This window comes from Acomys minous, assembly GCF_964271855.1.
Source record: "Acomys minous genome assembly, chromosome: 8".
Classification (NCBI taxonomy): domain Eukaryota; kingdom Metazoa; phylum Chordata; class Mammalia; order Rodentia; family Muridae; genus Acomys; species Acomys minous.
The window spans coordinates 8,912,466-9,056,644 of NC_140489.1; the positions used below are offsets into that span (position 1 = coordinate 8,912,466).

Genomic DNA, 144,179 nt, shown 5'->3' on the forward strand with positions numbered 1-144,179 from the left:
CTAGGCACCGTCAAGCTAGAGGAGGCAGGCTCACGCATAGCAAAGGGCTGGGAAGAACCTCAAGGGACCGGCCTGAAAAGGCCAACGTGGGAAACGCAGCAAGTGAAGTCCCCGAAAGTAGTGCTGAGCTAAGGGAGAGACACGGTAGACGGAATATCTTGTGCAGTTCTACCCATCTGAGCAAACCGCAAGTCTTACACACACACACAGACACACACACACACACACACACACACACACACACACACACACACACACACACACTCTACAGGGTCAGAACAAAGCTAGTGAGTGTCATGAAAGTCCCTGAGGATCTCTCTTATTCAGGGTAAAATGGGAGGGAGGTAGAACATCAAAGTGCAGGTTTCATCTAAAGGTCAGAGTGATGCTCTGGCTGGAGTCCAGGAATGCCCCTGTCTGGAAGTGGGGTGGGGGTGTGGGGTGGGGGCAGGAAACGACTGCTGTTATAAAGAAAGAAAATCTCAGATGTTCCATTTTTACCAATGAAGACCAGGAGCCAAATGCTGAGGTGAAAACCTGGTAACTCAGAGAGGCAGAGAAAGTGCCCAGATGACCTTCCTAATCAGCTCACGTTCCAGAAAGAAAGGTCAAAAGCTGAAGAGCCTGCTGGCTCATCCAACAGCCCAGGAGGAAAAGCCAAAAAGAGCCCTTCTTCTCTATGCTATCTTTTAAAAAAAAATATTTTATTAATTTATTCATATTATATCTCAATTGTTATCCCATCCCTTGTATCTTCCCATTCCTCCCTCCCCCCCACTTTCCCCCTACCCCCCTCCGTGCTGTCTTAAATTACTTTTTTCTCAAAGCCCCTCTTTTCTACCTAATCTCTGTCAGCTGGTTTCTTGCTCTGCCTCTTGACCTAGGGTTAACTTTATTAAATCCTGTGTGCAGAAAACTCTTGGATTAAAGGTATGTGCTAGGGCTGAGCCACACCAAACAGGAAAGAGGGTTTTGTTTGTTTTTTGTTTTTCCAGACAGGGTTTCTCTGTGTAGCCTTGGCTATCTTGGACTCATTTTGTAGACCAGGCTGGCCTCGAACTCAGTGACCCGCCTGCCTCTGCTTCCCAAGTGTTGGTTAAAGGCATGCACCAGCATAAGAAATGGGTTTTTACAATTCACAATCAGATAAAATATTCTGCAACAGAAGACCATGAAAAGGGCTGTGGTATTTATAGAAAAAAGCAAGGCAAGGCGGATCTGGGGCATATAGCTTAAGTCAGGATTCAAGAGGGGCCATTTGTTTTTCTACATGACAAATGAATCATGTTGAAATATTCCTAACTGGGACTGAAGAGCTTTTTTTTTTTTTTTTTTTTTTTGAGACAGGTTTTCTCCGTGTAGTCCTGGCTGTTCTGGACTTAATTTGTAGACCAGGCTAGCCTTGAGCTCACAGAGATCTGCCTGCCTCTGCCTCTCAGAGTTCTGGGATTAAAGGTGTGCACCACCATACCTGGCAGGACCGGAGAGATGGCTCAGTGCTTAAAACCACTGGCTGATCTTACAGAGGCTCCGGGGTCAATTCCCAGCACCCACATGGCAGCTCACACTGTTTATAACTCTAGTACCACAGGCTCTGAAGGCCTCTTCTGGTGTGCACACAAAGTACCCATATACATAAAATAGATGAAAGGGTTCCTGATTATGGTTGGGGTGGACAAGGAGAGAAAAGAGTCAAGCTGGGGCTTGGCCAATGGTGAGTTTGGCCATGGCATCACAGCAGCAAGCAGACGCCTGGGGTGGCACTGGTGGCAGCAATGGAGGGACTGCAGGTGGCCGATGTCAGTTGCTTGAGTGCGTGATCTACAAGTGCTAACACCCTCACAGATGGTGAGCAGGGAGGGGTGGAAAGAGAAAAGCCTGCTCAGGGTGTACGCTGTGCTCCCTCTTGTAGGACAGGGAGAAAGGGCACACAGCCCAGGACCAGAGAATCAATTGAGATTCCTGCATGAGTTGGCTCTTGACACGCTAAGGAGGAAGTCGATGGAGTGCACAGCAGGTATGCCTTGACTGTAAGGGCAGAAATCTGAGCACTCGGAGCGGCTGTGACCTCATGAAGTGCTGGGCACCAGACACACATGAAGCATGGGGCAGTGCCAGTAGCCGTGGCCAGGCCCTGGTCCTTTCTGCTCTCACTCCAATACAAGCACAGGCTGTCTTGAAGACTTTACTCTTACTTTCAGGCAGTGCCTGAGCTCTGGAGAGTTCCCTGTGGCCTCACACCTCACTCAAGTCAGGGCTAGGAGCAAGCACCAATCCCACTCGAGGTAAGGAGCAAGCCAGAGGTAACCTTATAGGTGTCTGCATAGTACAGCGGCCTTTTATGTTTAGATGGGAGGAAGTGGGCCTAGCCCTGAAGTCTTCAGGTCTTTGACTTGGGGACAATAGCCTTCCTCCCTACTTGAAGCTTATAGACCCTCTAGATGTAAGTCTTCGAAAGGGCCGACCCCTTCTAGCTAGTCTTCTAAGTCAATAAAGACCAAGCTCAAATGGCCCCTTCTCTGCGGCAGATATACAGGGGTCTGTGAGAGGAGAATGGTCCTTAGCTAGGACCCCCTCCCCCCGCTGGCAGTCCCCAGCCCCTAGTCTCATCTTGCCTTGTTGTGTTTCCTTTTGGCTTATTCCCCCATCTCCTGGCAGGAAGCCCCAGGCTCTACTGTCTGCACTTGCTCCCTCAGTGCTCCCTGCTCTCTCCAGGCTGACACTGAATTCTCCCTAGGATGCTGTTCTTAGGTTCCCAGGACAAGCTCAGGAAGACCCTGCAACCACAGTGTGGTGCAGCCTCTCCTGCAGCCCTAGCTCTGTCTGAACCACAGTGTGGTGCAGCCTCTCCTGCAGCCCTGGCTCTGTCTGAACCACAGTGTGGTGCAGCCTCTCCTGCAGCCCTGGCTCTGAACCATGCACTCACTGCTATCCCTGGACCATAGGCTTTTCCTTTTCTGAGGCTGCTGGCCACAAAGAGAGATTCCATGCAAGTACTGGAAATTTTGTTTGAGGCAATGCTGGCTATGGACCTTAGATTCCAGTAGTAGTTACCTGCTACAGTGTAGCCCATGTGCTGTTACCCAAAGGCTCATTTGCCAAATAAAGGCTTAGGCCCCAGCGTGAACTGATGGGAAGTGGGGGGACCTCTGAAAGGTGGGGACTAGCAAGAGTCTTCAGGTCACTGGGGACCTGGGCTTCCCTGGGGATTATGGAAGTGCTGGCCTTTGCTCTTCCTGTTTGCTCTTTCTTGGCCATCTTGGCCCTGCCACACATTCTTTTCATCATGTGCTACCTCTATTCCCACTGGTGAAAATATGAGAGCCAACAGGCTACCATTGAGACACTGTCAAAAAATTTGAAGGCAACTGGTCATGGATGAAAACCTTCACAACCACAGGCCAATAAGCCTTCCTACATAATTTGATTTACCTTAGGCATTTGTTAATGCATAGAAAGCTCACCAGTACAGTATCTAGGCAAACCTTACAGTCTAGCTAGAAAGGGGAAGGCCACAGAGGCTGCCAATACTCACACTGCTTGGGTAGTGAGGTGAAAGCTGGATACCATTTGCTGGTCAGAGACAACAGCAAAGGCAGTGGTCTGCCTCTTCACTGCCATAGGGCAAGGACTACGGAGAGCCCAGCCTCTAGGGCCAGGCCAAAGCCTGGTCAAGATGACAACAGAGAAACTGCTAATGAGGAAGGCTTCCTCTTACCCAGTCTTTACACTTAAGACCTCAGCACTGCAGAACTGATGAAATACACACTGCAATTTGATGCCAGCTATAAGCTAATCAAACATTAAAAAAAAAAAAAAGATTATCAAACCATTCTGGTAGAGCTAAAAGCTAAGAGCAGTGGTCACCTCCAGCTGTTTGTCTTACCAGGTCTAACACTGGGCAATAACACAATCAGAAACCCAAACCCATTTCTTTATGAAGGTAGACATAGGGATGCAGAAAATTGCTTTGTTTCACATTTTATTACATCAATGGCTTGAAAATTTTTATTTAACTTCAGCAAATATTGGAAATAGAAAAATGAATTCTGCAGAATTTCACAAATAAATTTCCCAATCTCCACTAACAAATGTTATAATTCAATGAATGGCTAAGCAGTTATAATGCTATGAACATTCACCACAATGACTGTGCTGAACTAGAAAAACAAGCAGAGAGAGACATGGAAGTATTACTTACAACAGCATTATTACAACATATTTTCTTTAAAATTTTAACATGGATTTTATCACTTCAAAAGATATACAGCATTTCCGTTATATTTGCAAACTTAACCTTATACATCTTTTAAAATCTTGAAAAACTTTAAGCAATCTAAAAAGCACTTAGCAAAGTTTTAAGTCTACTTAATGGAATGCTATCCACTCCAATATAAATTTTCGTTTTAGAGAAGGTGACTGTAAACACTCATTATCTTACAACATGCATAGACTCTACCGACCTTCCTTCTGAATTGTAACGTTCCTGCAATTGTGCTTTACCACAGTGAGGAGAAGCTGCGCAGACCCAGGGAGCGGCGGGAGAGCACTGCACACGTCACTAGGCTCAGATGACCTAACTGCCTTTAGTCAATCTGAGGCAACTCTTACTTGATACTAAAAACTTGAATCCTGGGTCATGAGGTGTACAAACAGGACAGACAGGAGAGGAAGACAGCTCTGTTCTGTCTTTCCTATGCTTACATGAAAGCAGGGATCCAGTTAGTGTAATGCACTGTTTGGCTTATTTTTGGTGTGCAATTATACCAATAGTACATCTGATATTTAGAAAGATAAAAGCAGGGTATAGTTGAAATTTAAAGTGACAATGAACTCACTTAGAGTGGCATGTAGTACTGAGGAAACCATATAGACGGAGAACAACTGCTTACTTAGTCCACCACAGTCAGCCTTTTCGCCTTTTGTTTTTTGATTAAGGTTTGTGACCATCATCGGGTGGGTCTTACAAAAACAATCAGAAACCATCTTTAGGGAGCTGTCTTGACAAACATCTAAAGGGGCAGCAGGTGTGCTACACGGACCTCTGCTCCTGCTGACACTGCACCTGACTGTGACACTAAGCTGATCAGCACAACGGAGGCGTGGGGACCCCAGTTAAAGAGCTATATTACAGATTTGATCACTGCTGCTGACCAGTCAACACAATATTCAAGTAACAGGGTGTTTAAGTGGATAAGGGAAAAGAATTACCTAAACACTTTACATGTTTACATAAAATTAAATAAAACAAACTTTTAATGCATACGCAATACAGTTTATATCTTTAGGGATCTCTAAACTAAAAGTTAGACTATTATTTGTGACCATGATACTATATTTTGCACAATAACTTATATTTAGAAGATTTTCCCACAAAAATATATAATTATGACATTCACATTGATAATTTTTAAGAACGCAAAGCTTAAGTGACATTCCATCAGAAGCAGGCATCATGTCCCAAAACTAACCTGCTGGTGCACCTCATTTTTGACATGTTGAACAGTCACAGCTCAAGACCAGAGCCCTCAGCTTTGAAAGCTAAGTGAGTTCTTGGATTTACATCACTGTAGACTGTATCATGAAGACTATTCCACAGCAGCCAGGAAAAGACCACTTTCCCCCTTTGTCCAGTGAAAATGGCATGCCTCTTTCCCTTGGAGAAGAAGGCAAAACCAGCTACTCTGGTCACAATCATACCAACACCTGACTTTTCATGCCTGGAGGCCACTCAGGGCTTGGAACCAGGAAGGGACAGAACAGAATGAGCCTGGTGCCTGGCACAGCCACTCTGTTTGCCACACCTTCCAAGATGATCAGTAACTCTAACCACTGTGGAGAGGGAACAAGTCCTATAGAAAGGAGCCTGGGCACAAACACAGACATAAAGCCACTGGCAGAACGAGAAAGCCATTGCAGCAGCCACCCACACTGTCTCGGCTCACTGGAGGGAGGACATGCAGAAAGCTAGGTGAGCAGGGCCTTATCACATGCCTTAGTGTCCCCATGAGTCATACGCAAAGCACAGGCTGCCCCCGTCCCATGTTTCCTTCCCCTTTCAGCTACGCAGCAGGTTCATGATAAAAACACACACAACAGCTGGCTCGTTACTAGTGTTGCTCTGGCCCGTCCCTGGGTAGGGACTGTGGGCTGTGCCATGGCACTACTCCACAGCTCTTCTTAATCAGTGGGCACCTAATACGGGACAGGATGAAGAAAGTTCCTTTGTACTCGCCTTTGGAATGACTTTTCTCCAGACGTCTCAAAAACAATGTACACCCCACCCCCAATCTAGCTTTCTATAGCTGAACCTCTTTCTAAAGAGAAAATCAGCTAACTTTAAGAAGGGGAAGGGGGAAGGTGCTTAGGAGTCAAAACATCGAATTTTAATTGCATATTTTAAATTCTTAAGAACTCCGTTCATACCTTAAAGCATCTACTTTTTTCCTTTTTCTTTTTGGTATTGAAAGCAGAAAAAAAATCCAAATGATGCAAACAACAAAAGATATTTCCACATGGTTAGTGCAGTCTTAACTGGCCATGGATGCTAGAACGCAGTCTGACCATCTGCTCAAGGCCCTGCAGGCCCACAGTCTGGTAAGAGAGCAAAAGTGATTCTGCAAGTCTCAAAACATTTATTAGAAATCTTTGCTTGTTCCCAGTCCAAGCAAACGGCATTACATACCACTCTGTAGATTGTTTCTTTTCACCTTGATCTCACTAAGCAACACATCTATCACTCTTCTGTCCTATTTGCTGCTAAAAGACAGGGGATGGTGTTTGTGTGATCACACCAGTACACAAATGACACGAAAACCCACACGGAGTGATGTACAGTGGCCAGGCACACCCAGAGGATGAGGGCTAATGGCACACAGCATCCAGACAACCATGCCCAGCTTCCCTACTACCCTTTGCGAGCTGACCTGACATTTACAGTCTCTGCACTTGTCAAATCTGCAGGCGCTCTCCCCATCTGCCACACCTCAGTGATGTCATCTTTGGCAAGCAATAAACTTTAAATAAGACACTGGAACAGAAAAGGGATCGATAACATGGTTGCCAGAAGGAGAAGGCACCAATTCCAAATATACAAGCACCAGTACAGTGATATGAACCAAATCTCTCAGAGTTGGGTGATGATAGTGGTAGTTGGGGAATCAGGAAGAGATGGGGTGCACCCACATCCTGGGATTACAATGCTGAAGGTTGAAGGCAGAAAGCACTGAGGTCCACGTTCCCATTAAGCTACAATGTCTAAGGACAGTTGCTGCAAATGAGCATTTATGACTTGGAAGGAGAGAAAAGGGAAAGAGTTAGGGGCAGGAGAAAGGGGGGAGGAGCCACCTGACCTACAGGAGCTGTGTCAGGAAGCATGGCATGATGAAGGTTATGGTGTCCTCTGCCAAGGGACTGTGATTTCCAAAGAAGTACGGTGTTGCTTAGGTGGCTGCCCAAGAAAAGAAGGGGAGACGTTTTCTACAAGGCCTACGGGGCCTTCTGAGAATTACACTATGCACAAAGGGGAAACGGCAGGTCATGCAGGAACAGAGCCGGGCCTTTCAAGACTACCTGTTCTGAAGCTGTTGACTGGGAGAGCTGCCATTGTTGGGGCTCAGGGGCGCCAACTGGAGGGTAGGTCCCAGGCTCCAGAGAGGTGTGCAGGCTGTGGGTCCCTCAGCCCTCAGGCAGAATGAGATGCAACGGAGCTCTCTGGGAGTCGTGCCAACATGGAGGAACGAGCAAAGAATTAAGGCAGATGTAGCACAGGACCGGAAGTGTATGCCTTTTTTGGTAATAGCTGCTTGTCCACAGAGATGTGATGCAGATGGCTAGGTGATGTCTTGTAATACCTGATATCTGGGTGACACGTCGTCCATACCAAGTGTTCAAAGCTACCAGCAGTTTTCATGAGGCAGATGCGTATCTTACGTCGAGGACAGAAGCAGCCTGAAGAAGGGAACAAAAGGAGGAAAGGAGTGAGAGCAGCAAGCAGCACACACTGGCTCCAGTGCGCTCCCAGGGGGGGAGCGGGCACGCACTCACCAAGCCTACACCACAAATACCGCAGGACAAGCACTCCTGTTCCCAACGCAGGAAGTGCTGACTCATCATGGACCAGTTTTTTTTCTTTCTAAGCTTTGGCTTCACTATTTGCTGAAGGTGTAAGAATGATGCTTTCTCCCCAAAGTCAGATAAAATAGCTTAGGGGCATGTCATCACAGTACCTGGAAAGCAGGGCTGCTCAGATATGCCTGTAGTAGTAACTAAATGCACTGGCTGTGACATGGAGCTTCCTAACAAACAGCCAGTGGCTCCTGCTGGGACCCTGGAGGATGTGATAATCTTCCTTAAAGGGCGAAAGCAGTGTCCACTTGCCTCTTTTGCTCTTCAAAACTAACTATCCAAGAGACATAGTGTCTTACTACTGAGTGTGGTTCCCTCAGGTAGGTGAACTGGCACTGTAAAGATCCGCTAACTACACAGGCCTTCCTCTCTGGCAATCCCTCATCATTCTGATCTCAGGTGGAAATCTCTCTAACTGGCTGATCCATCATCCTCTGTAGTAGATCGCACACCTCCTGGGCTGCTCTGCCTTCTTTAAAATTGATAAGTCGGGGCTGGAATGATGGCTCAGAGGTTAAGAGCACTGCCTGCTCTTCCAAAGGTCCTGAGTTCAATTCCCAGCAACCACATCGTGGCTCACAACCATCTATGATGTGATCTGGTGTACATGCAGGCAAAACACTGTGTGTATCTGATAAATAAATAAATCTTAAAAAAACAAAACAAAAAAACAACTGACTAGTCAGGATTCAGGCTTTAGCTCAGTGGTAGAGTACTTGCGAATAAGTGCAAGGCCTTGGGTTCTGTCCTCAGCTCTAGGGAAAAACAAAACAAAAACAAAACAAAACTGACAAGCCTTTGTTTTAGTGGGATGTGTGAAAATGCCATGTGAGGAAGACATGCCGAGCTGCTAGACACAGGACAAGCAAGCTGGTGAAGTCAGCCAGACTTGCGTCCTGAGCACTGGCCAGACAACTGACCAGCACTCTAGCAGCAAGTCCGGCTTTTGGTGAACAGAAAGCATCACAAACCAATTTCCTTCAGCAAACTAACCTCAGAGCAGAAATAGCAGGGCTGCCAGAGAAGGCTGCTGATGTGACAAGCACAGCAGGGAGGCTGGCAAGAGAGCTCAGGCGTAATGGAGTCATGCCAGCAGCTCTGACGACCTGAGTTTGAGTCCCAAAGCTTACAGGTGGGAGGAGAGTGCAGTGGGAAGAAGGGAGAGAGTTGAAATGGTCCAAAGACTGAAAAGGACAGGTATGTAACACCCTCTGTTTTGTCCTGTTTTATTTTTAAAGAGAAGTTGAGTAAACAAACACAGGGAAGGTCCAACAGTGCAAAGACACTCTAACATGTCACTGGGGGGCACCGAGAGGCAGCAGGCACAAGATTGAAGCATAAAAAGAAAGGCTTCCAGGATGAATAACAAGGGAAAGTCAGCAGCACCCGTGAAGTTCAGTCAGGCAGGATTGAACCAGGGTGAGGAGGGCGAAGTAAAACTACCTGAAAGGAGCTGGGGCCCTCAGATCTCTCGTGCTGCCTCTCTCGACTCATGCTGTCTGTCAAGCCACAGTCCTACTGATCTTGTTTCCAAGAGCCTTGGGAACGGTGTGAAGAATGACGCGAGAGAAAGCTTTTATTCTTGCAAATGCTAAGTCCTTTTCTCCTTGCCTCTAACTGTTCAAAGTTCATGTGCTTCTAACGGGACAATCAACACTCACTGCTAAGGGTAAACATACACTCGTTTTGTGTAGCTGTTACACATCCCAGGGCTGCAGACCGGTTCTGCACCACAACAGCTTGAGAGTGCTGCTGGTCCTGGTGATGTGAGGGTTTTGTACACACCACCATACAGACCTTCTTGTGCAAAGTCCTCAAGAATCTAACTCTCAGAGTTGCTGTGCTGCAATGCTTTCCTTACACAGGGAAGCAGCTCAGGGCCCTGAAAAGAAGTGATCTCACTTTCCCTCAGGCCAGAGCCCAAAGCAAAGGTGAAGCAAACAACACAACCAATCAACTCCAAATCACCCAAGTAGTTTAAGAAAGACAGAGAAAGTGAATTTCAGAAAGGTAACTCAATCCTTAAGTTATCAGACCAGCGGACAAACCCAGACTTGTAATGACTGCCCAGCCTTAGCCTCGTGTGCCACTTCTGTAGGAGAGGGGCAGAATGTACCCAGAGCCCCTCTCCTGGGGTGGGGAGAAGCAGCCGGTAAGCGAGACTAATACAGCAAATGGAAGGGGACAGATGTGACTCTAGGGTGAGCCAGCTTCCTTCCTGACAGCACTGATGAAACAAGTGTCACCATCTCCAATGCCAGAAATCCCAGCAGCCACAGGACCTAGAACTGTCTTTACCAGCTTAAGCTAGCCATGCCTGGACAGCATCAAAAGCTAGAAGGAGGCTGCTGGGCATCCCTCTAAAGAGCTCCTAAACACATGCAGACTCACCCAGAAGGTCCTAACATCGAGACCTGCCTGGGTTGGACACTCCTTAGCAGCTCCTGATGGTTGTTACCACAAGTGCAGAAGAAAGCCAGGGGGAGTTATGTTGTCCATAGGCCCACAGTGACGTCACCCGAGGCAACACACACTGCTGTGCTTACAGGTGAATGGTGCTGAGTGGTGAGAACTGTAAGGTATTTCAGCAGCTGCAGAGCCCCGAGCACGGCCTGCAGGGAAGACTGCCCCTTCCAAATTTACCTCATCTTCTTCCTCAGGGATCTTGATGGAGCTTTCGGGGGACTTGACGGGTTTCTGGGTACTGGGCCCATTGGTCTCATCTTTACCATGTTCTGCTTCCCATTCTTGTAAAACTTCATCTATGTTGAAACGGCGCCGATAATTTACAAAAAAGTTTTTCACCTGCACAACTGACTTGTTCCCGATCACATCTGAGATTGCCTGAAAGTCTCGCCCGTATTTCCTGATGGCTAAGGACAGAAGATAATATTTTTAAAAAAATTAGTATAAGAGAAAAACATTTTAAAACTTTATATATATATATTTATTTATATTTTTATTTTACATATGTGAGAGTTTTTCTTATATGCTGTCTATACAGAATAAAGAGTCAAATCTCCTGGAACTGGAGTTACGTGTGGCTCCTGGGATTAATCCTGGGTCCTCTGGAAGAGCAGCAAGTGCTCTTACCATGTTTAAAAAGCACAATTCAGGTTGGGGAGGTGGCTGAGTGGGTAAAGCACTTGCTGATGACCTGAGTTCAATCCCTGGAACCCACCAAAGCCAGAACCAAACAACAAGAGCACAGCTGGTGCTGACCCCGCTACCCTAACAAAACACCACAGAGGCTGTGGCCGCAGACATGATCTCAGCATGCAACAGCCATGGGAAACATGACAGTCACCTTTACAGGCATCTTACAGACAGTGGCAGAGAAGTTTAGTAAAGTCCTGTCTGCTAGAAACCTTTCTTAGAGAATGTCTTTTTTGGGTTTTTGTTTTTGTTTTTTTTTTCTCAAGACAGGGTTTCTCTGTGTAGCGTTGGCTGTCCTAGACTCACTTGTAGACCTTCGTACAAGTTGCCGGTCAAGTGCCTATGGACATTCTACTGGGACTTTCAGCTTTGCTTTTTCAGAATCCTTAGTCTGAGGAACATTTCCTGTCTTAAGATGTTAGTGTTCATTTTGTCTTTTGAGATTTGTACTCATCCATTCACAGTGCAATAAGCAATTGTAAAATAATATACTCACACCCTTAGACAACTATGGCTTTCAGGATAATTAAAAAAAATGGGAAAGGCAGCCAGGCATGGTGGTGCACACCTTTAATATCAGCACTTGGGGGGGGGCGGGGGGAGCGGATCTCTGTGAGTTCCAGGCCAGCCTGGTCTACAAAGTGAGTTCAGGATAGCCAGGGCTACACAGAGAAACCGAGTCGGGGAGTGTGGGGGAAGAGGACAGGAAAGGGCTAGACAGGTCTATAATCCTAGCACTTGGGAATTTCAGGCAGAAGGATTTTGAGTTCAAGGCCAGCCTAAGCAACAGGCCAGACTGTCTTAGAAACTAAAAACATGGACTAAAGGGGTTTCACAGTGGTATAGCATCTTCAGTCCTCAGAGCGAAACGACAGCAGAGTGGAGCATGGCATCCCTTACATCTACCACAGTTCCCAAGTGCTGACTGAGGAGAGCTCCCTCATACCTTGTACGGCGAGAAGCTGCTCTTCCGTAGTCCAGCGTGCGTTGCATTTCTGAATAACCTAAGACATCCAAATGGATTGTTAACTTATTACATGCTTCTTACGGCAGCTTAACGAACTTTCTGTGTGTCAGGATTCTGAAATAAACTAGGTTCCTAAAATTAAGTCTATATTGTTCCAAAATAAGACGTATTGAAGATATGTACTCCACAGGTATCAAAATTTCAAGCACATAAAACCACCCCAACTCCGAGGTGAGCGCTCCCTACCTCCGGCAGTCGGTAAGGCTTTATCTGCCCCAACTCTGGGGTGAGCGCCCCCTACCTCCGGCAGTCGGTAAGGCTCTATTCCCCCCCAACTCTGGGGTGAGCGCCCCCTACCTCCAGCAGTCGGTAAGGCTCTATTCCCCCCAACTCTGGGGTGAGCGCCCCCTACCTCCAGCAGTCGGTAAGGCTCTATCCCCCCAACTCTGGGGTGAGCGCCCCCTACCTCCGGCAGTCGGTAAGGCTCTATCCCCCCCCAACTCTGGGGTGAGCGCCCCCTACCTCCGGCAGTCGGTAAGGCTCTATCCCCCCCCAACTCTGGGGTGAGCGCCCCCTACCTCCGGCAGTCGGTAAGGCTCTATTCCCCCCCCAACTCTGGGGTGAGCGCCCCCTACCTCCGGCAGTCGGTAAGGCTCTATTCCCCCCCAACTCTGGGGTGAGCGCCCCCTACCTCCGGCAGTCGGTAAGGCTCTATTCCCCCCCCAACTCTGGGGTGAGCGCCCCCTACCTCCGGCAGTCGGTAAGGCTCTATTCCCCCCCCCCAACTCTGGGGTGAGCGCTCCCTACCTCCAGCAGTCGGTAAGGCTCTATCCCCCCCCCAACTCTGGGGTGAGCGCCCCCTACCTCCGGCAGTCGGTAAGGCTCTATCCCACCGTCAAGTTTCTCCTTAAGAGCACTGTTCGTCTGCTTAATGTTCTGAATCTGAGAGGAAAAAAGGCTTTGTTTTAAAAATAAAAAGAGAATCAGGAAAGACATCTTTTTAACATTTTTGTTTTTTGTTTTTTTGAGATAGAGTTTCTGTGTGCAGCCTTGGCTGTCCTCAAACTCACGAGACCGGCCTGCCTCTGCCTCTCCATGTGCTGGGATTACAGGTGTGTGACACAGCACCTGGCTTAGAAAAGACATCTTTGATGGGGAAATGGAACCATGACAACAAAATTCCTCCAAGCCTAACCCCAACCAAGTGTGACATTTCTGTCTTCTCATGAATCATCTTTTCCTATATTTTGCTTGACTCAGCACATCTGGCTTTTCTATTCATGCCCAATCATGAGAAACAGTGACAGGAATTAAGCCACATTAATTCAATTTTCTCCATGGATACCCAAGTAAAACAGACAATAGGTATGCCCTTATCGTAGAACCCAAAGAAGAAGGCATTTTTCAAACAAGTTTTTGTTTTTAAAAAACCACAGAAGCAGTAAGAAAGTCAAGGAAAGAATGGGTGGACTATGATAAGGAAAACACCAGAGACAGTCAGGAGTGGCAGATATTCTCTAAAGGGAAAAAAAAGGTGTTTTGTTTTCCCAAACATATTTTACGTAGCCGTAGCTGTCCTGGAACGTGCTCTGTAGACCCACCTGCCTCTACCTCTCAAGTGCTGGGATGGAAGGTGTGCACCACCATTGCCTGGCTAATAAGAAATCTCATTAGCAAAGGAACACTAAGACTTTAGAGTAGGCAAGGCAAGGTGACACAGGCTCTGCTTTCCATCCAGATCCTTTCTTTCTCTCTTTCAAAAACCACTGTGCTATGAGTGTGATGCACGAGAGCATGTGTGCATGTGAGGCCAGCAGACAGCTCCGTGCAGTGCGCTAGGAGACTTCACACAGTCGGCCTTCACCTGAGCAGTCCGATAGCCCCTATCTAGCTTTTTTTTTAAAGATTTATTTATTTATTATTACGTATTTAGTGTTCTGCCTGCATGTACACCTGCATACCAGAAAAGGGCACCAGATCTCATTGCAGATGGCTGTGAGCCACCATGTGGTTGCTTGGAATTGAACTCAGGAGTTTTAGAAGAGCAGTCAGTGGTCTTAACCTCTGAGCCATCTCTCTAGCTCACCCCCAGCTCCCCAATCCAGCATCTTAAACAGTCTCTCCTCCTCCCCATCTATTTGCCCTGTTTTCTCAAAACAGGGTCTCAGTATGTAGTCTTGGCAGGCCTAGAAGTTGCTGTGTAGGCGAGGGGCCTCCAGAACGCTGGGAGTAAAGGCATAGGTGACAACTTCTGGCTCCTACATAATCTTTTACACTTCCAATTTGTCAAGTGCTTTATGGGTGGTGGGTTTTGTTTTTGTTTTTGAGATAAGTTCTCACAATGTAGCCCAGGCTGGTCCTGTCTCAGACTCACAAGCTTGGGACTAAGGGTTAGAGTTGGAGGACAGCCTGGGATAGAAAGTCTTCAGAAGACGCAGCAGAGATGGGTGAAGAGGTGGAGTCCTAGATTTAGAATCAGAATAAACAGATTAGTGGTCAACATTTTGTCAATTGGAAAGGAAATTGAGTAAGAATTAGGATATGGTTTTGTGTGGCATTTAAAGAAAATCAAGCAACAGTGTCCATGTGTCTGGCCTGGTGCCCATATTGGGCCCTCCAGGTCGAGGCACCATTAGTTCTTTGCTTCACCTTGTTCACAGGGACTCCTCTCTCCTTTGAGAACACTTATTTTGCACTCAGAGAAGACTCCTGCCGTAGGCCAATCCACTGAAGAAGAGGACACTTCCACTCCAGCCCTCACTGTCTTCAAAGCTGAAAGCCAGAGGGGGCCAGCAAGCACGGGGGAGGCGGGGGGGGGGGGGGGGGGAAGCTTCATGTAGAAGGCCTTTGTTTTCCTGCTCACAGGGATAGACAGGATGACTCTGCACCCATCTTTTCTTACAGCCCTGAATATAGCTTTGAAGATTACAAGATGGCTTCTGCAGCTTTCAACAGGAGGCAACAACAAAAAGCTGAGACTCTCAGAGTAGAGAGACCAAACACACTGGACCCTGAGTGTGCCTGAACAGCACTTACAGCAGCAGCTACTGACAGCCCGACAGTGGGACTTCTTCAACTGGTTAATCATGCTTTTTGTTAATTTGAGGTGAGTGTTTCCTTGATATATACCAGCAAACTTAGGATTCCCAAAGTTACCATCCCTCTGGCTAGCTGTCTCTTCACTACCATGTTAGGCTCTAAGCCCTTCTCTTCAAAATTGCCAACCTGAGTAATTACTTCAAATTAAAACACTCCTGCCCTTGACTGTGCCTCAGAAAACCAAACTGTTTGTTCTGTCCACAATTAGGAGCAGAGGAGCCTCTTCTTCCCTCAGCACTGCACCCTCACTCACAGCGCTGTCCACAAGCAGCACCGACAATGCCCTGGCACAGCCACCCTCAGATCTACTAGGAGCAGACCACAAGGATTAGCTTCCTCATTTGAAAGAGGTCCATGGGCCAATTAAGTGATTCCCCTAAGGTCAGCGCAGAGCTCTGCTGGCAGCAGGCTATGGCGCTGTCCTCTGCCTCTGGGAGGATGCTTGCCTGCCCACCCCTATGCTGCCTCCTTGAACCAAAGTAAAGGCAGAGCTATGGATTCACCCTTTAGGAGACTACCGGAAGGTCTGACCACCTTTGACAGTTGTTTTCCCATCACTCAGTCTTAACTAATCAAGAAGTAGAAGAAGGGGAGAGAGGAAGAGAAGGGAAGAGGAAGAGGAACACTTAATGAAAGGCCCCTTCTAGATTCAAAAAATAATATCCATTAACTGGATATATGACCAGTGGTGTGTATGAGGTCTCAGGTACAACTGTTATCCCTGACTCATGCCCTGACAAAAAAACCCCTCTGTTATAAGAGCACCCCAAAATGTACCAGACATCCTAGAATAATCCTAATGATGGATGTATAAGCCTTACACATCAAAAGTAACACAAGACAAATAATGAATGCTCTGCATGGGTGTGGGGGCACACTATCTTCACTCATCAGAAAACACAGGAAAGATAGTAATTTCAAAGTTGGTGGGTGGCACATGCAAGCTGATCTCTGAATTTGAGGCCAGACTAATCTACAGATTGAGTTCCAGGACACACACGGAACACAGAGAAACTGTCTTTAAAAAAAAAAAAAATCACCAAAACAAAAAAGATGTTATTTTGATAGCTGTAACAAAATCTCAAAATTCCAGAACTTTTTTTTTTCTGGAAACTGAGAAAGTGATACAAATTCTTAAGTAAATACAAAGGGCCAAGGATAATGAGGCCTAGGAAGCCTCACTGCTACACACACAGTGTGTAAAGCACATGGCATCAGAGCACTGTGCATTGGTGAAGGACAGACAACAGAACAGAGGACACAAAATCAGACCTGTGCCTGTTTAAACAGAAGTCTCAATGCACTGCAGGAAACAAACAACAGCCTATTCAGTGAAAAGTAGCTGGTGAAATAGATGCCCATACTCAAACATCTGCGTGTAACACCACACCGAGAACACTTCTAAGTAGACTGACGATCAAAATACAAAGGCTGAAACAATGATGCTAAGATGACATTCAACACAGACTCATCACCTGGGAAAGGGTCTTGTAAACAGATTTTATGTGTGCAGGTGTTTTGCCTGCATGTATGTCTGTGTACCACATGCATGCCTGGTGCCTGTGTACGTCAGGACTCCCAGGACTTGGACTTACAGGTGGTTGTTAGCTACCATATGGGTATTAGGAATCAAACCCAGGTCCTCTGCAAAGGAAGGCTACTTTTAATTGCTGAGCTATCTCTCCAGTCCCTGGAAGGTTCTTACCGGCACTGAAAACCAACCATCCCAGCACTCAGGGAGTCAGAAGCAGGCAGATCTCTGTGAGTTTGAGACCAGCCGGGTTTACAAAGTGAGTCCAGGACAGCCAAGGCTACACAGAGAAACCCTGTCCTGAAAAAGAAAACAACAAAACCCACAACCCTACCAACCTGAGAGGAAAGACCAAGGCACTGTACTACTTTAATCAATTCCAGAAAAGTACTGTTAAGGGAGCAGGGGAACATGAGCAGTAAATCATCTATGAGATGGACAGAAAACAATTTAGAACTGGAAAAAAAGAATATTCCCTAAGGAAATAGAGGTAGATGCAGGAGCACTGAGTTTGAGGCCAGCCTAAGCTATGAACACTAATAAATACATACACACCAAAAACAAAACAACAACAAAACAAACAACAAACAAACCCAAAACCCCAAATAAAACAACACACACACACACACACACACACACACACACACACACACACACACACACACACACACACAGAGTCCAGCAGAAAATCTGGGTGTTGTTATAAAGCAATATCCCAATTGCTTGATTTACCAATAAAGATTTAGGAGCCAGATGCTGGGGTCAAGACTTGCCAGCTCAGAGGCAGAGAAAGCACCCAGTTGACCTTCCTACTCAGCACATGTCATGAAGGAAAAAAAGCCAAAACCCAAAAAGTTTGCTAGCTCAGCTGACAGCTCAGGAGGAAAATGCCAAAAGCTAAAAGCCAAAAGCCAAAAAGCTTAATACTCTTCTTAAATACTCTCTCTCAAAGCCCCTCTTTTCTACTTAATCCTTGTCAGCTGGTTTTTTGTTCTGCCTCTTGATGTAGGGTTAACTTTATTAAATCCTGTGTACAGAAAGCTCTTGGATTAAAGGTGTGTGCTAGGGCTGAACCATACCACACAAGAAACAGGTTTAACAGTTCTCAATCTTGAGGTTCACAATGGGATCAAGTATCTTGCAATACCAAGGACAAAAACTGGGCAGACATGCTACAGAAAATGGACAGCCAAGGGTAACCAAAGTCAACAAAGCCTTAAGGGACTTTATCACAATGCACTGGAGAAAGGCCACAATCAGTTTAAAGACAAGGGTTGACAATAATGTAGAACCATTATCAAGAGACAACTGTGTCACCCTGATAAGATTCAGCAATGCCTGGGGATATTTCTGTTATCACAACTAGGAGGGAGAAGGTGATCCACAGTGAATAGAGGCCAGGGAGGGTGCACCAGCCCAAAGTGTACTGTGCATTGGAAAAGCTGGTATGGTACAACCAAAATACATATCAACGGACAAGACCACTCTGGAAAACGCTCAGCATAATGACCTGTTGGTTCTACTCTTAGGGATCCAAAGAGATGTGCTCTACAGAGGTGCATGCATAATGAACCAGATTCCTAACTTTCATGGTAATAGTTTGAGTAATGGTCCCAAATATCTGCCATAGTATAATATATTATTAGTAAGTTATTTATAAAACAATAAGAACAGATCAAAAGTAACAGTTTTATCCAACACCAGCACATCTCATATAAAATTAACATAAAAATAAACATTATCACATGGTAATATAAAATAAGGTACACTGAGCCAGGTGGGGGTGACGCATGCCTGTATCCCCAGAACTTAGGCAGAGGCAGGCAGATCTCTGTGAGTATGAGGCCAGCTTGATCCAGCACAGCCAGGGCTACACAAAGAAACCTTGTCTTTTTTTTTTTTTTTTTTTTTTTTTTGGTTTTTTCGAGACAGGGTTTCTTTGTGTAGTCTTGGCTGTCCTAGACTCGCTTTGTAGTCCAGGCTGGCCTCAAACTCACAGCGATCCGCCTATCTCTGCCTCCCGAGTGCTGGGATTAAAGGCGTGCGCCACCACGCCCGGCTCTTTTTTTTTTTTTAATATTTTCATTTAATTATAATTTATGTGTGTTGGTGTGAGGGTGTTAGATCTTGGAGTTACAGACAGTTGTGAGCTGCCATGTGGGTGCTAGGAATTGAACCTGGGTCCTTTACAAAGAGCAGGCAGTGCTCTTAACCACTGAGCCATCTTTCCAGCCCCAAGAAACCTTAAGAAACAAAAACAAAGAGGGGAGGGACAATACTCAAGATCTTTTACTCAGTTCCTTAGAAATGAAAGGCTGTTGGGAGCAGGAAAGAGGCTGTATGAGACTAGCAATCAGAGTTCAATCCCTAGACTCCATGAAAAGGTAGAAACAAAAAATAAACCCCACAATGCTGTCTACCAAGCTCCACACATCATAGCATATTCACCACCCCTATATTAATAAGCAGGGTTGTTTTTTGTTTGGTTGGTTGGTTTTTCAAGACAGGGTTTCTCTGTTTTATCTTGGCTGCCCTGGACTCGCTTTGTAGACCAAGCTGGCCTTGAACTCACAATGATCCACCTGCCTCTGCCTCCTGAGTGCGGGGATTAAAGGTGTGTACCACCATGCCCAGCCAATAAACAGGTATTTTAAGAAGAGGAATAGAATTTTTTTTTTTCTTTTATAAGCTGGGAAGGCCTAGGTAAACAGTAAGGACATTCTATTATTCAAGATGACTCTGGGCACACTAGGCTGGCATATACCTGTCGTTTGATGGAGACCAGCTCCATGTCCAGCTGTCTCAGCACCGTGGTTGCAGCAGTAGCATTAGCAGACACAGCCTCGACATCTTCTTGAGAAAGAAACATGCCTTTTGGAGGTTTCCTTTTTGCTCTATTTTTAGCTTGTGTGCTGTGCTTTTCTTTTTTGACCTGAGGAACTGTCTCAGTAGGGGGTACCTGCATGATATACATATTTGGTAAATGAAATTAAAAACAAAAATATCAAATAGTAAGTATGTGTCATTAACATGGCCCCAAACAATCTAAAACAACCACTGTGTTAATCTAAGCACCACCCACTGAGAGGCTATGAGCAAAGAATGCTCCTTTCTTCTGAACAGAAACACTGTATTCTTTATTTTCCTGCCTTTGATGATAAGCAACACAGGAAGAACAGCAGCAACCTGCATTCTCCTATGAGCTCTGTGGCCACGCAGTTGTCCATGTGACACACAGACAAGGGAGAAGATCGCCTCTGGGGTGGGGACAATGGGGAGGGGAGCAGGAGTATGAAATTTGGGCTGGGCGCGGTAGCACACACCTTTAATCCCAGCACTCGGGAGGCAGAGGCAGGCAGATCTCTATGAGTTCCAGGCCAGCCTGGTGTACACAGTGAGTCTAGGACAGCCAAGGCTACACAGAGAGACTCTGTCTCTAAAAAACAACAATGACAAGGGGAGGGGGGAAGAACAGCAAGAAATACAAACTTTGGGGCCAGAGAGATGGCTCAGTGGTTAAGAGCACTGGCTGTTCTTGCAGAGGACCCAGGTTCAATCCCCAGCACCCACGTGGCAGCTCACAACTGTCTGTAACTCCAGTTCCAGAGGAGCTGACACCCTTGCACAGACATACATCCATGAAAAACACCAATCACATGAAATAAAAATTATTAAAGAAAAAAATACAAACTTCAATATGAAAACCATTTCATACATGATTTCTTCTTGGACAACATTTAGCTTTTGCAGTGATTTATATAACTTCCTCTACAAATATGTTATCTTTTTTTCCTCCCCCTTTGTGTGGGGGGGTGGCTTTCTGTAGCCATGGCTGCCCTGGAACCGGCTCTGTAAACCAGGCTGGCCTGAAACTCACAGAGATCCACCTGCTTTTGCCTCCCAAATGGTGGGATTAAATGTGCTATCTTTTTCTTTTTTCTTTTTCTTTTTTTTACGATTTATTTATTTATTTATTTATTTATTTATTTATTTATTTATTATTGTGTATATAGTGCTCTATTTGCATGTACACCTGCAGCCCAGAAGATGGCATCAAATTATATGATAGATGGTTGTTAGCCACCGTATGGTTGCTAGGAATTGAACTCATGACCTCTGGAAGAGCAGCCAGTGCTCTTAACCTCTGAGCCACCTCTCCAGCCCCTGTGCTATCATTTTTTAAACAAATCACTGGGCTACTTTTAAAAAATACTTTCTCTAATACTAAAACCTTCAGGTGTGTGTGTGTGTGTGTGTGTGTGTGTGTGTGTGTGTGTGTGTGTATAAGCTTGGCAACAACGAATATGTCTTATAGGCAATCAGCTTTTTTTTTTAGATTTATTTATTTATTATTTATAGTGTTCTGTCTACTTCTATGCCTGTAGGCCAGATCACATTGTAGATGGTTGTGAGCCACCCTGTGGTTGCTAGGAATTAAACTCAGGACCTTTGGAAGAACAGCCACTGCTCTTAAACTCTGAGCCATCTTTCTAGCCCCTTATAGGCAATCATTTAAACATATTTTAAGTTGGGCATGGTGGTGATATATTTGTAATTCCAGCATTTGGGAGACAGAAGCAGGAGGATCAGGAAGGAGTTCAAGATCATTCTCAAACACATAGTAAGATTCTATAACCTGGGTTACAGAAGACCATGTCTCAAAAAAAAAAAAAAGTTAGCATTTTTGTCAGGGGTAGCAGTCAAGGATAAAAATGAACATATTTCTGATGATCTTGTTGTGGTAATAAATACAATAAAAGTTATTAGTAGGTAACAAACTATACTTGCAATATAACATTATTTCATAAAGACTACCTATGAATCATATGTGCTTTGATAACATTTTCCACTTAAACTAAGATTTAACCTATTTTCTCTTTCAGTCAGAACGTGTACCACATAAATAAGAATTATTTTTTTTAAAAGGACAAAATCAAGCTTGTTTACCTAAAATGTGTTATTGAAAAACCTAATAAGAGCTGGGAGGGGGCTCGAGAGATAGCTCAGTGGTTAAGAGCTCCACCTGCTCTTCCAGAAGTGCTGAGTTCAATTCCAGCAACCACATGGTGGCTCACAGTCATCTGTAATGTGACCTGATGCCCTCTTCTGCAGATAAATCACTCATATAGAATAAATGAATAAATCTTTAAAAAAAGAAAAAAAAGAAAGAAAGAAAAAGAAAGAAAAACCTAATAAATAAGAATACACCAAAACACCAGGCGTGGTGGCGCATCCAGGACAGCCAAGGCTGCACAGAGAAATCCTGTCTGAGAAAAAAAAAAAAAGATCCCAGACAAACAAAAAGAATACACCAAAACAAAGCACAACCCCAAGTACACTTCATTTTCCAAACAACGTAACTCCATCAACTCCAAGGATCCTGATATTAGGCCTTTCTGCGATGCTGACAAGAATTGCATCCAGAAAGGAAGACTTTTAACAGACTCACTCCTCACTTAAAGGTGAGTCTGCCTAAAGAATCTTAAATATACACATGGGGCACCTTGAGGCAGTAATTCAAATTTTAGGAATGATTTTAATGAAAAACTGTGTACATATACTTAGATATGTGACTATTACTTCAGTACTGTTCACAACAGTGAAGACTTAAGCTAGAAAGCTGCTTAAGCTCAATTAGCTCAATTCTGAAAGGTCCCTATGATGAAGTAATATGTGCTTCTGAATGTAAGTATATTTAAAATAAATTTCAAAACTGTACAAATTAAGATATCACTTTACTACTTTTAAAAATAAAAATTCTGAATTATGTATGTGTGTGTATATATATAAGTGTATATATATACATACATACATACATACATATATATATATATATATACATACATATACACATACATATAGAATTTAGAGGAAACTGTCTCAAAAGCTACCAAAATGTAACAGTGACTATATGTGATGATGCTATAAATCATATTAATCTCCCTTTTTTTCTGAACTCCATTGATATTTTATTATAAAAGGCATATAACATTGTTATAATTTTATAATTAGTCTTCTCCCTCTCACAGAAGAGGAGCCCGGGGACGCGGACCCTCCCTGGAGGCCTCCTCTCCGTGTGACTACAGCCAGCACCACTGTAAACACTACAGCAGGGCTGGTGCTGTTGACAAGGCTCCATCTGAACCTTTGGACTCAGCACTCAGTACATGAGTGTACAGCGGTAGGAGCTGTGGGTAGACCTGGTAACGGCATGCACTACTGCCTAAGAATGTTAGGAAGAGAGGTACCTCCTTTTTGCTTTCCTTATTTGGATCAATCTCGATGTCAACGGGATTACTTCCATTTGTTTCTTCCAGCTCATCCTCGCTGGAAGGTAAGAGCAGGTGACTGAGCGGTTATTCTGCATTAATTCTATTTCACATAAAAACTTAACACATTTATTCTAAACTTTTTCTACACATCTACAGACTGCTAGACAAACAAACGCTTTTATAATTCATACAAAATTCCAACTCTGCAGTTCTTTTGGCACAATGGTTCTCCTGATGCTGTGATCCTTTAATATGGTTCCTCATGTTGTGGTGACCCCAACAAAAAAATCATTTCATTGCTACCTCATAATTGTAATTTTGCTACTGTTACGGATGCTAACGTAAATTTCTGGAGACAGAGGTTTGCCAAGGGGGTCATGACCCACAGGGTTGAGAATCACTGCTCTGGAGATAAAGAAATTTTGCCAGAGTCCTGGCCATTAATCCTGCAGAAAGCTGTGTGGAAGGTAAATGACCTCTTAGGTGCTAGTACTGTGACCGTGAGTGCCTGTAGGTCTGTACCTAACAGGGTGGGGCCCACGGAGCAGGGCACATGCAGTGGTTCTCAGTACAATGCAGGAATGCAAAGAGGAACCACTGGGGGAGTCAGCTGCCTCTCTATGTCACAGTCAGGGAAAACAAATCCCAACCCATTTTATTCAATTTTGATTGTTATTTAGCAGAGCAAATCTGCCTGCAGCAACAAATTCAACATACAATCAAACTAGGCCTAAGATATAAAGGAAATAAAGCTCTAATGAAAAGAGGTACTGAGCCCGGTATAATGGAACGGGCTTTAATAATCCCAGTACTAGAGAGGCAGAGGTGGGCGGGGAATGTTGCGTTGGAGGCCGACTGATCTATACAGTGAGCTCCAGGACAGCCGGAGATGCAGAGAGAGCCCTTGGAGGGTAATACAGAAAACCTGGACAGCCTGTTTTTAAAGGCTCCAGACATTCCTACCACTCTAACCCAAACGCCTTTAGGTTTGTGTATTTTCTTCTGAATGTCAGGCGTCTACTCATGCTGAACAAACCTGCCCAGGACTGTTAAGCAGAACCTTCAGAACGCTTCACCAAGCATGAGGACAGACTCATTTCCACTGATCTATGCCATATGTAAACTGAGAAAGCAAGAGGTAAGACACAGCCTTCCTTCCTGAAGTTATTGAGTTATCTATCTGGGCGGGGAGGCAGGCTCAGCGGCAGAGTACTAGCAATGTGTAGAGAGCGAGGCTGGGTCTCTAGTTTGGGAGGCAGGGTATCAAGACTAAAGGCAACAACAAACGAACGCCCTTCTAAGAGAGGATGAACAGACCCTCTGTCACCCACACAAGACATGACACAGTCAAGGGAAGAAGGAGAGTGCTGTCAACACTAACTGTCAACTGGGCAGGAGACACACTTGGGTTAGCTGAGGGTGAGGGACAGCATTCCCTGGACTGTGGTCATGGGCTCAAGACCAAGCAGAAAGTGAAGCGAGCCCCAGCCTCCTCGCACTCAGCCTCATGACGAAAATGTGATGAGAGCCTCAGGCTCCTGCCACCATGACTGACCTCTTCTTCCTTGAGCTATTTTTGTTACAGCAACAAGGTAAGTAACTGATACAAAAACCTAATTTTTTTCCTTTTTAAAGCAAGCTAAACATAAGCATATAGCAAATGATTTTTTTGCTATCGTATTCTATAAATTCTGACCCATGAAACAACAACAAAATCTCTTTTCATTAAAAGGTGTCACCTTTAAGGGGAATAAAAGAACATATTGAAGTCCATTGACTGTAGAGGCATAGAGAGGACCTCTCAGGGGCCGGCAACTGAAGAAGCCTTGTGTGAGTTCTGGTATCCTTCCTCTCTGTGCCACCCAGCTCTTAGGCACCTAAGTGGTCAGAGGACATCCCTCGGAGCATGCTCACCTTTCTTCCCGCTCCCGTTTTTGTTTCCGAGCATGACGATCCATCACGCTAGTTTTAGTTCTTGTTTTCTTCCAGGAGTAGTAGAACTTCACCAGACTAGCTATGGATTTATCAGGAAGCTAAATGCAGAAATCAGGTTGGTGTAGATACAAAGATAGTGTTTATCAGGCAAGTGCTGAAGACATACTTCATAAGGATCATTCACCGTGAGGAATATCTCACAAAATGCATTTTCTTTTAAAAAAATTATCTTAAACATCATAATAAAAAAGTCAGAACTAAAAAAAAATCACATATCACCAGGCATAGTGGCGCACGCCTGTAATCTTGGCATTCAGGGAGGCGGGGCAGGATATCTGAGTTCCAGGCCAGCATGGTCTACAAAGTGAGTTCAGTGCAGCCAAGGCTACACACAGAGAAACCCTGTCTTGGAAAAACCACCTGGTGGCTCACAACCATCTATAATGTGATCTGATGTCCTCTTCTGGCATGCGGGTGTACATGCAGGCAGAGCATTGTATATATAAATCTTTATTATTATTTTTTCAATTAGACAACTTTTACTAAATGAGAAAACTACATTTAAAATGTGCTTTAAACAAAATGGAATTAGGAAAAAAAGATGTATGGATTTTAAAGAACTTTTGCACTGTGCTGACAATCAAATGTTTCTTGTAGTAATACAATGTGCCAATCCATAAACTGTTAACAGAGTTCTCAGTTTAACATTTTCAAAGACAATATAAGGTTTCACATCTATGGTAAGACAGAAGAAGGGCATCACATAAATATTATGCCCATCCCTATGAAGCTTACAAATTTGACAATGTTCAATAAAAGACTTTAGAATCACATCCAATACTGTCACATCCAAAGAATCACAAATCTGTGTCTGTTGTTAAGTCCTCCTTCTAAAATCTTTGCTGATTTGCTATGCCTTGACATTTGTTAATGCTAACCCTTAAAAAGAGAGAACAGGAAAAAGCTGCAATAAATTCTTGATCATGTACAGAAATTATTGCTACTATACTTCACTACAAAGCATGCCTACATATATCATGACCTTTGATTATGAAAACACAGAGTAAAAATCTTTAGTGACAGAGCCTTACAGTCGAAAACAACATTCACATGGCAATTATTAGACAGTGAAGCACCCGACATTCAGAGCTGACAAATGTCCCACTGAACAGCGTTAAATCTTTAAAAACAAACAAACAAACAAACAAACAAATCACACACTGATTTTAACCAGACTCAAAGACCATACAACTCAGAGAACTTCCATGCAGTTAGAGCAGACATTCAGAACCAAAGCTGTAGAGTTTCACATTGAATTTTATACTTTCAATGTCTAATATTTTTATGCACTTCTCCACCACCAAAAAAGAAAAATCTGGAAGAGATAAAACTACAAAAGCAATTTTTCAGTTTTTCAAGTTTGTGTGGTCCTGGTCTTGAACTCACCTAGATCCATCTGCCTCTGCCTTTAAATACTGGGATGAAAGTAGCCACTTTTGTTTTCTCCACTAGCCCGAAAGGAAAGCTATCACCACACCCCCCCCCCCCCTCGAGCTGCAACTCTGGGCATGTACAAATGCTTGGCTAGTCATGTGGGCTCTAGGAGCTGCATTTTGGTTCTCATGACTAGAGTGAAGGAAGCTCAGCCACTGAGCCAGCTCGCCAGCTCCTAGGTTTAGTCTTTACAAAGTCATTTAACATTAACGCAAATACCAGTAAACTTTTTTTTTTTTTTTTTTGGTTTTTCCAGACAAGGTTTCTCTGTGTAGCCTTGGCTGTCCTGGACTCACTTTGTACATCAGGCTGGCCTCGATCCAAAGTGATTCATCTGCCTCTGCCTCCTGAGTGCTGGAATTAAACCAGTAAACTTTTAACCTGGAGTTTATCACTAGCTTTCTAGAGAGAAAAAAATATACCGTAGCCAGGTGTGGTGGCGCATGCCCCTAATCCCAGCACTTGGGAGGCAGAGACAGGTGGACCTCTGTGACCACTGAGACACAGAGTGGTTCTTTAAGAAGCAGTTTAGGCTACCAAGAAGAGACTTGATACCCTATGAGCATATACAGGGGAAGGAGGTCCCCCTTAGTCACAGTCATAGGGGAGGGGAGTAAGGGGAAAATGGGAGGGAGGGAGGAATGGGAGGATACAAGGGATGGGATAAGAATTTAGATGTAATATGAATAAATTAATAAAATATATTAAAACAAAATAAAATAAAAAGCAGTTTAGTAAGCTGCTTTTTCTAAAGGGAACTTTATTCAAAAGGAAATACTTGGGGCTAGAGCAGTGGCTCAGTGGTTAAGAACTGGCTGCTCTTCCAAAGGGCCCTCCCTAGGTTCAAGTCCAGTGCCCATGTGTCAGCTCATGACTGTGTAATTCTTCTTCCAAGGGTCTGGTCTCTGTGAGCACAAGTGGCATGCAGACACACCTCCAGGCAACCCGCCCCTCCCCAAACAAATACATAAACGAGGCACTTGAAGCTGATGATTACCCTGTCTTACATATACTGTAAGACATAAGAAGCAAAAACAGAACAGAACAGAACAGAACCCTGCTTACCATTTGCTGGATTCTATGAAAAGTTTTCCCGTGAAAACTAAAGGCTTGCTCAAACAGGACTTTATCTTCTACAGTCCACTCATCTGGAAACGGGGTGAAGTTGGGCAAATCAGCCAGGGACTTTTCAATATTATGCTTATGCCAAAAGAGCATCCCAAGAGCCTGGAAAAATGATGGTGAAATTTTAGAACAGATAAACATTAAAATGGGAGTGAGCTCAGCACATGTGCTTACAGCAGACAGGTGAGAGAGCACCTGCCCTCCACACTGTGAAGAGTTACAGGCACTCCGGCTTTGGTGATGAGATAACGTAATATCTTGTCTATACTCCAAGCTCTGTTTAGCAGACAGCTCAATGGTACCGAGCACATGCACGAAGCCCAAGACTCATCATCTTGTGAGACTGTGTGCCTGCTCCGGAGCAGCTCTCCTCTCCCCAACTGCTTTGCTCCAAGGCCCCTGCAACCAACCAACTACCTAGGATTCTGACTTCTCTGAGAGACTGCCTCAAACAGTGGAAACTGAGCATTTTAGTCCCTCAGGGAACAGCCGGCCTGTGAACTCCATGATGGGGTCACAGGGCTCTGCCTACTCTTTTGATTGTCATAGGGATTAAACCAACATTCTAAAGTTTCAACAAAAGACATAACTGAGCTTCTTAAACAACTATCTCAGTACTTTCAGTTGTGAACACCACAGAATTCTAACTATATGTCAAATAAAAAAAAAAAAAGAAAGTCAAGTTAACGTTTTAAGTGACGCCCTTAGGCTACATAGAAAATGCAGAGTTACACACACTAAGGTAATAACACCAACTTTTAGACTATTTCTTCCAGTTGTATCAGTATTTTAAGTCACGTAAGAAAACCCCAGTTGCAAACCACTGTAGACTGTACCCACGTGTCACCTTGACTCCAGTCTTACTCTTCAGATGGCTGTGAATTACTGTCTAGTGCTGTCTCACTCTTCAAGGACAGATTTAGTGCAGAGGACAGAACGTGCCCTTTATTATTTCTTAAAAATCTATTAATGTGCGGGCTGGAGCTATGGTTCAGTGGTTAAGAACCCTGGCTGTTCTTCCAAAGGTCCTGAGTTCATTCTTTTTTCTCTTTTCTTTCTGTTTTTGAGACAGGGTTTCTCTGTGTAACAGAGCCCTGGCTGTCCTGGACTGGTCTTGAGTTCAATTCCCAGCAACCACATGGTGCCTTACAACCATCTATAATGAGATCGGGTGCCCTCTTCTGGTGTGCAGGTGTTAAATAAATCTAAAAAATAAAACAAAATAAAACTTAAAATCTATTAATATCTTAGTTTAAAATATTACTTAGTTGTGTCCATGTGTGCCTACATGCATTCCTGCATGGGCATATATGCATGCATGCAAAAGAACTCATGTGGTGACAGAGGACAGCTGGCAGAGTTGATTCTCTCCTTCCAGCACGTGGAGTCTAGGGATGGAACGCAGCTAAGCACTCTACCCACTTAGCCACCTCACCAGCCCCCACCCCCACCGCAACCCCTGCCACCCCACATTTTTGAAGGACAGTTCTGTTAGGTGTAGGAATCTTTTTCTCTTTTCTGTTCTCTGTCCTGGGGAGGGAATCTACCACTGAGCTGAATATTCTCCAACCTAAACAGACAATTTTGGTTGAGTTTTTGTTTGTCTGTTTGTTTTCTTACCATTTCAAGTGTGTTATATCACTGTCTTTGGAATTCAAAAATTCCTAATGACAAATCTGATAACTTTATTGGTGATCTCTTACATGCTATGAATGGCTTTTTTTTTCCTTGCATCTTTGGCTTTTGAATATTTCTTTTTCTTTTCTTTTTTTTTTTTTTTTTGGTTTTTCAAGACAGGGTTTCTTTTTCTTTTTCCCCCGAAACAGGGTTTCTCTGTGTAGCCTTGGCTGTCCTGGACTCACTTTGTAGACCAGGCTGGCCTCGAACTCACAGTGATCTACTTGCCTCTGCCTTCCTGAGTGCTGGGATTACAGGCGTGTACCAACCCACCTGGCATGAGTACTTCATACTGAATCTTGGTGTGGGTGAGCTCATCTTGTAGTATGCTGAGCTATTTTTAGATGACTTCTCAACTTCAGGATGGTCTAACCTCCCCCTCTCCCTTCAAAATCTCTCTGTTGCTTCTTTCCATCTTCTCCTGAAGCTCCCTAAAACTTACGTTGTTCTCTTTGAGGATGCCCCATAGGACCCCTGAGTTTTGCTCACTCTTGTTTATTACCCTTACCCCTTCAAACTCACTAAGTTTAAGTTTTTCTGTGCTACTAGTAGAGTACAGACACAGAATACTTCTTCAGCATAGCATACAGGACATACTGGCTCCCTACTTCCAGTACCACAAACAATAAAACAAATTGTCCTATATTCAAATTCATTGATCTGCCTACTATTAAATGACCTTTTTTGAGCAATATTAAGTTAACTAAAGTCTTGGGTTAAACAGTGGAGATGCAGCTCAGTGATAGAGCACTACCTGACATGTTCAAGGTTCTAGGATTGGTTCCTAGTACCAGGTGTGTGTGTGTGTGTGTGTGTAAAACAGAACTGACAGGTATTTTTCAAAAACAGTATCTGTTGGTTTAACTTTTCGTGTATCAATTTCTCAGAATTGAAAAGTTCTATCCTGGATGAAGCCTCCTTGAGATTCAGAGATTCAAGAAGTTCCTAAAAGTTACAAGATTCACCCATTGCACCCCCCAGCGCCCCCATTTCAGGTTATACACACAGTAAGGACTACTAGGAAGAGAAGACTGTGAACTGTCAAGGTGCCTGAAAGTTACACAGGAAGCTCCCGAGATGCAGCTTTTGTGAGCTGTCACTCATGTTGAGGTGGGCTCTTCAGTGATGCTGCTTCGAGTCACCTGCTGTGATGGTTTGCTTTTACTGTCAACTTGACACAGTCTATACTCACCTGAGATGAGCATCTCAAGGAGTGACTTTTCTACACTGGTTACTTGGTGTGAGAAGACCAAGCCCACCGTTGGCGGTACCAATCCCCTTAGCAGGGGTTCTGAGTGGGGAAACCAGCTGAGCAGGAAGAACCAAACAACAAGCACATGTTCACTTCTGACCCTCCTGTACATACGCTGTGACTAGCTCTTCTAAGTTCTTGCCTTGCCTTTCCTACATGATAAACTGCTGCCTGTCATTTTGGGCTAAAATAAAATCTTTCCTTACTAAGTTAAGTTGGGTTTTGTCAGGGTATTTTATCACAGCAACAGAAATACAACTAGCAAGCTCTTGCTCCTGGATGTACCTGGGGCACGCTCACTGGCTCACTTCACTAGGTTTGGGTGGAACTGCTCTTTGCTCTGTTACTAGTGCTTTAACTGGGGTGACAGGCAAGTCCGTGCCTCCCCAGAAAAACTCACAAAAGGCTTTTCCTGCAGTGGCCATACTTCCTGGCTCTGAGGTATGCTTTGTGAGTTCTCTGTTGCACTGGACATCTGGAGTTGATTATGCATTAGCAGTGATAAGATGCTTGCTTCCTCTGTGGTACGTTGCCCTAGTTGGTTGCATTTTTCATAACTGATCTGTCTGTGTACCAAGGATCAGCTCGATGTATGACTTTTTAGATCTTTCTGAGCCTATTTCTGTCCCTGGACGCGTACAGAGTTTCTGATTTTCTCCTCACATGTTGTTCCATTTGATTGTCTTAATCTTTCATGTCTGCCTCCCAGAAGAGAAACACGGAGAGGCAAGAGGGAGGGGCACTGGCCCTTTACTTCAGCCGGGAAAGGAATGAGGTTCAGCAACAATGGCCACTGGCTTCTTTGTGATCAGAACAGCAATTAGTCATATGTCAGAGATCAAACGTTCATCACAGATTTCCAACATGGAAGACATGGTATTTTTTTGTGTGTGTGTATACTAATTCCTACAAGCTACATGCAAGCTACTGTAGGAATACATGTGCAGCTGCCTCAGCAGTGCTCAGATAAGGTATAGACAGTTACTACCTTGCTATGGATGAAATAACCAAAGCTTCAAGTCTCTGTGCTTTTTTGTTTTGGTTTGATTTTTTTGAGACAGGGTTTCTCTGTGTATCTCTGGCTGTTCTAGAACTTGCTCCATAGACCAGGCTGGCCTCAAACTCACATATCTACCTGTCTCTGCTTCCCAAGTGCTGGAATTAAAGGTGTGTAACACCAGTGCCTGGCCCAAACTTGAATTCTGTACTGACCAAAGTGCTTCCATCTCTGATGTAATGTACACTCTATCAGTAGTTTGGTGCGTACTGTTTGAGCTCACTGAAAAACTGGCTCTAGAGGTGATTTGTGTGTGTTCCCCCTCCTATTTTAGATTCACCTTAAGGTATCTTATGGGCGTCTTGTCTGGAGATGGGCTGAAAAGGCTAACTTTATGACAAGGAGGAAAGAACAGCCAAATGTCCCAGGACAAGACCAACAGAGCTGAGGACAGCCAGAAGGCCAACTGTCTCCAAAGGTCACTATCACTTACCCGTCGTACAAAAGTGACTGCAGAGGGAAAGAGAAGTGGGACGTTCACCTACAGGGAAAAGCTCAATCGAGAACTCTAGACAATGACCTCAAGTTAGTGCGTTTCTCTTGGGTGTTGTTAGTCAAGTTAGAGCATTCAGCCATAAACCATTATACAATCAGCTTCTGTACAACATTATACAACCAGGATGAGATACCAACCACACATTCCAATGAAAAAACCAAACTAGCTCATATCTATTACCTGATGCCCACTCAGTAAGTCTGACACTCAACACACAGAAGAAAACACTGAATGGGCCAGTGGCAGTCCTGCTTTCAACAACAGGAAACGTGCGGTTACCTGCTCCATGTTGTACCCGTGCTTCTCTTTGGCGATAGCGATGTACTCATCCACTGAAAAACAGAGACCAGCAGTGAGCAGCCTGAGGACAGCAAGCCTGGACCTACCAGAGCTGACAAGTCTCTTTCAAAACCTGTCACACTCAAGTGCTATCACAGAACAGCATCATAGAATATGACCCTGGTGTGAATCTAAATCCCCCAGAGAAACATCCAAATGAATATACAAATATTAACCCATCTCCACATGGTGAGACTATGAACATTTTTTAAAAAGTTCTGCTTCAACTTGTATCTTCTAGGATTTAGGAACTTCTTTAGTGTAAAAGGAAAGAGGACAGGCTGGAGAGACAGCAGCAGTTAGGAGTACCAGATACTTTTCCAGAGGACCTGAGTCTCAGCACCCAGATGGCAAACAACTGGCTATAACTCCAACTTGGGAACAGTGGGAATCTGGCTCCCATTTCTAGTCTGTCATAGTCCCCATCCCTCCATACATGTCACACACACACACATATAAATATAAATATTTTATAATTTTAAAATTACAATAATCCATCACAGTGATTGCTTTGTTTGTCATCACACAGAGCAGGCTGCCTCTAACAGGCCAGCCACCACAGCTGTTAGAGGCGCCATTCTGTGTGTCCATCAGATTCTCTGGAGGGCGTGATGAGAGAATGAACATGAGGAGCCTTGGCACCTGTGAAGGAACCTGCTCCACATCAATCAACAGATTTTTAGCCATTACCCTTGAAATCCAACAGAGCTAAGTCAATGCTGGTGGCATCTGTTCCAAAAGGTCAGCTGTGCTCATGAAGGGTCAGGACCCAATCCCGGCTCTGCCTCTGCTGATACAGTGCTTGCGGGCAACAAAGTCAAGGCTGGCCTTGAACTTCTGGCAACAGCTTTATAGCAGTGTCTGGCCCCAGAATGTGCTATTTTAATGCTTCCTTAGCAACTTTAGTGTTCCTAGTGTTTAATTAAAATTTTGGTTACTATCATTTTGGATTTACCTCCAAGACTGGAGCCCAAATGACTGGGCTTTAAACATTAAGTTGGGTCTGGCAAAGCAGCTGAGGTAGTAGTAGCACCTGCTGTCAGGCCTAACAAATGGTTTAATCCCTGGGACCCACATGGTAGAAGGAGAGAATCAACCGCAGCCAGCTATGCTCTGACCTCCATACTTGCAAGGCTGTAAGACCCAAGACCAAAAGAATGAAAACTAAGATGGAGTTGTGCAAGGCAGTGCACCTAGAGCAGCCAAACTTCCCAAGCAGGCCACTGCTCAGCCATTAAGAGAATCAAGTGCCTCTGCTTTCATGTTCACCAACTCAAATACCCTGAGGTTAATGAATCAGTTATTTTCCTATTCCGCCTCTCTGTGCTCTTCCCAGGAAACCAATCTACTTTCTGCTCTTTGTTTCTGCTTTAGTCAGACTTCCTCTCTCGCTAGAAAGCCAACCTTTTCTGCTCTGCCAACTAAAAGATTTACACAGATACCACTTGGCAAGTCTGCTGAGGTAAGACTATGGTGGACAGCCAGGTGCGCACCTGTAATCCCAGCACTGGGGAGGCAGAGGCAGGTGGATCGCTGTAAGTTCAAGGCCAGTCTGGTTTACAAATCAAGTCCAGGACAGCCAGGGCTACACAGAGAAACCCTGTCTCAAAAAACAAAAACAAACAAAACAACAACAAAGAATGTGGTGAACACCATCCTCCTGCTGGGCAAACGAGCACAGTTCGCCCACTGGCTTCCGCTGTCAGTGGTGGGGCTTCCTGGCTACCTGAGCACCGTCTTTCAATGCTCTACTCAGCACTCCATCCACCCAACAGACTCTCTTGGCACACACCACCCGAGGGGGGAAATAGTTACATAGTTAGTATGAGCGCTCATGCGCGTGTGCGCACACACAGGTGTGTGTGTGTGTGTGTGTGTGTGTGTGTGTGTGTGTGTGTGTGTATAAGAGACAGTGTCTCTATGTAGCCCTGGCTCTCCTAGAACTGTCTTACACCCAGATATCCCAGCTATAATTTTGCTTTTAACACCAAGTATCAACTCTCCCCGGCAAAGCCAGGTGACCCAGCTGGGAACACCAGCCCATAGGCATCCACTCCCCGTTCTTTTCTTGAAATGTCTTCTAGACAGAGTTAGTTGTACAAATACTACCTTTGACAGGCCTCATTCTACACTACCTGGGCCTCACTTCTCTCTGATGTTCTGAGAGAGGTGGGACAGACACCTACCACCCACTCTACTCAGCACAGGATAGCAGCTAGTACAAAGTGCTGAAACAGGAGACATGCATTATTCAAAAACTCTGTTAAGGTTAACTTATGTGAAAATAAGCTTTTCATCTAAGAAAGTCAACTGTACTCTCGTAAAAACAAAAGGGAACCAGGAGCTTAACGTAGATGGAATGGAAAAGAGAAATGCAGGCTCCCTGACACTCCAAATGACGAGGGCTCAGAGGACTTCTCCAATACTTCTGTGTCTCAGTCACAATAATCCTGATTCTGCCCAAAGACTAAGAGAGTCCATCTCAGTATGGGAGTGAGGAGTCCTGTGCAGAGTCTCACCAGGGAACCAGGTAGGGCTCTTAACAAAGAACACGAAGCTTAAGAAAACATCAGCACAATACTTTCCTGTTTTGGGCGCATGCATTACTAGCCTCCCCAGTGCATCCTGCTCACTCTAGGGGAGACAAAGCCTGCCTTTGCCTCTGACTGGTAGACTGACGCCAACCTGCAGGTCAGGAGCAACAGACTCAGCAGTGGGCAAACTATTCTGCTCAAAACACCACTATAGCACCATGCCACTCCTGTTTACTTGACAAACATGGAAAACCATCTGATATAATTCTAATGGTCACAGATATGCACCATTACAGTCATAAAACACAAACTGTCTTAGTCCATGGCGTTTTAGGGGCAAGGCACTCACAATTTTGCTGTATCTTGAACAGAGTAAGAAAATATAGCCACGACTTAAGAACTTTATAGAGGCTGAAGGCAGACAACAAACAATGCCTTGGATTGTGCTTATTAGTTTTTTAATCCAATGAAACAATGTCCTTAGTACAAGTAATACATGTTTCCAATTCAATTGCAAAAGAAAAAGATGGCAGATGGAAGCTGCTATGGTAACCTCAATCCACCCTCCCCTCCCCCAGACACTGCAGAGATTCAGAAAACCTGATCCTGAATAGTCTACAAAGACTGGTAGGCTGACACCAAGAGGTAAGTTGAGGACAAACCTTATGGTCTTAGTGGAGCTTTTTAAAAAGCCATAATTTTGCTTTGGCAATTTTCCTCTCATAGTTCAAATTGAGCATGCCAAACATTTTTAAAGAATGTAGTAACAAAATTGGAGATGTTAGTCAGTAGAGCCTAGTGTGCACAAGGTTCTGGGTTCAATTTCCTGCACAATAGAGCATGCTATTATATACCATGGCATTGCCTTTTATTATTATTAAAGAAATGAAGCAAAAGGAACATTTAAGTACAGCAGTTCTGCCACCTGGTGGACAAGGACATTACTACAGTTAACACCTGACTACTGTAAGGGTTTTTAAATGGGCACAAAACAAGTCGGAAATAAGATGAACATGCTATTTCTTACTATGGCCTTATAAAACAAAGCCCCATTGCACTGAGCACCCCTTTCCCAGTCAATTGGTAAATACAACGGCAGAGACAAGAAACGATTGATCCATTCATTACAAGACCATGCGCGTTAAGTTCTATTGTGATCTGAACTGTGTAACTAGATAATTCTGTCCTCTTTTCTAGAACTCAATTTACATATCAGTGTAAGAGTTAATAGACTAGGGCTGAGGGTGATGGTGCACATCTTTAACCTCAGCATTCAGGAGGCAAGTGAATCTATGAGTTTGAGGTCAGCCTGATCTACATAGTGATTTCCAGAACAGCCAAAGCTACATGTAAGAACCTTTCGAGAGAAAGAAAGAAAGAAAGAAAGAAAGAAAGAAAGAAAGAAAGAAAGAAAGAAAGAAAGAAATGAAGGAAGAAAGAAAGGAGGAAGGGAGGAAAGAAGGATGGATCTCATGTTAAGAGGCAAAACCCCTTTAACTCTTCCATGTCAAATAAACTTACTTGACCTATCAATTCGAGTTGAATACTCAAAACAATCTTATTGATTTCCATGTGTAACTTGGCTGTGTATGAAATAATTCAAAGAAAGAATCAAGATCTGCATGACCTTAACAGGGAAGATGGGAGTGGGAATAAAGGAAGGCAGAGACGGAAGCTGACTATTTATCTAGTCCTTATAGCTGATTATAAGGGAAAGAGTCAAAGACCTTGGCTTCGCCTAAGCACCTGCTAGTTGAATCCTTTGCTCAACTATAGAACAAGAAAGAGACTCTTCTTCAGTCCTCTACAGAGTAATAAGAGAATATTTAAAATAAAAAATGTAAACAACTATTAAATCAATTCTGTCAGCTAGCAATCAAACTGACTGTTTCACCCATGCTAAGCAAATGCTCTCCCATCGAGCCCTTTTTCTAGTTAAGAAATGTACTTTTTATGTTACTTTCCTCAGTGCTGAGAATTGAATCCAGGCCTTTTCTATGTTAAATCAATTCTCTGCCACTGAGTTACACCTTCAGTGCCTAATGTACTTATTTCTTCCTCCTCCTCCTCCTCCTCTTCTTATTTGTTTTTCAAGGCAAGGTTTGTCTGTGTAGCCTGGCTGTCCAGGAACTAGCTCTGTAGACCAGGCTGGCCTTGAACTCACAGAGATCCGCCTGCCTCTGCCTTCCCCAGTGCTGGGATTAAAGGCCTAGGCCACCACTGCCCAGCTCCTAATGTATATATTTCATGGCTAGAGACTACTTTAAAAGTTACTCATGTCAAACCAGGCACATGCCTTTAATCCCAGCACTTGGGAGGAAGAAGCAGGTGGATTGATGTGGATTCAAGGCCAGCCTGGTCTACAAAGCAAGTCCAGGACAGCAAAGGCTACATAAAGGGACCCTGTCTCAAAAACCTAAAAATAAAAAAAATTATTCATGTCAAGGCCACCTCTGACTAGGCGTTAGGCAGGGAGGACATGGCAATCAGAAAACTGTTTTCAGTCTCTAAATCCCAGTGCCTTGAGTGGCTTATCAGCCTCTAAGCCTTGTATATGGAAGCCAGGCAGGATGGTGAGGGAAACAAGATGCATCATCATTCAGGAAGTTCTGCCACAACATGCTTCACCCAAGTCACTTCCTGTCCTTGTCTGCTCCTTCCGGGGACAGGGGACAAAGTTAAGAATGTGCTGAAGGGAGTGAGGGGCAGTCTATGACAAGTCCTACCACTTTCAATGCTGCAATCTTGTGGGGTTTTATTCTTCAGCCTGTACAGACACACACTGCTAGAGAAACAGGCTCTTTACAGCTTGCAGCACAGGCTGCAGCAAGACCATCTATAATAAACCAGTCTGTTTGTTGTACATCGAATTAGTTCTCCAACAGATTTTTCCAGTCTACTTTATGGCTAGTGCTCCTCCTATAGCTGTAATTAGACAATTTTGAGTTCTTCTGGAATTCTCCTTACAGTTGAGGAGAGAAATAATTCAAACAACTAATTGTAATTGTCTTAAGTACCAAAGAAGGGACTATGAAGACACTTATCTAGGCAGTCCACTCACTCCACAGTGAAAGGAGTCCATGGCAACACACCATGCTTTCAGCCTCACTCAAGTGTTATTTATAGTAAGGAAACCAGAAGCGCGCGCGCGCACACACACACACACACACACACACACACACGCGCGCGCGCGCGCCAAAACAAAAACCCCATGTATTTGAGAATGGAACTTGGCTAAGTAAAGTAACCTACAAGATGAACAATTATAAAAGTTCAAAATTCAGGTCTTCATTTTTGTTGGTGGTATAGTTTTGTTTGAAGAGATTTATTTATTTATTGCTGTTTGAGGCAGGATTTCAGTTTGTAACCCAGGCTGGCCTGTAATTTGCCCATAAAGACCATGCTGGCCACAGCTCATATTAATCCTCCTGCCTCGGCCTTCTGATTTGTTGAAATTACAGGCATGAGCCATTATATCCAGCTTTGTTTTGTTTGTTTGCTTGCTGAGATCTCATTAGGTAGTCCAACTGACCTCAAAATCCTGACTCAGCCTCCAGATTACAGGCACGAATAACCACACCTAACTACTTTCTTCTTTCTCCTCTGCTCCCACCTTCTTGTTTGTTTGTTTTTCGAGACAGGGTTTCTCTCTGTGGCCCTGGCTGTCCTGGCACTCGTTATGCAGACCAGGTTGGCCTGAAACTTACAGTGTAGGCTACCTCTGCCTCCCAAGTGCTGGGATTACAGCGTGCAGCACTAATCTACTTCATTTTAGCTAATCTACTTCATTTTAATAGCAGGAAAGTTAAGAGTATAAAAACTATGGTACGCAATGTGATACCATAGTGCGCAGCAGTACAGAGAAGACAAGAGACTGGAAAGCAAGCTGACACAAGTGGGTATAATCCACACAGTGTGGGGCTAATGTGAAGTCCTCAACAGAATGTATACTTTTAGCATATGTGAGCACCAGAATCTCCTCAAACAAAAAATATCCATATGGAAGGATGACGGATTATCAATTACTTTTAATAATAAAAATAAACTTGTATGTAAGTATGTACTTTGCCCCCAAACCACTTGAGAACAATTTGTACACTTTATAGCCTAATCTCTTAAATATTGAGCTGTATTTGCTAATAGTGGTACATTCTCTTGTGTAACCACAGAAAAGTAAGTTAAATTCTCGACAATTATTTATTCTTTGTCCACAGTCCAATCTGACTAGTTGAACCCAAACTCCTTTTATTTGAAAAACTTAAAATATATCCCAGTTAATCTCATCCCTACATATGCATGCATTTTAAAAGTATAAACATAGCCAGGCATGGTGGTGCCCACCTTTAATCTCAGGGCTTGGGAGGCAGAGTCAGGTGGATCGCTGTGAGTTCCAGCCCAGCCTGGTCTACAAAATGAGTCCAGGACAGCCGAGGCTACACAGAGAAATCCTGTTTTAAAAACAAACAAACAAACAGACCAACAAAGTATAAACATATTTATACCTCAAAGAGTCATCATCACACCTAACAAAAGTAGCACAATTCTCAGGTACGAGCAGCAGGGTACAGTCACTGACGGTCTACAATGCACAAATCCAACTGCAGCAGAGGATCTGGAGCACACGCCTTCCACCCTTTTCTGGTAGCAAGGGTAAACTAAACTAGTCTGACCACTTTAGAAGATTAGTTGGCACTGACTTCTCAGGTGAACAGATGAGATGAAAAATTAAAAAAAAAAAAGGGGGGTCAAAGGATGTTTGGGTAATAATGTTTGTAGTAAAAACTTAGAGTAACTCTCCTCTGTTGACAGAAAGGATAAGCAAATTCTAACTAGGCAGGTGAGACCCAAATGCAGAAGGGCGAAGGTAAGACATACTGACAAGCAGAAGCAAAAGAAGCCCAGACAGGCAACAGTGTCCGCCACTGCAGGGCACTCAGCTCTCCCCAGGAGAGCTCTGTCCATTCTGCTTAGGTCTTCTAGGATACAGGAGGGAGCACGATAGCACTGGTCCAGTCCATCACTCACAGGGCAGCTTCCCACCAGCCTGGTCCCAGTACATATTTTGGAATATCTTTAGATATTATTCAAAATGTATCCAGATATTGGGTATACTTACAGTGTGTCTATGTATTACTTTAGAATGGTCTGGAGAGATGCGTCAATGCTTAGGAGCACTCACTGCTTTTCCAAAAGAGCCATGTAGGTAGGCTCAAAGCACCTCTAACTCCAGCTTCAGGGAACCTCATGCCTTCTCCCCACAAGCAAATAAGAATAAATCATTAAAAAATATTCAACACTATATAGTTCATAAAATGTGTAATACACCAGGATGATTTTGTTTGTTTGTTTTTTGTTTTTCTAGACAGAATTTCTCTGTTTAGCCCTGGCTGTCCTGGAATTCACTTTGTAGACCAGGCGTGGGATTAAAGGTGTGCGCCACTACTGCCCGGCCAATAGGATGATTCTTAAAGATTTGAATATACAAGTATTTTGGCTGCATAATATGTATGTACACCACTTGCATATCTGGTACCTGTGGAGGTCATAAAAAGGTGTCAACTCCACCTTGGCTGCAAACATATGTGGGTGCTGGGAATCAACCCAGGTCCCCAGCAAGAAACAAATGTTACCTGCTGAAACTTCTTTTTAGTCTGTCAGATGCTCTAATCAGAGCAAGTGCACCAATCAACCAAGAAGCTAATACTAAAAACCCCTCATTTACCTTGTATTTTAATATTTTACATTTCACACATCTTGTATATTTGTCCTTGGGAGTTAATTTTTTTCTTTTTCTTTTTTTAAGATGAATTTATTTATTATGATTGCAGTGTTTTGCCTGCATGTACACGTACACACCAGAAGAGGGCACCAGATCTCATTATAGTTGCTTAAGAACAATCATGTGGTTGCTGGGAATTGAACTCAGGACCTCTGGAAGAGCAGACAGTGCTCTGAACCACTGAGTCATCTCTCCAGCCCTGAGAGTTAATTTTTTTCAACTGAGTATATTAACAGTAAGATTTTTATATCTTATAATTGTGCCAGTTTTCCTCATTTTTATAAAACTTTAAAAAAAATGCAGTCAATACTTAAATCATCACATAAGCACACACATATGCATAAATGAGTAGGACCATCTGTCTGTGACAAATGTGCAACAGTACAAAGTCACTTCACTAAGGCCTATCAAGGAGCAGCAGCCATCCCTGGAGACATTTCTTGCTTCAGGAGTTCTTCTTAAGTAGCCCAAATTCCAGTTTGTCTCTTTCAAGCCCTATCTTAATAAGCAAAAGGAGGCTGTGCCTGGTGGTGCACGCCTTTAATCCCAGCACTCTGAAGGCAGGCCTTTGTGAGTTCAAAACCAGCCTGGACTGTAGAGTTCCAGGCCAGCTAGAGCTCCCTAGGGAGAGCCTGCCAGAAAGAGGTGGAGGGGGAGCCGAGCAAATGAGAGCTGCAGATGGGCTCAGTAGGTAGGAGGGGTAAGCCACCAGGACTGACAGCAGAGCTCAGCCCTGAGAACTCCTGTGGTAGAAGACAGTCAAGTCCCATGAACTGCGCTCTGACCACCATGTGAGTGTCATGGTGCAAACACAAATGCATTTGGTTTTTGAGACAGGGTTTCTCTGTTGTGTAGCCATGGCTATCCAAGAAGTTGCTCTGTAGACCAGGCTGGCCTCAATCTCAGAGATCCTCCTGCCTCTGCCCTCCAAGTGTTGGGATTAAAGGCATGAGCTACCATCACTTGGAACAACTGCAATTTTTGAAAAACTTTATTTTTTATGTATGAGTGTTTTGTCTGAATTATGTCTGTGCACCATGTGGGTGCAGTGCCCATGGAAGCCAGAAGAGGGTGCCTGGCCCTCTGGTGCTGGAGTTACTGGTTGTTGTGAGCTGTCACGTGGATGCCATAGGGAATCAAACCCATGTCCACTAAAGGAGCAGCCAGTGCTCTGAACCACTTCACCAACTCTCCAGCCCAAAATGCAATCTTAAAAAAAGAAGAAAAAAGGGGACAAAACCAGGTGAAGGCTCAAACGTCTTCCTTCCAATTAGTGAGCATTTTCAAGCCTGACAAGCTGCCGCTCTTTAATTCTCACCACACCATATCAAGCTGCATAGGACACTCTCACCTTTGCCCCTCACATATCAAACCACTGTTTCATCAAGTAATTTTTTATGTTCACTAATGGAGACCTATTTCAACTCCGTGGCTCTTGTCTATGCTCCTAAGAATTACTTAAACCTCTCCAACTGTGTCTCTACAGGGCACATTTCTAGGCATATCCCACAGGCAGCATCTCCCACTAAATGATTTTTAGTTAGACACAACCCAAAGCAACTTATGAAATATCAGTAATGTTCTAAGTACGTAATTATACTTGATTAACCAAAGTAGCACATGAAAGCAGATGTGTGCAGTAAATGTAGTCCAGAGACCTGAGCTTTAGTCCTAAATTGACTACTAACAAGCTTGGAGATTACAAACATCTGATAAAAGGTAAGAAAAAAAAATGTTCATTTCATCATTGCCACTGGAGTATAAACTTCCCAAATCCTTACCTCTAGCACAGCACCAAACATGTAAAACTGCCCCCCTCAAACAAATATGAATAAAAACCAACTTCACAAAACAAAAAAATGCTACTGAGTAAGAAAAAAAAATCAGGAGTACAGACACACATGTGCACATCATGTACACATCATGTACAGACACACGTGCATATGTAGACATACATCATGTACAGACACATGCATGAACAGATACATACCACATACAGACACATTTGTATGTATAGACATACATTATGTTCAGACATATGTGCATGTACAGACACACACTGTGTACAGACAAACATGCATGTATAGATACATGCCATGCCCAGACATGTGCATGAACTTGACACAGGTGAAATAAACTGAATACATTCCTGCCATATACTTTAGGGGTACTGAATGACACTTCCTCAAGTTGCTAAGAACTCCAACAGCTTCCACAGCTCCAGCCACAGGCCTATAATTCAAAGTAACCACAATACCCTTTGGGGGAAAGAATGTAGTATTATTTGGCACAAATAAATGAGCCAGTACTAGGTCTCAAAAAGACCTGGGCACAGAGAAAATAATGCAACAAAGAAGTACAGTAACCATGAGATGTGTAAAGCAGCTGATAGAAGGAAAACATTTTAAAATAACCAGTGATCTGTTCTCATTGCCATGTGAACTATGTAACTGTCTATGCTACTCGCTCATAAATCTAGCAGCACAGTAGGTGCATTTATACCAGCATCACCATGGTTATGAGAGGAAAAAGATGGCTGTGAGGTCCAAGCAATGGAAATCTATCTGGAGCATGGTGTATGTGTCTATGGAAACACCATTAATCTGCACATGGCTATAAGTGAACTGGAGAGAGGACCCCCACAGCTGAGAACAGCCACTGCTCTTCCTGGGCATCCAGGTTCAGTGCCCTGCGCCCACATGTCGTCTTATAACCAAACACCTATAGTTCCGGTTCCAGAGGCACCTATGTCACCTTAAGGCCTCTGTGGCCTCATCTGCACATACAGATACTCATGACAGGGCACGGACACGGACACACACACGCACACACATCTGCACATACACATACTCATGACAGGGCACGGACACACACACACACACACACACACACACATCTGCACATACACATACTCATGACAGGGCATGGACATACACACACACACATCTGCACATACACATACTCATGACAGGGCACGGACACACACACATCTGCACATACACATACTCATGACAGGGCACGGACATACACACACACACACACACACATCTGCACATACACATACTCATGACAGGGCACGGGGACACACACACACACACACACACACACACACACACACTTACTTTAAAAATAAATTTCCAAATGAACTCAAGTCTTCTGGAAATGCAACGAGTGTTCTTAACCTCTGAGTCATTTTGCCAGCCCATTTGTGTTTTCTTTTTAAATGTATAAAGTACAATATAGCCATACTTGGTTATGGTAAAAAGTTAGGTAATTGTAAATACAGAGACAAAACAAAGTGTCCAGGTAACACAGAGAAGGCTAGGCTCTACAGTGAATTCCAGGCCAGCCTGGGCTACAATATGAAATCTCATCTCAAAAGTGTGTGTGCACACTGCGAAGGTTAAAAGATAGCTCAGCAGTTGAGTGCAGTTGCTGCTTTTGAAGACATAGGTTCGGTTCCCAGGACCCACACAGTGGCTCACAGCTGTCTGTCTCCAATTCAGAGGATCCAATACCTTCTTCTGGCCTTCCTAGGCACTGGGCACACATATGGTACACAAACATACATGCAGACAAGCATTCATACATATAAAATTAAAATAAAATCTTTCTTAAAAGGAATTAAACTGGAGAGTGGAGGTGTAGCACTTGGGAGGCAGAGGCATGGGGATCTGAGTTCAAGGCCAAGCTGGTCTACAGAGGTAATTCTAGGGCAGTCAAGGTACACAAAGAAACTCTGTCTGACCAAAAAAAAAATGGGGGGGGGGTTGTTTAAAAGAAACATTTACAAGGTATTAACAATGTGAGACACACTCAGGTTCAGGACAACACAGAGACATGTTAAAACACTAAGCAGTTGTTTCTCAGTAACAGGAAAGGTGAGATTTTCTGTTGTTATTGGTTTTGCTTTGTTTTCTTTTCTTTTTCTGTGTCTTCTAAATATTCCACAGTATATAAAATTGTTATTTTGGGATTGGTTCTGTGTTTTGCATGCATGTATGTCTGATGAGGGTGTCAGATCCCCTGGAACAGGAGTTATAGACAGTTGTGAGCTGCCATGTAGGTGCTGGGGATTGAATGGGCCCTCTGGAAGAACGTTCAGTGCTCTTAACTAACCTATGGCCATCTCTCCAGTCCCTACTAAACAGTAAAACTAAAAATTTAAACAATACTTTTAACCTGTCGAGTAGTTGGTGGAGCATGCCTTTAATCAAAGCACTTAGGAGGCAGAGGCGGAAAGACCTCTGAGAGTTTGAAGCCAGCCTGGTCTACAGAGCAAGTTCCAGGACAGCCAGAGCTATACAATAGAGAGCCCCTGTCTCAAATAAACAAATCAGTAAGCAAGTAAATAAATGGACTGATGGATAGAAGATAGACAGACAGACAGATGAATAAATAAATGAACAGAAAAGGCTCCAGGACTCAGGTCCAGAGTGAGCAGCAGGTTTAGAGTAGCCCCAGAGGCTCAGTGATCTTGGGCTCTTACTTCGCCCCTTATCTGTTAGCTGGGGAAAGCCGTTTGTGTGGTTTGGTTTTTTGAGACAGGCTTTCTTTGTATAACAGCCCTGGCTGTCCTGGACTCACTTTATAAAACCAGGCTGACCTCGAACTCAGAGATCCTCCTGCCTCTGCCTCCCCACTGCTGGGATTAAAGGCCTGCACCACCACCAGTGTGGGAAGCCATTTGTAGCTCAGGAGTCGGAAGAACTTCCCCTTGTCTCCTGTGGAGAGTGAAGAGCTGCTTGAATATGGGCAGCATGGCCATGCGCTGTGCTGGGCTAAGACTCAAAACACTTGCTCTTCCCCATGGACACTGAGCCTGGAAGGCATCCAGGAAGGCGATGGATTTGAGGCAGGCTAACTGAGTGTCTAAGAATCTCTGGACTCAGACTTCCTCAGCAGGGCTCAGGAAAACAAAGCTTTACAAATTACAGAGAGGTAGATTTTTCAGTTCCTTTCCCCCCCTACTCTGTAAGAAAGAGCATGCTCAAAGTGACATGTAAGTCACCATAAATGCTCAAAGAGAAGGATGAAAACACAAAACATCCCTGAAAATATGCAGAAAGCTTTTTAGCATAGCACAACATCAGAAATGCTAAGGCCAGCTGTGGTTGCATACACCTTTAATCCTAGCAGGCAGACCTGTGAGCTCTAGGCCAAATGTGCATAATACCAAAAAACTGTGATATGATTTGAGTTAACCAAACCCATCTATCCATCCATAAACTCCACTAAAAATTTCTCAAAAGAAGATTTTGTTTTATTTCTTAGTTACAATGAAAACAAGACTTTCAAACAGCAAGGAATTATGGTAACACAAAGGATACAAAATTTCTCTCTCCCTCTCTCTCTGTCTCTCTGTCTGTCTGTCTCTCTCTCTCTCTCTCTCTCTGTCTCTCTCTGTCTGTCTCTGTTTCTCTCTCCTCTCTCTCTCTCTCTCTCGTTTTTTCGTTTTTTTCCAGACAGGGTTTCTCTGTGTAGCCTTAGTTGTCCTAGACTCACTTGTAGTCCAGGCTGGCGTCAAACTCACAGCATCTGCCTGCCTTTGCCTCCCGAGTGCTGGGATTAAAGGTGTGTGCCACCATGCCCAGCACAAAATTACTCTTAAAAGGCAACACAAATAGACAGAAAATACGATTAATAACACTTTCTGCATTAACAGAACCTCTATTCCTCCCCTTCCAAAACAAAGGCCAGTGTGTTCGTAGTATTTGCCAGCGACTTTGCAAAAACTGCGGTGCTGGAGGTTCGCCTGAGTGGTAGAGTACTGGCGTAGAACTGTGAAGCCCTGGGCTCAGCATATACATTCCTAGCTGGGGGGGTCACACATTCCATTGGTATTTCCTTTTTCTGTTTAAAAAATATTTGTTTTATTGCAAGAACATTTTACCTATATATATGTGCACCACAGAAGTCAGAAGAGGTCATCAGATCCCAGGTCCTCTGCAAGTCTTCTGACTGCTCAGCCATCTCTCCCGCCCATTATTTCCTTTCTACTCTGATCCACCGTCTGTAGTTTACTACGGGTTCATTACTAGTCCTTAATAACTCATTACTAAATTAAACTCATTATCAGCTTACATAGCATTTAGGAATATGTACTATAATGAAACCACAGGTTAGAAATCTTTAAATTTTAAAAATTTGAAAGAGCAGCATAGAGACTTTAAGTCACAAAGACACCTTTGAGAAGATAGGACAGGAAAGGGGCTTTAAGACTTACGTTTTGCTTCTGAAAGACTCTGATTAGGTGACCACACCAACATGCCAAGATTGTCTCGTTCTTGACTGCGCCTTGCCAGTTTGGCTTAGTAGAAAGAAAATAAAAGTTACATTATTATAAGTTAATAGGTATAATAAGCAGTAAATAGCACCACTTCTGATCTTCTAAGCCTTAGAATATGACATCATCACCTACTCTTCACCTCATAACCATTCAATAATAATAAATAACTTTAAAACAGTATTTTAAGAAATTCACAAAGTCACGAGGCATGGTGGCGCATGCCTGTAATCCCAGTATTGTAGGGGGCAGAGGCAGGCAGATCTCTGTGAGTTCGAGGCCAGCCTGGTCTACAATCTGAGTCCAGGACAGCCAAGGCTACACAGAGAAACTCTATCGTGAAAAACCAAAAAAGAAAAAGAAAAAAAGAAAGAAAGAAAAAGGGGGGGGGAGGCTGGAGAGATGGCTCAGAGGTTAAGAGCACTGCCTGCTCTTCCAGAGGTCCTGAGTTCAAATTCCAGCAACCACATGGTGGCTCACAACCATCTATAATCTTATCTGATGCCTTCTTCTTCGGCAAATAAAGCACTCATATACAATAAATAAAATAAATAAATCTTTAAAAAAAAAAAAAGAAAAGAAAATCACAAAGTCCACTAAGATAACTTTACATGGGGATGGAAACAGGACCTAAAGGATGCAGTGACAAGAATGTGACAAATACAAGTGGTGTATCATCTTCCTTCAAATATGCCTTTTTTTTTCCTCTGTGTAGTCCCGGCTGTCCTAGAACTCAGTCCTAGACCAGGCTGGCCTCAAACTCAGAGATGTGCCTGCCTCTGCCTCCCTCAGTGCTAGAATTAAAGGTGTGTGCTACCACTGCCTAGCTGTAATATGCCTTTTTAAATTTTGTTTTTGTTGAGACAGCGTCTCAGTACGTATTTCTGACTGGTCTGGAACTTGCTATGTAGACCAGGCTGGTGTTTTAAACTCTCAGAGATTCACCTGTCTCTGTCTCCCAAGTGTTGAGATTAAAATTATGAACCCTACACCTGGGCCTGAATATCTTAATATAATTTTAAAGCTTAAAAAATTAATTCTTCATACAACAAGCACTTTTGTAAAGACACCGAAGCCACTACTAAGTGTGACGTTCTCATGGCATCTTAACCTCCTGAAAGTCCCACCTCCCAATATACTGGCCATAGAAATTTTAACATGAATTTTGAACGGCTGAGGCATGACAACCGCTAGAAGTGTAAGCTACAGACTGAGACCATGTCTTTATGAGAGAAAGAGAAAATGGGAGCAAGAAGAGAGGAAAGGGAGGGAGGGGTGAATGAATCTTTCAAAATGGACCTTAGAAATAAGGACTCTGAAAATAAACCAAAAAACAAAAAACAAAAAAACAAAAAAACTGCTTAACTTTTAGAAAAACACATAGGAAAAAAACTTGTGAATCTGCTTAAAGAAAAATATCATTAGATATGGTAACAGGACCATAATCCATAGGCGATGGCGCTTTGTCCTTCTCTCAATTTGCTAGCTATGTATCAGAACAGAGCAGTAGGCAGGCGCCTAGTAATATTCTAGATCTCCAATATCCTCGGCTATCTGTGTTACTGCTGCTACTCAGAAAACCACTCCCCCTACTCTAGTGGTACAAGGCACTGAACCTAGAACCTTGCACCCACCAGACAAACACTTTACCACTCAACCCTCTTTTTATTTCTAATGTTGATTCAGGGTCTCTCATGCTGTAGCACAGGCTGTTATGAGCCTCCTGCTGAGGCATTAAGTAGCTAGGACTCCAGGTCTGTACCACCAGGCATGGCTAGGCATAGTTCTTAAGGTACTAGAGCTATATATTGTCAGCTGGAACATCAGCAATAAATGAGGCTGCATCTGTGACTGCCAACTCCCCCACCCCCACAGACACACAAGCTCACCCAACAGGTACTTGCCTGATCCCTGCCATCAGCAAGGCTCATGTTCACCACACTCACAAGCCCAGCATAGCTGCAGTCTCACTCTGTCTAGCTCTTGGGAGTTCTTGCCCACACTCAAGGTTCTCTGTCATGTCCTAGAGTGCAATCCGCAGGGGGAGCATCCCAGTTTCAAGAGCTATAGGTTGGCCTTGGGACCACGAGGTCCTCAGCTTTTCACTGGACTCTGAGTTATTCTTGGGATCTATGGAGGATCACTGAGCACAAAAGACCTGCAGCTGCGGGCCAAGCAAGTGTGGCACTGCAGACACCAACAAAGTAGGTGCAGAACACTTTAGAACGGAGCATCCCTAGGGTCCCAGTGCTTCCTTCCGAATGCATTCATTCTCCTGTCTGCCTGCGACAGCTGGCCGCTTGCCGTCTGTCCTGAGCTAACACTCCTGCAATATAAATGACACAGGAACATTCCTAAGGTCTCCTCCCTGTAAGGGAAACCGCTGCTCCTGGGTGATTCCCTGCATCCACTGCTGCCCACCAGCAGTCTAGGAGCTCTAATGTCTCTACTGGCTTATAGTAAGTATGAGCATTCTTTCTTCGGATGTACATACGTATGTTAGATATGAACATGCAGCTATTTACTCACAGTCTACAGTTTCTCCTTTCTCTCTCTCTCTCTCTCTCTCCCTCTCCCTCCCTCTCTCTCTCTCTCTCTCTCTCTCTCTCTCTCTCTCTCTCTCCCCCCCCCTGTTTTGTTTTTTGAGATAAGAGTTTCCCTGTGTAGCCTTGACTGTCCTGAACTCGCTTTGTAGACCAGGCTGGCCTCGAACTCACAGAGATCCACTGTCTCTACCTCCCAAGTGCTAGGATTAAAGGTGTGCACCACCACCGCCCTGCTACAGTGTGTCTCTTAACTGTGTTTTATACAATAAGTTTTTAATTAAAAAAAAAAAGCCGGCGTGGTGGCGCATGCCTTTAATCCCAGCACTCGGGAGGCAGAGGCAGGAGGATCACTGTGAGTTCGAGGCCAGCCTGGTCTACAAAGTGAGTCCAGGATGGCCAAGGCTACACAGAGAAACCCTGTCTCAAAAAACCAAAAAAACAAAAAGAAAAGAAAAGAAAAGAAATTTAGAGCCAGGCGCACTGGCACACACCTTTAATCCCAGCACACAGGAAGGCAGAGGCAGGCGGATCAATGTGAGTTCGAGGCCAGCCTGGTCTACAAATTGAGTTCAAGACAGTCAAGGCTACACAGAGAAACCTTGTCTTGAAGGAAAAAAAGAGAAAAGAAAGAAAAAAGAAACTTAGGAGATGGGACTAGAGAGATGACTGGTAGGTAAGAGCACTTACTACTCTTCCAGAAGACCCAGGTTTGACTCCCAGCACCCACATGATGGCTTATAATCCTCCATAAAAATCCAGTTAGAAGGCATTTGATACCCTCTTTCCAGCTACAATGGCACAAGGTACATACGTGGTGATGCAGACATATATTGAAGGTAAGATATACACATAAAACAAAAATAGAATAAAGAAGCGTATTCAACACCAGAAACTAGAAAGCATACAAATAAATAAGAGAAAATGGGCAAATGCAAACACCAGGCTAGTACACAGCAATGAAAATAAATGGTAGCCAGGCGGTGGTGGTGCACATCTTTAATCCCAGCACTCGGGTGGCAGAGGCAGGAGGATCACTGTGAGTTCGAGGCCAGCCTGGTCTACAAAGCGAGTCCAGGACAACCAAGGCCACACAAGAAATCCTGTCTTGAAAAACAAAAACAAAAAACAAAAAAAAAGAAAGAAAGAAAAAGAAAAAAGAAAAGAAAGAAAGAAAATAAATGGTAACTATTTGCACAACAAAGTTCTATTTTCAGGTAAAAACTGAGGAAAAGAAGTATGGTAAACTGGGCGGGGGTGGTGCACACCTTTAATCCCAGCACTCGGGAGGCAGAGGCTGGCGGATCACTGTGAGTTCAAGGCCAGCCTGGTCTACAAAGTGAGTCCAGGACAGCCAAGGCTACACAGAGAAACCCTGTCTCGGGGGGAAAAAAAAAAGAAAGAAAGAAAGAAAGAAAGAAAGATGGATTGATTAGGAGTTAGTTGTTAGTGGTGCACTTTACAAGAGGCAGAGGCAGGTGGATCTCGGAGTGCGTAGGCAGCCTGGTCTACACAATGAGCTTCAGGACAACCAGGGATGCACCGAGAAACCTTGTCTGGCTTGGGGCGGGGGGGAGGGGGAGAAAAGAACAAGATTAGGAAGTGTGTGACCTCGCTGGCATTGAGGGTCCAAAAGTCAAGGTCAAAGGTCATCTTCTCTATTCACAGGCCATTTTGGGGCGGGTAAAATGAGAGTTGAGCAAAGACCAACAGTTTCCAGGACAGAGGTAGAGGTGGATTAACAAGATTTCAAGGGCTTATCTAGAATTGTACCTATTGTACTTGGGAGGCTGAGGCAGGAGACCATCATGAGATTATAGCCAGCCTGAGCTATAGAAAAGAGATGAGGAGGCAGGAGAAGGAAAGAAGAAAAGCCACACAGTTCATCAGTTCTATGCACTGAGAGCTGTAAGAAGAAGAAAGCTCCTGCCACTATCTCTAAATAGAAACTGATGCCTAACGGTGCTGCACCTCTAGGCTGTTGTTTCTAGTCAGTAGATGGCAAGTGTTGGAGGATTCAAAATCAACTCAGACCTGCTGCAACAAGAAGCACAAGAAAGCAGAAGCTGACAATAGCTGCAACAGCACAGGGAAGACCCACACTGCCGACAGGAGCGCTGCTGCGCAGGTGCTGCCCTACAAGAACTGACACTCTAGCCGACTCCTTACCTAGGAGCAACGGACAGCAATGCCCCACACTGCCAGTCAGACGCATGAGAACTGCTTTACTGTATCTTCATAGCGTTAAAAAAAGAAAAAGAAAAAAGAAAAACCTGATCCGGCATGTGTATAAACACTGCCAGAGCTTTTAACTTTCAAAGCCCCGGGCTTGAGATATCAAGATAGGCCTTCAAATGAACACTGGTTTGCTGCTTAGTTTTACAGGGTTTTGACTAAGTCCCTGCAGGCCTTACACCCATCAGCTCAAGCCATCCCACAGGGTTTTCACCCTTAGTAAGCTGGGGTAGATATTGTTGTAAAGTATTAGGTCTATCAGGTTACTATCCACACTCTCTTGATGACAACTAACAGAGAGTGTGCTCCATAAGGTCTACTGAAAGGCTGCTGTCTGCTTGTTTGTTTGTTTCTTCCTGAGACAGGGCTTCTCTGTATAGCCCTGGCTGTCCTCGAGCTCACAGAGATGCCCTGCCTCTGCCTCCCTAAGTGCTGGGATTAAAGGTGTGTGCCACCACCTCACAGCTCTGGAAGGCTGCTCTGTAAGAAAATACTGAGATTTTGGGAGAAGGTGTTGAGAATGATGATTCAACTCCTCCCTTACATCTGCCTACAGATTCCAAATCTTTCAGATCCCCAATCAGATAAATGTCTTAAAATAAGCCTCTAAATATCTACACACATAACATGTGAATACATACCCCACAGCTCTCTCAAGGAAGATTTGACTCATTAGGATAGTAACTACAGAACTTGGTATAGTATAAAATATAGAAAAATCTTAAATGTTCTTTGACAAGTATGAAATAGATCATGGAATTTAAAGGAATTAAAAATAAAAATTAGCTCTACACCAGTTTCATTACAAAGCTCAAGTTAAAGGAGTATGTTATTATGACAAATATTATTTACAAATATTAAACAAAGTAAAACTGGCACTTCCCAGCTTCTTACAATGTGGGGAGTCTCTAAAAACTTAGCAACATAAAAAGACATATGAACACACAATAACCAGAACCAATGAAATTCAAACATGTAATGAACTAGGTGTTTCTGGAGTGCTCGCCAACCTTGCATCGTGTGACATCATAGCGGCTTTGGGTGTGAACTCTCACCCTGTGTGTACTGATCTGTGCCTGTTGCCCTCAGTCACTTCCACTGTAGGTATGAACTGCAGTGCTCTTACTACACATACCAGGGTTCCTATTCTTACAGAGCCACAGTGCTTTAACTGCAGGAAACCGATCCATTGTTTTCCTACTATCGATCTTCACAGTATCAAATTAGTACATACTCCTAAAGGAATCCCCTTCACTGTTATTTTGTGTGCATGTGTTCTGCCTGTATGTGTCTGTGCACTACTGTGCTTATGGAGGCCAGGAGAGGGTGCCGGATGCCCTAGGACTAGAGCTGCAGACAGGCATGAGCTGCCATTTGGATGCTGCCTAACCAGCTGGCCATCAAGCTTCAAATCCATCACAAGAACTTGCCTCAGCATCAGGTAAAGAACTGACCAAGGAAGACCCCGATGTCAACTTCATGTCTCCACCTACACAAGCACACGCGTGCATACAGATACACATGTACCCACCCATAAGAACTGCATGGAGACATGGCTCAGCAGATAAGAGCACATACTGCTCTTGCACGGACCACACGTTCAGTTTCCAGGACCTACACTGCCTGCCACTGCAGCTCCAGCGTACCCAGTGCTCTCTCTGTCCTCCCCAGGCACATGTGCTCACATGCAAACACCCACACAGAGACACAAAACCAAAGGAAGACTTTTTTTGTTTTTTGTTTCTTGAAACAGGGTTTCTCTGTGTAGCTCTGGCTGTCCTGGAACTCACCAGGTAGATCAGACTGGCCTTGAAGTCACAGAGATCCTCCTGCCTCTCTCTGCCTCCCAAGTGCTGGGATTAAAGGCCCAATTGCCTGGCTAAAACTACATCTTTAAAGAAGAAAACCCTTGAATGTGTGATTTAACCTCTGCTGGTAACAGTGTGTTCAGTTTACGATCACTTTGTCCTGCAACACCCTTCTAGCATGTTTCTTCGTTATGATCTGAATGCCTTAATGAACTGTCCTTCCACAGTGCCATTGTGTCAAGTATTCGGGAAGAGAACAGCGACTTCCATCTTATATTCCCAGTGACACTGGTTCCTATTTCTCCCTATCTTGGCCAATACTGGCTATTGTCTCACTTTTGGCTAAATCAACAAGTTGTAATCTCTCATCGGGGTTTGATTTTTATTTCCCTGATTAATAAATACTAGACGCATTTGCTGACAATCTGTGTATGTCTTTCCTAGACATACACATGTCTAATTCAAATTATCATCATCGTCGTCGCCATCATCATCATCATATGTTGTGGGCACCTGGGCCACCGTGCACATGTTGTGGGCACCTGGGCCACCGTGCACGTGTTGGGTTAGAGGACAACTCTGAGTCGGTCTCTCCTTCTGCCTTCATCTGAGTTCTGGTGAGCACTTTTACCACCTGAGTTATCTCAGAAGCCTCTTTGTCCATTTTTTAATTGGGTTATTTGTCTGGAGTACTGGGAATATAATATGGGACTGATTCCTCTAACATTTATGTCACTCTACCCAGCCCAGAGAAATGAGAGCATAGAGCCACCTGAAAACTTTAACACATAGAGTAGTACACCATTACACACAGCAAGCAAGAAACAAACATAGTCCAAAGTGTTCATTAACCAAATGGAAACACAAAACATAGTACATCCATAAGATGTTTATACTGCCATTCAAAAGCATAAGGTTCGCCTGGAGTGGTGGTGCACACCTGTAATCCAGCTCTTAGGAGGCAGAGGTGGGCAGATCATTGCGAACTTCGAGGCCAGCCTGGTCTACAAAATGAGTCCAAGACACAGAGAAACCCTGCCTTGAAAAAGAAAAAGAAAGCAACAACTTTTTTTTTTAAAGTGTAAGGTACTATGTCAAATTAAAGCAGCAAATCACAAAACAGAAGTTTGGTGGGACATGAAAAGGTAATAAGAGGACAGAGAGAACTCGCTGCTCCTCCAGAGAACTGGGTTGGATTCTAAGCAGCCAATGGCAGCTCCCAACTGCCTGTAACTCCAGTCCCAGGAAGTCTAACACCCTCTTCTAACCTCTAAAGGCACCAGGCACACACATAGCACACATACATACATACATGAGGACAAACAATCATACATATAAAGTGGTAAATATATCTAACAGAAAAACTAAAAACATAATAGACTAGTGGTTGCAAGACGCCATGGTGTGTGAGAGAAATGGGAAGTCACTGTTGTAGGTCCAGGAGTTCTTTATGAACAGCAGAGATGTTCTGGATGTCCTACCACTGCAACCAGCTGCACCATCTGTCAACACAATCAAGATCACTGGATCACACATTTAGATAAATTGTGTTCAGTAAATTATATCAATAAAGCTTTTTTGTTTGTTTGTCTTAATTTGACTAGTTAGGAGTTTTGTTTTTTATTTAATACAGAGTCTCACTGGGTAGCTCTGACAGGCCTGAAACTTGCAGAGATTTGCTTACCTCTGCCTCCCAAGTGCTAGGGTTAAAAGTGGCACAACCAGGACCAGGCGTGGTGGCGCATGCCTTTAATCTCAGCACTCAGGAGGCAGAGGCAGATGGATCATGTGAGTTCAAGCAAGGCCAGCCTGTTCTACAAAGCGAGTCCAGGAAAGCCAAGGCTACACAGAGAAACCCTGTGATGAAAAAAAAAAGTGGCACAACCATACAGAGAGAGAGAGAGAGAGAGAGAGAGAGAGAGAGAGAGAGAGAGAGAGAGAGAGAACTGTTGCTTGCTTAAGACAGGGTCTCCCAGCTGGGTGTGCTGGTGCAAGCCTTTAATCCCAGCACTTGGGAGGCAGAGGCAGGTGGATCGGTTCAAGGCCAGCCTGGTCTACAAAGTGAGTCTAGGACAGTCAAGGCTACACAAAGAAACCTTGTCTCGAAAAACCAAACCAAACCAAACCAAACAAGAACAAAAACAAACAAACAAAAAGACAGGGTCTCCCTATGTAGTCCTGGCTATCCTGAACTATGTATATCAGGATAGCCTCAAACTGAGAGATCTCCCTACCTCTCCCTCCCCAGTGCTAAGATTAAAGGCATGTTCATAGCTGGCTAAAGATTTAATTAAAAAAAAAAATAGCCTGAGGGGCAGGAGCTGGGGGTGGGAGGGGAGTGCTTGCATGACAACCTGAGTTCAAATTCCCAGAGCCTACATTAGAAGCAGGGCACAGTGACATCTATCTGTAACTCCAGGCCAGAAAGGGTGACAACAGGAGGATCCTTGAATCCTTGAATCTCTCTGGCCAGTCTACCAGTCTAGATAAATCATAATTTACAGGGTCTCAAAGAGACACTTTCAGAGCTGGAGAGATGGCTCAGTGGTTAAGAGCACTGACTGCTCTTCCAGAGGTCCTGAGTTCAATTCCCAGCAACAACATGGTGGCTCACAATTCTTCTGGCCTGCAGGTGTACATGCAGATAGAGCACTAATACATAAAATAAAAATAAATAAATCTTCAAAGAGACACTGTCTCAAAATATAAAAGTAAAAGGAGAAAAACAGCATCAACCTCCCACCTATACATTGGTAGGCACACATACACATACTTATACTAACAAGTACATACAACATACACACAAAAATAAACTAGCATGTGCGCTCATATATATATACACAAACTGGAAGGGGAAAGCGAGTATTCTAATTGCCTTGGGGGGAATGGCATGGGGGTGTCTCATCATGTAGCTTTGACTGGTCTAGAACTCACTATGTAGACCAGGCTATCCTCAACTGAGACTAAAGGAATGTGCCACTGCATCTGGCTCTAATCGCTTTTAGGTTCCAGTTTTCATGAATGAATTCAAAAGCAAAAACACTGGGGCTAGAGAAGTCAGGGATTAGGAACACATACGGTTTTTACAGAGTAACTAAGCTGTCCGTAACCTCAGCTCTTGGGGATCTGCTGTCCTCTTCTGGCTTCCAAGTATGCCAGAATTCACGTTCACATTCCCACACAGATATATACACCTAACTTAATTTTTTAAACTATATAAGAAAGCAAAAATACCAAAAAATGTAGAGAAAAAGCAATATGATGTTAAAAAGTCAAAAGCTAACCGTGGTAGTTCATGCCAATAATGAGTTCAAGGCCAGTCAAGGCTACACAGAAGTCAGTGAAAGCTACACAATAAGACTTTGCCTCAAAAAACAAACATCAAAAAGTACTCAGAAAAGAAAAAGGGGAGAAAAAAAAAAAAAACCGAGGGGGGAGGGAATGTGAAGCCACATGAGAAACTGTAACACACCTACTTTAAAAGTGTGCAATTAAATACTAAAATTTGATTTTAAAAAATGTGAAAGTCACTGGATAGAAACAAAAGAATAAAATTTGTAACTTAGCTGTGTGTGTATACATATATGCTTCCCTACTGTTTGGATTTTCACCTTAAGATGCAGTCACAGGGGCTGGAGAGGGTGGCTCAGTAGTTAAGAGCACTGGCTGCTCTCCCAGAGGACCCAGGCACACAGTTCACAACCAGCTGTACCTCCAGTTCCTGGGGATCTGAGCTCCTCTTCTGACCTTTGGCTGCACACACCCATGCATAGACAGACATATACATACAGTACAAAATAAATCTTAAAATACAATGTATTCATAGTACTTCTACATTTCATCTCTTTTAAGGAAAAAAAGGGTGACACTTCTTCTCTGTGGCCTTCTTCCCTCAAAGCCATAAACTCAAACTAGTCATGAAGGGGAAAGGCAACAACCCCAAACATCCTATAAAACTTCTCTTCAGTGTGCTCAAAACAGGAGTGCATTCTAAAAGAAGCCGAATCTACACAACTGCCATTGACAAGAAGAGCCTAAGAAGACAGCAGCTGGGCACAGCACTGTCATAGAGTCAAGATGTCATTAGGAAGAGAATTGGGTGTGTGGGGTACAGAAACTCTCTGTGCTTTATTTCTAACTTTTCTATCAATAGGAACTATACTAAAAAGTTAACTAAAAATTAAGGATGTGGAGGAATGTCTTGAGTGGATGTAACAACTGTCAATAAAGCGCTGTTTAGCCAATCAGCTGGGCAGGACAGGAAGTGGAAGGCAGGACTTCCTGGACAGGGGGCGGAGCCAGAGTTGACAGTTAAGAGTTGATGATTTGACAGTTGATGGAGGGAGTTGGAAGAGAGAAGCCACCTGAGAAGGATCAGATTGGCAAGTGCTTGGGATATATGTAGGTTATAAGGATTGGTGTAGTTTATTTTACTTAATTGTTAAGATTCGTAGCAGTTTAGATTCTGCCCAAGGTAGTGCTTGCAGCTTTGAATTACATTTCAGTCTCTTTGTGTCACTTACTGGCTTCCTAGGCCAAACAGATACAATTTATTGTAACAGAAGGAAGCTGGGTCTTTAATCACAGCACTGGGAGGCAGAGGCAGGTGGGTCTCTTTGAGTTTGAGGCTAGCCTGGTCTACAAAGTCCAGGACAGCCAAGGGTACACAGAGAAACTCTATCTTGAAAAACAAAACAAAACAAATAGAAGAAAGAGCTCTCCCTGCCATCTCATCTCCCCATGCATTAGGTCAGCTGATCTCCACTCAGACCACAGCTGCCTGTCTCCCTACAGCGAGCCACCCTTCTTGCCAATTCCCTCCCACTGTAGTAACCACCAAGAACTATGGCAGACTTGAAGATCTTCAGACTTTTATCATGAGCCATTTGTACAAGGACAAAGGCTGCTGCCTACAGAGTAGTGAGCATGATGTAACCATGCCCAGGTCTGTGACGTCACAGATCAGAAATCACTTCACAAATGATACCAATTATTATTTTTTGCTGCCTCCATTGTTAAGTTCCAGTCCTTTGAGACATGGGTATCTCTAGTATCTGACACATTACAGTGTTTCATAAACATTGACTTGATAATGAGCAGACAGCTAGGCAGAGAAAAGTTCTAGAAAGGGGGCAGCCCCTCCTGTTTCCCTTCCTCCATCAATGTACCACACTGACCAGTCTGGGCACTAAGCGGGAGAAGCAGCGCCCTTACGACTCAAGACCCTGAAGTGTAGCCCTCGTTTCCTGACAGAGTGTTTCCTCTTAAGGGTTTCTATGCAACCAATTCTTATCTGCTATCCACATTAGAAACTGCACTGATAGACTCAGGGTCTATTCTAACTAAAATCATCTTAATATATTGACCAAGGAAGGCAAAAAGCAAGGAAGTGGGGAGATAAAATGGAAAACAAAGATGGATACAGAGGAAATAGTCACACTTGGCCCAGATAGATGGATGGATGGATGGATAGACAGTGAACTGAGTGTGGTATCTCAGAACTGTTATTTATTAGAGCAGCACTCGGGAGGTTAAAACAGGGAAATTCTGAGTTCAAGCCAGTAAGGTTACAAGTGAGCCCCTATACTTAAGAGAAAAGGGTAAGTTAGGACATAGCTGAGTTGGTAGAGTGCTTACTAGCACACAGGAATCCGGGATCCAATCTCCAGCATGGCATAAACTGAGTGGCAGCACTCACCAGGAACTTCCATTCTCAAGACAGAGGGTCAGAAGTTGAAAGTCATCCCTAGCTACACAGAAAGTTTAAGTCCAGCTGGGGCTGCATGAGTCCCACCCTCAGTCCTCAAAAACCTTAAATTGTCTTTTGTTTGCTTTTATTCTGCTTTTTTACTGGACACATTTTCTCCTGGATACTTCTTTTTAACTTGGCAGCAATTATTCTTCCTAAACAACATTTACACGTGACATTTCTCCAACCACTTCTGTTAATAGCCTTGGACTATATACCTACAACACAATGCCATAACTCAACAGCCACTCGAGTATCTCCCACCTCACGTGTTTAAACTGAACTTTCCCTTCAGCTTGACCATCACTACTGCCACCACCGTTCTGACTTTTTAATCTCAAAAACAGACACTGTCACTTACATAATCACTATAGACTACACAGCTATGCATCAAATGTTGCTGACAACAGCAATAAATTGGGATGCATTCAAACATGCAACAGGGGCTCGGTCTGAAACGGCTGTACAGTGGATAGAAGCACAGGCAGCAGACTGATGTCGGGCAGGGGCGTTTAACCTGTGCGCAAACGACACGTGACGCAAATCTTAGCAAAGAGCAAAGCTAGTCTATGCACTGGAGAGTCAGCCTTAGCAGCAACAGCTCATGACCAGCTTGAAGCACATGACAGTATAAACAGGGCGGGTTTTGAAAGGAAGCTGAGGTGAGATTACCCTTCACAGAGCTTTACTCGGAGAGCTGCAGCATCGACAACACCTGAAGTGGGAGAGCAAGCCATCATGTTAAAGGAGCAGCTTCATTAGGAAAGATACTCATTACAGAGTGTGACATGGATGCTGAAGGAGAGACAAGCCCTGCAATTCCAGACTATTACGAGAGCACAGGCAGAGCGTGTAAAAGGAGAAGAGACCCTTCGGTTCTGTCCGTCCCTTTAGGTTGAAGAAACAATGACCAGAGTCTATGTGCTAGAGCCCAGGAGGGCACTGGTAAAAGTCTAGCTGTAACGCAAAGCCACCTGGGTCTGGGCAGTGGGGGAGAGCAGGCCTTACCTGCAACAGCAAAAGGGAAGAAAACTGCAAGGTCAGCTCACTATGGAGTGGCTAGATAGGGAGACATGGTCTGGTTTTCAGGGAGAGACCAGTAGTGGAACCTGTGAGCTAACATGGACACCCGCTGACACGCTCACCTGCAGATGGGGCCTGCTTAATGCCTGTCACTGTATGTCCCCTCTGATAACATACATGCTCCCTTCTTGCTGTGCGTTTCCCCAAAGCATGTTGTTTGTTATTTTGTGTGTAGGTGTTCTGCCTGCCTGTGTGAGGAGGAGGCCAGAAAAGGACATCAGAGTCCCTAAACATGGAGCTACAACAGTTGTGAGCCGCCACATGGCTGCTGGAAGTAGAGCCTGGGTTTCTGAAAGAGGAGCCAATGCTCCGCCGTCTCTCTAGCCTTCTCCAAAATACTTAAACCATCATGCTATTCAATTCTTTTCTCTCCCTCTCTCCTCCCCAACCCTGGGGACCAAGGTCTGGCTCCTATGAAGCCCAACCCTACCACTTCCAATTCCTAGTACTGGGTTACAAGCTACACCTGGCTGAAATGTTTCCTCTTCCTAATGAGAAACTATTTTCTTTCTTCTGAGTCTTAAGTTGTTAGGGAGCAATGACAATGTGAGTGAGGAGGAGTGTGACGTTGGAATAAGCAGTGTCACTGTGTGTCAGGCATCGTAACAAATGACTTTTCTGTAACTAATCCAGATTTGGGAGGACAATACTCGACCTTCCCTGCTCCCCAATCTCTATAGCACTTATCCTTTTCAGGGATAGGGAGGCAGGAAGGACACTAGCAGTGAACCCAAGACCTGGCACCTACGGTCACTGAGCACACACTCCATCCTTTTATCCTCTTAAATGAAAGGAAACTAATTCATAACTCTGTAATTTACTCAAACCACAGATATTAAGAGAGATCTATTCCAGATATTAGACTTGAAGATGGGAAGATGAAATGGCCTGTGATCTCTTAACCCGCACACCACCTGTGACATCACACTAACAGTGGAACACAGTCACTGCTGTCCAATTCTCAGTACCACAGAGACAACACATCTACTGTCTCAAATCAAAGTTGCTTTTAGGGCTGGTGAGGTGGCCTATAGGTAAAGGTGTTTTTTTGTACTACCTGAGTTCTCTCCCATGATGGAAAGAGAGAACAGACTCCCAAAAGATGTCCCTTGACATGCACATGTGTGCTGTAATATATGTGTACCTCCACTTACACACATACTGTAACACATAATAGAAAAACAAATACTATAGATTAGCTCCAAGTAGAAGTTAGTCTTAAACTAAGATGAAAACACTTGGGTCAAGCTGGGCGTGGTGGCGCACACCTTCAGTCCCAGCACTCGGGAGGCAGAGGCAGGTGGATAGCTGAGTTCAAGGCCAGCCAGATCTACACAACAAGTCCAGGATGGCCACGGCTATACAAAAAAACAGAACAACAAAAAAACCCACTTGGGTCATAATGAACCTAACAAAAGAGTAAGTGCAGTGTGTGTGTGTGTGGCACTGGCCACCAAGACTGACTACCTGAGATCCATGCCCAGGACAAACTAGGTAGAAGGAGACCTGGGCTCACTCTAAGAACTGTGCTCTGATCATTCGCATGCTATGCCATGTACAGACCCACCAACGAATAGTTTAATAAGGTTTATTCAAGTCCCTAAAGAACAAAAACAAGGGCTGGAGAGATGGTTCAGCGGTTAAGAGCACTGACTGCTCTTCCGAAGGAGCCAGTTCAGTTCCCAGCACCCACACAGCAGCTCACAACTGGCTGTAACTCCAAGATCTGACACCCTCACACAGACATACATGCAGGCAAAACACCAAATGCACATGAAATAAAAATAATTTTAAATAACAAAAACAAAAAAGTCAAGAGACCTTAAATGTAAGAACAGGAAGTCACCTAAAAGGCTCCACCTGAAGGCGAACACACATGCGTAGCCCTGCACCTGCCACATGACCTGTATATACCTACCACTCCACACAGACACACGCACAGCTATCTTCAGAAACTATTCTCTTAAATGTCCACTGTTTGGGAGTTTACATGGTCAAAGGAATTCTGAAGGGAAGGAAAGCACATTAGTGTCACAGCACACTTGCAGTCTGAGCACTAAAGGACCTGAGGGCATGGGGATTTTGAGTTCAAGACAAGCTTGAGCTACATAGAAGCCCATCTCTTTCACACACACATGTATATAGCACTTGGAGTGAAGACAGGAGAAATAAAAGTTCAAGGTCAGTCAGGAAACATCTCAGACAAGCAAATGAAAAACAAAGAAAAGGGGCAGAATAAAGTTGGTAGCTCCTTGTCTAGCATTCTAAAGGCCTTGAGTTAACTCCTAGACTAGAAGAAAACAAAACAAAAAACTAAAAACAGCAAAGATGTCATGAGAATGGAAGCAGGAGTTGGGGGAAAGGGCTCAAAACTGGCCATAGGAGCCAGCCGTGATGTCACACACCTTTAATCCCAGCACTTGGGAGGCAGAGAAGGGCGGATCTCTGTGAGTTCGAGGCCAGCCTGGTTCACAAAGTGAGACCTGGACAGCCAAGGCTAACACAGAAGACCCTGTCTCAAAAAACCAAAAACGGGGGCAGGGGGGGACCCAAAGAACTGGCCGAAGGAAAGAAACTGAGAGGAAGGAATGCCTCACAGGAGAAAAAATGTTCCAGGACCACTGTGCACCTGCCACGGCAGCCCAGACATTCCCAGACTTGAACAGGAGACTCAGGAAGTCAGCACGTAGGTAAAAATGGCTGCTTCTAGCCAGGGGAAACAGAAGCAGGGAATGAAGGAAAAAAGCTACTTGTACCATACAAACCTTTTTAGCATCTTTGGATTTGTATCATACATCTGCACTGTTTATTTAAATACTCAAAGGTTTACTTTTTCTAAAAAGACAAGCACAGGAATGAGAGAACAGCAGGGTCACCAGCTTGATCTATCCCTCTGCGAGGAACAAACACTCCTCTCTAGACCTCCCACGTCACAGAAGGGCTATGCCACAAGCCACACGTGGCTAGGAGGTATCAGCTACTAAGTTTGAATTAAAACTAAATCTGGGGGGGGGGGGAGGACCAAAAGCAGCCTTTCTATCACTCAGTTACTCACTCATTTGTCCACAGTTCTGAGGGCGAACGCAGACCCTGTACGCTAGGCAAACCCTCTACAATGCCCAGCCCTTCAAACACTTTTTTCTTTTCTTTTTTTTTTTTTCCCCGGTTTTTCAAGACAGGGTTTCTCTGTGTAATCTTGGCTGTCCTGGACTTGCTTTGAGCTAAAGAGTGGTGGTTTGTAGCTGTATGTGGAGATGTTTAAGTGACTGGATTGTCTTCTTTTGCTGCTTCAGATGCCAAGGGATCCAGATACCTGCTGGGTGGTAGCCCGCGCCTTTAATCTCAGCAGAGACAGGCAGATCTCGAGTTGGAGCCAGCCTGATCTACAAAGTGAGTTACAGGGCAGCAGGGTCTACACAGAAAAATCCTGTCTCAGGAAGAAAAAATTACAGCTATGCTGAATTATCCGGAATAAGTAGGAATATTTTGGTTGGCTTCAGGTGAGAGCATTGAACAGTTGTTTTTGTATTTGTTTTGAGATACAGAGATCCCTGCCTCTGTGTCTGGAGACTAGTATTAAGGACATGGCTACCACACCTGGCTGTAACAGTCTCTGCAAGTGTTGATAGGCTCAGCTGTCAGGAGCACTTGCATGACAGGCTCAGCTGTCAGGAGCACTTGCATGACAGGCTCAGCTGTCAGGAGCACTTGCATGACAGGCTCAGCTGTCAGGAGCACTTGCATGACAGGCTCAGCTGTCAGGAGCACTTGCAGAGGGCCCAGATGGAGCTCTCAGCATCCACTTGGCTCACAGCCACCTGTTACTCTAGTTCCAAGGTGCCTGGTGCCCTCCTGTGCCTTCAGGGCAGGCATCACATATACACTCAGGTGAATCAGTCTTACACATAAAGCCAAGTGAAACGTGAGTCCTCTAGAAACGCAGCACGTGACTCACTGTGTAGACCAGGCTGGTCTCTAACTTACAGAGATCCTCCTGCCTCTGACTCCCAAGTGCTGGGATTAAAGGCATGTGCCACCATGCCCGGCTTCCAAACACTTTTTAAAAGATTTGTTTTATGTGTAGATATGCTGTCTTCATGCACACCAGAAGAGGGCATCAGATCACATTATAGATGGGTGTGAGCCACCATGTGGTTGCTGGGAATTGAACTCAGGACCTATGAAAGAGCAGCCAGTGCTCTTAACTGCTGAGCCATCTCTCTAACCCCTTCAAACACTTTTTAATGAGAACATTTTAATATACTGTGAGCTACATCTGCCTAGCAACAAGTTATAAACTTATGTTATCCTACTTATGTTTCCATGGCTACAGTCATGAACAGTGCTGGGGCAGCTGTAAGAATCAAGAAAAGACTCCCAAGAGAATCAGATCTCCAACTTGGGTAAAAAGCAATGCTCTAGGGGTAAAAATACTGTTCACTATATTCCCATTAGAACCCACCCCTCCCTGTCCCACAAATCAAAACACCTTTCACTGTGATCGCCCTTCTTAACCCCTGCTGCCCACAGCCGCAGCAGTGCCTCCTGTGAATGAACTGACAACAGCCTCAGGCTCTCTGCATGTGCTCTACTTCACAACTGGTGCACACATTTCTTGGTATTTAGGACGTAGCAAATTTGTCACAATGACTTGAAAATAAGGTAGAAACCACCTTACAGATTGTAAATCTGTAATCTGGGGGAAAAACTGGTTTTTTTGTTTGTTTGTTTTGTTTTTGTTTTTGTTTTTCGAGACAGGGTCTCTCTGTGTTAGCCTTGGCTGTCCTGAAGTTGCTTTGTAGACTAAGCCGGGCTCAAACTCACAGTGATCCACCTGCCTCTGCCTCCCGACTGCTGGGATTAAAGGCGTGCGTCACAACGCCCAGCTAAAAAACTGTTTTTATTGGCTTTGTATACTCATCCTTTTTTCTTAGTACTGACATTTGAAGAGAAAGAAGTACATAACCCAAATTTTGGAAGAAACAACTGTTTTAACCTCAAATATGTATTTCTAGTGTTTAAAATTAAAAGAACCAGCCAGGCAGTGGTGGCACAACCTTTGATCCCAGGACTCAGAAGGCAGAAGCAGGTGAATCTCTGAGTTCAAGGTCAGCCTGATCTACAGAATGAGTTTCAGGATAGCCAGGGCTACACAGTAAAGCCCTCTCTTGAAAAACAAAAAACAACAACAGAAAACCTATTAAAAAACAAAAAACAAATGTAAGTTCACTGATATGGTGGCACACGCCTGTAATCCTAGCAATTAGGAGGCAGAGGCAAGCGAATCTCTTTTAGTTAGAGGCCAGCCTGGTCTACAAAGGGAGTCCAGGACAGCCACAGGAAAAGGGAAAAAAATTTAGCACAGCAATTTTACTTTGTTGAAAAAAAAAATTTTTTTTTTCGTTTTTTGAGACAGGGTTTCCCTGTGTAGCCTTGGCTGTCCTAGACTCACTTTGTAGACCAGGCTGGCCTTGAACTCAGAGATCCGCCTGCCTCTCCCTCCCAAGAGCTGGGATAAAAGGTGAGTGCCACCACGCCTGGCAAAAAGAAAAAAAAAGTTGTTTTTTTTTTTTTAATTTGATAGGATCCTGCTATGTGGCCCACACTGTCCTAAAACTGTAATTCTCTTGCACCTACCTCTTTAATGCAGGGATTATGTGTTGGTCAGCATACTTGGGCTAAACATCTTTTTCATAAACTGTAGAAATACTAATCACAAAAAGGAGTTATTGATGAGCAAAGACTTTTTTAAAAAATGATCTTTTGAGGCCTGGAGAGATGGCTCTGAGGTTAAGAGCAGTGACTATTCTTCCAAAGGTTCTGACTTCAATTCCCAGCAACCACATGGTGGCTCACAAGCATCTTTAAAGAGATCTGGTGCCCTCTTCTGGCATGTAGGCTCACACTCTGGAAGAATACTGTATCAATAATTAATAAATATTTTAAAAACTATCTTTCTCCTGTCAAACAAACAAAAATAAGATTGACAAAGCATAGAATTTAAAATTTCATTAAATTTGCAACTACATAAAATTTATGATTTTTAGCTGGGTTGACAGCACTGCAGAGGCCGAGACTCTGAGATCAGAGTGTTGAGAGTTCAAAGTCAACCTAAATGACAAAGATGGATGTTGAGGCAGCCTGGCCTATACTGTGAGACTTTGCCTTAAAAAGAAAAATGTTTCAATTAAAACTTTTGCACAGACACAGAGTCTCATCATCAAAAGAAAGCCATGTCCCCAGTACATGTCATAGAACTGGTCACTCAAGTGCAGCCTTGGTGGCCTAGATGCCACAGGCTAACCATGAGGGTGCAGAAATCCCCTTGCTTCTGTTTCAAGAGCTGGGATTACAAGCAGAAGGCCCCATGTCCAGCAACTTCTTCCTTTAATAGACAGATTTTTTTATAATCAATAAAAAATTAAATAAAATAAGACAGGGTCACAAACAAAAAAGGGGGGAGGGGAAACCAGTGGTCCATAAACATGAAAGGTGCTTAAATTCACTAGCTTAAAGGGCTGAACTTACTCTAAAAGTTAAAGCACTTTCAACTTCTGCAAGGAGTCAAAACGAGCCTCTGCAGAGAGGAGTCACGAGCTCACATATAAATTCTGATATAGCAATTCTGCTCTGCAGAGACGTTAACTCAAGCGAGCACAGTACTTGTAATTTAAAATACTACAACAGAAAGTGCCCATCTGCAGGCTCAGAGTATGGTTTAGCACACTAACACTCTGCTGTCCATATACAGAAGCGTAGAGAACATGCTCTGTGGAATACTATCCTAAATCACAAAGAAACTGCTTTCCATTCCCAGCACCAAAAAAGAAAAAAGAGAAAAATGGGCCCGGCAAGTTGACTCAGCAGTAAAAGTACTTCCCAGGTAAGCCTGATGAGCCCAGTTCAAGCCCTAGACCCTAAAGCAGAAGCAGGAAAGCAACTCCCAAGACCTGTCCTCTGAGCTCCACATCACCCACTCACACCACACATCAATGCACGGAACATAGAACAACAGTCAATAGCATTTAAAGATCAAAAGGAACACAGCTAAGCCAGGTTTGGTGACCCCGCCTGTAATCCCAGCACTGGGGGAGGCAGAGACAGGCTGTGAGTTTGAGGCCAGCCTGGTCTACAAAGTGGATCTAGGACAGCTAAGGCTACATAGAGAAACCTTGTCGCAAAAAAGCAAAAGAAGAAAAGAATATAACTAGCATTAGCTCATTTCTTTATATATCTTCATAAATAATAAGTATATTGCTTTAAATTATCTTTTATCAGGAGACTTTAGGAGAAATGGGACAGAGCAGACAACTTAGAAATTAGAAGCAATCAAACCACATGCAAAAGAATCCACACATCTTGCTGGGTGGTGGTGGCACAAGCCTTTAACCCCATACTCAGGAGGCAGAGGCAGGTGGATCCCTGTGAGTTTGAGGCCAGTCTGGTCTACAAAGTGAGTCCAGGACAGCCAAGGCTACACAGAGAAACCCTGTCTCAAACAAAACAAAACAAAATAAAAGAGGAAGAAGCCAAAAATATAACCAACACAAAGGTTAGTATGTTTGATACTTCATGGACAGTTCTTTAGTTTTTTTTTTTAAGTTTTAAAGACTTTCCACAAAAGCTGTTAATGTCATAAAGGTAATATAGTGAACTTAGTTCTGGTCAGGCACAGGTCTAAGTAGTATATTAATTAATTTAATACAATTTTAGAAACATAATAATGACAAAGCATTGGTTTTTGAAATTTTGTAAGGTTTATTTTGGTCAAAATTACATTTGGGGTTTTACCCAGAGTATCCACAGGACCCAGGTATGGCAACACATGCCTTTAATCCTCAAATTTCGGAGTCACTGGTAGGTGGAAAAAATTCCAGGCTGGCTTGGTGCACATAGCAAGTTCCATTACAGCTTACAATAGCTGAAGACTGTTCAAAATTCCCCAGTTTCTACATGATTCAAAGTTAGATACATATGTGTATCTAGAAGTTGGCACACAATAGAACAGTTGACCAAATAAGGCATTTGTAAAGTTCTATAGCTAGGCATAGACACAGAGTTGAAAAGGTAAGATCTCTATGCCAACAGATCAAAGTTTCAAATACATTTTTACTACTTTCCTGAAGTATTTCAAGAACATTCTCTCAAGAAGAGCATTCTCAGCTGGGTGCGGTGGCGCAAGCCTTTAATCTTAGCACTTGGAAGGCAGAGGCAGGGGATCTCTGTGAATTAGAGAACAGCCAGGTCTACACAGAGAAACCCTGCCCCCCCCCCCAGAGAGAGAGAGAGAGAGAGAGCACCTGAATGTACATTTTTATACAGTACCTAGGACAAAGCGTAGCATGTAGTAGATACTTTAAAAGTTTCTGCACCACCAAGCCGGAGAGACAGCTCAGTTGGTAAAGGGCTAGCCATGCAAACATGAGGACCTGTCAAGTCCCCAGCACCATGTAAAAGCTAAGCACAGTAGTTTTGAGTCTGTAACCCCAGTGCAGGGAGACAGGCAGGCTGACTGCAGTGGCTTGCTAACCAGCCAGTCAACAGTGAGCTTCGGGTTCAGTGTGATGGCTGGAGAGGTGGCCCAGCTTTAAGAACATGGCACTGTTCTTTCAGTAACAAGGACAGGCAGCTCAAACTGCCTGCAGCTCCAAGGGGGTTGGCTGGTTTTTGGTTTTTCAAGGAGAAGTTTTCCTGTGTAGCCTCGGCTGACCTGGAACATGCTCTGTAGAGCAGACTGCTCTCTAACTTAGGGATCCACCTGCCGCTGCCTCTTGAGTGCTGGGATTAAAGGCGAGCGCCACCAGTGCCCAACTATAAAATAAATCTTTAAAAAAAATAATATGTAGGTGGAGAAGCAATTGAGGAAGATATTCCAACACTGAGCTCGGGTCTCAACAGGCCCCTGCCTAGTGAGCACACGCTGGTGTGCAAGGACCTGCACTACCAGACACAGTAGCCTGAGCTACAGCCACTGGGGAGGCCTCGGCCTGAGCACAGTGTCCTAAGGAACAAGGCCAAGACAATAAACAACAGCCTTCTCCAACTTCTTACATACGCTCCTCATCATGTTCGTCCCCAACTACAATTTTCCCATCACTTTCTGGCAATGATTTTCAAAGGTAGAGAATGCGGTTTTGAAATACAAGGTTAAGAACCAGCAAGATTGTTCAGCAAGTCCAAGTGCTTGCCATGTACGCCTGATGGCGTGAGTGTGCTCCCCGAACCCATAATGGGAGGAGAGCACCTCCACATTCACCCACGCACATGTTCTAGCACATGCACAGGTACCTAAGAAAGTAAGTTAAAAAAAAGAAAGAAAGCCAAGAAAGGGGAAGAGAGAAGGATGAGGAGGAAAATACTTCAACACATACAAATATTCCATGTACATAATACTTCATAATAAGTCGTTGTAGTGATGTTTTATTTTTTGTTATTCTAAAGTCTATTTTCATCTGTTTATGAAATTCACCATGAAACAGACTGCACTAGCCTCACACACCTCCTGTTTACTGTCTGATGCTGGGAAAGAAGTTAGGATTTCGGGAACACTAGGCAAGCATGCAAGCACTCCACCCCTAGCTGCATATCTAGCCTGAGAGCGCGTGGCCTCTGCAGTGGGACCAACAGTGTTAGAGCGCTTGCCCCGCAAGCACCATGCCCCAGCTTCTGTTCCCCAGCACATGAGAAAGGGAAAATCCAGTGAGGCCACATCAAGTACCTCCGTGACTTCCCTAAGTGTGCCCCATTGTGTTTAAACACTGACATCACCTAGTATGTATTTCCTTTCTTCTTCAGAATGTGTCTCCATCACTTCAGGACAAGTGCCTGTCTTACAGGAGGCAAGGTAGATGAATCTCAGTGAAGTGTGAGATCAGAACTACAAAGTGAGACCCTGGCTCAAAACCCAAAAGTGAGCCGGGCGTGGTGGCTCACACTTTGCCTTTAATCCCAGCACTCGGGAGACAGAGGCAGGCAGATCGCTGTGAGTTCCAAAGCCAGTTTGGTCTACAAAGCTAGTCCAGGACAGCCAAGGCTAACACAGAGAGACCCTGTTTCAAAAAATAAAACAAAAACCAAAAATGACTTACCCAAAAGAACATCTTTGGGAAGTCTTCCCTCTGCATCAGTTTCAGGTGAAATCACTTCACTAGCTTTCCCACGGCCTAAACCTCTAAAGCATAGAGACGGCACTGACCCATGGCTTTCACTCTATCAGACAAGGCATTTTTTTTTATAACAAAAGGTAAACATTCATTAAATGATTACATTTACTATCTAAAGTTAGGAGCTATAATGTATGCATACATGCCACCTATAGGGTTGAGAATATAGCTCAATGTAGAAATAAGCTACCTCACACCACATACACACAAAGAGCACATTTACAAAACTTCAGATAGAAAAATTTTATAAAGAAAATACACTAAAACTCTTATGATAAATCATATAAGCTAATGTTTCATATATAATTATATATAATCTTACATAATTTTTGTTGTTGCTTTCAAGACAGGGTTTCTCTGTGTAGCCCTGGCTGTCCTGGAACTCATTCTGTAGACCAAGCTAACCTCAAACTCAAGAGATCCATCTGCCTCTGTGGAGACTAAAGCAGCAGTTCTCAACTCTTTGTGGATGAATTCTTTTCAGATGTATTAAATAAACAAAATCCCTCACACAAAAAGGTATTTAATATCCAGAAATTTAATTTCCAAAACTATGTGAAAGCCCAGAGACTGAAGTTTCCGTGGTCTGTAGCAGGATAAGAGGCCTATAGCACCAAGCCTAACCTCTCAGCTCACTGGCAGTACTATACAGAAACAGTAATGCTATGGAAACTGACATGTTGCCAAGCAAACAGAAAGCCAAGCAGCAAATCAGAAGGAGAGTATATCAGCTGATACACAAAATCTCAGTTCAATTTGGGAGTATTGATATAAACAGCAAACAAGTTGCTGAAAATAACTATGAAACAAAATACTTACAAAGTTACTAAAAGGAACATTCTTTCCCCAACCCCTTCTAAACAAAACATGAGGTCCAACACAGGGGGTGTTAAATTTTTTTTTATTATCTTTTGAAGAAATCTGTATTATAATGATCAACTAGTAAATAGCCAGACTGCAATGAGATCAGATCATGCATGATGACACACACCTTCACCCAGTACTCTGGAAAGTAGCCACAAGAGGGTCTGCAACGAAGGCCGTCCTGGATCGGATTCCCAAAGCCCTGCCTGGGCAGCTTACAACTGCTGCAGTTCCAGTCCCAGGGACTCACACTCCCTCTTCTGGTCTCCATAAACATTATGGACACATGGTAAACATACACACAGACACACACAAGTAAAAATAAAAAATAGTGTTCTTAAAGATTTCGTTTGTTTATTTGTTTGTTTTGAGACAGGATTTCTCTGTGAAGCCTTGGCTGTCTTGGACTCTCTTTGTAGACCAAGCTGGCCTCGAATTTACAGAGATCTGCCTGCCTCTGCCTCCCTGAGTGCTGGGATTAAAGGCGAGCACCACGATGCCCGGCATGTGTAAATATGTGCATATGAAGTCAGGTGGTTGGTGGCCCACACCATTAATCCCAGGACGTGGGAGGCAGAGGCAGGTGGATCACTGTGAGTTGGAGGCCAGCCTGGTCTACAGAGTGAGTCTAGGACAGCCAAGGCTACACAGAGAAACCCTGCCTCGAAAAACCAAAAACAAACAAACAAAAAAACCAGAAAGTACTCCAGGTCCAGGCAAAGCAGGAAACCTGACAGCCTGTGGCTAGCAGGTATAATGCACAGGAGGGTTTTGACTTAGTAAGTACAACTTTGTAGGCCTGGACAAGATGGCAGGAGCCTACCACAGGCCAGACTCTGCTATACAATAAGACACTTTCTCAAAACTTAGAAGAAAATTAACAAGCAAGAAACCATCTCGTGAAACATCAAGATAGCTCAGCAGGTTAAGGAATGTGCGGCCAAGCCCAATGACCTGAGTTTAATCTTTAGGACCCACATACTGGAAGTACAGAAAAACTGCTCTGAAGCTTACATGCATGTGTACACACACTAAGTAAAAATAATAGGGAGGGAAGGGAAAATTTAAAAAGCAGTAACAACAATTGGGTTGAAGAAGTACCTCAGTTGTTGGAGTGCTTGCCTCCCATGCGTGAGGCAATGGGTTCAATCCCCAGCATGGCAAAATGCAGTCATGGTTATATACACCTGGAAATCCAGTGCTCACGGGGTGGAGACAAATGAATCGGAAATCCAAAATTAGGAGTCGGGCATGGCGGTGCACACCTTTAATCCCAGCACTCCGGAGGCAGAGGTAGGCGGAACTCTGTGAGTTTGAGGCCAGTATGGTCTTATAAAACAAGTCTAAGGCTACACAGAGAAACCCTGTCTGGGAAAAAAAAAAAAAAAGAAAGAAGAGAAATCCAGAGTTGGTGCTGAAGTACGGCTGAAAGGTTAAACTGGATTCAATTCCCAGGAGCTGCATGGTAGCTCAAAACCACCTATGAGACCAATTCCAGAGAGAATCCAGATCTGACTCCTGGCTCCTCAGGCACCTGCACACAGTGCATACACAGACAGCAGGTACATATACAGAAAAATGAAATTCAAAATCAGAAAACAAAGCCAGGCGTGGAGGCACATGCCTGTAATCTCAGCACTTGGGAGGCAGAGGCAGGCGGATCTCTCTGAGTTCCAGGCCAGCCTGGTCTACAAAGTGAGTCCAGGACAGCCAAGACTACACAGAAAAACACTGTCTCCAAAAAACAAAAACAAACAAAAACAAAAACCAGAACACTCCCCTCCCCTAAGAACAACTGTGCTATGTGAACAGAAGATGAGTTCGAGATATTTAACTTGATTTGTAGATCACAAAACTGGATGTTTTTGTTTTCTTTTTGATTGTCTGGTTGACTTTTTGACACGGAGTCTCATACCAACATCTGAAGCTAGCCTAGCTCACCATACAGCCCACACTGACCTTGAACTTGCAAACCAGAAGTACACAATACTACTGTCTTCCAAAATGTTTTACACTATTAAGACCAGACCAGGTAAGGCCCTGCTCTTCTCCTCCTCCCAGTGTACGCGCCGTGACTGCTCTGCTGCCCATGTGCCTGTGCACCCAACATCCCTCAGCTGGAGGCAGCATGTGGGCGCGGAGATCTGAACCTAGGTCTTCTGAAACCACCACACAGTGTTCTTAGCCACTGAGCTGTCTCTTCAGCCCCTTCCTGTGCTAAGTTTAAAAGCAGAATATTGAAGCGTTAAGAATTAAAAGCACTGGCTGCTCTTCCAAAGGACAGGAACTGATTGATCCCCAGCACTCACATGGCACCTTACAAAATTCCAGGGTACCAAACACCCTTTCTGGCTTCCACAGGCACCAGGCACGCATACAGTGCAGACATACATGCAGGCAAAACACTCCTACACATAAAGTAATAATTAAAAAAAAAAAAAAGCTGGGGGTAGTGGTACAGGGCTTTAATCCCAGAACTCAGGGAGGCAGAGGCAGGTGGACCTCTGTGAGGTCGAGGCCAGCCTGGTCTACAAAGTGAGTCCAGGACAGCCAAGGATGCACAGAGAAACCCTGTCTCAACCCCACCCCTCACCCCAACCCAACCCCCAAAACTCAAACAAACAATCTGACCATTTAGGTCACAAGTAAAGAAATTATGGATGCAACATTAAAAAAAGTTTTCTGGTTCAATACTAGACTGAACACTTCCTTTCTTTCTTTCCCTTTTTTGGTTTTTCAAGATAGGGCTTCTCTGTGTAGCCTTGGCTGTCCTGGACTCACTTTATAGACCAGGCTGGCCTCAAACTCACAGCGATCTGCCTGCCTCTACCTCCCAAGTGCTGGAATTAAAGGTATGCACCACCACACCTGGCTTGGTTAATAACTTACTGAACATTTTCAGATTGAACCACAACTTAACTAAACTAACTTCCTATTTGGGTTTCTTTTTTTTTTTTTTTTTTTTCTTTTTTTCTTTTTTAAAGACAGGGTTTCTCTTGTACTCCCGGCTGTCCTGGACTTGCTTTGTAGACCAGGCTGGCCTCAAACTCACAGAGATCCACCTGCCTCTGCCTCCCTAGTGCTGGGATTAAAGGTGTGCACTACCACACCTGGCAGTATTTGGGTTTCGGAATGTAGAAAATAAAGACAATTTTCCCTTGTGTGAGGACTTTGGGCAGGGTTAAATGACCCAATGGTGTTCAAGCAAGCCTGGGATAAATGAGTGTTCACCTGGCCTGGCACTGCAGGCCATTATTTTGACAATTTCCTGTCAGTGATGACAAGTTGTGTCTCTCTAGCCACACACTCCCCATCTCTTATGTGCCAGTGGCAAATGCCCAAGACAGCTGGATTTAGTTAAACTCACATACTTTAATCCCTTCTGAGAAAACAAGCAGCCATTCCAGGAGTCAGAACCTCCATTGGAACCCCAGTGTGCTGCTGTGACTGCGTGCTAGGCAGGCATTGAAGCAGAGCTTGTCGGCTGGCACAGTGATTTGGGTCAGGCAGTTAATAACATACCAGCAGCTAAAGAGGGCTGGCTTGAGAATACCCAGAAGGTCTCACTTCTTGGAGCTATAAACCTCAGAAACCAAGAGTCCTACAGTGACACATTACAGAGGCTTTGACCAACACCAGCCCTTGAGTAAAATCCCCTATCAAGGAAATATTTTTATTCCTTCCTAATCAAAGAAATTAAAACCCTTCTCGTTATGCTCAATATTAAAAACAAAAACTATATATGCAACTTTAATAAAATTTAATAATCAAATACACAAACCTAAATAAACTTTTTAAAAGCGGGGGGGGGGGGGGGGGGGGGATAGTACCAGGCATGGTGGCGCACGCCTTTAATCCCAGCACTCGGGAGGCAGAGGCAGGTGGATCACTGTGAGTTCAAGGCCAGCCTGGTCTACAAAGTGAGTCCAGGACAGCCAAGCCAAGCCAAGGATACACACAGAAATGCTGTCTCGAAAAAACAAAAAACAAAAACAAAACAACAGCAACAAAAAGTTTGGGCACAGACAGCCACGGTGGCTCTTGTGCCTGTATAATGTCAGCACTTAGGAGGCAGGAAGAAGAGCACTGTCAGGTCCTTGGCCAGTCTCAACTTCAGAACGAGACCCTGTCTCCAGAAAACTAACTAAAACATACACTGCAGTGAGAATGGAAACAGCAGAGGTGGGTTGGTGAAGTGGCTCAGCAGTAGAACTTTCTTTCTGCAGGTGCCTGAAGACCTGAGTCACAACTCCAGAACTCACCGAAGAGCCACTTTCTCAAAGTTGTTGTTTTCTTGGCTGCACATATTCTCCCTCCTCACAACCTCACTCACTTTACAACTTTAAAAAAAAAAAACAGTACAAGTTACACTGACCAGAGAAAACTAAGGGGAAATGGGAGGCTATAAACCTCAGACACCAAAATGGATCTCAAATTTCAAATGGATTTCAAACCTCAGAAACCATAAAAATGGATCAGCAGAAGCCTGGTGCAATAGTGCATGCCTTTAATCCCAGCACTCGGAAGGCAGAGGCAGGAGGATCTCTGTGAGTTCCAGGCCAGCCTGGTCTACAAAGTGAGTCCAGGACAGTCAAGGCTAAGAAACCCTGTCTCAAAAAACAAAAACAAAAACAAAAACAAAAAGCAAAACAAAAGGTTAGCAGTTAAGAGCATTTGCTGTTCATGCAGAGGACCCAGGCTCCCAGTCCTGACAAGGTATTTGTAGCCATTTCTAACTCCAGTTACAGATGTGCCCGGTGTCCTCTTCTGGCCTCCATGGGCACCAGCACATACATGGTAATACACATCCAAGCAAAGCATGCATACACATAAAATTTAAAACCTCTCGAAGTAAAAAAGATATTCAACCTTACCAATAATTAGAAAAATATAAAATAAAATATAAAAGGATCATGTTTCAAAAATTAATAAATCTAAGTTAGAAATCCTAGCACACATCTCTAATTCCAGCACATGGGAGATAGGGGTCGGTGAGTCTATGAGTTTGAGGCCAGCGAGATCTACAGAGTGAATTCCAGACCAGCCGGGGCCACATAGTGAGACTATCTCAAAATGAAAAAGTGGAAAAAAAAATATATAAATCTGATGCCATGGTGAAAGAAAAGTAAAGAAGAGGAATTTGGGGCAGAGCGTGGTGGTGCTCACCTGCAATCATAGCACTCAGAAGGCAGAGGCAGGACAAGTGAGGCCACATGATATACACAGCCAACTCCAAGCCAGCCTGGGATACACAGCAAGTCCTCATTTTTATTTAATTTAATTAATTAATTTATTTATTTATTTGGTTTTTCCAGACAGAGTATCTCTGTGTATTTCCTGGCTGTCCTGGAAATAGCTCTGTAGACCTAGCTGATCCTCGAACTGAGAGATCCACCTGCCTCTACCTCTCCATTGTTGGGACTAAAGGTGGGCACACCAGCTGGCAGGGAGTCCTCGCCTCTCAAAGAAGGAAAGAAGAAAGAAATCAATCTACCTCCTACCTCTCTACCGGCTAGCTCTAGAATGTGTATACCTTATGACTGAGAGAATACTTTTTTGCAAAGTATCAACAAAAATGGATATGCATAAATAATCCTGATTATATAAAGACTAGTAGGAGAGCAGAGTGATACACATCACATCTTAGCACTTGAAAGACTGAAGCAGAAAACCTGTGCCAAACTCAAGGCCAACCTGATACACACTCATATTCCTACTTGAGATAGACGGTAGATTCAAAAGTTCAAGGTCATTCTCTGCTATGTAGCAATTTTAAGCATCTTGAGCTATACAATATCTTAAAATGGGGAAACTACTTTAAAAACTAAGAAGGGTCTGGAGAGATGCAGAGCGGTTAAGAGCACGCACTGCTCTTCTAGGAGCCAGGTTCAGATCCCAGCACCCAAGTGGTGCTCACAACCATCTGTGACTCCAGTTCCAGGGCATCTAAAGCCCTCTTCTGGTATCTGTTCGGGTGTGGTGGTGCACACCTTTAATCTCAGCACTTGGTAGGCAGAGGCAGGTGGATCTCTGTGTTCCAGGCCAGCCTGGTCTACAAAGAGTTCCAGGACAGCCAGGGCTATTACATAGAGAAACCCTGCCTCAAAAAACCCAAATAAATAAAGCCCTCTTCTAACTTTTGTGGGCACAGGCACACATGTGGGGTGTGTGTGTGTGTGTGTGTGTGTGTGTGTGTGTGTGTGTGTGTGTGTATGAAAGCAAAAGATTCACACACATAAAATAGAGGAAAACTTTTTTAAAAAGTAAGAAAAACTTTTTTTTTTTTTTTTTTTTTTTGGTTTTTCAAGACAGGGTTTCTCTGTGTAGCCTTGACTGTCCTGGACTCACTTTGTAGTCCAGGCTGGCCTCGAACTCACAGCAATCCGCCTGCCTCTGCCTCCCAAGTGCTGGGATTAAAGGCGTGCGCCACCACGCCCGGCCTAAAACTAACAAATTTTTACACCTAAGTATTTACTGAAATATAAAAGCATGCATAAACAGCTGAGTGTGGTTGTGCATAACTACAATCCCAGCATCTGAGCGATAGCCAAGATCTTGCTTCAGAGCCAGCCTGGGCTGCACATCCAGGCCTCATCTCAAAGCAAAAGGAGATGCATCGCAGGGGTAGAGCATTTGCCTTTCATGTACAAGACTTTGGGTTTAATCCCAGCACCATGAAAATCAATCCATTAATCAATCCGTTCTAGCATCCTTGAAATACAGTGCTCAATTTTCTTTCTACAGGAAGTGGGATTCCAAACAGCCAAACTTCCCAGAACCCTCAGGTCTTGTCCAAGATCCACACAGTAGAGGTTGCCCCACAATGGCTGGGTCAGCAGCTGTCTGAATCCTGAGCACTCTTGCCCCTGCCCTCTTCAGGGCAGTACATGACTGCTGCAAGTACATGTCTTACACTGACAAGTGTAAGCCCCTCTGCCAAATGAGCACTGTCACTTCCATCTCCTCACTTCCATCTCCTTCACAGATGTCCTAGCCTGGGTGCAGCACAGGCTCTGGCTGCCGGAACCTCTTTCCTCATTATCCTCACAAGCATCTATCCCAATGAATCACTTGCACATGTAATTTTGCCTGCTGCTCCGGGGATGCAAGCAATCACAGAAATAATTCAATTCAAACTAATAAAAAAAAGTGAGTGGGCCAGGCGGTGTTGGCGCACAGTTTTAATCCCAGCAATCGAGAGGCAAAGGCAGGTGGATCTCTGTGTGTTCAAGGACAGCCAGAGAAACCCTGTCTTGGAAAAAAACAAAAACAAAACAAAAGGGGGGTAGGCTTTAGCTAGACCTAGGATGGTTTAGGTAACAAGGGGCAGTCTTAGGGGAGAGCACCATTCCATCTGAAATATTTTGTCTTGAACTTTTTACTTGTTCTGTTTTTACTCTACGATATATTTTATTTTTAATTGTGTATGTTGGAGGCAGGCATGTGCTTAAGAATGCAGGTGGCCAATGAGGTCAGGTGTTGAATTTCCCTGAAGCTGGAGCTACAGGTGGTTATAAGGCCCCAGTGTGGGTGCTGGGAACTGAATTCTGGAGCAGTATTCACGATTAGTGAATGAGTCATCTCTCCAATTGTCTCTGCCTTTTTTGGTGTTCTGAAGCAGGAGCTCACTTCCTAGTACAAGCTGCCCTCAAATTCATGGCAATTGTCCTGCCTCTGCCCTCCTGCATATGAGGACTACAAATATGAGTCCCCACACCTAACTAATAATATACTGTATCTATACCATATTATTTATAATTCTACCTTACTTTACAGTGATTTGCAAAATAAAAAGGCACCATCAAATTATACATAACAGCTATCATAGCATTTCAATTTTTGAAAGTTTAAGTCCTCTTTTTTCAAAATTCTAGACACATTACGGTTGACTCATATTACTTACTGAGCCCAGTAACAAGGCTCTAAAACAATAAAGTTTGGTCCAGATGGCCCTACCTTGAGATAGTTTTAATGACTGGGAATAAGGACAAACACAAGCCATTTTATCTCTCTAGGCTTCTATTTCCTTCATGTAGAAAACAGAATAGCTGCCAGGGTGGTGGCACACACCTGTAATCCCAACGCTTGGGAGGTGGAGGCAAGAGAACTAGGCCATCCTCGACTACAGTGAGTTCAAGGTTAACATAAGCTACATGAGACTGGGGTGGAGGGCCAAGCAGGCAAAGACATTCACTGAACCATTGTTTAACCCTTGGGACCCACATGATAGAGAAAATCAATTCCTGAAGGTTATCCTCTGACCTTCAAATATACACTGGATGGGTGGATGGATAGATGGATGGATGAAAGGGAGGATGGATTTTTTTTTTTTTTAAAGTAACAGGGGTAAAGTGGACTGTGGAAATAACTCAACAATAGACTGCCTGCCTGGCCATAAGTTCAATTCTCAGAAATGGCCCCTCCCTCCGAAAGTCAGTGACAAGCAGCTGGAACACAGAGCTTTATGTAACTGTGTCTCTGTAGGAGACATAACACCTTTACAAGTCATCTGACATAGTAAAGTCAATGTTAACCATGAACTCTGGAGGCAGATGTAAGAGGATGATGACAAGTTCAAGGCTACCTCAAAAATAGTAACAAATGTCTTATAGTGGGTTGCACTCAGTGGCAGAGCACTTGCATAGATAGCATCTGAGGTTTGATTCCCGCATCTGTCCCTCCCAATTTTTTTTTCCTATTCTGTGAAAGGCATAGTTTTAGCATGTCTGAACTTTGATAATAAAACTAACACAAGTCTAGGAAAACAACTGAAGCCAACATAGCATCCTATCACTGTGCTCCCCTGGCTAACAACTACAAAGAGCATCACACAAATACCACAGACACGTGCAGGGCAGGGTCTGAGGGTACAGCTCAGTTGGTGAGTGCTTGCCTAGCATACATTAAGCCAGGGTTCAGGCCTGAGAAGCACACAAAACCCCAGGGCTATTACAAGTTCAAGAAAAGGACCATCGAAATGCCTTAGTGAACTTGTCACTGAGCTTAAGGACCTGAGTTTTATCCCTGGAACTCACATGATGGAAAGAAACAACTCCTGAAAGTGGTCCTCTAACTGCTCTGTGGCACATACACACTTTAAAAGCCATGGTCCTTCCTTAGTGTTTACCAGCAAGAGGGAAGAAACATTCAGGTTATTTTAGAGAAAAGCACTATTAATATCAAAATGAGAGGTCTTTGCTAACGTAGAAAAGAATGACCATCAGCCGGGTGGTGGTGGCGCACGCCTTTAATCCCAGCACTCGGGAGGCAGAGGCAGGCGGATCGCTGTGAGTTCGAGGCCAGCCTGGTCTACAAAGTGAGCCCAGGACAGCCAAGGCTACACAGAGAAACCCTGTCTCAAAAAACAAAAACAAAAACAAAAACAAAAACAAAAAAAAGAAAAGAATGACCAACTAGCCAGGCATGGTGGCGCATGCCTTTAATCCCAGCACTCGGGAGGCAGAGGCAGGTGGATCGCTGTGAGTTCGAGGCCAGCCTGGTCTACAAAGTGAGTCCAGGACAGCCAAGGCTACACAGAGAGACCCTGTCTCGAAAAAAAAAAAAAATGACTAACTAAAGTGTTCTCTCCTCACTCCTCCTTTAACACTACATGTAAGAGAAACTACGACAGCTCAACAGAGCCCAGCAGCAAGTATGACAAGACAGCCTGGATCCCACATGTGGCAGCAAAGACTACGTTAAAGGGAGAAGCTGCATTCTAAATTTTGTTTTCACCTTTAAAGGGTCAGGACTCTCATAAGCAGAGATGATCTTCTCACCCTCAACCGAGCCTATGTCAAACATAGGGACCAGGCAGAGCTATGGTGTTCTACCCACCTTGTCTGCTATTTATGACAGATGACGGAACTAAATCCTCCTTGGACAAGATAAGGTACTCTTAGTTGCAACCACTCTAGAAATTAGGTCAAGGTGGGGTCTACATATAAGTAAAATAGGCAGGGCATGGTGTGCACACCTTTAATCCCAGCACTCAGGAAACAGAGGCAGATGGACTGCTGTGAGTTCAAGCCCAGCCTGGTCTACAAAGCAAGTCCAGGACAGCCAGGGCTACACAGAGAAACCCTGTCTTGAAAAACAAAATAAATAATAAATAAAGTAAGTAAAACAGACTTGAAAAAAATTATCACCAAGCTAGGCTTGATGGCTCATGCCAGTCCACAGGAGGTTGAGGCAGGACTAGCATGAGTGTGAGGCCAGTCTTCACTAATGAGACTCTGTTTCAAAAAAAAAGAAAAAAGAAAAACAGTGAATGCCCATTCACACCTCTTACTACTTAGTGTTTTGGTTTGGTTTGTTTGTAAAACTTTAGGCAAAATGTGGTGGGCTCAAGTAGGTGGCCCAACACCTAGGGAGCTGGAGCAGGAAGACCACTGCAAGTTTTCAGCCAAGCCAGAGTTATACATGGAGACCAGGTCTGAAAAAACAGAGAGGAAAAGAGCTTTCTGCTTGCTCAAATTTTGGTAATGGGGGAGAATGCTTTCAAAACTTAGGAAGGAGTGGAGATTGGAGCAGAACTGAACATGTCAATGAACACCTTTAATTCCAGTGCTCAGAAGCAGATCTGTGAACCTGAGGCTAGCCCAATCTACATAGCCAGTCAGGGCGACACAGTGAAACCTTGCCTCACGAAAATAAGTACAGCTGGACAGCAATGTGTAATTGGCATGCCAAGACTCTGGGTACAGTCCCTAGCACCAGAAGAAAAGAACACACTCAGCAGGAAGAAAATGCAGTAACACCACCCTTGACTTAAAGTTAGACACACTTTTCTCATACAAGTGCTAGGGATTTGAACTCAAGTCCTCTGCTCTCACAGCAAGTGCTCATGCCCAGAGCATCTGCTCAGCCCTGGTTTGTTTTTAGGACAGGGTCTGCCTCAGCCTTCCAGGTACTGGGAATGCAGGTGTATGCTGCCATGCCTGATATTGCTAAATTATTATACACACATAAAAACCCTGCTTTGTGGTGCTGGAGATGACTCAGAAATTAAAAGTACTGCTGCTCTTTCTGAGAACCTGGGTAAGATTCTCGGCACCTATATGGTACTAACAATCATCTATGTAACTCCAATTCCAAGGCATCTGGTGGCCTCTTCTGCCCTCAGAAGGCACTGTACACATGTGGTGCACAGACAGACGAGTGAGCCAAACAGCCACACACATTTAAAGGAGCAGGGAGCAGTGGGGAGGCAGAGGAAGACAGGCAGATTTCTGAGTTTTCAAGCTAGCCTGGTTTATAGAGTGAGTCTAGAGCAGCTATACAGAGAAATCCTATCTCAAGCACAGCACTTGTCTAGCATGTAGGAAGACACCTTAAGATACACAGTATGTGCAAGATCTAAAAAATATCAATAACCAAAATAATTCAAAGATACTGAGGTCCGATAGCATCAAATTTGAGTCCAATGTAGGCCACACAGCACACTTCAAGACAGCCTAGATTACAGTTTTACAAAAACAAAAATGTCCCAAGAGTTCAAAAATTATCCTATTACATTTGATGTTTCAAAGAACAATCTAAGTCTAAAAGCACCAGGTACCTTAATGACAATGCAGAGATCAAGCGGATCTAAATCCTGTGACAGTGAACACATCCTTTCCCTCAGTCCCATCAAACATTTAGATAAACTTTCAAAATATGTAACAAAAAAACCCCCAAGTTTCTGGAAGGTCTGTCTGCCCAATTCAGTTTCTAAGTCTAATTCATGAGAGAAGCTTTGTGGCTTACTGTTCTATGTATTACTGCAGATAGACTTGACCTACAAAATGAGGATAGGGTCAACTGTAACCAAAAAACAGTATGCTTCCCCTGGTGGCCAATGCAGGAATGGAGTCCTGCACAGAAAAAAAAAAAAAGAAAAAAGAAAAGGAAAAAAAAAAAAACTGGCCCTATCCTGTCACGCACAAATGAGAAGACTCCCAGAAAAAGATGTGAGGAAAGGAGAAACTATCCAAAACACTAAAATGAATTTACAAAATACAAATCGGGGAGAGGGGAGTTAGACTACATAAATATGACGGATTCGAGCCACAAATTTGCAAGTCATTTATTCTCAGGGTGTCCAAACGCTCACCCGGAATCCCTCTCTTCTGTATTTTCACTTTTACCTAAACACAGAGTTCAGTACCTTAATAACAACTTAAAAGCAATCTCCTTTTCCAAAGACCAGATCCGTGCAATTTTCTGCAGTCTTGTTTCCAAGGAAAAGCATTTATCTTTTCAAACTAGTGGTATAACCTACTTAGAAAAATCTCCTGTTCTAAAGAGCTCCAACCGGGACGGTTCACTCTAGCTGTTCAAGACTGTCTTTTGAATTTTATTTCTGAAACAAAATCCACGTCCTTTCAAACATTTCCTGTAACAACCACCTTTAAAGACAGTCTCATACAGAGATAGGACAGAATCATAGGCATTAAATCTGGCGAATTCCTTTGTCTGATAGGATTTTTCCCCCCGTACCACTTTAAATTTGCTTCCACGAACATCAGCAGCAAAGGAAGTAGAATGACCCTTCCTGTAGACAGGGCTTTCTAGCAGATGGAAACGGTCGGTTAGCTAAGCCTTTTGATGGTTCTATTCTTTCACAACCTCTTCCTCCCCACCCCATCCCCCCAAAAGAAAGAGAAATAAAGGAAACACACACATTTACAAACAGATCCTAAAATAACAGCCACAAGCAGGGCTCTCTTATCTAGGCAGATGCTTTCTGGAAAGCAGACTTCTTTTATTACCTGATTGGGGTGGACCGACGGGAAGATCGTTATTCCACTGGCCCTCAGGAAGGGACAGGAAGGGACGGGACGGAATGGGACAGGACGAGACTGGACGGGACGGGACGGGACGGGATGGGATGGGATGGGATGCGACCAGAGTCAAAGAGGCATCGAGAGCGCAGAGTTGGCAGGGTAACGCTAGGAGAAGGTTCGGAGTAAGAAGTCTCTGCGAAGCCCTGAGTCCGAGCGCCCCAGGACGTCAACTCTCCAGCACTGCCACCCGGGATCCCGTTCTGGGTCCGGTGCACCTCGTCCGGAGACAGGGACACCCCACTCCACCCCGGCCAGGTGTGGCCTCCTCAGAGCCCGGGACGCAGCGGGCAGAGTGCTGTCCCCACCCGGGCCCGCGGCCTCCCCGCACCCGGATCTGCAGCACACCGGTGCGCGAGCGTGCCGCGCCGCCTGCCCTCGCGCCCCGCGTGCCCCCGCGGACCGTAGGCCAACACGCACAAAAACAAAGTTGTCGCCGGGCTCCCGCCGATCGCTACTCACCAGGGTCGAAGTCGGGCACCGCCGCCTGGTACTGGGGTCCCACCCGCATGCCACCGCCACCTGCGGGGAAGCAGAGCACGGCGGTCAGCGCGGGCGCGGGCGCGGGCCGGGCGCGGGGGCGGCTGCCACCTACCGTGCTCCTCGTCGCTGGACGAGCCCGAGCTGCCTTCCTCCCAGGAGTTGCTGCCGCTGTTCCCGTTGGGAGCCGCCGCCGCCAAACTTTTATTCTGGCCATTATTGGGGGCGGCGGCGGCCGAGGCGGCGGCGGAGGCGGCGGCGGCCGAGGCGGAGGCGGTGCCGGCCGAGGCGGCGGCTGAGGCGGCGGCCGAGGCGGCGGCAGCTGCCGTGTTCCTCCCTCGCCGCTTCCCTGAGACCTCGGGACCCTTCTCCACCATGGCCGGCATCGGCGGGGCCCGGGGCCGGGCCAAAGTGACGGGGACCCCGGCTCGTGAGGCGCGGGCGGCGGGCCGCGGGCAGGGGGCGCAGGTGGGCGCCGAGCCGGGCGGGCGCGCGGGATCCGCTGGCGCGAGTTGGGGCTACAGGAGGCCCAGACGGGCGGAGCGACGAGCCGCCTCAAGCCCCCGACGCCGAACGGAGCGCAACTTTGGCTCTCATCGCCGCCCGCACTTCGCTGGCTCTAACTACTCCGGGAGCCGCGGGCGGGGGGATGGGCGGGGCCTGGGCGGAGGAGGGCCGCGCGCAGCCTAACCGTCGCTCAGAGGCTCCGCCTCCGTGCGCTCCCATTGGCCCTCACGGGATCCGGGCGGCAAGCGGCATGACGGTAGGTCCTCGCCCGCGTCCGTCAGACCTCGGGGGCGGGACCACGGAGAGGGGGGGTGAGGCTCCGCGCTTCCGTTGGCCAGGTTGGGTTGACGCGTATCGCCCACTGTACGTGGTTTGAGGTTTGCGATCGCTTTACGCCCCATGATCCATCTCTCGAGGCAACGGCGAGGAGTTAGCCGCCCTGCGAGCCCCCTCCCCCTTCCCCAGCGCCCCGCTGCCTCCGCGCGCACCCCGCGGGCCTCGCGCCACCTCCCCCAGGGATCCCGCCGAGCGTCCCATCGGCTTCCCAAAGTGAATGTGCCCGACACGAGAACAGAAATCGCGGGCAAGGTCGGGACTACTTTCCCCCTCGCGCGGAGGAGTACGCGCACAGTTTGAATGGGTTCTATACAAAGAGGGGAAACTAATTGGAAGAAACTAATTGCGCCCCCGCGTCGCCCAGGGGGATTGGGGTGTACTAGAGCAAGGGAACCTGGGGACGAGGCTCTCAGGTGGCAGTGTTCCCCGAGGGAAGGAAAGCGGCTGTGCTAGGAGTCGATGGCGCTCCCCGCTAATTGGGTTGGGGGGCCACTGGATCCCCGCGTTGCCTGAGGGGCCGCGGGAGGAGCGGGGAGGTTCGACCGGGGAGGGCCTCAAAGCAATCGGGGTGAGGGGGAGACGCTGAGCAGCTCCGGGGCGCCGGGAGGGACTTAGACCGACTCGGGGGCCCCACAGCGGGAAGGGGGGGCGGAGGAAGGGGCTTGGATCCCCAGCTCGGTGCTGGTGGAGGGTCACTTCCCGAGACCCGGGCCCTTCCCCCACTCGGCAAGACGGAGGGCCTGGACGCGTAGGAGTCGGTGACACCCAGCCCGGGGCGTCCTTGTCCCTAGAGTGATCAAACGAGGGGCCCGTCACTGCCTGACAGCTGCCAGTGGGGCTGGATGGGCTGCCCCACCCCCATTCCCCACCCCACCCCAACCCCCCTCTGCCGGCAGCCAGACCTGGGGACTGTACATGAAACCGTTTGCTTTAAAATAAATAAAAAATAAAAGCAGGAGATTGCTGTTTTTCGTTTAAGTTACTTCAGACCTGGGCTTCATATGGGGACAGTTTTTACACCCGCTCAGGATATAAATAGCTATAGAGAGAAAACGGGAGTTTTATGGCTTTAAAGCTCGTATAAATAAGCAGGGTTTTCTCTTCCACGTTTTCTACCCCGCGAATCACCATTTTAAACTTCGCTGAAGTGACCACGTTCACTTCTAAGTGGCCTTTAAGAACAGGGCCCAGAGGCTCCCGGTAGCAGATCCGTGCCCCCACCAACTTCCTGGTCTTCCTCTTGGACTCCCCTCTGAAGGACGCCCCTCGTCTGCAAGCATGAGCCCCCAGGATACCCAGGCTCAGCTGCCCTGGTCAGGGAATAGACTGCAAAATCAGATGTGGGGACCAGGGGTGACCTTCTGGGACAGAGACCTGCATGAAGCCATGACGTATGCAGATGAGGCTGGGGCACTCTGCCCTGCTCCTGACCTACCTTCGTACTGCAGACTGAGGTTAGCCTACAGGGCACAAAGATGACATGAGTTCCTTAGTAGGACAGATGGAATGACACAACACGAGGGTCACCTTCCCTGCCCACTAGACTTCCACGCTTGAGGCCACTTCCTAGAAAATACCTCCTCTTTCCGGGATCACGACCTAAGAAAAGGGAGCCCACCTCTAGGGCAGGACTCTCTGGGTAAGGCAAGCCAGGATGCCAAGGCTCACATCTGCTAGGTGCACCCAGGGCCCCCTGCCTACCTCACCCTAGTCTAGGTCCTCATCTGGGAGCACCCCACCACCACCCCCTGAAATGCAGGATGGGCTTGGGAAGGAGAAAGCGGAGATTATATGGCTTCGTGTGGACTCTTTCCTACTGCCTACCCACCCTGCGAGTCAACCCTAAAATCTTGCTACATTGTAACCTGGTGAATCTTCCAAGTGGTTTTTTGGGGTAGTTGGGTTTTCTTATTCAAGACAGGTCCTCCTTTAACTCAGACAGGTCTTGAACTCCCTATGTAGCTAAAGATGATTTCTCTGAACCCACCTCCCAAAACCTGGGATTACAGGTATGTATGTGTTGCCATGCCTGGCTTAATATATAGTGTGATAGTATTTTTGTTTGTTTGGGGGGAGGGGTGTTTTGTTTTGTTTTGGGTTTTTCGAGACAGGGTTTCTCTGTGTAACAGACCTGGCTGTCCTCAACTCCAGTTATAGAACAGAGACCAGACTGCCTCAGCCTCCCAAGTACCTGTCTGACTGTCAAAGGCGTCTGTCACCACTCCCTACCTCTCCTACACCACTATCTTCCCCCCTCCCATTTGGTTTGGTTTGGGGCTTGGTTTTTTTTGGGGGGGTGTATTATTTTTTTTTAATATTTATCTATTTATTATGTTTACAGTGTTCTGCCTGCATGTACACCTGCACACCTGAAGAGGGCACCAGATCTCATTATAGATGGTTGTGAGCCACCATGTGGTTGCTGCGAATTGAACTCAGGACCTTTGCAAGAGCAATGCTCTTAACCTCTGAGCCATCTTTTCAGTATTTTGTTTTTTTGAAACAGGGTTTCTCTGTGTAGCATTGGCTGTCCTAGACTGACTTTGTAGACCAGGCTGGTCTCAAATTCACAGAGATCTGGCTGTCTCTGCCTCCCTGAGTGCTGGGATTACAGGCATATGACACCTCACCCAGCTTGGGGGTTTTTGGTGTGGTTTGGTTTGGTTTGGGTGTTGTTGTTGTTGTTTTATTTTTGTTTTTTGACACAGGGTTTTTCTGTGTAGCCGTGGCTATCCTGGACTCACTCTGTAGACCAGGCTGGCCTCCATCTCACAGAGATAAACCTGCCTCTGCCTCCACACCAAGCAAATTTATAGAGGTTTTTAAAATATGTTAGTTTTCTGTGTTTGTGTGAGAGAGAGACAGGGAGAGGGAAAGGGAGTAAGCCATGTACCGGCAGGTGCCTACAGAGCTCGGAAGAGGTGTTGGGTCTCTGGAGCCTGTAAAGTCCCCATCTTGGTTCTCAGACCTAAACTCAGGTCATCTGCAAGAGTCCTAACCACTGTGTCACCTCTTGAGCCCCGTAGTTGATTTCTGAAACAAGATCTCATACTGTAGCTATGGCTGCTAGCCTCAATATACAGCAAGCTTTCTGCTTCAGCCACCACCAAGTGAGTGGTACAACAAAAGCCACCAAACCTAGCTTTGTTTGTTTGTTTGTTTGTTTGTTTTCAACAATTATGCCCCTCCCCAACACAAAACTGTTAGATACTGCTCTAGTTTGACCACAGAGTCACGTGGATACCAATTGGCTTGCAAGCTGACAGCTTCCTCATTCATTAAAAAAAAGAGCAGTGGTGCTTTTTTTTTTTCCCCCTTTGGTCTTGTTTTTCTGTTTTTTTGTTTTTCTTTGACAGGGTCTCAGGATTATCCTTGGCTGGCTGGGAGCTCACTATATAAATTTACCAAGCTGTCCTCTGCCTCCTGAGTGCTGGCAGTAAAGGCATGAGTCACCGTGACTGTGACTGGCTTCCTTGTGGATACTTTATATACCTCATCCCCTACAGCCTTGTGTCGTCTGCATCGTTGTCACCCCCCCATAAGGAGCCCTGGGTCTGAATGAAGGGAACCCTCTTTTTTTGTTGTTGCGGTGGAGTCCACATGTAACTCTTGGATGGGGAATGTGTAAGCGCATATTTAAAGTGATACTCCCTAGAGTAGCAGCCCTACTGAGTCAGTGTCCACCACAGCTTCAGCCCCACAGCCTCTCTTCACGCATCCACAGCTGCTGTTGTTCGCAAGCTCCTAGGCCAGGAGTCGCCTCCTACCTTGAGAAAGGCTGAAGCCCTCGGGCAGGCTGGAGTGTTCCTTGAGTCCCCATACTGACAGATGTCTCAGTCTCGCACACTCCCTCCTCAGACTCTCCCAGCCCTGCGCTGCCTCCATGCATTCAGCCCCGCTACAGCCTGATGTTGGACCAGTATTTTCAAAACAGAGACTAGCTAGCTTCCTAGGCCCCTCCAGCCCTGCAAGCTTTAGCTCCATTTTGTTTGTTTGTTTGTTTGTTTGTTTGATGGTTTGGTTGGTTGGTTGGTTGGTTGGTTTGGTTTTTAGAGACAGGGTTTCTCTCTGTAGCCTTGGCTGTCTTGGACTCACTTTGTAGACCAGGCTGGCCTCAAACTCACAGCGATCCACCTGCCTCTGCCTCCTAAGTGCCGGGACTAAATGAGTGTGCCACCACTTTCTCTCCTCTCCTGGCCCACACATCCTCAGGCTAGTCTACACCTGCCTCCTCTTTCCCTCCTGTCACGACCTTTCCTCACCCCACCCAAAGGACCCCGTCTCTACCCCTTCCTCCCTGATGTCCAGTCCAATGGCCAAGCCCTGAGCCTTCCAGAAGCACCCGGGCTGACCACTCCTCCCAGAAACCCCATGGTCGTTCTGAATGTCCCCACTTGCACTTGTAATACCTCACAGACCACTCCCTAAGTCTCCTTTGCAGCCCCACCCCTCCCTTCTAACCTGTAATTGCTGCAGCTCCTGCCCTCGCTGTGCCTAAAGCAGGTGCTCATTACATGGTAAGAGAGGGAGGATACAGAATACAAACTACTGTGGGGACACAGAGCTGGAGCCAATGCCCGGGGAAAAGGGGATCCTCAGGAACAAGGGGAACTCAACCGAGATGTTGGTTCCGTGGGGCAGATCTTACCATCTGTCTAGCATCCTTCAAGGGCCAACCCTCCCCATCGCCAGCACCTCTTCCAGTTGGTTGGCTCCTGACCTGCATGTGACTCAGAACGGGTTGACATTAAAATGTTCCAGGCCCTGTCCATAAGCGATTGGCTCAGGCACAGGCACATGACACAGCCAGGACAGCCAACACTCTGTCTAGAATTTTTCTTAGAAGGCATCTTCCTTTTCTGAGGTCAGAAGCTAAGAGGAGAAGCCCAGAGCCTCTAGGGCAGGCCTTGCTGAATGAGGCATGTCGGGATGCCAGGGTTCTCAGCTAGTGCAATACACCTGACTCCTTCACCCTAGTTTGGTCCCCTCTATAGGGGACCTTTCCGCATTCTTCCACTCAAAATGGAGGGTGACCTTAGGCAGAAGGAATCTGAACTCTCCCTATTGCCTGCTCCATCCTGTATTGCAGGCCTGAAAGCCTGGCTTTGAAAATGACTGATTTGGAGTTCTGTTATAACTCGGAGTCCTGACCAATACAAATGACTGAAGCATGCAAGCAAAAGAGCTAACTGCCCCTAAACCGAATCATAGTAAGTATTTCTGTGTATTGAGCTCTGATTTTAGCATTGAAATCAAGAGCCCTTTCTGGTTGGTTTTTGCTTTTTTTTTTTTTTTTTTGCTTTGTTTTGTTGTTGATGTTTGTTTGTTTGTTTGTTTTAAGACAAGGTTTCTCTGTGTAGCCTTGGCTGTGCTGGACTCACTTTGTAGAGCAGGCTGGCCTCGAACAACGCTCTACCTGCCTCTGCCTCTGGAGTGCTGGCATTGAAGGCATGCGCCACCGCATCCAGCATTCCCCCTCAGTAAATATAATTATACCATCATCCCTGCACAGCAGATAGGAAGGCTGAAGCAATGAGAGGCCAACTGGCTTGCCTGAAGTCGTGGATTTAGTCAGTAGAGGAAAAAGGACATAACTAAGCCACAGACTTGTGCAGCCAAAGGGGAAATGATGAGGCAGCAGCAAGGACACACACAAAATTCCTCGTCTTGATTCTAAATAAATACAATGTTGCAGAGTAGGCTGTGTAACCCAGTGGGTAGAGTGCTTGCCTGGCAAGTGGGAAGCCCTGGGTTCGCTTCCCTGCATCACATAAACCAGCCATGGTTACACACACCTCTAACCACAGCAGCTCAGGAAGAAGAGGCCGGGGAGCAAGAGTTCAAGTTCAAGCCCACAGTGCCGGAGCTCCCCTTTAATCCCAGCACTTGGGAGAAAGAGGCAGAGGCAGGGCGGGTGGAGCACTGAGTTCAAAGCCAGCCTAATCTAGAATGAGTTCCAGGACAGCCAGGGCTACACAGAGAAACCCTCTCAAAAAACAAACAGGAAGCTGGGTGGTGGTGGTGGCGCACGCCTCTAATCCCAGCACTTGGGAGGCAGAGGCAGGCGGATCGCTGTGGGTTCGAGGCCAGCCTGCTCTACAAAGTGAGTCCAGGACAGCCAAAGCTACACAGAGAAACCCTATCTCAATCAAACAAACAGGGCTGGAGAGATGGCTCAGAGGTTAAGAGCATTGTCTGCTCTTCCAGAGGTCCTGAGTTCAATTCCCAGCAACCACATGGTGGCTCACAACCATCTGTAAGGGGATCTGGTGCCCTCTTCTGGTGTGCAAGTATACATGCAGGCAGAACACTGTATATATAATAAATAAATACATCTTTAAAAACTACAAAACAAATAAAAAGAGTTCAAATTCAGCCTTGAGAGTTTGAAGCAAAAAAAGAATAAAATGTTGATGGTTTGTGTTGATACTTTATTATTATTTTAGGTAATTCATTCTACTTAGCAAGGAATAGCTTCTACAAAGACGGAGACAGACAATGGTCAGGGCTGGCAGGTGGCAAGAAGGTAGCTCTGAGGCTACTCTTGGGAGAGGTCAAGCAACCGAAAAGAAAAGAAAAGAAAGAAATGCTTAGAAAGTAAGAATTTTGCCCATACCAGGAATTTCAAATCTGAGCCGAATGGAAAGATTCGGAGGCTGTGAGCCTGGGGGAGCACTTGAAGACCGTGGATGGGGCTTGCAGTGCCTCGGGCCCTGTCACTGTTCCTCACATGACACTGGCAGACGTCCTAGAAGAGCATTGGTGCCTACTCTCAGAGTTACAAGAGATCTAGGTTACCACTGCCTTGTGTGGACCATAGACCCATTATAAGAACTAAAGCCATAAAACAAAAGAAAACCTAGGAGCACAACTTCATGTAATATGTATGATGCACACATATCATATACCATATCAGATCATGTGTATATTGGTTTTATGAGACAGTCTTTTTTTTTTGTTTTGTTTTGTTTTGTTTTGTTTTTTGGTTTTTTGAGACAGGGTTTCTCTGTGTAGCCTTTGCTGTCCTAGACTCCCTTTGTAGACCAAGTCGGCCTTGAACTCACAAAGATTCACCCGCCTCTGCCTCCCAAGCGCTAGGATTAAAGGCGTGTACCACCACACTCAGCTGAGACAGAGTCTTACTTTGCAGCCCAGGCTGGCCTGAACGCCTATGAGCACCAGATTGTCCTGGAAATTATATAGACCAAGCTGGCTTTGAACTTACAGCAGTTCAGTGTTGGAGTGCTTGCCTGACATGTGAAAGACCCTTGATTCAGTCCCCAGTGCTGCAATAAATAAATAAATAAATAAATAAATAAAACCTACCACACACTGAGCAGCCATGTCCCACCTGCTATGACAGTTGTCACCAAAAAGATCGACAACAACAACTGCCACGAAAACACGGAGCAACTGGAACCCTCTGTGGGCGCAAACGTGAAATGGCACATCTGCTTTGGGAAGTTCTCAGAAAAGTAAGCATTGCAGCTACCAGTTGACCCGTAAATCCCACTCTGACGTGTCTGCCCCAGAGGGCTGAATGCATGCCCGTACGGAAGCATGTGTACATATGTTCACAAAGTACCATTCCTAACAGCCACCAAGTCAACAGCACGATGGCCGTCATCTGATACGTGGTTAAAATGCCATCAGTTCACACACTGCAGAGAGGGATGAAGTCTGACGCCTCACTAGGGAAGGGCCTGGAAAACAACAGAAAGTGAAAGGAGCCTCTCACGGAAGAGTTGGGGTGTGATGATTCTCTATGAGTGCATGACGTCTGGGACAGGCAAATAAATATGTGAAGAGGAAGTAGCCGGTGGCTCTCAGGCTGAAACCGGTGAGGAGGGGGCATAGTGCTAACAGGGTCAAACCAAGGGTCTCACTCACCAGGCAAGCTCCCTGTCCCTCTCTAGCCCCCGACCCCGTGTGCGTGTGTGCGTGTGTGCGTGTGCGTGTGCGTGTGCGTGTGTGTGTGTGTGTGTGTGTGTGTACAGTGTTCCCATACATGTGGAGGAGAGAGGACAACTTTCAGGAGTCAGTTATCTCGGTCCCCAATTGGCTCCAAGGATGGATCATAGGCCGTCAAGCTCTCAAGGCGGGAGCTTTTACCTGCTGAGCCATCTTGTCAGCCCTTCAGTTTCTTTTTCGGTAATAGGCTATTCTAATATGGATTATGGTGATGGTTACTTAACTCTGTGTATTTACTAAGAATCAACTATACACTGTAATTAAGTGAATTATGTGTCCATAAAGCTAGGATTTGTTTGTTTTGTTTTTTTGAGACAGGGTTTCTCTGTGTAGCCTTGGCTGTCCTGGACTCACTTTGTAGACCAGGCTGGCCTCAAACTTAGAGAGATTCATCTGCCTCTGCCTCCCAAGTGCTGAGATTCCAGGCGTGCACCACCACATTGGGCCTTCAATAAAGCTATTTAAGAAACAGAGACCACCAGTGGGGTGGGGTTGGGAAGCAGGGGGCGAAATCTTTTAATCCCAGCACTTGGAAGGCAGAGGCAGGCAGATCTCTGTGAGTTTGAGACCAGCCTGGTCAACAAAGGGAGTCCTAGACAGCCAAGGCTACACAGAAAAACCCTGTCTCGAAAAAACAAACAAAGTAAAATAAAATAATTTTTAAAAGAAAAGAAACAGGGCCTATGCCTTTAATCTCAGTACTCAGAACGGCAGAGGCAAGAGAATCTCTGTGAGTTCGGGGCCAGCCTATTTTACAAAGTGAGTCCAGGACAGCAAGGCTATTACACAGAGAAACCCTGTCTCAAAAATAAACAAACAAACAGGGCCTGAGCCACACATGGTGGCACACACCTATAATCCCAGCACTTGGGAGGCAGAGGCAGATCACTGTGAGTTCAAGGCAGCCTGGTTTACAAAAGTCTTAGTCCAGGACAGCCAAGGCTATACAGAAAAAGCCTGTCTCAAACCCCACCCCCACACACCCCCAAAAAAAGAAAAAGAGGGCCTGGAGACATGGATCAGCTACTAAGCACATTTGCTGCTCTTGCAAAGAACCCAGGTTCAGTTCCCAGCACCCACATGGTAGCGACTCACAACCACCTGGAAACTCTCTTTCCAGGAGATCTGGCGCCCTCCTCTGGTCTCCATGGGCACAAGGCCTGTAAATGGTGCACAAACATGCAGACAAAACACCCATTCCGATAAAATTTAAAGAAAAGAAACAGAAATAAAGCTGGAGACCTAGCTCATTTGGAAGAGGCTTGCCCATCATACCCAAGGCCCTGGGTTTGATTCCCAGCACTGAAAACAGATGTGACAGCACATACCTGTAATCTTACCACACAGGAGAATTTCAAGGCCACCAGGTGTGGTGACTTATGCCTTTGGCCCTAGCACTCAGGAGGCAGAGGCAGGTGGACCTCTTAAGTTTGAGCACAGCCAGCTTTATACAGAGAAATCCTGTCTCCAGGGGTAAAAAAGAAAGAAAGAAGCCAGGTGTGGTGGCGCACGCCTTTAATCCCAGCACTCGGGAGGCAGAGGCAAGTGGATCACTGTGAATTCAAGAGCAGCCTGGTCTACAAATTGGAATCCAGGACAGCCAAGGCTACACTGAGGAACTCTGTCTCGCCAGGATTACACATAGAAACCTATCTCAAAAAAGAAAAGAAAAGAAAGAAAAGAAAACCTGGGAAATTGCCCTCTGACCTACATGTGCACATGAGCGCGCGCGCGCGCGCGCACACACACACACACACACACACACACACACACACACGAAACACGTGACTAAACAATGCAGGTAGAAGTTCACATACAGGCTTGGAGTTTTCACAGATCTGATTTCCGTTGATCCCACACTTTGCTTTTCTGTCCCACAGGTTCCTCTTCAGCCAGACCCCCACCCCCACCCCCTTTCCATCCTCACAAGCTGAGGTCTGAAGCTGACTAGTCAGTGAACTGTGGCGGGAGGGGGGAGGGGGCTGTCCGCAGAAGGTTTCAGAGGAAGTGATGAGCTCATGTCCTTCCCTGCCCTCCCACCCCCGGGCAGCTCTTCTGTTGCTGGTGGTTTGAGATAGGACCTCATTGTAGAGCCCAGCCTGGCCTCAAACTCGGGACCTACTACTGCCTCAACCTCCTGGATTGTTCAGGAGATGGCCACCACATCTAGCTCCAGAACTTTCTATCTCTAAGGAACCTTCTAAGAAAACTGGTCCTGGGGCTTGGAGGGATGGCTCAGTGGGTAAGAGTGCTGCCTGGGGGTTGGGGATTTAGCTCAGTGGTAGAGCGCTTGCCTAGCAAGCGCAAGGCCCTGGGTTCAGTCCTCAGCTCTGGAAAAAAAAAAAAAAAGACAAAATAAGAGTGCTGCCTGTTCTTCCAAAGGACCAGGGTTCAATTCCCAGCACCTACATGGCAGCTCATGACTGTGTGTAACTCCAAGATCTGACACCCTCATGCCAATGCACATACATTAAAATTAAATAAAAGATGTAAATTTTTAAAAAGAAGAGAACTGGCCTTGGAATACATGCCTCTAGCGCCTTTAGACTCCTTGAAAGGGTCCCAGAACCAAGAAGGAAAGGGTCCCAAGCTAAGCCTCAGAGTGGTCCCCACAGGAGAGGAGGGGTTGTGTGGGGTTCCTCTCTGAGTTCACATTTTCGGATGGTGGGTCTCATGGCTCAGCTCACAAGCTGCCTTCTAAGGGCAATGAGCCCTTTCTGCTGCTGACTTCTTCAGCTCTCAGCATCTCCCTTCTGGAATGGCCACGGCTGTGGCTGTGGCATCCTGCCCGGGTGAGTGGTCTGCCCTTGCCCTGAAACTAAGTTCCCTGGGCCTCAGCACACAGCAAGAGCTCAGTAACTCACCCCTGCTGACTTTGCTCAGGAGACAGGCTGGAACAGGACACAGAGGAGAGTATACATTACTTTTAATGTATGTATTTATTTTTATTATTATGTGCATTGATGTTTTATGTCCAAGTATGTCTGTGTGAGGGTGTTAGATCTTGGAGTTAACAGATAGTTGTGAGCTGCCATGTGGTGCTGGGAATTGAACCAGAGTCCTCTGAAAGAGCAGCCAATGCTCTTAACCACTAAGCCATCTCTCCAGCCCCGTAGAGTATACATTTATTGCCAGGGAAAGAGATGCTGAACCTAGCTCTGTCCTCATAGGAGCTTGGCCAGAGCTGGGAGATGCTGCCCAGCTCTCAGGTCATCAGATAGGCTGCTCCTTTTCCATCTAGAAACTGCCTTCCAATTTGTGGTTTCCTGTCTAAGGACCCACCCCTTGTCAAAAAGAGTGATAACTCCCCTCCCCTCCGTGAGTTTGCTGGATTAGAAAAAAGACAAACTAGTTAGTGCCTTAGACACAGGTGAGGTGGAGAGCTTGTAGTCCGTGGGCTGGGATGTAATGGCGCTCTATGCACTCATCCCTGGAGACTGCGGCCGTGTCCAGGCCCAGGTACACTAGCTTCCCTTTGCCCCTTGCTTTCAAGTGCCTGCCTTTAGGACAAAAGAAGCCTGGCGTGGTGGCGCACGCCTTTAATCCCAGCATTCGGGAGGCAGAGGCAGGCAGATCGCTGTGAGTTCAAGGCCAGCCTGGTCTACAAAGCAAGTCCAGGACAGCCAAGGCTACACAGAGAGACCCTGTCTTGAAAAAGAAGGGGGGGGGGGCTTGGCAGGGCATCCTCCCTAAGAGCCATCTCTTCTTCATAGGATAGTCAGAAAAGACCTGTGAAATGGAGATCGGGGGTACAGATGGTGGAACACTTGCCTAGCAGACATAAGTTTCTCGATTCTGTGACTCAGCGTCACATACCTGTAATCCCAGCACTAGAAAAGCAAGAAAACCAAGGTCCTGGCAAACTAGCTTGATCCCCCAAAACCCATGTAAAAGTGGACAGAGAGAACCAACCCCACAAAATTGTCATCTGACCCCCATACAAATCACACACACACACACACACACACACACACACACACACACACACTACACACCCCTTTCTCCCTTCCCTCCCTCCCTCTTCCCCAACTCTGTCTCACACAAACAATAAAAATAAATTCTTCAAGATCAACCTGGGCTGTGTGGGACCCAGTCTCCAAAAAGAAAGAAGACAGGAAGACAGAATCCTTCCCTGCTTCCTGCAGCACGAGAGATAAAATCCCGGGCCCCCAGCAGCTGGCTCCTTCCGCCTCCGTGGCTGCCCTGCCGTCCAGCACGTGCTATCCCTCCGCCTAGAACACCTTACCCGGCTTTTCTCTGGCTGCTTGTACCTTCTAGTTGAACTTCTGCTTCGCTTCCTCTGGACCCTTCCCTGTGGCCGGCCTCTCCCCCTCCCCCACCCTCAGCCTTATCTCTGTTCCAGTTATGTGCCTCTTGGCTCTGTTTTGTATCTGTCCCTCTCTAGACCCCACCCCCACGAAGCTGGTCTGTCGGCCGGTCTTTTTTACTCCCAGGTGTATGGTGAACCAGAGCATAGCGCATCTGGGGTCCTCCCTGCACGATGCACCTCCTGAAGTTCTTGGGGTGGTAACAGGAAAGGTAAAGCCTTGCCACCTCCCCAGGAGTCCCCCTCAGCCCTTAGCATGTGCCTTCTCTCCAGGCCTGGCTGACGGTAGCCCCCAGCCAGTGTGGGGCTCTGGATATGAGGGGAGGGGCCACAGGCCTTCTGCTCCGTTACCTAACACCCTCATTAGCAGAGCCAGGGCCGGACTCCTGCAGCCTCCTGGACTTTTGGCTTCTCTGAAGACGGAGAGGCGGAGCCTGTCCCAAGGAGAGCTGAGGAAATCTTGGAAATCCCTGGAGGAGAACCAGGTAAGGTCCTAGCACTTGGTTAAAGGTCAAGCTAGGCTGAAAGAGACCCTGTCTTAAAAAAAAAAAAAATGAGGGGGGCAGAGGGAGAGGACAGGAAGAATCTTTAGGGGCAGTGGACAGTGGAATAGAGTCAACTCATTTTCCTCAACTTGAGTCCAACTCTACAAAATGAAAATAAAGAAGATACAACCAAACTGTAAGAGTCAACTGGGAGGGCTAAGGGGGGTCCAGAGTCCACACGCCAACCCCATGGGCAGGGCAGGGTGGACATGTCACAGCGACCCCTTGCTTGGACATCCTGAGGAATCAGAGGGTGCCCGCTTCAGACAATTAGTAGTTGACGGGCTAATGAAGAACAAGGGAATATGCCAGGTGTGCTGCCTCACGCAGGTAATCAGTGTGCAGGGAGCCAAGCAGCAGGGTTACCATGACTTCAAGGTAAGCCTGGGCTACATAGTGAGTTCCAGCCTAGCCTGGGTAGATCGTAACAAAATAACAGCAGAAGAGATAATCTGGAGAGTACTGCGTAGACCAGGCACAGTACTGGGCAGACCAGGCACAGTACTGCGCAGACCAGGCACAGTACTGCACAGACCAGGCACAGTACTGCACAGACCAGGCACAGTACTTCACAGACCAGGCACAGTACTACACAGACCAGGCACAGTACTGCACAGACCAGGCACAGTACTTCACAGACCAGGCACAGTACTACACAGACCAGGCACAGTACTGCACAGACCAGGCACAGTACTTCACAGACCAGGCACAGTACTGCACAGACCAGACACAGTACTGCACAGACCAGGCACAGTACTTCACAGACCAGGCACAGTACTGCACAGACCAGGCACAGTACTGCACAGACCAGGCACAGTACTGCACAGGCCAGGCACAGTGGAGCACACCTGCAGTCTCAGCACTTGGCAGTAGAGGCAGGGGATCAGAAGTACAAGGTCATCCTCAGCTGTATGGTGATTTGAGGCAAGCTTGGGATGCATAAGACCCTTCCTAAACAAACAAACAAACAAACATTTATAATGTAGCCAGGCATGGTGGCACATGCCTTTCATCCCAGCACTCAAGAGGCAGAAAGAAGTAGGTACATCTGTGAATTCGAGGCCAGCCCGGTCTACAGAGTGAGTTCTAGAACAAACAGGGCTACACAGAGAAACCCTGTTTCCAAAAAAGAAAAAACAAACAAAAAGAATGAAGGAACCGGGTGTGGTGGTGCACACCTCTAATCCCAGCACTCGGGAGGCAGAGGCAGGCGCATCACTGTGAGTTCGAGGCCAGCCTGGTCTACAAAGCAGGTCCAGGACAGCCAAGGCTACACAGAGAAACCCTATCTAAGAAAAAAAAAGTGAAGGAACAGACAGACAAGTGTGGTAGGCTCTCACCTGTAATCTAAGCACTGGGGCTAGGTAGATCAGGAGTTCCAGGCCAGCCCCAGCAATACAACAAAATCCTGTACAACAAAAATTAAATAGATTAGGTGGCTGGAGAGGTGACTCAGGCGTTACGAGCGCCTGCTGCTCATAAAGGACCTGAGGTCTATTCCCAGCTCCCACGTGGTGGCCATCACTCCAGTTCCGGGGGATCTTGTGCCCTCTGCTGGCCAGTGATAAACGCACTACACTACATGGTGCATAGACATACACGTACCCAAAACATCCATAGACCTAGAATAAAAATAAATCTAGGAAGATTAAATAAAATTTAAAAAATTAATTTCATTAATTAATATATGTGTGTGTATGTACATATACATATTGTCATTTTTTTCTTTTTCTTTTTTGTTTTGTTTTGTTTTTTGAGGCAGGGTTTCTCCGTGTAGTCTTGGCTGTCCTGGACTCACTCTGTAGAGCAGGCTGGCTTTGAACTCACAGAGATCTGTTGCCGCCGCTACCGCTGCCAGCCTTTTTTTTTTTTTTTTTAATTTTAAATGAGTGACCAAAGCAGGAGCAACTAACTGTAGAGTCCCTGGCGTGCTCAAAGCCCTGGTTTGAGCCCCAACACTGACTTAGGCCACCATGTGAGAGAGCCTTGAAGTCGTTATACTAGGTAGACTAGCCTCAGAAGCTCATGCACGGGAATATTCTCCTTCTGTAGCACGTCCAGGCCTGGAAAACCCACAGCACGTAGCTGGGTGGTTGCTGGTCTCTGAGGGAAGAGGAAGGATAAGGCTAGTTGTTCACAGGTTTCCTGGTGAGGCAGGAAGAGCTCTGGGACAGAGTGAGGAGGGCTGCACAGCCCGTGAGTGACTTCCGGCCACCGAATCATACATTTCAGAAGGGTTACCACCGGTTTTTGTTGGGTTTGGTTTTGTTGTTGTGGTTGTGTGTATGTGGGGGGGCAGTCTGCTACTGGGGGGGGGGTTGAACCCAGGCTTCTCACCTGCTAGGTTAGTGCTTCACCACTGAGCTATGTCCCCAGCCCCTTTTTTTAAACCTTTATTTTAAGACAGGATTTTACTAAGCTTCCCTGGTTGGCCTTGAACTCACCATGTAGCCAGGTGGGCCTCGCCTTGCAATTCCGCTGGCTGACAGCTATGATCACGCACATGCAGCACTAGCCAAGGGCCTACCTTACGTACAGACTGTATGCCGTGTATATTTTACCTGCCATGCCCCCACCCCCGACACACACAACTGATTCTGGACGCTGGGAAGTCTGAGGCTAGGAAGTCCACGGTCAAGGGCCCTGTATCTGGCCAGGATTCGCTTGCTGTGTCATCCTGGTGTAAGGACAGGCAGACAAGAGAAGGGGAGGGAAAGAAAGGGGCTGAAGGCCAAGTGTGGAGGCACACGCCTTTAATCCCAGCACTCGGGAGGCAGAGGCAGGCGTATCGCTATGAGTTCGAGGCCAGCCTGGTCTACAAAGTAAGTCTAGGACAGCCAAGGGTACACAGAGAGACCCTGTCTTGAAAAGCCAAAAGAAAAATTTAAAATAAAAAAAAAAAAAAGAAAAGAAAAGAAAGGGCTGAACTAGGTTTGAAAGCGAGCCCATTTCTAAACCGAGAATCCACTCGTAACGGTAGTATCAACACAACAGGCCCCATGTCACACCCAAGAAGCTGGCTTGGGGATTGAGTTTCCCACATCCAGACCGTAGTGGCTTGGGGTCAGATGACAGGAGGGTGAGGTCCCCGCCTTCTTGGATCTCTTGGCACTGCAAAAGAGGCAAAGGCCTCTATCAATCTGGGTATAATGTGACCAGAGTGTGGGCGGGGAGCGTGTGAGCCACCACAAGGAGACCTGGTTATACTCAGGGCAAAAGAGGCTGCGGTTCGCAACAAGTGGAGTGGGAAGGAAGGGACAGTTCCCAGAGGCAGAACCGCCTGTGCAGAGGGCCAGGGGACGAAAGAATGTGACCTGTTCCTGGGGAAACAGCCTGCTGTGAGTTGAAGCTGGGAGTCGGGCACAGGGGGAGACAGGGCTTGAAACTAGGAGGGACATGGATGTTAGGCAAAGGTGCTGAGGCCACAGCCCAAGGCCAAATCAGCTCAGCGCCCGTGTTTGCACTGCCACAGGTTAAGAATGGCTTTTCCCGCACGGTGGTGGCGCACGCCTTTAATCCCAGCACTCGGGAGGCAGAGGCAGGCGGATCGCTGTGAGTTCGAAGCCAGCCTGGTCTACAAAGCGAGTCCAGGACAGCCAAGGCTACACAGAGAAACCCTGTCTCGAAAAAACAAACACACACAAAAAATGGCATTTCCTTTTTCTCTTTGTGTATGTGTATGTACATATGTGTGGTATGTGCTCGTATGTAGGGGTGCATGTGTGGAGGCCAGAATGGAAGGGCATCATTACTGCTATCTGACTGATTTTTTTTTTTTTTTTTTTTTTTGGAGACAGAATCGCAAAAAATGGGGCTTACCATTTGGCTAGACTGCCTGGCCAGAAAGCCCCAGGGATTGGTTTGTCTCTATGCCCACAATGCTGGGGGAACAAGGTGGTGGCGGCACACATCTTTAATCCCAGCACTGTGAAGACAGAGGCAGACAGATCTCTGTGAGTTCAAGGCCAGTATGGTCTACAAAGCTCCAGAGTTCCAGAACATCCAGGCTTCCTCGAGAAACCCTGTCTCAAAAAACAAAATAACAAAACAAGATCCAATGCTGGGGTTCCTGGGGTTCTAGAGAGCTGCTGCTGTGTGCCCCAGCCTTAATGTGGGTGCCAGGAATTCAGATACAGAGCCTCAAGGTTGGAGGTCAGGTCAGGCACTCTACCCACTGAGCCACCTCCTTACCCCTCCTCTTTCCATGTTGTTTATTTATTTGCTTTTTTGCTCTTTATTATTACTGTTTAAAATTTTTTATTCCATGTACATTGGTGTCTTTATTATTACTATTTTAAAATTTTTATCCCATGTGCATTGGTGTCTTGCCTGCATGTATGTTTGCGTGAGGATGTGAGTTACAGACAGTTTTGAGCTGCCATGTGGGTGCTGGGAGTTGAACCCAGGTCCTTCGGAAGAACAGCCAGTGCTCTTATCTGCTGAGCCATCTCTTCAGCCCCTGGCATTACATTTCTTAAATGATTGAAAAAGTGATAATATTTTGTGACACAGGAAGCTGGGTGTAGTGGTACAAAATTATATAATTCAAATTTCTGTGTCTATAAATACAATTTTATTGGCGCACAGTCGCCCTTGTTCATTTGCATATTGCACACAGCTGCTTTTGCCTTACAACGGAAGAATCAAGTCCTGGTCCATATGGCTCAAAAAGCCCAAAGTGCTTGTGTTCTGGTCCTTTCCAAAAGGTTTGCCTACCTTTCCTTTAGAAAGTTGTCACAAGCAGGCAGCAGGTCCCCCGAAGGATCCCAGGAAACAGCATACCAGGAGACACTGTTGGACAAGTGGTTTCCTTCGCCAAGCTTGGGTGGCTCCACCTGCCGAGACCCACTCTCTCTAGAGGCCAGTAAATGATGGTTCAGGAAAGGCGCTGACACATCCTGCATGGAGGAGCTGTGTTTAACCTGTGAGTCATTGGCTGTGCTCAGAGACCTTCAGAGCTTCTCCTTTGAGGCCCAGGAGGAAATTGCACGGTGTCTTGAAATTAGATGTGGCCTGATTGCTTTGCTGTGGAAATGTGAGTGGACGTACCAGGCATCACCTTAGAGTGAGAGCTTCGAGACCCAGGAAGTGCCAGGCATCACCTTGGAGTGAGAGCTTCAAGACGGAAGTGGGTAGTCAGTCATTCTCTCTCCCTTCCCCCTACCCTGGAGAAGAAGCTCTCAGTTTGAGACTCCAAGGGTCATGGAGGACTCCATAAGGCCAGGCGGGGGTGGGGGGGTGGGGACAGTAGCTCAAGGGAACACAGAAGAAAGAGGGGGACAGGGGAAGGAAGGAAGGAAAAAGGAATTGGAGTAGAAGGAATGGGGTGAGCTCGATCAAATCATGTGGTATGTAAAATGTATGTATGAAATTCTCAAACAACAGAGAAAGAAATGTTACCTACGTGTGACAGACAGGGAGCATGAGGAGTCACCTGTTGCCGGGCTGCTCTGAAACCTGCCAGGGATGCTGTATGCAAGCCTCTGTTACTTTCCACTCAGTTTTGCTGTGAAAATAAAAAATAAAATCTCAGCCGGGCATGGTGGCTCATGCCTTTAATCCCAACACTCAGGAGGCAGAGGCAAGCAGATTGATGTGAGTTCGAGGCCAGCCTGGTCTACAAAGCAAGTCCAGAACAGCCAAGGCTACACAGAGAAACCCTGTTTCAGAAAACCAAAATAATAAAAATAAAATAAAATCTCTTTCATGGGCTAGAGAGATGGCTCAGAGGTTAAGAGCACTGACTGTTCTTCCAAAGGACCTGAGTTCAATTCCCAGCAACTATATGGTGGCTTACAACCATCTACAATGAGATCTGGTACCTTCTTCTGGTGTGCAAGTATACATGCAGGCAAAACACTATACATAATAAATAAAAGCTAAAAAAACAAAAACCTCCAAAAAACAAAAAGATAAAGAAAGAAAATCTCGTTGCTGGGCGTGGTAGCACAGGCCTTTAATTCCAGCACTTGGGAGGCAGAGGCAGGCAGATTGCTGTGAGTTCGAGGCCAGCCTGGTCTACAAAGCAAGTCCAGAACAGCCAAGGCTACACAGAGAAACCCTGTCTCAAAAAACAAAAACAAAAACAAAAGAAAACCTCTTTCACATATCATTGTAAAAAAAAGTAAAAGATAAAATAATGGCATCTTTAAAAAAAAAAAAAGAAAAGAACACAGGAGCTGGCCCGCTGGACGTGGCAGTAGAGCACGCCTTTAACCCTAGTGCTAGGGAGGCAGAGGCAGATGGATCTCTGAATTTAAGGCCAACCTGGTCTATAAATTGACTTCCAGGATAGCCAGGGCAGAACTGTTTCTTGAAGGAAAAAAAAAAAAGCCAACCAAACAACAACAACAAACAAAACAAACAAACAAGAACAATCATCAGTCATGATGAACCATGGGAGGTACAACTTCACCAGGAAGGGAGATGGTTGAGCAGGTAAAGCGTTAGTCACACGAGCGTAAGGCCCTGCCTTCAGCTTGCCAGAACCTACCCACATAAGCTGCCCAGGAACACCTTCCCACGCAGGGATGGGGGTGGGGAGAGAAGACACCCCGAGCCTGCAGATCAGTGGGCCTGAGGTGGATGGCCGCAAACAGGAGAGCCTGTCTCAAACGAGGTGGGAGGTGAGGACAACACAGAGGTTGTGTGTGCACTGACCTCCACTTGTGCAAAGCACACACATGCCTACAGGAACACACAATTTGTGTGTGTGTGTGTGTGTGTGTGAGAGAGAGAGAGAGAGAGAGAGAGAGAGAGAGAGAGAGAGAGAGAGAGAGAGAGAGAGAGAGACGCGTTTTGTGTATGGGTACCTGCAGGAGCCAGAAAGGATGTAGGATCCGCTAAAGCTGGGTTGTAAAAAGTTGTGAGCCATTCAACAGAGGTGCTGGGAACTGCACTCAGGGCCTCTGAAAGAACAGAAAGCATTCTTTCTTTCTTCTTTCATTTTATTTATTTATTTATTTAGACAGAGTTTCTCTGTGTAGCCTTGGCTGTCCTGGACTCACTTTGTAGACCAGGTTGGCCTTGAATTCACAGAGATCTTCCTGCTCTGCCTCCCTGAGTTCTGGGATTACAGGCATGCACCACCATGTCAGCAAAAGTGTTCTTTCCTAACTACCTATCTTTTCTAGAAATGAGCAAAAGGTGTTTGTTCTTTGAGAAAGAGTTTCTCTGTGTAGTCTTGGCTGTCCTGGAACTTGGTCTATAGACCAGACAGGCCTCAACTTTAAAGATCTGGCCTCCACTGCCTCCCAGCAGAGGTAGGTGGATCTCTGTGAGTTCAAGGCCAGCCTGGTCTACAAAGTGAGTCTAGGACAGCCTTGGCTATTGTTAACACAGAGAAACCCTGTCTCAAAAAAATAAAATAAAATAAAATAAAATAAACCAAAAAATAAAAAAAGATAACAAAGGAAAGAGATAGCAACTCACTCCTGGGGAAGGCTGGCATGAAAGATGGCAGGGGTAGGGAGGTCTTGGGTCTTCCTTACTATCCACATAAAACTGCAAAAGAAAAACAGTTTCTCAGCTGGGCTCGGTGGTGTACGCCAGTAATCACAGCACTCTGGGAAACAGAGGCAAGTGGGTCTCTGTGAGTTCAAGGCCAGCCTGGTCTACAAAGCGAGCCCAGGACAGCCAAGGCTACACAGAAAAACCCTGTCTTGAAAAAACAAAAACAAACAAACAAAAAACCAGACTTATTTATTTATTATTATGTATACAGTGCTCTGTCTGCATGTACACCTGCAGACCAGTGGAGGACATCAGATCACAGTATAGATGGCTGTTAACTACCATGTGGTTGTGGGAATTGAACTCAGGACCTCTGGAAGAGCAACCAGTGCTCTTAACCACTGAGCCATCTCTCCAGCCCATTCTTTTGTTTTTGTTTGTTTGTTTGTTTGTTTTCAAGACAGGTTTCTCTGTGTATCCTTGGCTGTCCTGGACTCACTTTGTAGACCAGGCTGGCCTCGAACTCAGTGATCTGCCTGCCTCTGCCTCCTGAGTGTTGGGATTAAAGGCGTGCGCCACCACGCCAGGCCTCTTCTTCTTCTTCTTCTTCTTCTTCTTCTTCTTCTTCTTCTTCTTCTTCTTCTTCTTCTTCTTCTTCTTCTTCTTCTTCTTCTTCTTCTTCTTCTCCTTCTTTTTAAAGCAGGGTCTCAGGTAGCTCAGGCTGGCCACTGAGTTGCACCACTCAATCAGCAAGTCCAAATGCAAACAGAGGTGGAAGAAAGGTCAGGTCTTTCCACGGCAGGTCCCTGAATGTCAGGATTCCAGGTCTCTGGCTTTTAGACTTCACCTACTGAGAGCCACACCACTGGCTTCGCTGGTTCTGGGTTGAGGCTGTTAGCCCCACTGCTCCTCTCTTGTCCAGTGTGATAGCCGAGGAGGGGTAGTGACTTCTCCGGAGCACGCTGCCAGTGAGCACAAGGCCTGGCCCCAATCTGTGTGCTGTGGATCAGGGACTCTGACCCCAGGGAGTCGGACCCAGGGCTCCTCCTTAGCTGTATGTAGCTCATGAGGGTGGTCTGAGAGCTTCTGTGTGAAGGCAAGCACCTCCCTCCCCAACACCTGCCTTACCCAGGAGGACAGCTGGGACTCCCTAGACAGACTCTCTGACAGCAGCTGTGCAAGGAACAGCTGAGTCCCCTAATAAAACCCAGAGAGAGCGTCCCTTTCTCCAACTTTAAGCCCCCACCCCCCCACCCCCACATACTTTAAGGCCCTGGTCAAGGGCCGATGGAATCACAGCTTCTCGCGGATGCCTTCTGGATGGGTTGTAGCAGCCAGGACCCTGACCCCAGTAAAGTCCCCTCCCCCAACTCATCTATGTCTGTCCAGGAGGAGCCTCACAGCATGGGGCCAGTGCTGCATCAGCCCTGAAGGCCACCCACCCCTCCTCACAGCTCTCACTCAGGGGGAGACTGCGCTTGACACTTGGCCACAGGTCTCCCTTCCTTTAGGCTCTCCAGCCCAGCCCTGCTACAAACCTCCTGCCACTCCCTGTCACCCTTAGAAAGCCTGGTCCCCTAAGGTCTGCTTAATGTTTTAACCTTTGCACCTTGTCCACACTGTATCAGCTACTTTTCTAATTTCTGTGCCATTCTGGGTGGATCTCAGCTCTTCCACGGTCATCTCCAAGGTGTGTCTCCTCCGTGGTTCTGGACCCAGTCATTCAACAATGAAGACTTTCTCTCACAACTTTAGGCCTGGGATAAAAGATAAATAAGCAACCAAATTATCACAGGTCCATCCTTGCCAACTTGATACCTAAACACCACTTCTTTGATACCTAATCAACTTTTCTTTTTTTCTTTCTTTCTTTTTTTTTTTTTTTTTTGCTTTGTTTTCAAGACAGGGTTTCTCTGTGTAGCCCTGGCTGTCCTGGAGTCCCTTTGTAGACCAGGCTGGCCTCGAACTCACAGCGATCCACCTCCCGAGTGCTGGGATTAAAGGCGTGCGCCACCACTGCCCGGCTCTAAACAACTTTTCTTGATACCTAAACATCACTTCTTTTTTTTTTCCTCATGTATGCACACATGCGCGCTTGAGAGCACACATACATATTTTTGAGACAGCGCCTCAACTTTAACTACATCTGGGCTGGAACTCCATATGTTGACCAGGTTGACCTTGACCTTGCAGCACTCCTGCTGCTTGTGTGCTGAGTGCTGAAATGAAAGGCACGGGGCTCTAAGCTTCCGCTGCCTTTTTTAAAACTAGGGTCTCGTGGTTTTCAGGACGGCTTCATATGTAGCTGAGGAGGACCTTGACTTTCTGACCCTCCTGCCTCTCCATTACAGGTGTGTGACCCTCCCCCCCCAGCTTGTGCGGTGATGCGGATGGAACCCAGGGCCTTACATACACTAGACAACCACTGTCACCTGAGCCACATCCAGTACCTAAATGCATCACAGCCTGCTTGTTCGTGGCAGGGTCTTTACATAGCTCTGGCTGCCCTGGAGCTCACTATGTAAACCAGTCTGGTCTCAAACTCCTAGAAATCTGCCTCTGAGCTGCTGGGATCACAGCCGTGTGCCACCATGCCTAGCCAAGCACATCACTTTAATTACTACTTCTTCATATGTGTGTGTTGTATGCATGTGTGCACCTGTGGAGATCAGAGGTTGAAACTGGATATCTATTTCAGTAATTCTCCTTTTTGGGGGGAGGGGACGGGTCTCTCAGTAAACCTGGCATTTCCTTCTTTTTGGCTAGACCGGCTGGCCAGTGAGCGCTTGGGATGCACCTGCCTTTGGCTCTCCAGTGCTGAGGTCACAGACATATACCACTATGCCTGTATTTCATACCCGTGCTCGGGAGATCTGAATTCCAGCCTTCATATTTGCATACTAAGCACTTAACCCACTGGGACATCTCCCTAGACCTCACATTACACAGAGAAACCCTGTCTTAAGAAACATGTATTTAAAAAAAAAAAGAAAAAAGAAACATGTATTTATTAAGGCAGAGTTTCTCTATGTATCCCTGGCTGTCCTGGACTCCCTTTGTAGACCAGGCTGGCCTTGAACTCAGACAGATATCCGAGATACCCACCTGCCTCTGCCTCCCTGAGTGCTGGGGCGTGTGACACCCCACACGGCCGGACCTAGCTAGTTGTTGTTGTTTTCCTGAAACAGAGTTTCTCTGTGTAGCCTTGGCTGTCCTGGACTCGCTTTGTAGACCAGGCTGGCCTTGAACTCACAGCGATCCGCCTGCCTCTGCCTCCCGAGTGCTGGGATTAAAGGTGTGTGCCACCACCTGGCTATTTTTTAAAAATATATTTTACAAATTTATTCATATTACATCCCAATTGTTATCCCATCCCTTGTATCCTCCCACTCCTCCCTCCCTCCCATTTTCCCCTTGCTCTCCTCCCCTATGACTATGACTGAGGGGGACCTCCTCCCCCTGTATATGCTCATAGGGTATCGAGTCTCTTCTTGGTACCACCTGGCTATTTTAAAGCTGTATTTCATGACACATTTCAAAGGCTCATGGACTATAACATAATACAAAATGCACCTAACCACTCTAATTGTTCAAAAGTCCCAACTCCAAATTTCTTCTGAGACTCAGGACTGTTAGTCTCTGTATAATATAAAAGCAAGTTCCAGCCAGGCACCATGGTGCACATCTGTAATCCCAGCACTCGGGGAGGCAGAGGCAGGCAGATCGCTGTGAGTTCAAAACTTGGTCTCAAAAAACAAACAAACTATATACATACAGTGGCACACAACAAACTTCCTATTTCAAAAAGGACATAGCAAAGAAAGACTTAATCAGGAGGCAGAAGCAGGCAGATCACTGTGAGTTCGAGGCCAGCCTGGTCTACAAAGTGAGTCCAGGACAGCCAAAGCTAATAGAGAAACCCTGTCTTGAAAAACCAACACCCCCCCAAAAACCCCAAAATCCAAAAAACAAAATAAAAAAACAAAGAAAGAAGAAAGGCTGGATCAAAGCAAGACCAGAAGCCAGCTAGAAAAACATCAAACCCTAAAGTACCATGTCTGATATCTGGGGCTTTCATAATGCTACTGCATGAAAAATAAATGATTAATTAAAAAGGACAGGACATAAGTACTCCTAGGGATGGTGGAATAAAACTCTATTGTAGATAAGCGGGAGAACATAGAGTCAGAGACATCTGGGAGAGTCCAGAGCAGACATGACCAGACAGCTAGGCCACGTAGGGAGAGGGGGAGGGAGCTGGAGAGGGGGAGGGGGATGGAGAGGGGGAGGGGGATGGAGAGGGGGGAGGGGGATGGAGGGGGAAGGGGATGGAAAGGGGAGGGGATGGAGATGGAGGGAGAGGGGAGGGGGATGGAGGGAGATGGAGAGGGGGAGGGGAAGGGGAGGAGGGAGATGGAGGGGGAGGGGAGAGAGGGGAACCAGCCACAGCAACCAGGAGGCCAAAGGTACAGAAGGCAGGGTAACCAAATGTCTGGATTACATAGGGAAGAGCCTCTGGGGGAAGGGTAGCCCAACCTCTGGGCGGGAGAGTTCAGGGTAGAGGGCTGCATATGCCAGCCAAACCCTGTAACAGGTAAGGACTGAAGAATGCTGGAAGATCCCAGCGGCCTGGGCACCTCAGCCCTTTGCCCCAGGTTCGAAACCTAACAGTGTCACCAGGTCCTTTGCCCCAGGTTTGAAACCTAACAGTGTCACCAGGTGTGGTGGCATACGCCTTTTAATTCCAGCACTCGGGAGGCAGAGGCAGGCAGATCTCTGTGAGTTCCAGGCCAGCCTGGTCTACAAAGCCAGTCCAAGATAGCCAGGACTACAAGAGAAACCCTGTCTCAAGCAAATAAACAAGCAAACGTAACAGTGTAACCAGGGCTCTAGTAGCCTTGGGTATACCCACCCCTGCTGCTCTGTGGTCTGTAGCACAAGATGCCTTTTCCTGTAGGCCAGTTCCACTTTGCCTGCAGCCTTCCTTGGTGCGTGTCCCACAATTCCTGGCACCTCTAACATCTCGGAGTCCCCACTGTAACACAGGCGTCACCTTTACAGCTTCACGCAATGACCTCTTGGAGCCCCCTTTCAGGGACACATACAGCCTGGCTCCTGGAGCTTTCTGAACTTTGGTGCAAGAGTCCGTGGCCCTTGCATCTTGCACGCCTTCAGAACTAGCACCATGCTAGTAAATTCTGCTGCCGACTCAAAATGAGTCTGGTTTTCTTAGATCAAAGCTGTAATGGCTTCTCTGCACCTTGCAGGGTAAATCTGTGAAGAGACTGATCTCTTCTTTGTGCCTGGAGGACAGTACTTACAAAGAGTACTTATAGCCAAGTATCACCACACAGAGTACTTACAGTCAAATACCACCATACAAAGAGTACTTACAGCCAAGGCTTTTTTATGTGGAGCTTAGGGTTTTTTGTTTTTTGGGTTTTTTGTTTGTTTGTTTGGTTTGGTTTGGCTTGGTTTGGTTTTTTGAGACAGAGTTTCTCTGTGCAGCCTTGGCTGTCCTGGACTCACTTTGTAGACCAGGCTGGCCTTGAACTCACAGTGATTCACCTGCCTCTGCCTCCTGAGTGCTGGGATTAAAAGCATGTGCTACCACACCTGGTTTACATGGTGCTTGGAATTGAACCTAGAGTTTTGTGCATGCTGGGAAGTACTCTACCAACTGAACTACATCCCCAGCTTTTACATTTCTATTTTTGCTATTATTATTATTATTATTATTATTATTATTATTATTATTATTATTATTAATTTTATTAGCTTGAGACAGGGTCTCTCTATTATGTAGCTCTGGCTGTCCTGGAATTTGTTGTATAGACCAGGCTGGCCTTGAATTCAGAGAGAATTCCTTTGCCTCTGGCTTCCAAGTGCTGGGATTAAAGGCATGTGCCACCGCACCTAGCTAAAAATATTTATTTTTGTTGTTTTTAGTTGTGTGCGTGTGTGTGTGTGTTTGTTGGTGGATGAAGATGTTCACAGAGCCAGAGGAGTTGGAGCTCTCTGGCTCTGACATCACAGGAAGTGTGAGCCACCAGCGTTGGAGCTCTGAAAGAGCAGTGTGTATTCCTAAGCCCTGAGCCATCTCTACCGACCTCTTGTTTATTATTTTTAGACAGAATTGCACTCTCTACATATTCCAAGCTGGCTTTCAACTCTGTGTGTCCCAGGGTGACCATAAATTCACAGCAATCCTGAGCTGGGTGTGGTGGTGCACACCTTTAATCCCAGCTCTGGGGAGGTAGAGGCAGGCAGATCGCTGTGAGTTCAAGGCCAGCCTGGTCTACAAAGCGAGTGCAAGATGGCCAAGCTAACATAGAGAAACCTTGTCTTGAGAAACAAAACAAAAAACAAAAAAATTCACAGCAATCTGCATCATCACACTAAGCTGTAATCAAAGAACAGAACAAAACAAAAAACAAATTCACCAATGTATAGCAAAATCAGACATGAAAGTAGTTCTTGTTTTGGTTTTCTCTCTGTATCCTTGGCTGTCCTGGACTCACTTTGTAGACCTGGCTGGGCTTGAACTCACAGCAGTCAGCCTGCCTCTGCCTCCCAAGTGCTGGGATTATAACCGTGTACCACCACGCCCAGCTATTTAAAGTAGTTCTTAAGCCTGCAGTTGGGCATTGAGTGCGTTCAGACTCTCTCTCAGCCTTCCTGTGGCCTCCACGGGAAAGCAAGCTCAGGTGGCTAGTGGCCTGTGGCACTGGACCCCTGCAGGAGGGGGTATGCAAAGGAATTCTGCAAGCCTTGCTCTGGGCTTCAGTGGAGTGAGGAGATACTCTTTGGAGATAGTTTCTGTTCTGCCTTGGACACCTGGCCCCACATGAGCGTCAATCTATCCTGCCACTGCTCCCAGGCCCTTGTCTGAGAGTCACAGACCTTTCAGAGTGAGGGAAACCATCTGTGCAGCTCCCCCTTCCTCCAGAACACAAGAGCTTGGCTAGGAACTTCCTTCTCTGCCAGGACCTATGGCACAATCCCCAGGCCTGTGACTTGGTGACTCAAGTACAACATTTTCCTAGAGAGACACAGACCAATGTTTTCTCACCCCAGACTTGTTGGACTCATGAGTTTCTTTGGGCTTACTTACAGAGCATAATAGGTGAGGGGTCACTTACAGAGTGTGGGACAGCCACAAAGCAGGCAAATCACTGGAAAGTCTCATCCCGCCATGGATGACACCTACCCCATAGTGACACAGATGATGCTGCCCTCGGGTTAGCCTCCCATCCTGTGTACACTCAGTTTACCAAACCGTGTGTGTGTGTGTGTGTGTGTGTGTGTGTGTGTGTGTGTGTCTGTTGGTGTAGATCAGAGGGCAACTTGTATGAGTTGCCCTCTTCCATCAGGCACTCTCAGAAACAACAAACACATTAAATGAGTCTTTTTATTTTATTTTATTTTTTTAAATAAGTCTTTTTAAATAAACAAAACCAAACCTGGTCAGGGCTTTCAGACACCCCCCCCCCAACCCCCGCCCAGGAAATATCAGTGGTAATCTCTGCGGGGTGGAGGATATTCCTCCATATTCCTTGGGAGGATCCCAACACAACTGGCCCAGGTGCTTTGAGCCTCACATTGTTCACACCCAAGCAACTGTGTATTTTCCAGGTAGAAATACCACTCCCCCCCTCCTCCCCCTTCTCTCCTTCTCTTTCCCCCTCCTACTCCCCCCTCCTTCCCCCCTCCTCCTCAAAGCAGCAGTTTGCATTCCCCAGGGCATCTGCTTCTCCCTAGATCTGTTTTTGGGAACAGAAGCCCCTCCCCCTCCAGGGAAGAAGTGATTGGTGCGGTCAGCATCCTTGGGGATCTGTCTTCACTGTTCACTCTTCAGGGATGGCCCCTCCTCCCGTGGTTCTGTATTCATCAATGTGTATTTTTATCTAAGTAATGCCACAGTTTCCAGAACACACATGTGCCACGCACAGAATTTTAAAAGGCAAATAGGTCTAGGAGGAAAAGCAGTGCTCCTCAGCCCCCACTCCGAGCCTCTGTCTTGCTCCCCAGAGATGCTACATTCCAGGCTCTGGGCTGCTTCTCTGTTTCAAACGCAGACTAGGAATCTTCTAGAAGATGAGTTTAGCTTTCTCTTCCTGCATACTTATAGATATGCACGCTCCAGGTTATTAATACATTATGTACCACAATTAATACATGGTATGCCACCACACATGGCCCAAAGCCTATTTTTCTGTTTGTTTTGTTTTTCGAGGGAAGGTCTCTTTGTGTAGCCTTGGCTGTCCTGGACTTGCTTTATAGACCAGGCTGGCCTTAAACTCACCGTGATCCGCCTGCTTATGCCTCCTTCAAAAGCCTTTTTGTACAGTCACTGTTCACCTCAGTTCCCTTCCCCTGGTTCCATGCAGCCTGCTCAGAGAGGAGAGGGGAACATGAGGAGCAGTAACCGCAACAGCAGCAGTTTGACCGGTTATTTAGGAAAGCTGGGCACGGTGGCAACACGGCTTTAATCCTCGTACCCAGGAGGCAGAGGTAGGCAGATCTCTACATTTGAAGCCAGCCTGGTCAACATATCATGTTCCAGGACAGCCAGGGCTGCCTAGAGAGACTCTGTCTCTAAACAAAAATCAAACAGAAAGAAAAATGCAATATTGCTGACCCTTTGTGTGCCTTGAGAGGACAATAGTGAGAAGCACGGATAAAATTTATACACAGGCTGGGCGTGGTGGCACACGCCTTTAATCTTAGCACTCAGGAGGCAGAGGCAGGTGGATCACTGAGTTCGAGGCTAGCCTGGTCTACAAAGCAAGTCCAGGACAGCCAAGGTTACACAGAGAAACCCTGTCTAAAAAACAAAACAAAACAAAAAAACAAACAAACAAAATTTATACACAGTAAAATCCACCATTTTTAGGTTTCTGACTTCAGTTTTGATATCTCTGTAGTCATATATTCCACCACATTCAAGATGGTGACATTTTCATTCTCTCCAAATACGGAAGACATCCCCTTCGTGTGAAGTTAGTCAGATGTGACTTTGTTTGTTTGTTTGGTTGGTTTTGGTTTTACAAGATAAGAGTCTCTCTGTGTAGCCTTGGCTGTCCTAGACTCACTTTGTAGACCAGGCTGGCCTCGAACTCACATCGATCCACTTGCCTCTGCCTCCCGAGTGCTGGGATTAAAGGCGTGTGTCACCATGCTTGGCTCCAGCCAGTGTTCTTAACCACAGAGCCTCTCCAGGCCACTATTAGTTTCTTGGGGGAAAAAAAATGGGGCTGAAGAGATGCCTCGGTTAAGGAGTTTTTCCAGTCCTCACAGAGGTCCCAAGGTCAGCTCCCAGCACCCATGTTGACTCTTACTGGTAGGTGAAGGAGATCCAACAGCCTCTTTTAAAGCCCATGGTGCCTGCACTCACACACACACGCCCTCCAGAGCAGCTGCCTCCCAGTGCAGGGAGTAGTTACTCGTTCCACAGCATGAGGTGCCTCAGTCTGGCGCCAGGAACCTGGACAAGTCTTGGGGAGCTGCTGGTCCCTATACCAGGATAGAAGCTCAGAGACACTGGTTCTGTCATACAGAACGCAGCCGCCCTCCTGCGGGCACCCACAGTGTTCTCTGGGCCAACAGCAGTCACTGGTGATCTGGGTTTTCTGCTTTGTCTCTCTTGGATCTGTTTCTTGGGTTATATGTCTTTCTTTTTCTCGGCTTCCTCCTACATTGAAGAGTATCCTTTATTCATGCCCAATAAAACATATATAACAGGTTGATTTGACTAATCTTTGTGTGTCTGAAATGCAAACTTATACCAACTTTTTGCTTGATGGCAGTTTGGCTGAGTATAGAAACGCAAACTGAAAAGTCCTTTCTCAGGGTTGGCGGTGGTGGTGCACATCTTTAGTCCTAGTACTTGGGAGGCAGAGACAGGAGGATCTCTGAGTTTGAGGCCAGCCTGGAGTCCAGGACAGCCAGAGCTACACAGAGAAACACTGTCTGGAGGAAAAACAAAAACAATCCTTTCTCCTTAGCATTTTTAAGGTATTTCTCCATTCCCTTCCAGCTTCCAGTGCTGCAATTTTTTTGTTTGTTTTGTGACAGAATCTAATGGTTCCTAGACTGGTCTGGAATACCCTATCCAGCTAAATCCTGGATCTTTCTGTCTTGGTTATTAAATTAGTATGCCTTTCCAGAGAGAAATCAGGGAGATTAATAAAGGAAACAGTCTTTAATACTATGCGTGTCCAGCTCTGGCCGATGTTAAAGAGGAACAGCCAAGCCAGATGCGCTGGCGCACACCTTTAATCCCAGCACTTGGGAGGCAGAGGCAGGAGGATCGCTGTGAGTTCGAGGCCAGCCTGGTCTACAAAGTGAGTCCAAGACAGCCAAGGTAACACAGAGAAACCCTGTCTTGAAAAACAAAAACAAACACAAACAAACAAATAAACAAAAAGACTTCTTTTACTAACTTATATACTTTTTACCCTTTAGGCTTATATTCCGTCATCCTTAAATCTCTTTCAGGTCCTGGCCCCAGTGTAGACTTTTAACAATTTAAACAAGTCTGGCCTCTTAGGCAGATGGAAGAATTACACAGTGATGATATCACATATTGCCAGAGTTATTTTAAGTACACCGGTGTTGTTCTTTTTAAATACTTGTTACTTGGGATTGTCTTGCCCACTTGTGAGAACTATACTTTTCTCAGGAGAACTGGAGGCTTCCTGGCAGCCCAGGACTTAGGTTTGGTTGTGAGGCTCTGCTGCTCCCGCTGCTGCTCCCTGAGCTGGCTGCTCTGAGGCATGTTCCGTGGGAACGGTTAGTCCTGGTGAAGGCGTTTACATCCTAGTAGTGTAAATCCTGCTTGTCTCTGGCAGGCCTGGTGAGCGGGGTTCTGGTCTTAGGGTGCAGGGGAGGCAGTGCTCCGTCAACTACATTCTATTTGCTGGGATTTAATGCCTCCTCAGCGAATCTATTGGCAAATCATGCATTCTGGAAGGAAGCACCCATGTTTGAAAGTGATGTCTCAGTGGCAGACAAAGAAAGTGACAAAGCAGAGATGCTGTGACAGAATAGAAGATGCCCAACCCTCAGAAGGAGGAGAAAGGGAAGCTACTTAAGGGGCGATGCAGAGAGAGAGAGACAGACAGACAGACACAGAGACAGACACAGAGAGACAGAGACACACAGAGAGACAGAAAGACAGACACAGAGAGACAGAGAGACAGACACAGAGACAGAGAGGACAGTTTTGTTTTACAGACAGAGGTTGAATGAAAGAGCAAGCTAGATACAGGTGAAGACAGAAAGAGCCGGAAAATGAGAAGGAGCCAGAAATTTAGAAAACATTGCTGGAGTTAGTTTGAGGCCAAGAAGAGCAACTCCAGGGCCCAGCGAGAAGCCTGATTGTATAAGTCGGCTGGGAGAGGAGTTTGAGCCCGAACAGCTGAGTTGACCAGCCAGCCTAGAGCTCTGTAAGAGCAAGTAAGGGTGAGCTTATTCAGCAGTAAATCTCAGAGGCTGAGAACACTCTAGGCCCAGGTTAGCAGACAGAGGCAATAGCCCTAAGACAACAACTGAAGCAGGCGAGTGAACGTTCGTTTTACACTTGATAACATCGGTTCTACCCTTTTGGCTGTCTCCTGCATCACCTCTGCCTGCTAGGCGGCGGGGTTACAGGCTGTTACCCCTCACTATGCTCCATTTTCTACCGCTGTAAGGTGGTTGAGGACTTTAACATGTCTCTGGGGCTCCCAAGAGCTCCGTGATGGGCCTTGGGTTAGCACCTTTTGAGACTTGTGCAGGCCATAGTGAGCCTTGTTCCCTGGCGCCCTGTCCTTCACTCACTCCCAGGGACCTAAGACTCCGGCTAGCTGGATTCCATCATTTCTAGGCCTGTTCCCTAGTTACATTCACTGTTGCTTGCCTTCTTTCTTTTTTTTCTTTTTCTTTTCTTTTTTTTTTTTGAGACAGGGTTTCTCTGTGTAGCCTTGGCTGTCCTGGACTCACTTTGTAGACCAGGCTGGCCTCGAACTCACAGTGGTCCACCTGCCTCTGCTGGGATTAAAGGCGCACACCACCACTGCCCAACTCATTTGTTTCTTTTCATTTAGATTTCACTTATTTATTTTCGTTTTTTGTGACAGACTCCCATTCTATAGGCCAGGCTGGCCAGGAACTTACTGTGTAGCCCAGGCTATCCTCAAACCTGTGAGTCTACCTGCCTCAGCTTCCCAGGTGCTAGGGTCATAGCCATGAGCTAACATGTCAAGCTTTGTGGGTAAGTTATGTGTTTTAAGGAACACAGGGACATGTGGTTTTTTGTTTGTAGGTGCACATGTGTGTGTGCATGTATGCAGGTGAATATGTGTGCATGCATGTATGTGTACATGTATATAGAGTTCAGAAACCACCTGTAGGTATTGTTGAAACTATCCATCTTGCTTTTGTTGTTGTTGTTTTGTTTTGTTTTGTTGAGACAGGGTCTCTCTGTGTTTGTTAGCTTTGGCTGTCCTGGACTCGCAGTATAGACCAGGCAGGCCTTGAACTCACGGCGATCCACCTGCCTCTGCCTCCGAGTGCTGGGATTAAAGGTGTACACCACCCCCTAACACCCCCCCACCCCCCCCACCCCGCAGTCTTGCTTTTTAAGGAGGGAAAGAAAACAAAACAAAACAAAAAACCTCTCCCTGGGACCTTGGGTTTTCATAATTAGGCTAGCCTGGCCAACAGACCCCAGAGATCTTCCTGTTTCTGCACTAAGGTTACAAGCATTCTCTTTTAAAAATATATTTATTATTTCTTGAGACAAGATTTCACTATGTCACTATGTGGCTTTAGCTGGCCTGGGACTGGCTGTATAGACCAGGTTGGTTGAACTCACAGCGATCCACCTGCCTCTGTCTCCCGAGTGCTGGGACTCAAGGCGTGCGCTACCACGCCCGGCTCTCATACCACATTTTACAGTGGGTGTTGGACACCACATTCAGGTCCTCAGTTTTGCATAGCAAGCATTTTAGCAACTGAGCCATTTCTACAGCCGCTGCCATTTTTCTGAGACAGGGTCTCTTTATTTAGCAATAACTGTCCTTGTACTCTCTATGCAACCCAGACTGACCTCAAACTCACAGCAATCCTCCTGCCTCAGCCTTCTGAATGCTGGGCTGTCAGCAGGTTTGGTGTCCTTTAGAGTGCACAGTCCCAGCTCTGGCTGGTGGGGGGGTGCTGGGGTGGGAGGGTGGTGGTGGAAGGGTGGGGTGGGGTCGGGTGGGGTGGGGTGGGGGTGGAGGGGTGGGGTGGGGTGGAGGGGTGGGGTGGAGGGGTGAGGTGGGGGGAGAGGGAGGGGGAGAGGTGGGGGGAGAGGTAGGGGGAGAGGGAGGGGGAGAGGGAGGGGGAGAGGTGGGGTGGAGGGGTGGGGTGGAGGGGTGAGGTGGGGGGAGAGGGAGGGGGAGAGGGAGGGGGAGAGGGAGGGGGAGAGGGAGGGGGAGAGGTGGGGGGAGAGGGAGGGGGAGCAGTGGGGGGAGAGGTGGGGGGAAAGGGAGGGGGAGAGGTGGGGGAGAGGGAGGGGGAGAGGGAGGGGGAGAGGGAGGGGGAGAGGGAGGGGGTGCTGCAGGCTTCTCAGGATGCTTCCTCCTTCAGAGATCCCGCTCAGAAGCTGGCTTAGGCAGCCCAGGCGTGATGTCGAAGCCACCAGAGATCTCCTGTCACCAGGGCCGTGTTCTGTTGCTTAGAAGTGACATTCAGGTCCTGTCTGGCCTCCGGGAGAAATCAGTCCAAGCTACAGAAACCAGGAGTCGCAGGGCACCTTGGGGATGTCTGCCAGGGGCCTAACAGCTTACTGCCTCTGTCAGCAGACTGTCACGTGGTCCCACCCCTGCCTCCCTCGGCTCCCAGGGCCAGCACCAGCCTTACGTGGTCTGCTGGGCTCCCAGGGTACGGTCGTTGCTGCTTCTCTGTTGAGTCCCATCAGTGACTCCTACATCACTCATCTCCTTTTCTGCTTATTCCTTAAGACCCTCCCCCCCCCCTTTTTTTTTTGCTCGAGTTTTCAGTGAGCTTCCAGGGGAGACAGAGATTCAAACAGGGTTTATTTTTCACGGTTAACCAAACTCCTCCCCTATGCACGGCTAACCCTCTCTAATCTGTTTCTGTTTTGTTCTGTTGTTTAGGCTGTGTTTGTCTGTTTAGGTCTTAGTTCAGATGTGGATTCTCCTGCCCCACCTCTGGTCAGGATCCAGTGCGCAAGCTCTAACCTCTGAGTGCCGTGAGCAGGCCTCTACCAAGAGGTAGCCGCACAGAGGAGCCTGTGGCACCTCCACACGTGTCAGGACTCTTTCCGTTCCTGCCTCTGTGCCATCCTCTCCCTGCACCCCTCCTGCTACCCTGCCTCTTGGCACCTCTCCTTTTTTACTCCACTGGTTCTGCCTCAGGCACCTTCCTGGGAACGGCTCTACGTGGTGCAGACAGAACTTGGCACTTTTTCTTGTCTGGCCAAGTATCTGACTGGATTCTACAAACATCTGCAAACCGGGGCCTGGGGCCCACCTCCCCTCTTGTCTCCACACTGTGTGTGTGTGTGTGTGTGTGTGTGTAGGAGGCATGGGTATCGTGCTGAACAGTGAAGGGAGACTTTTCTTCTCAAGCAGGCAGAGCCTGGGAAGACAGGCCGGAGGGACACACTAAGTACAGCCTGGCAACACTCTGGCTAGGCTCCTTGGAGCTGCTGGGCTCAAGTCCAAAGGCTGCATATGGCCCACAATCCTCCTAGGGATCAGCCTCTGGTGCGCCCCCACCCCCCAGCTGTCTCCAAGCCCATTCCCCCAGCTTTCCCTTCCCTCAACTCCCACCCCTGCAATGCACCCTACCCGTTTATGGACTTCCTGCCTGCTGCTCTCTCGGCCCCACCCTCATCATTCTGGTTCTGTGACATAGATCTTGCCTGTAATTGACAGGGTGTGGTCCCAGGCCGTATTCTTCCAACCGCACACCTGCCGGCAGAGCGCACGGAGGAGGGGGCTGTGCCTATGTCACTGGGGACATGCCAAAGGCTAGTTCAGACAACATCTGTTAAGGATGGACACAGAAAACAAGGACCTTGGGGCCAGCCCTGCTACTTGGCTTGGATACAGGAAATAAGCCAAGCCCAGGGGCCATTGAGAGGCTAACCAAGCTGAAAGTAAGGCTAAAGGGCCGAGGCCAGGCTGCTCCAGCCTCTCCTTGGCTGAACCTTGGTGTGAGCGCGAGGATCCCCGTTGCTCCTGTCTCTCAGCCAGTGGAGGAGCTGCCTGACTGAAGTGGCCTCCATAGGGATGAGTCAGCACTTGCTGCCTGTAGGGCGGAGAGACTGGCTATAAACTAACCAGGTTGTGCTAATTACTGGGCCCAGTCCTGGGGAACATGGGCTGAGGTTTGCCACCTGCGGGGTGAGCAGTGATAGGTTCCTGGAAACCCAAGATGCCTTTCAGGGAAGAAGTGAACAGTGGACACGAGCAAGGGACCCCTGAGGACGAACCTACAAGAGTGGGAACAGTTCTCAGGCTTAGGAGAGGCAGCTTCAGAAAGCTCCCAGGCCCCTCAAGAGAGCTGTGGGGAAATAGAGGGTGAATCATGGGTCTTGTCCCAGATCCTACACAGGAGGGCCAACCTAGATGGTACTGGAGAGGTGGAGACAGGAGCAGCTGTGTGTGTATGTGTGTGTGTGTGTGTGTGTGTGTGTGTGTGTGTGTGTGTGTGTGTTCGTGTTTGCATCCGTGTCCTCCCCAACTCCAGGGCACTAACAAAGAACCTCATCTAGATTTGCAGTGAGTCACTAAATGGAGATGGGGTTTCCAGGGTGAGGGGGGCATGCGTGCGTGCGTGTGTGCGTGCATGTGTGCGTACGTGCCGGAGGCTTACACAGGAACAAACACCGGAAGTTAGGTTCCAGGCTAAAACATTGTCCAGCCTCGCAAGCTACTTGTAAAATGGGTTATCAGGCTCCTCCCCGCAAGGCCAAGGGATGGAGGAAGGTTAGGGAGGGCCTTGGCTGCAGGGGAGAGGCTGGGGTTTGCGAAGCCACCAGATTTATCTTCCACACCAGGGCTGTGACAGGGTTCAAAGTCCCCACTAATCTTGAGCAGCAGGACCAAACGGTGGGAGGCTGCGAGCAGGGCCCCACGAGGGTAAGGACTGTGTGTCCAGGGCTCCACACCAACACTGGGGACACGAGCCTTGGTGTCCAAACCTGGGCCAGAGGGGCCTGGGTGGTGACCATGGCAACCTACTGATGAGTTTGGAGCCCTCAAAGGGTGGTACTTACCTGCAGATCTGGCTGGATTTAGGTTCAAATCTTAGGAATCCTGCCTGACCTTCCCGCATCCAGGGTCCTTGTGGGACTCCGGTCCTCCTGGGAGTTCAGAAGTCTGTTTTCTGGGTGCTTTTGCCAGCAAGGGTTAGCAGTATCTGCTTGGGGTGTAAGGGCCTTTATCCCAGGACAGAGCTTCAACCCTGATTTGGGACTCTCTGTACACCAGCTTCCACTTTCAGGAAGGGTCCTTGGCAGATTCAAACACCTGGAGTCTCACGATGACCATGTAGAGTGGACTGACGGTAGGGCCTGGAAGCTGGGAGCATTTCTTTGTGTCAGCCCCCTCCCCTTACCCACAATGCCTCAGCAGCAGAGGGGATTCCTTTTGCCTCCGGTTAATAGTCAAGGAACTGAGGCCAGAGAGTTGACTTTCTCAAGCTCCGCAGGCAGGCAGGCTTTGAGCTTGAGAGGACTTGACGGACAGGGAAGACCTGGTCCTCTGGAGAAGCGAGAGGAAGGCAGGTGAGAGAGTGAGCACGCTGGGCAAAGGCAGGTAGACAGGTCTGGATGTAGATCCAGAGTCAGAGGCCAGTATAGGTGAGGCCAGTGGTTAGGGTTTCACATATTGGGTCCCCTCACTCACTGTGCAGGTTCAGTGGCCTCTGGGGAGCTCTGCTCAGGCAATCAATCAGAGGAACAAGGAGGAGGTGTCCCGTGCTAGATGGAGAGAAACTCTTGTTTGGTTGTGTTGCTGGGGACTGAACAATAGACTTGTGTATTTCAGCAAGGGATCTACCATCCATCTCATCCCATCCCATCCCACCCTCATCCCACCCTCATCCCACCCTCATCCCACCCTCATCCCATCCTCATCCCATCCCACCCCATCTCCATCCTCATCTCATCCCATCCCATCCCAATCTCATCCTCATCTCATCCTCATCTCATCCTCATCCCATCCTCATCCCATCCCATCCCATCCCAGCCCAGCCCATCCCATCCTCATCCTATCCCATCCCATCCTCATCCCATCCCATCCTCATCCCATCCCATCCTCATCCCATCCTCATCCCATCCCATCCTCATCCCATCCCATCCCATCCCATCCTCATCCCATCCTCATCCCATCCCATCCTCATCCCATCCTCATCCTATCCCATCCCATCCCATCCCATCCTCATCCCATCCCATCCCATCCCATCCTCATCCTATCCCACCCTCATCCCATCCTCATCCCATCCCATCCCATCCTCATCCCATCCCATCCCATCCTTATTCTCAGCCCAGCCCAACCCCAGCCCAGGGCAGCCCCCGCTACTATTTATGTCCTGCAGGGAGATGGTCCCTGTCAGACAAGCATGAAGTGTTGGGCATTCATCCTGCAGAGAAACCAAACGTCTGCCCTTGTGTAGCAGCTGGCTTCTTACATCCCTCTCACAACTTCACACATACACTTCAGAGATCTGGGGGAGAGTCCAGAGGCCTGTGGGCTCCCTGGAGGAAGGAAGGCGAGACAGTGTGCCAGCCTGGCCTGAGAGCTCAGTGAAAAATGGTAGCTCCCAGGCAGCAGGGCCTGATCGCAGTAGTACTGTACTGGGCAGGGCATAGGGCAAACAGGTTGGACCTGCTGGGGCAGGAATCCCACCTCTGCGTGGCACACTCGACTTGCCTCTACCTGGGAGGGAACATCTGGGTATGTTCAGCTTGGTGGAGCCTGGGTGGAGCCTGGGGCTCTGAGCACTGAACCTCTGAGCCAGGACCAGGCGGCCTAGCCCCCACCTACCTGCCCCAAACAGAAACCTTTACCTGCTTCAGCCCTTGACCTCATTCAGCCGAGCCGGCCCGCAGGGCTTTCTTCACCTCCTCCTCCCCGTTTCTCCTTCCCTCTGCTCCCAGCCTCTTCCTCAGCTGTCTGCTGCAGTTGCTGCAGAGCTCCAGGGCCTAGGCCTCCGTTGCCTGATGAGGTCTGCAAGGCTCAGCAGTCTGAGGTGAGTTCTGCCCTCCCATTTCTCCCCTTTTCCCTCAACCCCGAGTTATGGCACCCAAAATCTTCCCAGCTTCAGACCCACAGATGGCCAACTCCCAAGTCATGGCAGGTCATGCCCTGCCCATATCTGTCCTGCAGCCCCCTTGGGCACAGCCTATTCACTCAGCTTTGGGGGGGGTGATGTCTAACACATGACCTTGGAATCTGGGTAGCTCTAGCTTCTGAGGCTGTGGGCTGTGGGGATAGAATTGTGCCCTTCTCTGTTCTTAGGACAGCTGCCCTCCAGACACTAAGTTCCTGGAGCGATACAGAGGATGTACCAGGCACCCAGTACTAAACAGTACACCCTTCCAACCAGGACTCTCAGAAGCAGCCTCCGAGAGGCCCTGGATCCTGTCTCCTCAAATTGACCCCTGGATTCTGGGAAGGGTTGACTAGTGGAATAGGGTAGAGTGTGGTATCGTTCTACAAGTAGGTTGAACGTGACTTTTATTTTGGGAGCTTGCTTCAACCCTTGCTTAAGAGGGTAGAGGGTATCAGAGGCCACAGCACTGAGCAGCCCTGGGGGGAGGTCCACGTGGCCAGAGCCTAAAACTACCAGCAGAAGCCTTGTCCTCACTGGGCACTGAGTTGAGTGGGCTGTCACTTCTGACCTGCCTGAACTGACACAGTGAATGTCAGAAGTCGATTAAAAGTTTAGTGTAGTGGTACACACCCATAGAAACACCTGTACACACACTTGAGACATGAAAGCAGGAGGATAACGAAATCAAAGGCATCTTTGGCTACTTAGTGAGTTGAAGGCTAGCCTGTGCTATTGAAACAACAACAACAAAACAACCTGTCACTTACAGCCATGGTGGCTGGCTCCTATAATCCCAGCACTCAGAAGGCAGGAGCACTGTGTGTTTGAGGCTGGCCTGGGATACATAGTAAAGTTTTGTCTCAAACCAAAACAGAAGAAAAAGTATCACTTGGAAACTTGGGGGTGAAGGGCTCACCTCACTTTTCTAACATCCATGTTTCTGGCAACTCTGGATGTGCAGGAGCTGCCTGTTCCATGTGTTGGACCTTTGTGACTTTGGCCACATCTTGAGGGGGTGGGGTGGGCACTGCCACTTCTGTCAACACAGGACTTGGAAACACAAAAGGCAGCAACCTACACTCAGGCATCTCCCACTCTCTTCATAATCGTCTCATTCTACCCAAACCCACAGCCAGCGGAAGGCTAAGTTCCTCCAAACACCCTCATAAAACATCAACCCTAGGTGACTGTTACTGTTTTGGGTACTGTCTCTGTTCCCTGGGTAGCTGAGGATGACCTTGCGATCTTCCCTCTAGTACTAGGATCCCAGGTGTGCCAGATCCACCTTCACACATCTGTGTCATGAGAAGCTCGCCTTCCAGAGGTCTGGGCAATGGGAACAGAAGACATGGATCTCACGAGGAGCAGTGTTTGCTTCCTCTGCACTCTAGGAGGCTTGAGCCTCAATCTCTCCCTCTGTGGCAGCTGTGGACACATGGCACATCCTGGCTTGGTGAAGTGACATGGTTGGCTGTTGGCCCTTTGGTCCTTCATCCTCCCACTGAGCAGAAGATCTCTGGACATCCTGAAGTTGCTGAGTGAAGGCGCTGCGTTGGTCCCTCTTTGCTGTCCGTGGCAACAGGTACCTCTAGCCGAGAGTGCCTCCAGAGGCAGAGCAGAAGAGGACAGGCCTCTCCCCTCTATCAGGTGTGCTGTCCTTGCTCACCCAAGGGTGGCTGAGGCCTTACCGAGCACCCATGTATTAGATGCTAGTGCAAACGTCACAGTACCTGACTTCCAGGTATGAGAGTTCGAGGTCAGGCAGGAGCATCCTTTGTCCAGGTCTCTGCATTTGCCTGATGCTGTGCTTTAGCCTCCAGTCCATGCTTGGCTGCTGCCCCTCAGTCTGAGGGAATATGTACCTGGGGGAGGGGGAGGCAAAACATCAGACAAGCCAGTGGGGGGTGTGTGCGTGTGCATACGTGCGCATGCGTGCACTTGTGTGTCCCAAGCATTTCTGTGTGCATGACAGATTTATAATCTCAAGGCACAATCCCAGCCCATTCCTCTGATGTCCTGCCATGAAGTATGACTGGTCACTCAGGATGCTTGTCCAAGGCCCAAGTATACATGTTTATACATGTTGACACTGTGTGGTAACATACACAACCATAGGTCCACAGCAGACAGGACAAGAAATGTGCCAGTCTTGTGTTTTGGCCACCTTTCTCTGGACTCAGGCACACACACACACACACACACACACACACACACACACACACACACGTATGCACACGCACACATTCACACACACACACCTTCTCCTCTGAGGAGACAGAACGGTAGGGCAGTGCATACCTGTCTCAGATCCGCCTCCTCTGGCTGTGGCCTGAAATATGTATGATGACCATTAGCTCACACTCAGTCCTGACAAGTACCTGGGGCTGCGGTGAGGAGCATCCTGCTGGGAGGGCCAAGGTCTGGACTAGGGCCAGAGGTTGGGCAGCCTGAGGAGGCCACTGCACATGCAGGGCCTCCCTGTCAGGACCTGGCCTCCCTACAGCTCCAGGCCTAGCAACCTCCTTTCTCAGTTGAAGAAGGTGAGCCCAGACCTCGCAGAAGCATACCTGAGAATGTGTGAAGCTGGGGCCTGCATCCCTCTGGACCTCAGTTTCTCCCAGGAAGCAGGCTCAGCATCCCAAACAACCTGAGAGGAAGAGAACGAAGCCCTGGCTGGCCGCAAACTCAGGTCCAGCTGACTCTGCCTCCTGAGTGCTGGCATCAAAGGTGTGTCAGAACGGCCCAGCCCTCTTTGAACCCTTGATTCCTCTGGGTCGGCTTTTCAAGAGCTGAGAAAACACTCTATCCCTCCATGGCCTGCTGTGACCTGCTGATCTCACCCTACCGGGCCGCAGAGCTCATCCTTGTCTAAGTGTATGGGAGAACTGCCTGTCCTTTTAAGGCCGGATGGCAGTCTGTGTCTATCCAAGTGGTCGTCCATGGCGAGTGGCAGCCTCCACCTTCTGGCCATTGTGAATAGTGAGGCTATGAACATATTCAGGAGCGGAGGGGCAGCGTTTAGATGGTGCTCAATCCAGTTCGACATATAGCGCTGCTTGAACGGTTAGGGGGTGTCTAAAGTGAGACAGATGGCTTAAACAGACATCTAACGCTATGGTGGCCAGGCTGAAGTCGCCAAGCACCAGTGGGCAGCCCTGGCTTCAGTCTTCTCTTCATGCCCAAGGTGCACGACTTCACCTCTCCACACCGATAACCTGCGCTAAGGTCCTCAAGAGGCCAGGTCCTGCTCGCCAGCCCCTTAGGGTCCATCACCTACTAAGACCCAGGAAGGCATCTCGTTGGCTCTGCTATCACCAGACCACACCCAATAGGTTCTGGTCAGGTAAGGATGGGTCCATGACTGGTCCAGTGCTGATGGGGCCCCAGGTAGCCTGAAGAGCAACAATCAAGGTCTGAAGGTGGCTTGACTCCCTGGCTTTTGAATTACAAACTTGAGGAAACCCAAGGATGGGAACCCCAACACCTTCTAGCATAGCACCTCAGCTTGGCCCTTGGCCCTTGGAGGGGATCCCCACCACACTGCTCTGCAGCCTAAGGAGCAGTCCCACCTTATCACTCCCATTTTATCCCTAACCTTGCATCCAGTCCTACGTGGCCTTCTAGAACCCCCTCACTCCCCTCCCCCCCACCCCCATCTTTGGTTGCTGGGTGAAGGCAGAGGGCTGATCTCAGTATTTGTGGGTAGCCCCTTGTGCCCTTCCCACCAGAACTGCCCCTCAGGGGTCCCACCAAATGAGGAGCGCCCCTAATTGCCCTGTGTTAATTGCTTGCCTCACCTGTGCAGCTGGGCTGAGGCCCCTAAGGAAAAAGCTTGTTGTTGGAAGTTCACTGAATTCCCCCAGCTTGGAAGAATTCAGCTTGGGGGATGTGCTTGTTGCTTCGAGTATTTACTCAAAAGGGGGCCTCAATTTCCCAGCCCAGAGGGGGTTGGGGGTGGTGTGTGTGTGTGTCCTGACCTACCAGAAGTGGCTGACACCCACACTCTGGCACTAGGAAGGCTCAGAGCTGTCCAAGCCGTGGCTCTTTCCTTTTACGAGTTTTATCGATGTATAGTGTATTTATTGATGTATACTGCAAAGTCCACACGTTACGCTTACATTTTGATACATTTAGAGTTGTGCAAACTAATGTCTGTGTCCGTCATCTCCGTCACCTCACCAAAGTCCCTTAAGCCTGCTTGCAGCCAGTTCCTGCAGGCCACCTCTGTCCTGGCTTGCACTCTCAGTCTGCAGGCTGCCTGTCCTGAATAGCTCCTGTAGATAAGGAAGCACGCTCGCTCTCCATCACTCACATCGTGGTCTGTGTGGCTCATCGGGCGGCCCCCAAACGGATTGTCCTCCTGCCCCCGCCACGCACGGTGGGATTACAGGAATCAGCCTGGCTTGCCTTATCTGCCTTAGGATATTTTAAATTTTTGGTTATTTGTATGCGCTTGTGGGTGTGTGTCCAAGGAGGCCAGAAGAGGCCATTGGAAGCCTTGCACTTGGAGTTACTGGCAGTTGTGAGAAATAGGTGCTAGGGACCAAACTGAGTTCCGGGATCTCCTAGATCAGGAAGTGTTCTTGACCACTGAGCCATCTCCAGACTCCATTTCTGGTGGTGTCTTTGTTTTTCTTTTTTGAGATACATAGTCTAGGTATAGTCTAGGTTGTCCTTTAACTCACAATCTTCCTGCCTTAGCCCTTAAGTGCTGGGATTAAAGAGTGTAAAATTAAGATGGGCAGTGCTGGTTCTCGCCTTTAATCCCAGCACTCTGGAGGCAGAGGCAGGTAGATCTCTGTGAGTTCAAGAAGCCAGCCTGGTCTACAAAGTGAGTTCCAGCATAGCTAGAGCGGTTACACAGAGAAAGCCTGTCTTGAAAACCCCAAAAGCAAAACAACAACAATAAAAACCAAAACAACAACAAAACCTAATTAATGTTCATGCAGCCATGAAAGTCTTTTCATGTTTAGGGTATTTGAATAATGCTGCTACAAATGTTCATTCTCTCTCTCTCTCTCTCTCTCTCTCTCTCTCATTTTTCTTTTTCTGTTTTTGTTTTGTTTTTCATGACAGGGTTTCTCTGTGTAGCCTTGGCTGTCCTGGACTCACTTTGTAGACCAGGCTGGCCTCGAACTCACAGTGCTCCACCTGTCTCTGCCTCTGGAGTGCTGGGATTAAAGGCGTGCGCCACCACGCCTGGCTGGGAACACTTCTTACTCTTGCAGAGAACTGGCATTCAACTCCCGACAGCCATCTGAGTCTTCGTAGTTGTCTGTAATTCTGCTCCAGGGGATGCAGCGACCTCTTCTGACCTGTGGGCAGCAGACATGCACATGGAGAACTGGGGTACATACACACACACAGGCAAAACATTTATACACAAAAGAAGTTAATGAAATTTAAGACTTCTTGCTATAAGACATGCAGCTTAGTGGGAGAGTGCCTGCCTTCTAGTATGCTCAAGGCCCTGGATTCAATCCAGTAAAATACACACACACACACACACACACACACACACACACACACACACACACACACGCACACACGCACACACACATCATACCCACACACATGCACATACATACACACATTCACACAATCACACACACACACACACACACACACACACACACACACACACACACACTGGTATATTCTTGACATATATATTTTTAAATTAAAACAAAAATTTTTGAGACAGGGTCTTATTTACTATGTAACTTTGGGTGGCCTTAAATTTTCTATGTAGACCAGGCTGGCCATGAACTCACAGAGATTCCCCTGCTGGCCAGTTGTGGTAATCCCAACACTTTGGGAGGTAGAGATAAGTGGATCTCTGTGAGTTCGAGGCCACCCTGGTCTACAAAGCAAGTCCAGGACAGCCAAGGCTACACAGAGAGACCCTGTCTCAAAAAAAAAAAAAAAACCAAATAAACATAAATTTAATAAATTTTATTCTCTGTTCATTGGTGTTTGCCTGCATGTATGTCTGTGTGAGGGTGTCAGAGCCTTGAAACAAAGCTGGGCGGTGGTGGCACTCACCTTTAATCCCAGCACTCGGGAGGCAGAGGCAGGCGGATCACTGTGAGTTTGAGGCCAGCCTGATCTACAAAGTGAGTCCAGGATAGTCAAGACTACACAGAGAAACCTTGTCTTGAAAAACAAAACAAAACAAAACAAACAAACAAAAAAATAAGCCTTGGGACAGGAGTTACAGACGGTTGTGAGCCGCCATGTGGTTGCTGGGTATTGAACCCAGGTCGTCTGGAAAAGCAGCCAGTGCTCCTAACCACTGAGCCATTTCTCCAGCCCCATATTTCTCTTATTTTTTAAAAATTACTTTATTTTTGTGACAGAGTCTCACTTAGGGATCTAGGCTGGCCTCCAACCCAAGGCAATCCTTCTGCCTCAGCCTCCTAAGTTCTGGGTCACCATGAGCCACCATGCTGGGATCATGCCTGGCTCGTCACCTTTATTCTTGTCTTGCTCTTGAGTTAGCTGTCCCGGCCAGCCGGGGTTCAACTAAAGCTCGGGAGGAGAATCAACCTGTATGAAGGACAGAACACAAGACGCGAAGAAGAAGACCAAGTCTGATTGATCAAGCTCTCAAACGTTATTAGTCAGGCAGCAGTATTTATAAGTCAGAAGGCAGGGAAGCATATTGCTATAGCAACCCAGCTGCAGGCTTTTATCAAAACATAGGGAATTCCAGGCAGGGTCATAATGTCCTGCCACACAGGGTATCTGGCTCCATCTTTGTCTAGTCTAACTGCTAAACCATAACATGGTTGCTCCATCTCTGTCTTTAGTCTAACTGCTGACCCACAACAGGGTCAGCTAGTTTCTGGTGAAAGGCAAGCTCTGGGAAAAACAGAGACTTAAAGGTGCAGACTCTGACAAGATGGCTGAACGTTGGCCATATGGCCTATTGTCCCCAACAGTTAGCTGTCTTCTCCCTCAGCCTAGCAATCCCACTTTATCCATTATTTTGGTCCTCATACTCAGATGGTCTCCATCTTGCTTTGTATCTTTTTGAAGAATTTATTGTAAAGTATATGTATGCATGTGTCTGTGTCCCAGAGAGCAGCTGCACCTGGGGCGGGAGGCATAGGAGCCCTCAGAGGCTGGAGTTAAAGTAGGGTGGTGTCAACCACTCGCTGTGGGTTCTGGGAACTCAGAACCTCTGTCATAACAGAATGTGCTTAACTGCTGGGCCACCTCTCCATCTTTTTATCCTTCTCCTCCTTCTCTTCTTCCTCCTTTAATTTTTTTTTATTCATACAGTATTCTGCCCACATGTGTGCCTGCACTCCAGAAAAGGGCACCAGATCTCATTATAGATGGCTGTGAGCCACCATGTGGTTGCTGGGAATTGAACTCAGGACCTCTGGAAGAGCAGCCAGTGCTCTTAACCTCTGAGCCATCTCTCCAGCCTCCAGCCTCCAGCCTCCTCCTCCTCCTCCTCCTCCTCCTCCTCCTCCTCCTCCTCCTCTTCTTCTTCTTCTTCTTCTTCTTCTTCTTCTTCTTCTTCTTTTTTGAGACATGATATCTCTGTGTAGCTCTGGCTGTCCTACAACTTATTCTGTAGACCAGGCTGGCTTTGAACTCAGAGATCTACCTGTCTTAAAGGCTTGTGCCACCACTGCCTGGCTCTTTTTTATTTTATTTTACTTTATTTTATTTTAGACAGCCCTCATGTCATGTCAAGCTGGCCTCAGCTTCATTATGCAGTTGAGAATGACCTCAAACTCCTGACCCTCCATCCTCTCCTTCCAAGTGTCGGCATCACAGGCATGCGCCACTGGCCTGGCTCTTAGTGATGCACTTGTTAGTGATGTATTTGTTTGTTTTTGTTTTTGTTTTTTTCTCGAGACAGAGTTTCCCTTTATAGTCTTGGCTGTCCTGGACTTGATTTGTAGACCAGACTGGCCTTGAACTCACAGTGATCCGCCTGCCTCTTCCTCTACCTCCCTGAGTGCTGGGATTAAAGGCGTGCGCCACTGTGCCCAGCCTTTTTTTTTTTTTTAAGATTTATTTTCAGTGACTTTTTTCCTTCTTTCAAAATTTATTTTATTTTATATGTATGTGTCTTCTGCCTTCGTGTATGTATTGTGCAAGCCTGGTGCCCACAGAAGCCAGAAGGCTGGTAGACACCCTGGAACTGAGTTACAGATGGCCTGAAGCCACCATGTAGGGACTAGGAATTGAACTGGGGTCCTCTGTAAGAGCAAGCGCACTCTTAACCACTGAGCCATCTCTCCAACTTCTTGCTCCCCTTTTGTTTTGTCTTTGTTTTTGTTATTGTTGTTGTTTTTTGTTTTGTTTTGTTTTGTTTTGTTTCATGACAGGGTCTCACTATGTAGCCCAAGTAGGCCTAGAACTCTATATATAGAGCAGGCTGGCCTTGAACTCATAGAGATCCACTTGTTTCTGTCTCCCAAGGGTGGTAGATTAAAGGTCTATGGCACTGCACCCAGCACAACATAGTGATGTTTTTCTTCAACTCCCATGCCATGTAACAGTCCAGGAGGGCAGAATGCTGGTCTTGCCCCAAGGACACAGCTGTCTTGGCACCTAGCTGGCACACCCACGCAGAGCCACTTGGTGTACCACATTGGTGGCACCTGTTCAGCTGTAATGTCTAGGCCACAAGGTCCACCTGCCAAACTCACTTGCCTGCTCCTTGGTCTCACTGGGCTTTTCGGTCCAGTCTCAACCTGTTTGCAGCAGCTGCTCTCTCTGCCTTGGATTCCCTCTGTGTGTCTCTTCCCCTCACCCTGAACATTGGCACATCCATGTCTGAGGCCCTTGCCTAACGCATCTGCCCTCCTCCATGCCTCAGCTACCACCAGAAGATGGATGTGACCAACGGAAACCAGGCCGCCATGCCGTAGGAAGCCCAAGTTAGCCGTGGGAAGAAGCCATGCAGAGGGGAACCAAAGGGCCTGGCAGAATATGGAGCAGCCAGCTGAGCCCCAGCCATTATCCGGAATCAACCAAGCAGGTGAAGCCTCACAGGATGTTTCACCTTTTGAGCCTGCAGAGTGCGGCAGCTGTGTAAGGAACCGTCAGGCCATGCAAGGACAGCGAGAAGGGGCAGACGCTGTCTTAAGCATCCTGCAGGGCTGGTCTTACGGTAGGAAGCAACTGGTACCCACTTCCTGTCAGGGTCACAGGCTTCCCAGTGTGCAAGCCTTTCTCCCATCAACCTCCCACCCCCCTTGATCCCCAGTTCTGTGGGTTTCACTGCGTAGGCCAGATGACTTCAAACTCAGGGCAATTCTCCTGCTCCAGCTTCCTGAGTGTGGGAATTACAGTCAGGTCTGAGCCCCCAGACCTGGCACAGGTCAGCCCTTTTTATATTTATATTTATATTTATTTGTTTGTTTTTGAGACACGGTGTCACTATGTGTCTCTGGCTGGTCTGGAACTCTCTGTGTCAACCAGGCCTGCCTCTGCCTCCCCAGAGCTGGGATTAAAGGCCAGAAATGTGGGCAGTTTGCCCAAATATCCTTTTCTGGCTGAGGATCCCCTCCTAGACTGTTTCTTCCTGATCCAGCCCCTCTGGGAGGTAGCTTCCTTAGAACCCTAATGTCTTATCTAGATACCTTGTGTGCTATATTGGTGTGCCACTGGAGTTCTGGGTCCCGAAGCAGTGACACTGGGGTCCAGGTGGCAGGGTCACAACTGACCCTTTGCCTGTTAGGGGCCAGGTGAGTGTGCTAGGAAGCTCTCATGTTCTGGCTTCAGTGTCTGTGTCTGCATGGGTACAGCCCTCAAGCCCTGCAGCCCTCCTAAGTGTGCACCTGGGGAAGGCCAGGCCAGGGCCTGAGGGACCCAGGCTGTTCCCTGCAGGCATAGTTTTCATGCTTGGTGAGCCAGCTAGGCTGGGAGGACAGCATTCCAGGTGGAGAGCATGGCTGGCTCTGTGACCAGAGCGAGAGGTGGAATTGTGCAGAGGGCTGGATTTGGGCCACATTGGCCTGCAGACAGAGGGCACTGTGCAGACAGGGCACTGTGTTCCTTGGTCGGTAGGGGGAATTGTCCACACAGTTTTCGCCTGCACCATGAAGCACTGTAAACCCGGGAGCCTGTAGGAGCTCCAAGGAGAGGTGGATAAACGGATTGGCAGGACCAACCTTCTACGAGAAGAAAAGGTCGTGGAAGACAGAAAGACCTGCGCCTAGCAGGATGCGGATCCCCCCTCCCCCCGAGGAGTGGCCACAGGGTGGGTGGCCAGGATGGGTACTGATTTGAGCGCAGGCGGCAAACTTGCGTAGAGCGCATGTCTGGAGGAGTGGGGAGCAGTGCCAGCGGTGGGTCCCGAACTCGCCAATCCATATCCAGCATTGTCCTGGAGCTTGGCTGCCCAGGACCCGGCGCCCTCCCGGGCCACTGACCCTGGAGGCTGCGCAGTCCCTCCCTCTGCCGCTAGGCGGCAGTGCTGGCCGTCGCTCCGCCGCACAGACAGGGATCCCGAGGCCACGCCTCGCCCCCTCCTCCTAGGCCAAGCTGCCGGACTTTGCAGCTCCTCGCAAGCTCTCCGTGGTCCCGCGGGTCGGAGGGGATGGCTGGACGCCCCTGCCTGCCCTGAGCCCTTGCCGAATGTCTCCTTGCATCATGGGAGAAAGTGAAGGATGCGGGACTCTTGGGTTTGGGGAGACCGCAGAGAAGCGCTGACATATGAGCAGCCTGACAACGCAGGGACCACAGTAACCAGAGGACTTGTCTGAATTGTGTGACCTAGACTAGGCCTGCCCCGACCCTGGTCTTACTTTATCCTCTGCCTCACTTTACTGTCCGCTCGCTACTCCTCGAGATGGCAGCTATAATGGCACCAAGTGAATAAGATAGCGCCGCAGACGCGGAGTCTATAGGTGCAAAGCCGGCTCTGACCCTCTCCAGGGTTCACAGTCCAGAGAGGTGGACCTGACTCCTCAGGGCAGCTGAGCTCTTAAGCCAGCAATGCTGTTAAAGTCACACAACCCCGTAGGAATCCAAGGCCAGCTGCTGGGAAGGTCAAGAGGAGGCGAGCTGGCTTTCTCCTCCCAGCCTTCCTGATCCAACCAAGTTCCTGGTCTCCAGGAGCCACTGGTGTCTCCACTGGTAGGAGCCTGGGGATGTCTGGGTCCTGGTCAGGATCCCAGCCGGGCCACTGCTGTTTCTTTTCCCAGAAGGCAGGCTGTGTTCTCTGTATGCCTTTTTGAGCCAGCTTCTGAGGGAGGAATCGCTACTTCCTGCTCCCAGCGCTGCTCTCACACTCCCCCACCCACTACTGTTCCCTCTCCACCTGGTCCCAGCACCTCAGGGTCAGCCCCCACCCACATCCATGATGAACTCGTTTTCCACTTAGTCATCATCATTTATGGGGCAATTTCTACCCTCTTGGCTCGACAGGCAGGCCCCACCCTCTGGGCTGACCCAAAGGAACCGTCACCTCATAGGCAGGGTGCTTGGGAGTGGGGTGGGGTGGGGTGGGGCAGGGGTAGGTGCTCTCCTTTTGCCAGGCCATTCCTGAAGTGAAACCGTGCTCACTTCTGGGGAGGAGAGCACCAGGCAGAGGGACTAGCACCTGTGAGAGACCTGAGCCGGAAGGCTACCGTTCTCAGCTGGTGGGGTAGAGGTTTTGGTTTGAAAAGTGGGATGGGGACGGCTTGGAGAAAAAGAAGGGTCACATCTGATTATGGTTGTGGCAGGTATATTAGGGGGCCTCTAGATGAACAGGACCAACAGAGCACATATCATAAGTGGGTGTCGTAACACAGGCTAATAATCCCAGCACTCAGGAGGCAGAGGCAGGTGGATCTCTGTGAGTTCAAGGCAGCCTGGTTTACAAAGTGAGTCCAGCACAGCCAAGGCTACACAGAGAAACAAACCCCCAAAAAAGAATGTGTCATATTATATATAATATATCATTATATGTAATATACTGTAATATATGATATATCTATAATAATTTGTTCTATGGTTTTTGTTTGTTTTTTGTTTTTTGGGTTTTTTCCAGACCAAGTTTCTCTGTGTAGCCTTGGCTGTCCTAGACTCACTTGGTACACCAGGCTGGCCTCCTGTCGCACAGGGTGCTTGTGTGTCACCATCGTCGAGGAATAATTCACAACATGGCTGTTCTGGCAAGAAATCACATCCAAAGACCTTCTAGGTCTGTGTGATCTGACTGGGATGCAAACACGCCTTTAATCCAGGAGACAGAAGCAAGGAGATCTGAGTTCAAGGCCAGCCTGGGTATAAAGCCAGAATCAAGTAAAGAAAAGTGTGGGTCCAGGCGTGGTGGTACACGCCTTTAATCCAAACAAAGGTAAACTTGTAGAAGGAAGCACTCATGTTTTAAAATGATGTCTAATTGAGTGGCAGAAAAGGTGATGAATCAGAGAAGATTTGACAGAATAGGATCTGAAGAGAGAGGAAAGGGAAGCTACTTAAGAGGAGAGGAGGGCTGGAAAGATGGCTCAGAGGTTAGGAGCACTGACTGCTCTTCCAAAGGTCATGAGTTCAAATCCCAGCAACCACATGTTGGCTCACAACCATCTATAATGAGATCTGTATACTTAATAAATAAATCTTAAAAAAAAAAAAGCGGAGAGGAGGCAGTTTTTATCAGGACAATAATAGAAGAAGCCAGAAGATTCGAACACATTGCTAGAGTTGGTCTGAGACCGAGCAGAGCAAGAGAGAGAAGCCAGATTAAATAAGTCAGCTGGGAGAAGAGTTTGAGCCAGAGCAGCTGAGTTGAACCAGACAGCACAGAGCTCAGAAAGAACAAGTAAGCGCGGGCTCATTAAGCAGTAAGTCTCAGGCTAGACGCTCCGTACACCAGGCTGCCCTCAAACTCAGAGATGATCCTGCCTCTGCCTCCACATAGTCAGCAGTTACAGGTGTGATTGTTTAGAGAGTCAGGGCCTGTCAACAAAATGCTCTCACTGAATTTGTCTCCGTGACTGCCTGTGTGCTAGGCCAGGATAGTCAGGCCACTTTACAGTAGGAAACTGAGGCTGGGAGAAAGGGGCAGGGCAACACTGCTGCTCGCTGGTACCCTCCCTGTGAGCAGAAACATTCCATCCTGGAGGAAGGCCCCTGAAGACTCAAGAAGCAGGTGAGGCGGTGGTGGCACACGCCTTTAAAGCCAGCATTCGGGAGGCAGAGGCAGGAGGATCTCTGCGTTTGAGGGCAGCCTGGTGTGTGGAGCTTCTAGCCTCTGCTTCCTGGCACACCGGGGTCATGTAATACTATACTTAGTCCTCTGAGGACGTTCCACACTGAGTTCTGTAGTAGCCACAGCAGCTCACACACCAATCAGCAGTGCATTAAGAGGTTTCCCCAGCTAGAATCCGTGCTAGAATCTGTTGTTTTTGTTTCCTTGAGGTTAGTCATTCTGACTGGGGTGAGATGAAATATCAAAGCAGCTTTTTTTTTTTTTTTTTTTTTTGGTTTTTTGAGACAGGGTTTCTCTGTGTATCCCTGGCTGTCCTGGACTCACTTTGTAGACCAGGCTGGCCTCGAACTCACAGTGATCCGCCTGCCTCTGCCTCCCGAGTGCTAGGATTAAAGGCGTGCGCCACCACGCCCGGCTTATCAAAGCAGCTTTAATTTGCATCTACCTGGTGAAGATGTTGAGCACCTTTCAAATATGTATTGGAATGGGCTTATATTTCCTCTTTTGAGAATTGCGTATGCAGTTCTCAAATATTTATTGGAATGCATTTATTTTTAATTTTGAGAATTTGGTATTCGGCTTAAGGCAACCTATGGGGTGACTTCTTTTGGGTGTTTAATTTTTATTTTATTTTATTTATTTATTTAGGTTTTCTTGAGACAGTTTCTCTGTGTAGCCTTGGCTGTCCTGGACTCACTTTGTAGACCAGGCTGACCTCAAACCCACAGTGATCTGCCTGCCTCTGCCTCCCGAGTGCTGGGATTAAAGGCGTAAGCCACCATCCCCGGCTAGTGTTTAATTTTTACAGTTATTTATAGAATTTTGAAATTAATCCACTCTTGGAACTATTGGATATGCTTCTTTGTTTTGGTTTTTTGTTTGTTTTTTGTTTAGGTCCTGTGGATAGAACCTGGGGCATATGCATTGCCGCTAAACCCTCTCCCATCGAGTGATGTGGAGCCCAGCCATGGAGGCGGACTCTTTAGGCTTGTTTTTCTTTTAACACTGTTGGTGTGTGTGTGTGTGTGTGTGTGTGTGTGTGTGTGTGTGTGTGTGTGTGTATGTAAATCTAAAGGAGTCCTAGGGCTGGAGCAGTGGCTCGGAGCATTTGCTGCTCCTGCAGAGGATCTGGGTTCATTTCCTAGCACCCATAGCGTGACTCACAAACATCTCCAACGCCAGCTTCAAGAGGACTTGGCACCCTCGTCTGGCCTCTGTGGGCACCAGCACACACATGGTGCACATCCGTACACGTTCTGGCCTATGTGGGCACCAGCACACACATGGTGCACATCCGTACACGTTCTGGCCTCTGTGGGCCTCAGACACATGAGATAAAAATAAATAAGTATTAAAATAAGAGATCAGTCACAGCAACTCAAGTTGCTAGTGGGTGATCTATGCGGCCATCAGGGCTGTGCCAGTGGGGACCCAGCGGCCCTACAACATCCTTTAGGGCAAGATTCTCTGTCTCCGCTGGGCAGAAGAGACTAGTGCAGTTCTGTTCTTGTCTGTGGCTGTGCTTAGCCTGCATGTAGTGAGTCACCTATTGGGAACACAGGGTACCCTCATCATTATGCTGGAGAGCAGGGATGTCACAGCCAGTCCCCTTATGACTAGAGGGTGCTTCTCCAACTGGTCCAAGCAAAAAAGATAATATGCCAGTTCATCAGATGAAAAAGGCTGATCAGGTATGGCTAGATCCAAGAGTCCTAAAAAAACACAAAAGAGAGAGGCCATGGGGCCTGGCTTACATTAAGGCAGGAATACAGGATAAACAGCAAATAAATAAATATATAAACAAACAAATATCTCCTTAGTGCGTGGCTGACACCTGCATTGTTTCAGTATGTACTAGAGGTGAAACATAAAATTCAGGCTCAAGTGTGTTTTTTTTTTTGAAGATGATTATTATTGTTGTTGTTGTTTTGAGATAGGGTTTCTCTATGTAGCCCTGGCCGTCCTGAACTTGCTTTGTAGACTGGACTCGAACTTAGATCTGTCTGCCTCTGCCTCCCTGAGCACTGGGATTATAGACGTGCACCACTGCATCCAGGTTTTGAAGATTGTTTTAATTGTGTGGGTGTGGGTGTGGGTGTGTGCACATGTGAGCGCAGGTGCCTGCAGAACCCAGCAGAGGGTGGCAGATCCCCTGGAACTAGAGTTCCCAGCATGGGGACCAGGAACCAAATGGGTTCTCAGCAAAAGCATCAAGTGCTCTTAAAGGATGAACCATCTCTCCAGCCAAGGACTTGGTTCTTTTAGAAAACGTTAAAGAGCCACCACAGGGAGGCTCCCACCTGTAACCTGGCACGAGACCAGCATTTAAGTGGGACAGGGGTGGTGGGGTGAGAGGCTCCGGGATCAGTCCCCAGTGCTACAAAGACATAAGGTGGCTGCCCTCAAGCCTTCCACGGAGCTCCTTCCGTTAGCCTGCCTGATGATGACGGCAAGCCTTCCACTTGGTCTTCTCCACCTGGCTAGTACAGGCTGTCCAAACTCTGCTCAGTCTTGGCCTGGCTGCCAGGCAAAACAAGAGGTTGCCCATTTATGGCCTCCTGGCACAGCTGCATCTCTTTACTGGCTGTTATGATCACTGTCCTGAGCTGGTCCTCTCAGCTGGCTTATGGCAGCTTTTTGCACAGCGTTGGCAGCCCCTTCCTTCGCTATGTGTATCTCGTCAGTTAAGTCCCTGTATCTGCTGGTTTTATCCTGTCTTTGGTCTGCAGTGGCAGTTCAAGCTGAACCTTGAAAGACCAGTGGGATAGACCAAGAGGAGATAGATGGAGGGCTGGAGACCAGAAGACGACAGGGGTTCATCCTTAATGACCAATGCCCCTCCACAGTGCAGCAATGGCCCCCATCCTCTGTACATCTCAGTGCTTCCTCAGGCTCTCCCCCCTGTCCCCGGGTCTGGCTCTTCCAGCCCCGCCCCTCCCCACTGAGCAGGTGACCATGAAAACGAAAACCATGGGCGGCAGATGTAGTGCAGCTGGTAAAGGGCTTTCCTGGCATGCGGGAGGCCTGAGGCTCAACTCTCGGCACTGTATAAAGTGTGTGTGCCTGTAGCCCCAGCTCTTGGGAAGAGAAGGCAGCAGGGTGGTCATAGGTTCCAGGTCACTACATATTGAGTATCAGGCCAGCCTAGGATATAGAATACCATCTCAAAAAGCAAGTGGGCGGCTCATGGACCTGCCCTTCCCACAGGGTTTGCCTGCAGGTAGCTCTTCATAGGGAAGGGAGTGCATTGCTGGTAGTTGCTCGTGGTCCTGTGAACAACCTAGTAAGACTCAGTGGGTCACACATGCCTACACACACACACACACACACACACACACACACACACACATGCACACGCACACACACACACACACACACACACACACACACAAAGGTCTGGGGGGTCTGGGGACATGGCTTGGCAGTTAAGAGCACAGTCTGCTCTTTCTGGGGACCCAGGTTTGATTCCCAGCACCCACACGACGGCTCACAACCTTCTGTAACTCCAGTCCCAGAGGATGTAGCACAGAGGAGCTTCCTGGCTTCCTCAGACGCTGCACACATGTGGCGCACAGACACACGCAGGCAAATGCCTATAGAGTAAAAAGAAAGGCGTGAAAGTAGACATGGCGGGGGAAGGTGATGACTGGGAAGAGGAGCTAAGGAAGGGTAATGGGGTGACTGTGACTGAAATACATGTGCATGCAAACGTCATAATGCACCTGTCATGTACACTATATGCTAATACAACATTAGAAATAAACTATGAGAGTAGAAGTACATATCAGCTGTACCTGTGCCCTCCCTGGCACCCGTGCCCAACATTCTGTCCAGGCAGCCAGCACCCCTCCTAGTCTTCTCAAGGCATCATTCTGGAAGGTCTCCACACCAGGACAGGCCACACCCACCCTCCAGTGACAGCAGCTTTTCAGTTGTCCCTTGAAGCTGCCTGGGGACAACCATGGAGGAGCGTTCTCAGAAGGGACAGGCAGAGAGGGAGACGCCCATCACAGGAGGACGTGATCTGTCAATGCAGTGCGCAGGTGGTGCTCACACCCCAGAGCATGACTGGGTTGGCTCCTGTGCCCTGTGCACGCCCACCTCACTCACCTGCACAAGCCTCTGTCCCTCCCCCTACCCCCTCAGGAACTTCTCCAGGCCTCTAATCACTGGCGCCTGAACCTTGTCCAGACAGAGTTACTTCCCTCCGTCCAACCTCGGTGAAGTACACTGTGACCTATGTGTTCCTGTCTCAGATGCTTGGCACCACTAAGTCCCTACTGACCACACCCTCCTCCCTCGGCCACTTTAGCTTCCAGGGCCCTCAAATCTGTTTCGGTTTCTGTGGACCTTTCCCCTTTGCTGGAAGCACTAGGATCTGGCCTTAGACTTCCTCCCTTCTCTCAGATGTGTGTGCATGTGTACACCACAGCATGAGTGGGGGTCAGGGGACAACCCAAGGGTGTCATTTCTCTTCCTCCACCATGTCCTGGTATCCCAGGGGTTGAACCCAAGTCACCAGCTCATGGCAGGCTGAGCCATCTCCTGGTCCTTGAGCACATCCTCTGTACCCAAACTCCAGCTGTCATCAGCCAGGCCTTCTCCCCAGCTTCCTGCTGCTAGGGACACACCTCTTCCTATACGGGCTCCTCCCAGGTACTCGCCTGAAATGTGGGGACTCTTGGGCCTCTCTCCTCCCACTCACAGCAGTGGCATCTGTGCAATGTGTGTGTCCCCTCAGCTGTCATCCCCAGCAGCTACAGTAGCTGTTTCTATGTCCCCTCTGCTCATCCTCAGCAGCCGCAGGGAGTTAGGGAATGGGCCACATGGCTTCTCTGCTGCTTAGCTTCTCTGAGTCCTGAGTCCTGCTTGCCTGCAGTGGTAGTTTGTGGTCCCTTCCTCACTGCCCAGCTGCCCATATATACACAAGAGCTTTTTTTTTTTTTTAATTTATTATGTATACAATGTTGTGTCTGCATGTACAACTGCACACCAGAAGAGGGCACCAGATCTCATTACAGATGGTTGTGAGCCACCATGTGGTTGCTGGGAATTGAACTCAGGACCTCTGGAAGAGCAGTCAGTGCTCTTAACCGCTGAGCCATCTCTCCAGCCCCACACAGGAGCTTTTACCCTGACAAGGACAAGCTTTTCATAAAGAAGGAAAGTGTGCCCTTGGGTCAGGTCTCAGAAAACATACAACAGGGTCAAAGGTCAACTATGCCCAGATAGCAAGAGTTTTCTGCTTCATGTTACCCCGCCCCCACAGCAACTTTGAGGTCTCCTCAGCCTCTCTGGGAATCATGCTGTGCCCTTGACCAAGCTGCTCTCCACTTCCCACATCCATTTGACCTTCTAAAGAGGAGGTCATGCCTTCATGCCTGTCTACACTGTCACCTGGGCAGCCTTGAAGGACAGCAATGACATGCCTGGGGCAGGTTGGGGTGGGGACTACCGGTTGGTCTTGGCACAATTATAGACCCGCCTGTGATCTCCACAGTGTGGGCAGGGATGTTCACAGCACTGGAATCCTGCATGGGGTACAGTTTACCCAGCAAGCCTGTCACTCAGAGCAGCAGGCGGGCGTTGAGTGTCAGTCATCGCAGTCTGCTCAGTGCAGTCACCCACCGAGCAATGAGGCTGGGCAACTTTGAAGAAACAAGGGTAAACTTATAGTTCTGGGCTGGGGAGGGAGGGGAGGGAAGACGGGAAGAGAAGGGACGTGACGGTGGGACTACATCTATCAGGTGTACTTTCCAGAGAAAACATTGACTCATTGCTGAGGGCAGAGGCCTCCTGACCTTCCCACCTCTCAACATAGTTGCACTGGGGACTTGGTTTCCAACACATAAGCCCCAAGGGATGTTCAAGCCATGGCAGTGACCTTGGGGAAAGGCAAGCTGCTGAGGGTAGGGCCTGCTTGGAGCCATGATAAAGTTAGTCCCCTGCCACCAAAGAGCCTCAGGACAGGGAATGGGTCTAAGGGACAGGACAGCCGCAGCTTTCAGATCTAGCAGCCCGTTGTCTCTCTCCTTCCCAGGGCCGCCTGATATGGCTCAGGGTGGCCTTGCACGCATGGCAGTCCACATACCCTAGCCATATGTCCCCACATTGGCCTGCCTGTTGTCTCTTACCCCAGGTCACTGGCCCGCAGGTGGTCAGTATCAGTCTTGTTTGTATGCCTGAACTAACTCCCAAGTGGAATACTTTCCTTCCCCTCAGTCTGCAGCACACATTCACGCCCCGGTCTCAGCGGGTGAGGCCCACAGGAAAGCTGTGTCCCATGGACCACTGAGCATCTCTTACTGCTCGCTAGCAACCCCTCTGGCCTTTTTGGCTTCTGAGCAGTTGGGAAGTGGGGTCAGCTTGGATTCAGGCCATCTGGGAACCCTGGCTAGAGGAAGATGTCAGAGGACGTCATGGAGGAGTCTCCTGATGCCAGGTGCCCTCACAGCCTTGAACCTGTGCCCTTTCACTCCCATTACACAACTGCTATGGAAAATTATGTCTCTCACCTTATGCTGTGGGCAAACAGAGTTGGGTAAGGAGCCACATGATAAGCTGCAGGAAGGCCTCTCCCCACATCTCCTCCCTAGAGTGGAGGAGGGGCTGGGGCTCCCAAAGGCCACTCGCTCAGTCACACTCTCCCCCAGGGTGGTGTT

General features: G+C 46.9%; 1 protein-coding gene across 1 annotated transcript; it reads right to left on the minus strand.

The window, feature by feature from the left end:
• Nucleotides 1–3,965: 3,965 nt before the first annotated feature.
• Nucleotides 3,966–85,525, minus strand: RCOR1 (REST corepressor 1). The gene is made up of 12 exons (XM_084793516.1): nucleotides 84,991–85,525; nucleotides 84,858–84,917; nucleotides 47,067–47,150; nucleotides 32,468–32,520; nucleotides 27,647–27,808; nucleotides 25,067–25,185; nucleotides 23,129–23,207; nucleotides 19,645–19,839; nucleotides 13,115–13,192; nucleotides 12,230–12,287; nucleotides 10,771–11,000; nucleotides 3,966–7,950 (listed from the first exon to the last, which is right to left on the minus strand). The coding sequence occupies exons 1-12, from the start codon at nucleotides 85,259–85,261 to the stop codon at nucleotides 7,909–7,911; spliced, it is 1,431 nt and encodes a 476-aa protein (XP_084649642.1). The 5' UTR covers nucleotides 85,262–85,525; the 3' UTR covers nucleotides 3,966–7,908.
• Between the last annotated feature and the right edge of the window lie 58,654 nt (nucleotides 85,526–144,179).

Excerpts from the sequence above, each read along its gene's own strand:
- RCOR1 (XM_084793516.1), bottom strand. The coding sequence starts at position 85,261 with ATGCCGGCCATGGTGGAGAAGGGTCCCGAGGTCTCAGGGAAGCGGCGA. Across the intron at positions 47,151-84,857 it reads GGTGCCCGACTTCGACCCTG|CCAAACTGGCAAGGCGCAGT; the intron begins GTGAGTAGCGAT and ends CTTTCTACTAAG. Across the intron at positions 11,001-12,229 it reads GCAGCTTCTCGCCGTACAAG|CCATCAGGAAATACGGGCGA; the intron begins GTATGAGGGAGC and ends TTCTGTCCTTAG.